Genomic DNA, 132,679 nt, shown 5'->3' with positions numbered 1-132,679 from the left:
TGGTACCAGGGATTGAACCAAAGATGCTTTACCACTGAGACATATACCCAAGATTCTTTTATTTTTATTTTCAGACAGGCTCTCACTAAGTTGCTTAGGCTGGACTTGAACTTGCAATTATCTTACCTCAGCCTCCCAAGTCACTGGGATTGCAATGCCTGAACTTATTTTTATAGATTACATACAATTCAAAGAACAAAAATTAAGAAAAAAAATGGAGTTGTATGTAGTGAGTATTCAATACAAAAATGTCTATTTTGAGACATAAATAACATTAAGTGGACTACAAATCTATAAAGAGTAAAATTTGTGTATTGTAATTTGACATTAAGTTTTATTAGCTTATAATAGACTAAAATTGTTAAGATAGTTTCTGAAATTTCAATGGTAATCAAAATAAATTCTATAAAATATATACACAAGGAAAATATCAGAGAATCAAAGCATATCATAAAATATCAATAAAACACAAAGAAGTTAATGAGAGAGAAAGGAGGGACAACATCTAGAAGATATTCAGTGTATATGTAACATATGCATAAAATAATCAACAGAGAAAACAAAATATCAACAATAAGTTCTTCCTTATCAGTAATTATTATAAATGTTAAGTGGACTATAATCCCAAATCAAGACAGACATGATTGAAGTGGTTTAAAAAAGAAGGATCTAACTATACACTGCCTTGGAAAGAATCACTTGAAAATCTAAGAATACAAATTGGCTGAAAAAGAAAGGAAAGAAAGTAATTATTTCAGCAGATAATAACCAAAGTAAGAGAAGGGTAGTTATAACAGAAATGGTTCAAAACTGTTACAAGAGAAAAAGAAGGGTATTACATTCACATTAAAGTGCAAATTCACCAAATATCAGAATACCTAAAAGTATTAGGAATATCTGAAAAATATTGAAAGGAGAACTTCACAGCAACACAATAAGAATAGGAAACTTCAGTACTTGACTTTTGATAAGGGACAGAACAACCAGGCAGTTGATACTTAAATATATAAATTGAACAATAAGATATACCAGTTGGTATACCAGTATACAGAATACTCTACCCAGCCAACTAAGATACATAATATTCTCAAGTATATTTAGAACATTCTCCTGAATAGACCGCTAAAAAACAATTTTTTAAATATAAAGTCATGCAGAGTATCTTTTCTAATTTCAACTGAAGCTAACTAGAAATCAAGGAGAGAAGGAAACCTTGATTACTGATAAACATGTAGGAATTTTAAAACCGGCTTTTAACAAATAAGTCAAAGAAGAACACTCAAAGGAAATTAGAATATACCTTAAGACAAAGGAAGATGAAAAGAAAAATTCAAGATACTTTTACAGTCTTTAGAAACAGCTTATAGCCAGAAGTGCATACACTAAAAAGAAAGGAGATCTAAAATAAACAATCCAACTTAATACCTCAAGAAACTCAGAAAAAAGGGAAGAGAAAGTAAAAGTTTAAAACAGACATAAACTAACCAAGGAATAAAAATGCAACAGGAGGAATTTCAAATAAACAAGATTTGCTTGAAATATTGATGAAAATACCACCAACAAAAGACCAGCAAACAGAATTTGATGGAATCTAGAAAAGGAGAATGCAATGTGATGAACCGGGATTTATTCCTAGAGCACATGGTCTCTATTTGTGGTCTACATGATTTTACAAGTTAGAAAGTCTAAAGAGTCCACAAGAAAGAAACTGTTTAGTAAACAAATTGAGCAAAAATTCAGGACATAAAAATATGATGTTTCTATATACTAATGATAATTCAAAAAGAAATTGATAATTCCAGTTATGAAAGAATCAAAAATAATAAAATACTTTTATTCATTGATACATTGTTATTACAAATAAAAGTGGGATTCATTGTGGTATATACATACATGTATGTAGCATAATTTGGCTGATTTTTATCAGTTCTTCCTCTTTTCTTCCCTTTCTCCTTCCCCGTTGATCCACTACTTCTTCTTTACTAATATCACTTCTATTTTCATGAGATTGTCCCCCTTCTTTTTTTATTAGAGCATTATAATTAGTGCTTGGGTTCATTGATTGTTATCAGGTACAAAAGAGGAGTTTTTATTTGATACAGACCTTCAGTTTTGCAAAATGAAATTCTGGAGATTTGACAACAATGTAAATATGTTTAACACTCCTGAACTGTACACTCAAAATTGTATGAGTTTTCACCACAGTAGCAAACACTTCAATGATTACAATATTTGAGTTTCAAAGGCTAAAAATATAATCTCGTAAAGACATGTGAGTAAATGTAGATTATTGAAGTGGGCACGAACTTTCTAAGCCTGATATTATTACTGAAAAGATGAGAACAAAATGCATACCAGAAGGATTCCAGCAGAAAACTTTGGATCACAAGCCATTCCATGGTACGTTGCTCCCACAAAATTAGGATGGTCTTTATAACTAAGTGAAAAAGGTTTTGCTCATGAATCCATGCATTTCAAAATATTTCTAATGACATTTGACAAACTGCATTCCTCACTAAAGCTATGCTTTCTTTAAAACATAAATATCATAATATACATGTTATGTTTTACACTGTCAATAATTTACTGAGGGTTTCCTCCCACATTCATATGAAGTTAAGTTCGAAAAGCTGTTTAACATCATCTGGTACACAGCACAAAACCTAGCAGTACCTAATCCTTCCATGACAATAAAGTTCACTGTTATCAACACTGGGTGTGTTCTAAAATCTGAAATAAAGAATTGTGATTTTCACATAGTAAACAAACCCTAAAAGTATGAATAAAGTATTGGACTAGAGGAGGTGAGGAGGAGAGAGAACTAAGAGATGTACCCAGAAAAATGAACATAGCTTGTACAAAGTGTCTTCACACTTTAGTCTATTAATGCTACTTCTGTATCTCCAGATGTGACCTCAGAGTTACAGGAGGCATCAGAAGATTCATAATTTATTCAGCATTTTAAAAACTTTACTCTTAGTTTTACATTCATAATATTCAAATAAGACAAAAGTTTTCATAAAAACTCTTGGAAGACACAGATAAATAGGTACAGCTTAGGTCAGTATAGAATTACTTGTACCATAGGGAAAGTGGAGAGGGCCATTTCAGTTATTTACTGTTTAAATATTTGGTACTATCACCAGCATTATAAGCAACTATTATACTCTATGAACTAATTTACACTTTATGTTAAAATGATAGTTTGGACTACCTGTTAGAGGATCTTTACAGTCGTTGAGGTCTCATGTTTATCCTAATGCTTTCCAAGTTCCAGCTTCAATTCCCATAAATTACTGATCCAGTATGGGAACAACAACTTAATAAGATTTGTGTCTTACATGGTTATTAGATTTTCATGTTCTAATTTTGCCAACACAGTACTATCCCAAATTTTAAAATGTTTTAACATTATGCATAAAACTTTTTTGATAGTCAACTCATCAAAATATTGAAAAACCCTCTATCAATATGAATGAAGTACTTACATTAATAAGTATGCCATATTATTGGACCTTGAAGACAAATATGTTTGTTTCCATGACAAAAATCTTTGTAATACTTCATCAGCACTCCCATTAGTTGAAATCTTATTTTGATCTGACCAGATCTCTAAAGAAGATAGCATAACAGTCATTTTAAGCCGGGAAAACATCTGTAAAGAGAAGATACAGGTGTGCAATTTGGGTTAACCATAGAGAAATACACTAAATGTCCCGTGAGAGAATGGATCCATTTTGATACACAGTGCAAATATATTCAATTTACTGTTTTGTGAGACAAATCCACTCCTGAGTGAAACTAAGTTGGCATGAGTACACTTAAAAAAAAGCAATGCTAATGCATTAATATGAATTTTTTCTTAGTTAAATGTGAAGGACAAGTACTTACCGTATTGATGAGACCAATGATATGGATCACTTTCTCAGCTGCCACATCTATGTCAGAGTCCATATATTCAAACTGAAAAACAGTTTTGTTTCTTAATTATTAATATAAAGTTAAAATAATGAAGTAGAATTAAGTTTTGTCAAAAGCTTACTGTGCATTAGACATAAGCCTAGAGACTTTGAAGAACAATTCAGAATATTAAATTAAGATAGCTGTGATAATCTTCTCATTGCAGATACACATATTAAGGATTGGAGTATTAAGGTTCCAAGAATGCATAGCCAATAAAGATTTAAAAAAAGGAATCAAATCTGAAACTTAGTAAACAACTAAATCTAATTTGCCATCATATACTGCCATCATTTGTCTTCATTCTGGTTAAACAAATTGAATATATATCCTGGATAAACAATGTACTTTCTAAACACAAAGCCATAGTGAACAATTTCAAGAACATATCTTCTTTTAAGGTAACAAAAATCATAATGTTATCTCTGAAAATGTTATTTCTAATTGTGTACATACACACATTTCTAAATGTTTGATGGAAACATATTTAAAAATAGGCAGCTAAGAGTTCTCAGTGATTCCCAACAAGATTGAAGTCTCCTAACAAAAATAAAATGTAGTACACAGAGTACTGCTATGGTTTGGATTCAAGGTGCACCCCCCCCCCCCGCTGCAAAGCTCCTGTGTTTCTACAGGAATATTCAGAGGTACATGATTAAATTGTGAGAGCTGTAATCTTACAAATTCATACTTTATGAGTCAACTATCTGGGTGCTAGTGTTGGCCATGGGTCACCAGGGCTGTGCCCTGGAAGGGTGCATCTTCCCCGCAGTCCCTTCCCCTTTCTCTCTATGCTTCCTGGCCACTGTGAATGGAGCAGCACTCCTCAGCCATGCCCTTCCACCACAAAGTTCTGCCTTATCTTGGGCCAAAATCTGTGGAGTTGTCCATCTATGGACTGAGACCTCTGAAACTGTCAGCCCCCAATACACTTTTCCAATTCTATATTATTTTTCTTGAGGATTTTGGTCACAGTGATGAAAAATAACTAAAACAAGTACATTTACAATACAGACAAAAGAAATGGCATCCTTCTTTAAAGAACTCTAGAAATGTTTTTCACACTGTGTTCCTGTCTTAGCCGGTAACCTTCCACAATGAACTATATTATACATGTACGTAAGAAAGAATGTGAGGTTTGAGTGAACGTGCCTCATATGAAAATCAAAATGGAGTATGATTGTGCAAATGAATTCAAATATATAAATAATCAAAAAGTAACAGAGAACACACTCCATTGCAAAGAAAATAAAAATGGAATATATGGGAGTTTAAATAAAGAACTCTAAAATATAAGAGAACTTTGGGAATATGAAGAGTCAAAGGTAAAAATATATCTTCTAGTACCAGGAAAATACTAGGCACAAAGCACATGTTATGTGAAAACTATATTATTATGTTAATAAATATAAAGATAAAGATAAAGGAGAAAAATGCATATTATTATTACAACCTATTGAAAAAATATTCAGCTCGGGGAGATGGAAACATTCTAAACTTGATTGTAACTAATATTACCACAAAATACATAAAAGAATATTTAACTGAATTAAAAATAGAAATTGACATGTGTCATGAGATATTTTTATATGATTCTCTTAATACTGATAGAGCAGATAAATTAACAGTAAAATTATGTAAGACTTGAAACATTCATGCAAACACTGGCTATTACATATTGGTATTACATGTAATATTGATAACATATAATTATTAATAATATATTAATATTATTAATATATATGGTATGTTTTTTATGTATTTATGTACAAACTTATGTTAACAATGAAAGGCTATAGATAACTGTCTTATATAAACTGACCTATAGTAAGACATAAAAAGTACTTTTTTTTTACTTGTTTATTTTTTTTAACTTTTTTTAAATTTCTTACATACATGACAGTAGTGGAATGCATTACAATCCTAATTATCCATTCACAACACCATTTTTCGTAACTCTGTATATAAAGTATGTTCACTCCAAATTATGCTATTATACATGAGCTCTATTATTATTATTATTATTATTTGCAATACGATTCTTAATACACCTTTATACCACAATTTATCATATCTCTGATTGAATATAAGGTATGTTGACACCAAATTCAGAGCATTCTTAGATAGTATTATCTTAATTCGATGACATTAAATTACAGTGGACTTCACAAAGCATTTTAGCAATGCTACTTTAATTGAAAGGAATAACACTGTTGTGATTATATGACACAATGCTCTTCAAACGCAAAGTAAGCACCCAATAAAGTACTTCAGAGTTATGCTTCATGATATGCTTTACAACTTACATTTTAAAATCAAGTGGAGAGAGCACTAGTGATCATGGCATTAAATATTAACAATGGGAACAAAGAGAATAATGGTGTTCTATATAATGTTAATATCCCTACAAATTTCCTGAAAGCTTGAAATTATTTCCAGATAAAATGTTTAAAAAGGATGAAAGTAACATAATTTCATAAGAACAAACAATGGAGAGAATTCAGGAGGCTAAAAGAAATGTCAATCATGCACACCTATTAGAAGGAATGAAAACTTTGGAAATTATGAGTAAGAGTAGAAACATGAAATTTCTTTTAATTTCTTTAAACAACAATTAGAAACTTAATTAAAATAGAAGTTCTGAGAAAGAACCAATTATTAAACAAAGTAATATTTTAAGAAAGTTTTATTTTAAAAAAGTTTCTCCAATTTAGCATTTAATCAAATAGCTTATATGGAAAGAGATTTAGGAAAGAATTTCATTAAATATTGGAGTGCACCTAGAAGAATCCACAGCTAATTATAACTCAGTAGGCTATAGTATAGTAGAACCCTTCCATACAAAGTGCTACATTATTTCTATAATTCTATACTGATTTGAAGGACAACACATAAAACCTGGTCTCTTTATGTCAGTGTAAAGGCAATGTACAATGTTTCTTTATGCCCTAAAATATGTGCTGAAGCACATATTTTGAACAGAATAAAATATATTCCTATTGTAAAAAATCAAAAGTTTCTTATTCATATTCCCCTGAATTCCAATACAAAGCAAAATCTAATAAAATATATCAATAATACCTACCATTGCTTTATCTATTATGATTTGTATTTTCAGTGTTGTTTTCAATGTTATCTCTGAAGTTTTCTGTGAAATAGAAGAGTGAAATAAAACATTTTAAAAATTCTTACATGTAATTAGCATATGCTATAAACATGTATATATGTGTATTCTGTACATTCACAGAAACACATTAGATACAAAACACATTAGATACATGGATATAGATGTGTTATATGAAATTAAGAGTATGGATGATCATTTAAAAGGTAAGAATCCAAATAAAGATCTTAGATACAAGTCAACAGCATTCCACTTTATATTCTTGCCATTTAGAATCTTCAAAAAAAAATCACTGAAATGAGATGGCAATCTATGTTTTCTTCCTCTCAAAGCATTCCCATGTGCCTTGCAGAACACTCCCACATCACCATCTTCAAAATAAATTTCCATCAGCACTTGTCTAAACATGATCTGTATTTTCTTGTTCTTTGTACTTTGACTTTATTAACTTTATTAAGGTTTTCAATCAATAAAATACATCCATTTATGGATACGGTTATGATATATAACTAATGTTATCCACTCACATAACCATTGCCATAATTAAGAGAAAGAATCTTTCCATCATGTTCTTCCATGTAAATAAACTTTCTCACACCACAGGTTAGAATAATCTATTCCAGAATTTATGTAAGTGGCCTCATTTGGTATGTAATCTTTTTAATCAGGATTGTGACAGTCAGCGTTCCTTTCATCCTTGGCATTATTAGTAGTTCAACAGATTTGTTGTCATTTTAAAGGTATATCACAATTCATTTAGACACAAGACTGATGATGGTTACTTGGATTACTTATACAGTAATTGTGGGTATGTAAAGTTGTATGAAAGAGACAAGTGACTTTCCAAAATAAGTTGATCATTATGCTTTCTCACTAAGAATTTATATAGTCCCAATTTTTCTACATCCTTCTCTAGGTTTGGTACTTTATCTTCCTCATTTTATCCAATCCTGCTGTTCTGTATTAATATCTCTTTGAGGTTTGATGTGAATTTCTCAGGTGCTTCATAGTGTTGAATATCTCTTTTCACACATTTGCAGTTCATTAACTTGGTTTCTACTGAATTTCCTACTAAAAATTTCATTTAGCTTTGGCCATTAAGTCTACAGTGAATTCAATTTTTGTATAAAGTTCAGAACTCATGTCATTCTGTATGGACATCCAATACTCTCTTCTCACCATTTCTTAAGAATTGATTAGCCTTTGAAAATCCTTAGCAACATTGTGAAAAATCCATTAACCAATGATCTCTGGTTCTATTTCATTTATTAAGTTTCCAATAACTTTTGTGAATCTGCTAAATTTTATTTTTAATAATTCCTGATTGTGATTTGGTGGATCAATACTTTCTCACATCTCTCAAAGGATACTAATAGTAATTTTTTGTCCTCATCCTCTATACTCTTTGTTACTTCAAAATTTAACTATATTTTTGTCATGTTTCTGTCTTCCATATTACACTGTTATTCTGTGACTGGAGTCTCTTCCATATTAAGAATCTAACAGTAATAGCTTATTCTAACTTCTGTGATTTTGTAGTGTTTTTTGGGATGGAGTCCTCACAGAGAGTAATTTATTTTTTATTTTGTCTTTGATTTAGAAAAACAGCTCTGCTGTCAATATGGCTAGGTATTTTCTTTACTTACTTAGAATCATTTTCCAATATAACTCCTTAGAAGAATATCAAAGCCTGGTTCCCATTACCCCATGTGCCACACATTTAATTTAACCATGGTAGGTTCAGTGTTTTTTTTTTCCTCTTAATTGTGAGAGACAGCAGAACATCTGTGTCTGGCATCATGACCTCAAACACTCCCAAAAGTTTGCTTTCCATCTGTCTATAAAATGCAGTTGCTTAGGAGAAGATGGCTTTTCTAAATTTTCGCCCAAATTCCCTCTGAAGATACCTTCATATCCACTAACTAATGAATTTAAATAGACAATCCCAGAAATTTGTTGTATGTTTCTGCAATATAAATAACTGTCCTCTAGTTTAGAATTTGCTAGCTTGTCTTCATTTCTAGGATAAGATCAGTTTGGGAGAGGCTAAATCAGCTGTTCTCTCTCTTCTATTCAAGTTCTACTGCTGTTACTCTTCTCCTATACTGCTTGTCTCTGCATGTTGATATCTTTTTATTGGGATTTAAGGCAGGAGAAGGGATAAACAGATGTGTTCAGGTTTTAAAGCTCTTTATCATATTTCGTTTGACTGCTGGTTCTGTTTTCAACTGTATTTATAAGAAAGAAATTTACACTCCATGTTTATTGATGTCCTTTCACATATGTAAGAACATGTCTAAATAGATTTTATGTTATTTTCCATTCTTTTAAAAAAATCTTATCTTGTAGATATTCACTTATTTGTGCCTATAAAGCAGTTTTGCACATATAGATTTAAATTTATATATATATATATATATAATATATATATATATATAAAAATTTAAAATTTAAATCTATCAAATTGATAATGAAAAGCAATGATTGAGATTCCCCATGAAAGATATGAAATTCACAAATATGTACCAATACCCAGTTATCTCTACTCCTGTAATGACGTCTATGCAGGGACTTCTTAATAGTTTCTGAAATTTGGAACTATTTGTTTCTGTTTTAATTCATTGCTGCATTTTGTGTTTGAAACTTTTCATAAGTTTTCATAACTGCTTAACCAAACTTTTCATAACTGCTTGATTATGTGGCTCCACTACATCAAAAAATGTGGTAAGAAAATAGTAATAGTTATAGTATTAACATTCATTGTTTGCTTTTATTCTCCACATACTATGCTAAATAATTTCCACAGTTAAACTTGTTTAAACATTGTAAGACTTGCATATTACTAGTTAATATTATTAATTTTTGTTATTATATTTTTAATAAATGATAAAATATAAACACTTTTTACATAATTATGTGATTTTTCCACATTCTTGTGATGTCAGATTTGCAATTCAAACTCAGGCAGATGGAGGTGAAAGTTATCTGTGACTCTTCCAGTCCCTCTCTATTACTGGTTCACTGGAGGAGGATGGTTGCAAACAGTTTCTAAATTGTCTTTCCTAACACATCAATTCTCATGTTTTTCTCTTGCTAAAGAAGTGTTCATAGAATCCTTCAAAGTTTTTCAATTTACTTTCTGTGTAAGGCTCAGTTTCAGTGGTGAATATTTCCTTCAACTGTGTACAATTTTGTGTCACATCACAAAGAGTGTTTCCAAAGGGCCAACGTGAAGTTGGGCGTCATTTTTCAGTTTCACTAAAAATTATGCTAATTCTAATGTATGTGGGTTTCTCAAAGGTCAATTTTCTTGACCTGTCCTTTTATTAATACCTTTGCCAAAATAAATAAAAGCAAAGTAAGGAAACAGAGAGATGGACTATGTCATATATTAAATTCAAGCTTCATTTATTGTTATTTTGTTTGAATTTCCTTTAATGTGAAGCAGTGTTGATGACAATGTGTGGAAAGAAAATAATTTATTTTCCACTGATAACCACATGTAAGTTATAAAATCATTCTAAAGAGAGAAGTTAGGATGTACATCAAAAATATTTTTTAAATATGTTATTGTTATAATATTGTTAAATGTAATTATCTATAAGAAGTTTGATTGTTCAAAAACTTTGTACATTTTAAAAGTCAATTATTGTTTAAACAGAAAAATAAGACTTCAAAATAATACAGTGTTGGGCTGGGATTGTGGCTCAGCGGTAGAGCGCTCGCCTAGCATGGCCAGGACCCAGGTTCGATCCTCAGCACCACATAAAAATAAAGGCATTGAGTTGTGTCCATCTACACCTAAAAAATAAATTTAAAAAAGTTTTAAAAGTATTAAAAATAAATAATACAGTGTTATAAAATGAATAAATTTAAATTTCAACATATATAATTATGTCAGAAAAAGAAAAACAATTTACATCAAAATGATAACAGGGCATGAAGCAACATAATTTAGCTCTAAAAATGATGCTTTGGTACATTTCCATTTAATTTTTTCTTTACTATATTGATAGATAAGTTAAGCCATATTAATTTTTAAAATAATAAATGGAACAATTCAATAAAGTAAAGTATTATCATCTAGCAAGATGAAAATTTCAAAGAAATTTAGAATATTATATTATTTTAAAAGTCTATACACTCAAAAATCTACATTCATAATTGAGAAAATGAAAACAATCAGAACAAATGTCCCCAAATTCTAACAGTGCTCTCTTTTGATATTGAGGTTTGAGACAATTGTTAGTAATTATCTTGTCTCCATCCTACTTTTAAACTTTTTATCAAAATAACACACTTTTTTAAACAAAAACTTTGAATTGACAAAGATAATGGTTCCAGAGTAATAACATATACCTTTTGAAATCATTATACTATTAGTGTACATATGCAGTAAAAAGAAACCTTATATGTTTGTGCATAAAAATCATGCCATTGAGGTTTTTATCTGTTGTATTTTCTAAGAACTATCTGAATAAACAAAAACATTTTATGAAAAAGACCCCAAAATAAAAGTTTTTAATATTGTAATTATCATTTTAAGTTTGTTTTCCAAATGTATCAAATCTCAAAATTTCAAAGTGAACAACTTTAACAAACATAACATATACAAAGATAATAATAACAAGGGTTACTCACGTCTGTTTTCACAAGAATCCTGTAAGGCTGACCTATATAGTGGGGCCTAGAGTAACCTTCTGTTAAGGGGGGATATTCAACTTGATCATTATTTATTTGGTAAATCATATGTTCAAATACAGCTGAAGATTCCAAAGGTTCAATTCCATAACTGACATTCTCTAACAGCAAGAATCCCCTAAATTTTCAAATACAGTAAAAGAAATGAAAGTTTAATTAGTTCAAATTTCCCATCGAAAAATATACATTGATATCTTAAGAAACATTTTTTTACCATACAACTTATTTTTATTTTTTAGTCATACATGACAGCAGATACATACATGGAATGTACATACAATCATATTGTCTGTTCTATTCTGCTGACCTTCCTATCCCTTCTACTCCTCCCCTCCTCTCCCATCCTTTCTCTCTATCCAATCTAATGTGACACACTTTTTTTCTTTTTCTCATTACAACATCATATATGTATTCTGTATAACAATGAGGTTCTCCTTCCATCTTCCGTGCAACTCCCCTTCTCCCTCTTTTTCCCTCCCACCTTTCTTCCCTATTTAGTGGTAGTCTTCTTCTCATGCTCTTCCTCCCTATCCCATTTTGAGTCACCCCCCTTATATCAGAGAAGACATTCGGCATTTGTTTTTTAGGGATTGGCTAACTTCACTTAGCATAATCTGCTCTAATGCCATCCATTTGCCTGCAAATGCCATAATCTTGTTATTTTATAGTGCTGAGTAATATTCCATTGTGTATAAATGCCACATTTTTTTAATCCATTCATCTATTGAAGGGCATCTAGGTTGGTTCCATATTCTAGCTATTGTGAATTGTGCTACTATAAACATTGATGTGGTTGTGTCCCTGTAGTATGCTCTTTTTAGGTCTTTTGGGTATAGTCCGAGAAGGGGAATAGCTGGGTCAAGTGGTGGTTCCATTCCAAGCTTTCCAAGGAATCTCCATACTGCTTTCTAAATTGGCTACACCAATTTGCAGTCCCACCAGCAATGTATGAGTGTACTTTTTTCCCCACATCCTCGCCAGCACTTATTGTTGTTTGACTTCATAATGGCTGCCATTCTTATTGGAGTGAGATGGTATCTTAGAGTGGTTTAAATTTGCATTTCTCTGTAATCTTATATCAATAATAGCTCCCACTTGAATTAAGTTTCAAAACCAGTTTTATACAGATCTTCCCTCTGTTGTAGCATTTAAAGTGAGTTGTGGTTCTAATACGGCAGAGAAACATAAAAATTCTTCATGCTAGTAAGGGGCTTTTTCTTAGGATGTCAAAACAAAGAAGACAAATATGAGAAAGGATAGGCACAAGAGGAGGAAACAAAGTATATGAAAAGAAACACAATCAAAAACTATATTCTTTTGTCTCACTCTATTCTAAAAATCAATAGTTGACAAAAGACCTCAATCAATGTCCACTGTCAGATTATGCCATTACCTGAGTCCTGAGCAGATGTCTAGTGTCACAGCAGATTGTGGAATATCTTCAATATTTCCTTGATAAAAGCAATCACCCTAAGAAAGAAGATATATTCATAATTGATTTCTAAATGAAGTCCTCAGTTTTATTCTTACTCCCTAGATATCATCAAGCACTCAGATTTAGCTATCATCATAATACCAGTCATCTGATATTCTGTGTCCTTACTCTTGGTGTGCAAATTGATCCTTTAAACTGTCTTCTGCCTATAAACCATCAGGATCATCAACCTACTTCAAACATTTCTTGCTATAATTCTAATTATTTTGTGAACAACTTTCTTATCCTTTATAACTTATAATTAACAGAATACAGCTAATATCAACTGCAAACATTCCATTAATTTTTCTGGGCTACCTAAAAGCATAGTAAATGACATTCCCTCACTTTGATTTCTTCTTAATATCTTGCTTGAGAAATCACTGATGATCATTACTTCAAGCTCTCCCTACCATTGACTTTCATAGTCTTATTCTTTTCCCAGCTCTCCCCTAACATTCCTTTAGTGAATTCCTTTTTCCCTTCCTTTAAATTCTAGTGATCTCTAGAGTCAGTTCTGTTCCTATAGTAGTCAATACTGTGAAAATTTCAGGTCATCACATTGGTCTCTTATGAGTCTGTTTATATATTATTAGCTCCCAGGCATCACTGGCCACTTTTGTTTGTTTGTTTGTTTGTTTTAATTTACACAATACCCTTACCTCTACTCATGGAGAGTGGCAAGCTAGATCTATTCTCTGTGGTAGTCAATAGAGCGTAGGTGAGCTAATCCATTTTTATTTAGCACACAATGACAGCAAAGTGCTGGACCCACCCACATCACTAGAAATGACTGTCTGCACACAGTAATATAATACCCTACTTCATGTTAAGCAATAGTAGCAGACCCCTGTAACTCCCTTCACAAAGAGTAGAAGAGAAAGCAGATCCCAAATCACTTCCCAGAAATAGAAAGCATTACAAATTTACCAATTCCTGAACATGCTCCAAGAGAAAGGATAGGATCCCTGTAAGATATTTTCTAATAACCATACAGTAAAAGTTCAACCAGACAGGATAATTCCTTACTAAGGGACATAAGAAGAGATAGAAAGAAGTACAATGACACCCATTCTTCTGATAACCAGAGGAATTGCTATTCATCCCACAGGTATTCATCACCCATGCTCCCATATCAATACCATTTGGCCCAGGAAAGTACCATATAAATTTATAGTTTAATCACTTCAGATGAATCAGGAGATTCAGCACAGGCAAGTCCTAAGAAAGCTACATTGCCCTTGGAATATCAGGCCACACTATACGTAAAATTAAACTAGAAGTCTGCCTTCTAAAAGAGAATGTTTAAATAAGATCAGGAGTACTCTTCAGTAAATGTTAAGGGTATAATCAAAATCACTCATTGTACCAATAATAAAGAAAATCACAATAAGAATCAGAAAAGGAAATAAACTGATGCCAACATTAAGATGTATAACACATGAGAACTACTTTTAAAATGATTAGAAGGCAGTTATAATAAAATGGCACCAATGAGCAATTACAAATTCTCTTGAAATAAATGAAAATGCAGGAGGACCTGGAATAATATATAACAAACTTTAAAATTAGTGGGTGCCAACCAAGATTGTTGTGTCTGGGAAAACTATCTTTTCAAACTGAAGATGAAAGGAAAACCTACTATGATTCATATAAATTATAACAATTCATAACCACTAAGCCAACACTACTAAACACTAGCAAACATACTCAGTGAAATATTTCACCCAGAAGAAAGGTAAAATAAAAATGAGAACAAGCAAAGGGATGAATTGCACTGGAAGAAGAGTCAATCAAAGAAGAATCAAATCTGTATTTAATATTAGAAATAAATCAAAATGGCAGGAAATAAAAATCATCACTGTAAAATAATACTGAAGTTAAATGGTCTAGGTGCTCCAATCAAAAGGCATAGATTGTTTTAATTCAATATAACAAGACCCAACCATAGTTGTTTTAAGAGATTCCTCTTATAGGAAAAGATATCCACAGACTGAGAGGAAAGACCAAAAGTAAACAGAAATAGCTACTCTCATATCTGACAAAGTAGCCTTCAAATTAAAATTAAGTAAAAGAAACAAGGAAGGTAACTTCATAGTGGTTAAGAGAACCATCCAACAAAATATATGATTGTAAATATTTATGTCTCAAAACAATGGTGTACCTACATATATAAAACAAACACTAGTCAACAGAAAGATTCAAATAGATCCCAATAAAATAATATTGGTTGATTTCAATAAACTTCTCTCAACATATAGGTCATCCAAACTGAAACTGAGTAAAGACCCTTCAGAACTAAAAAAAAAAATGCTACTAATAAAATGAACCTAACAGACATCTATAAACTATTTTCAGCCATTGTCAAGCAAGCTCACTTTCTTTGTAAAGACACCACATTTTGAATACAAAGCAAGTGTTAGAAAATACAAAATAATAATAATAATAATCTAATGCTATACCTCTAGGTCCTAAAAAGAAAAGAACAAACTATCCCAATATTAATAGAAGACAGGAAGTAATTTCACAGATTAAATTGAGATTAAAAAAAAAACAATAAAAATTATCAATACAACAAAGAAAAGCTAAACAGGATTGATAAACTTTAGCCAAATTAACAAAATCATAAGCAGAAGATCCAATTCAACAAATTAGGGATGAAAAATCTGTCACTACAGACATGTCTAAAATCAGAAGGTTCATTTGAAACTATTTTGAAAATTAATACTCCAAACAACTAGAAATGTAAAAATGAGAACATATTGACAAATTTCCAGATACATATGACTTACCTAAATTAAACCAAGAGACTATAGAAAATATACACAAAACAATATCAAGCAATGTGATTAAAGCAGCAATCAACAGAGAAAGTCATCCAACAGAGAAAATCCCAGGACCACAGAGATTCTCAACTGAGTTCTACCAGATCCTTAGAGAAGAAATAATACCAATCTTCTTCAAATTATTCCATGAAATAAAAATTCCAAATTCATTCTATGAAACCAGTATCACCCTGATACCTAAACCAGACAAAGACACATCAAGGAAAGAAAACTATAGATTAATATTTCAAATGAAAATATACTCAAAAATCCTTAATAAAATATTAAGAAACCATATTCAAGAACACAGTAAGAAGATAATATACCATGATCAAGAATCACATGATCATCTCAATAGATTCAGAAAAGTATTTCATAAATTCCAGCACCTATTTTTGTCAAAATGCAGGAGAAACTAGACTTAGAAAGAACTCACATCAACATCATAAAGAGTATATATGAGAAACCCAACCCAGCATCATACTGAGTGGAAAAAAAGTGAAAGCATTTCCCCCCAAATCAGGAAGAAGCATGTCCATTCTCATCACTCCTATTTGATATAATTCTTTAATCTCTAGCCAGAAGAAACAGAAAAGAGAAAAAATTAAAGGGATACAAATAGAAAAGTAAGTCAAATTACCTCTGTTTGTTGATGACTGAATCCTATATGTAGAATACTAGAAAACTCCACCCGAAGACTTCTAGAGCTGATAAACAAATTTAGCAATGTAGCAGGATATGGAACCTACATACATAACAGCTTTCTTATACTCCAATCAGTTGAGAAATAAATCAGGGAAACTATCCCATTCACAATAGCCTTAAAAAATATTAGGGGTATATCTAACATGGAGATGAAAACCTCTACAATAAAAAACTGTAGAACATTCAAGAAAGAAATTGAAGATCTTAGAAGATCAATAGACCAACCATACTTTGAACAGGCAGAATTAATATTGTCAAAATGGCCATATTACCAAAAATCTTAAACAGATCCAATGCAATTCCCATCACAATGACTGTGATATTCTTCACTGATGGAGAAACATAATGAAAAATTTATAAGGAAGAACAAAAATACCTAGAATAGCTAAAAGAATACTGAACAAAAAGACTGATGCAGGACGCATCATAATACATGATCTCCAATTATACTACTAATCTACAGTAACAAGAAAGCATGGTATTGCCATTAAAACAGACCTAAAGACCAGTAAATAGAATAAAAGTCACAGGGCAAATCCACATAGATACAGTAATCTGAGACTTAACAAAGGTGAGAAAAGTATATGTTGGAGAAAAGACAAGCTTTTAAACAAATGGTGCTGGGAAAACTGAATGTCTATATCTAAGAGAATGAAACTAGATCATTATCTCTCACCCTGGACAAAAGTAAATTCAAAGTGAACAAAGAACTAGGAATTAGACCAGAAAATTTTCAACTGTGAGAAGAAAATATAGGGTCAACACTCCAACATATTTGCACAAGCACTGACTTCTTTAAGAAGACCTCCTAAAGTTCAAGAAATCAAACCAAGAATTAATAAGTGAGAAAACATCAAATTGAAAAGCTTCTACACAACATAGAAAACAAGAGTGTGAAGAGAGAGCCTAGAGAATGGGAGAAAATCTCTGCCAGCTACGCCTTTGACAGGGGATTAATATCTAGAATATATAAGGAACCCCAAAATTTAACAACAAAAAAATCCAATGAACAAATGGGAAAGTGAACTCAATAAACACTTGTCAAAAGAAGAAATACAAATTACAAATGAATATAAGAAAATATATTCAACATATCTGTCAATCAGGGAAATGTAAATGAAAACTGCACTGAGATTTCATCTCACACCAGTTAGAATGACAGTGATTAAAGATACAAATAATAAATTCTGATGAGGATTTGGGCAAAGATACACTTATATATCATTAGTAGGGAAGCAAATTAGTATAACCACTTGGAAACAGTATGGAGCTCCTCAAAAACTAGGAATGGACCCTCCATATGGCCCAGGTATTCCACTGCTTCTTAATTCCACTCCTTATCCACAAGAACTAAAATCAACATACAGAGTGATACAAACATATCAATGTTTATAGTAATACAATTCACAGTATAGTATCCAGTTATCAAATCATTCCAGGTGCCTATCAACATACAAATGGGTAAAGAATATGTGATTGTCATGGTTTAGATGTGGTGTCCCCCCAAAGCTCACATGTATGGCAATGGAAGAAGGTTCAAAAAAGAAATGAACTATATCCCCAGCCCACAAGTTTGCATTTCTTATAGCTCCATGACTCAGAATTCAAGCAGAGGAAATACTGCAGGTTTGGTTATACATGGCCATCACCATTTTGGGACACCAGTGAGGGCCTGGGAGTCCAGAGCCAAGGGGCCTGCAGGTTTGCTGCTGCCACTGCCACCATCTCCACCAGGGCAGACCCTGGGGAATCTGAGGTTCAAATCCATCAAATTGCACCTGGGTCTGTGTGGGCCAGTCTAGGCCTAGAAAGCCTGTGGAAAGCCAGAGACTGGAGGCAGTTCCCTAAGTATGGGGGGAAGCACAGGTTGGAGAAACTGGGGGGGAAAACGGGTTCTCTCCAACTTAGTGGAGACATTTAGTGAATCCTGAAGTGGGCAGGGATGACATAAGGGGGCATCTACAGTGGGTAGGAAGACTAGAAGAGGTCTGGCACCCACCAGACTGAAGCTACCATAAAACTTCAGATTCCCCACCTATTGGCAGCTGAGAAAATTTTTGAAAGCCAACAAAAGCAATTGTTCAATTTTCCATTGAGAATTTCTCTCTATTCTCTCTTTTTTTCTCTCTCCCCACCCCTGTCTCACATCTCTACTGTCTTTGAATACAAATATTTTTTATGCATCAATTTGTTGATGAATGAGATGTTTGAATTGAATATTATACTTTGTTGTGTATCCTTATATTTTTACCTTTGTTTCTAAATCTGTATACACTTGTTCTCTCACTTATCTGTCTCCCTGGATTCTCTCTCACTTTTCTCATGCTAACAGCTAACCTCTATTAATTCCTCCTATGCTCTTACTATAAATTTTTACCTCTATCTTCTCTTCTTCTCCTTCATAAATGTCATATCCATTGCAACTTCTGTTCCCTCTTTGTCCATCATTTGAAACAGTAAACCCTTTTAGCAAACTTACTGTTATATTGAGGACAATAATTGAACACATCATTTCTGTTTATTGTGACAAAACTGTAAACACCTTAATAGGAGAATTAGTTGAAGGTTGTATATTGTTTGCAGTTGGTGCTGTTATATTGGTCTCCTCCCTAATGGTGAGGTGTTAGAAGCCTCGAGGACACTATTAGACTACAGGGTAGAAACTGTGCTGCCTCTGATCCATACTGCTAGATGGGAAGACATATAAAGAAAATGAAAAAAAAAAAAAACAAGGGAATAAAGCACCTCTAACAAACCAAGATGTCCCAACAATAGAATCCATAGATAATGCAGTAGAAGAAATGTCAGAGAAGGACTTTAGAAGGTACATAGTTAGACTGATGGTATCATAGAGAAAATATAGAAAGTGAAAGATCACTTCAATAGTCAGGCATAGATCATAAAAAGAAATCAAACAGAAATCCACAAAATGAAGGAGAAAATAAACCAAATTAAAAATTCAATGGAACTTATCATCAACAGACTAGACCACTTGAAGACAGAACCTCAAGCAATAAAGACAAAATATATACTCTTGAAAATAAAGTTGATCATACAGAGAAGATGGTAAGAAACCATGAACAGAACTTCCAAGAAATATGGGATAACATGAAAAGACCAAATTTAAGATTTATCAGAATACATGAAGGCATAAAGATACAAACCAAGGGAATAAATAATCTTTTCCAATGACCTAATAGCATAAAATTTCCCAAATCTAAAGAATGAAATGGAAAATCAACTACAAGAGGCATATAGGACCTCAAATATAAAAAAAAATTACAGCAGACCCACACCAAGATGCATTATAGTAAGAATGACTAACATACAGAATAAGGATAGAATCTTAAAGGCTGTGAGAGAAAAAATCAAATTACATATAGGATAAAAGCAATTCAGATTTTAGCTGGTTTCTCAACCCAGACCCTCAATGCCAAGAGCTCCAGGAATGAATGCCAACCAAGAATTTTGTATCCAGAAAAACTAAGATATAGATTTGAAGGTGAAATGAAAATCTTCCTTGATTAAAAAAAAGTTAAAATAATTCACAACTAGAAAGCCTGCAATACAGAATAATCTCAGCAAACTATTCCATGAGGAGAAAATGAAAAAAAAAAATGAAAAACAGAAAAGGGAAGAACTTCACTAAAGAAAAAGTCAAACAAGGGAGAAACTAAGTTAAAAACCAGAAATAAACCAAAATGAATGGTAATTTATATAAATTGTAGCTCAATAATAATACTGAACATTAACAGCCTAAACTCATTAATCAAAAGAAATAAACTGGCAGATTGACAATATTCTGTCTTTAAAAGACTCACCTCCTAGGCAATGACATCCACGGACTGAAGGTAAAAGGTTGGGAAAAAACATACCACTTGCATGCGCTGTGTAAACAAGCAGGGGTTTCCATCCTCAAATTAGACAAAGTGGACTTCAAGCCAAAGTTAGTCAGAAGGGATAAAGGAAATTTCATACTGCTTAAGGTAATCATACATCTTCAAGACATAACAACTATAAATATATATGCCCCAAACAATGGACCGTTCAAGTATATCAAACAAACTCTTCTTAATTTCAAAAACCAATTAGACCACAACACAATAATATGGGTGACTTTAACACACCTCTCTCACCACTGGCTAGATCTTCCAAACAAAAACTAAACAAAGAAACTGTAGAACTAAATGATAAAATCAATAATTTAGACTTAACAGACATATATAAAGTATTTTATTCATCATTGAATGGATACCCTCTCTTCTCAAAAGCAATGAATCCTTCTGTAAAATATACCATGTGTTATGCTACAAAGCAACATTTAGTAAATACAAAAAAAAAATAGAAATATTATTCTGCATGCTGTTAGATCATAATGGAATGAAACTAGAAATCAACAATAAAATTAAAAAGAAGCTACTCCAAAACCTGAAGACTACATAACATGCTATTGAATGATGAATGGATAGCAGAATAAATCAGGGAGGAAATAAAAAAATAAATGAGAACAATGACACAACATATCAAAATCTCTGGGACACTATGAAAGCAGTACTAAGAAGAAAGTTCATTGCATTTGAGTTCATTCATTAAAATAATAAAAAGTCAACAAATAAATGACCTAACATTACATCTCAAAGATCTTGAAAAAGAAGAACAAATCAATACCAAAAGCAATAGAAGACAGGAAATAATTAAAATTAGAGCTGACATCAATGAAATTGAACAAAAGAAACAAGTGAAGATCAAAAATTGACAAAATAAAAAGTTGATTCTGAAAAATCAAATAAAATTGATAAACCCTTAGCTACACTAATGAAGACAGAAAACTCAAACTACTAAAATTGATGATGAAAAAGGAAATATCACAATGTACACTACTAAAATACAGAAGATAATTAGAAATTATTTTGAAATTTATACTCAAATAAGATACAAAATATCAAAGGCATCAACAAATTTCTAGAAACATGATATACCCAAAATGAGTCAGGAGGACATACACAATTTAAACAGCTCAATTTCAAGCAATGAAACTGAAGATGCCATCAAAAGCCCACCAACCAAGAAAACCATAAGACCAGATGAATTCTCAGCCAAATTCTACAAGATCTTCAAAGAAGAATTAACACCAATACTCCTCAAATTATTCCATGAAATACAAAACGAGGGAACCCTTCCAAACTCATTCTATGTGGCTAGTATCACCCTGATACCAAAATGAGACAAAGACCATAAATGAAAGAAAACTTCAGACCTCTATCCCTGATGTACATAAATGCAAAATTTATCAATAAAATATCAGCAAATCACATACAATAAGAAGATAGTGCACCAAAATCAAATATGGTTTATCCCAGGGATGCAAGGTTGGCTCAACATGGGGAAATCAATAAGTGTAATTCATCACATCAATAGACAAGAAACATATCATCATCTTAATAAATGCAGAAAAAGCATTTGACAAAATACAGCACACCTTCATGATCAAAACATTAGAAAACCTAGGAATAGTAGGTTTTACCATACCTCAACATTGTAAAAGCAAATCTATGCTAAACCCCAGGCCAACTATTTGCCAATAACATGATTCTATAGTGAGAAGAGTAGCAGGATATAAAATCAATACACACAAATCAAATGCATTTCTATACATCAGTGATAAATCCACTGCAAGAGAATTTGGGAGAACTACCTCATTTACAATAGCCTAAAAATAATAAAATACTTGAGAATCAATCTAATGAAAGAAGTATAAGAACTCTACAATGAAAACTACAGAATACTAAAGAAAGAAACTGAGGGAGACCTTAGAAGGTGGAAAGATCTACAATGCTCTTGGATAGGCCAAATTAACATTGTCAAAATGGCCATACTACCGAAAGTATTATATAGATTTAATGCAATTCCTATTAAAATTCCAATGACGTTTTTCATAGAACTAGAAAAAAAATCATAAAATTCATTTGGAAAATAAGAGGCCAGGAATAGCCAAAGCAATCCTTATCAAGAAGAATGAAACAGAAGGCATCACAGTACCAGACCTTAAACTATACTACAGAGCAATAGTAACAAAAATTGGCATGGTTTTGGCACCAAAACAAATACGTTAACCAATGGTACAGAACAGAAGACACAGAGACAAACCCATATAAATACAGTTATCTCATACTAGACAAAGGTGTGAAAAACATACATTGGAGAAAAGATAGCCTCTTCAACAAATGGTGCTGGGAAAACTAAATATCCATATGTTAAAAAAATGAAATTAAACCTTATCTCTCACCCTGCACAAAAGTCAACTTAAAGTGGATCAAAGACTTAAGCACTAGAATAGAGACCCTGCACCTAACAGAAGAAAAAGTAGGCCCAAATTTCCACCATGTTGTCTCAGGAACTGATTTCCTTAACATGAAATAGTCTTACTTTCTAATCAGTACCTCCCAGGCTGAGAGAAAATACTTCCGAAAAAAGCATCTGACAAAATGTGGATTTAAAATGTATGCAATCCAGTTAATGAAAGAAAAACATAAATAGACCTATCTCAAAAAGTGACGTGCACATGAGAATATATCCATCACTCACTAGCCATTAAGAAACACAAATCAAAACCACACGAGATACTGCTAAATGAGAGAAGCTAATATTTTGTCTATGTGTGTGCATAATTAAAATGCCAAATGTTGATAATTATGAAGAGCTCTATCCCTCATACTTTGGTGGTGAGCATATTAAAATTCTATGGACACTCTGGAAAATAATTTGGTATTTTCTTAAAAAAATCACCAAAACATACATTTATTTACAACTGGATCTGGTAATCACACCCTTACCCACATATCCCAGAGAAATAAAATGTTACATCCACACAACTATTTGCACATGAATATTCTTGAAAGCATTATTTTTAATACCATAGCTGCAACAGCCAAGTCACCTCTCAATAGGTAATATCCTCTCTTCCTCAGAACATGGGGAATACACTAAAGTGAGATTAACTAAATCTGGGAAAGTAGGTGTTTAAAAATTCAAATTTTAAATAAATGTCAACTGAGATTGTTTACTTTTTCCTGTCTAAATTTTGATAAATTGTCTTTATCAAACAAATGATAGAATTTTTGGCATGAAACCATTATAGAATTGTAAAATATTTTGGTTTATGTATGACTAGTAATAATGATTCTCCATCCTTAATATTTGTAGATATTTTTATTTTTGTTCTAGAGAGTTCTTACGTGGGATTATTCTCACTAATCCTTTCAAGGGATTCAAGGTTGGTCTTGTAGATTTTTTTCCTATTCTTTTCTATGTTTCTGTCTCATTAATTTCTGTCTTTATCTGAATGGTTTCCATTCTATATTATGTGTAACCTCTCTATATACAGTATTGCATTTTGTACAGAAGGCAATTAATTTAATGGTAACTCAAATTAACCTTCTTACTGCTAGGTTTTGACTTTGGGTTAGAGGGTTGAGGGTGATAAGGTGGACCTCCCTCTAGACTTTTAATATTTTCTCTTAGTAAAATCTTTTCTTATCTTAGATGAATGCCTGGGGACTTAGAAAGATGATTCCACCAGACCTCAGCTGATACCAATATATCCCAATAGTGTCTGATATTTATATCCCTATTTCACTCACAACAATTCAGCACATAGGTGTAGCCAAATTCACAGTCAAGCAAGGAAGCACCGCCCAAGGACATAAAACAATTAACAAAAAGGAAGACCTCTTCAAAAAAACTATAAGTAGGTATACTCTAAGACCCAGTGATTCCCAACTCTGGGTATATAGCCCAAGAAATGGAGTCAATATTACAAAAAGGCCCCTATATGCCCATTTTATTGCAATAATATTGATAATAGCTATGATATGGAATCAGCCTAACTTCCCTTACAAAAGAAAAATGGAAAAGAAAAATGCAATTTGTATAAATGGTGGAATATTCAGATGTCAACAAAAGTAAAATTCTGTCTTTATCAACAAAACAGATGCAAGTGCCATCAGTTCAACCTGTCATCACTGGACCTTACCTGTAAGCAGTTTTTAATAAAATATACATCTTGCATGCCCTCTCTGGGTGCTTTCTTTGGTCTCTTGGCAACCCATTCCACTACTCTAGCAAAGTGGGCTGCAGACAGTACACCCCCACATCTCTGACAATGTGCCATGCAAGTTTCAACTGCTTCGATGTCTCTGAACTCAGAACTCGAGTTCTGCTTCTTTTCAACCCCTATGCTGTAGTCCAGATAGTATCCCCAGTCCGAAAGCCAAATTGAATCCCAATCAGCCTATTGTAACATATCTCTTTCATTTTGTTCTGCTTACTAATTGCATAAGGTAGGGTGAACCAAACAAACTATAGTTACTATATTTTTAATCACATTATCTCTCAGTTCTGATATAGCAAAATAATCTGACCCATCACTCTCATTTGCCTCTTACCAATCTGTTCAACCAAAATAAATATCTTACACACTTATTTTCTCACATATTTCCAAAACCTTCTAGCTCCCGAAAGCCTTTTGGAAACCATTCACGTTCCAATGATTCGCATGTGAACCTACTTAAGATTCTGGGCGTATTTTTGCATCCTCACACTCACCATTCTGTTTTTTCTCTCTAAAAAGAACTTCTTATATACCTAGATCTCTCCTTTTTTTTCTTCTTCTTCTTGTTTTATTTATTTATTGATTGATAAATGATTTGTGATTTCCAGTAAAGTAAAAGTATCTGTTTTAGTCAATATGATTTCCAAGAAATTTGCCATATTTGCCTGGGGGGGGAGGTGTTTGTTATCTGTTTCCCCAACAACATTATAGAGTATAAAGCGTCCGTTTTCTTGCCAACACTAGCACCTTAACCAAATTAAAACACAGAAAATATCAAAACTTACCTTAACAAATAAAGAATCTTCTTGTAATGATCCCCACTTGCTATATGAAAACACTGGGAAATTTGGGGCTAAATATGACCTATTTCAAACAAACATTGAAATTTCATTGTATTAATATCATTAATAATAACTTCTAGAACAGTGAAATGAATCAAGATTTACTATCAATGTTTTAAGTCCAAATATCTAAACTAAAATAGACTCACCTGTCTTAATATTGTATTATCTACATAAGAAAAAATACAAAACAAAATTAACTACTATAACCAGGACTAGTATGGAGCTGTGATGAATTCAGAATGATAAATTGTTCAATGCAAACTTCATGCAATAATAGGAATTTCGTATTTCAAGAGACTTTTATTTAAGATCCACCTTCAATAGATACCATGGGATGAATATCTTAATATTTGCTAACACTTAAAAATGGGTTAATCTATTTTTTTATTAAATAGTTTTCATGAAATTATACTATGATTAAAACAACCTTCAATTCCTCAGTGCCCTAAAAAGAACAATGAGTGTTCATGAGTCTCCTGGAGTCTCAACTTCACTCTGAAATCTAGGAAAGGCATGCCTTACCCTTAAACATGCCTTTTTGTAGCAAAAAGGCAAAAGAAGCTGTGTAAGCATATGTTAGTCCTAAAGCTTAGTTCACAGGGGATACTGGTATTTTGCTCAAATTTCACAAGCTAAACAATTTTTGTGGATGCACTTGACAAAAAGTGGTGAGAGGTATTATTTTCCCATGGGATGAAATGAAGATTAAGCAGCAAGCTATCAGGATCACAGGCACCAAAACACATTTCAAGGCCAGACTAGAATAGATGCTGGGGCACTCACAGACTTCTTTCTTTCCCTCTTCACTCTTTATATCTATTTCATTTTCTCTCATTCCTGACAAATTTTTCTTCTCAATTTAGAACCAAAACTGTAATCTTCCCAATGCAGAAAAAAAATGTTATTTATCAGTTTATTCAAGGAAACTGAATGTATGTATAGATTCAAGGAAAATATCTAAATTTAGGTGCAAGATCCTGGATAATAAATAATGGCATGAAAGCAGAGTCACATTTTTTTATCTGTAAAGCATGCAAATGAAGGTAGTGGAAATAGGATACAGAAGTCGTATTCAGGGGAAAAATTATATGTTAAAAGAAATCTAACATAATTATAACACTTCAGTTTTCAAGTTTATTCACCTTAGGCCCTCAGAAGTATATTTTTTTACTCCTACATGAAACTACAAAGGAGTCTGGCTTAAATAGCAAAGGGATAATTGATCACTAAAAAACCAATATTCCATGTAAGGAAAATAAATAAATAAATAAGAAATTAGCACTGATTTAAGAGTAAAATTAGAATTTGAAGGAAAGTTAATTGATTTCAAAGGAGATCATTTCAAGAAAAATAAAATGGGCATTCTAAAACTGAAACATATCACACTGAAAATTTTTAATTTAATAAATATATCAAAGAGATTTTGGTGGCCAAGAACTGAATTGGTAAAGCATAAATACTTCAAAATTCACACATATGCATACACACACAAATATAAACAACAACAAAACATGTACTGAAAAATTCACTTAAGATGAACTTTTAGAACAAAAAAATATATGAATGAATATGATTCATGAGGTATTGTTCATTGAAAACAAAAGGAAAATTTGCAGAAACACACCAATTCAGAAAGCATTCTATGCATTTATTTCAACTGAAGAAAATAATCTGCAAGTTTTCTGACTAACCAATATCAGGGTCTGCATAAAAGTTGCAATATCAAGAAAAATAAGAAGATAGTGATAATCAATAAAGCCAGCACTATATTTTCATCTGAAGTGTATAAACACTTTTAGTATCACTGAAGGATCATTATGATACAAATTCAAGATGTAAGAAACATAAGTGGGAAATTCTAAAATCAATCAGACAAAATATGAATAGAACTGTTGAAATGAAAATTAAATTTTTATAGCCGTAAATCCTAAAAAGAAGGCAATCGATAGACTGGGCAGCATACCTGCAACATCTAGAACAAATCAAAGGGTTAATATACACAGAAAATATAATTTCTCCCAAGCTGATTGTAAAAAAAAAAAAAAAAAACTAAAAAGAAAAATAAATTATATATTAAAAATAAATATTTCAAAACCAAGGGAATAAAAATAAAGCCACAAAGAAAAAGCTAAATCTAGGGGAAGGGTTCAATTAGAATGGTGGACAAATATTTGAAAACATATGGCATGCTCTTAATAAGTAGTGGAAAAAAAGTAGGGAAATATATCTTGAACTGTTTTACTATGAAGTGGAATCCTTTATGTATTAATTGGCAATAATAAAAGAGTAAAATTGTGCATTTGGTTGAGGATATAGAGATTAGAGATAGCTTTGAATTGTTAGTGGCAGTCAGTATGCACTTCTTCAACTAAAATATTTGCAGTGTATGCCACACATGAATGTTTTCTCATTTATGACGTAACAATTTCACAGGTGCCTCTGAGGAAGTCAAGAACAAGAACAATGACATCCACAGACAACTTTTCTTGGCATTGTTGTTAATCAATTGAGTAAAATTAATGGACATCCCTACAAATATTGGTGGATAAATAATAGGTAAGACATATTGATTTGATGTCTACATATGCACTGAATATAAATGAACTCATTTTGTATATATACATCAATATGAATCAATCCTAAATAATGATCTTACATAAAATGCTACATACCAAACTACCAGAAAACTACAATATGCACAATAAAAAAATAAGCAAATATTTGTCCCTTTCTGGGTAATGTGAGGGTAGATTCAGTACTTTTACTAACCTCAACCAGATTTGGTGTAGGATTCAAGTGAATTTTGGCTGACCTTGAATGAGACTTATAGGGTATTTTGGCTGCAATCCATGTGACACTGCTTCCAGGAAGTTAGTTCAAGTATATTTTCATGGCAATGGTAGACAAACTTGATGGGAAGCAGAAAATCACAAAGCTGTTTTCAACCCTCTGTTTATGTCAGCTAACACTCTTTGAACAAATTAAGTAACATAGCCACAAATGAGCTAGTTAATTTTGGGGGCCAACACTAAATTGAAAATGCAAGATCCCTTATTGAAAATGACTAAGACTCTCAATAGAGCAATAACAGAGCATTCAAGTAGGTGGCTATAGATTGCATTTGCAATGTCCTCCAAGGCCCATGGGTTAAATGACAGGTCGCCAGGCTATAAGCACTATTGGAATGTGGTAGAACTTTTAAGAGTTGTGGTTATTGTAGGAGGCTTTGGGTCATTGGGTACATGGGAACTTTGGTCTCCTCCTCATTCTCTCTTATTTGCTTCTCAGCTATCAGGTAAATGGCTTGCTTTACGATGTGCTCCCTGACACGATATGCTACCTTGAGAAAAGATATTTTGGCACATCATGCATTATTTTGGACAATTAAACTGGTACTGACTTTTCAGAAAATAATTGGTCATAATTATATAAAATATTATAATTATATAAAAATATTTCTAGAACTATTAGTGCATTAAAACATGTGAGTAATACACAATGCCTGCCTTTAGAGATTATTGTGAAAATTAAATAAGTATATGGAAATTGTTAATTTAATCTGTTTGGCAAGCAGTATGTGCTTAATAAATGTCAGCCACTTTTGTCATTGTTGCTATTTATTATTGTCATTTTATTGGTACTTCTTGATCTGGCATCCCATTTCTTGATGTCAAAACTATAAAGCAAAATATATATATAAGAATTTATATATAAGGATGCTCACTGTAGGGTTCCAGAGAGACATTCCCTGAAAATAATATTATCCATGATTCTACATAATGTGGATTGTTATCTATTAAAGAATGTCATGCTGAGAATAACAAGATATACATTGCACATTATTAATAAAATCTACCAGTTTCAAATTAATATAGATGTTTGTAGAAAAACAAACTTTTCTGTCCATTTCTATGTGTTGTTTTAAAGATAGAATTTAGAATAGGAAATTACTGAAGGTTATGTACAAAGTTAATGCCATTGGTTTTCTAACAGAATAAAAGGAGAAAAGAGAATTTATAGATAGAAAAGGATAAACTGTAGCAAAATGATAAAAAACATTATTGTGAGGTGCAACAAAATGTGAAAGAACTTAAAAAAGAGTGAACTTCAGTTCACAGCAATTCATGAATGGAAAGCATAAAATCAGAGAAGAGTTGAAGGGCAAGTATCTATATTGTAACTTTGGAAGTAAAAACAAAGGAAATATGTGATTGGCTACGGTTATTAAATTTTCTTTTAGTTCCCTTGTGGGAAGGTCCCTGATCATATAATTATGCCTTACTTGAGCACTTTAGATTCGCTGGGCTTAAGTTTTATTTTGCCAACACTGGCATTTACAAAGAAAGACCCACTTTAAGTTGTAATTATGTGTACAACTTATGGCTATTTTCATGGTCTATCTGATTTCTTTCTTTTTCTTTTTTTTTTTGGTTGAGGAACTTCTCAGGCCTGATCTCCATTTTAATTTTAATTTTTATTTTGACAAGTGTAATGTGAATTAAGATGCTTAAAAAATATAAATATGTAAAATGATCTCTACAGGTAAAAAAAATTAAACAGACATAAAAAAGGCCTTTGATTATTGCATTTCTGCTTACATTTTAAGGAGTAAAATAGAATAATTCTCATTCATCAAACATGCATTAATATTTCTATCATTAAATTAGAATTTGGCTAGATTATTAAATCACAATTAATGTTTGAAATTCAAGCCTAACATTAACTCCAAAGCAGATACAATGTGTTAAAGAAATGAAGTATTTATGCTTTTATTTAAGCTCAATTTAGGGTGGTGATTATAAAAACAACTGTATGAAAAGAAAAATGGACACTTACTGTTTTTTGAGAGAGAGAATGTATGTTTTCTCCTCAATAGTGATACTATAGGTCACCTGCAGCAAAGTATTAAAAGAGAAAATAGTCGTTAGAAATTTTAGATCCTTAAAAGTAAAAAGCTAAGATTTTTTATATGTATATACTCTTTCATACACATGAATTATGTACTGCACACCTCAAAATTGAAGTTTATGACAGAATTATTCATAACTAAATTTAAATTCAATCAAAATCCTCTGAACTACCTATTTTAAAATATAGTATTAATTGTTGTCAACCATAATTCTGCTGCTGTGATATAGAACATTGCAAGTTATTTTTCCTGTGCAGATACACTTGTGTGCCTGTTAAGCACAAAATAAAGAAAGAAAAAAACATGGATGAAATTGATGAACTATTTATTAACTCATATTTAATGTCATGTGGGAGCTTCTCAACATTACTTATGAAATAAAAATGAAAAAAAGGAAAAAAACTCCTAAGGATAGGAAAAAAAGGGAAAAAATGAAGCTCTTTTGTAAATAATATGTATGTAATACATAAAAAGTCAAAAGAAACAGAAACCTATTACTATTATTAACTATTTAAAATTCTTATTTGCAGTATTGATATATACAGTTACATACACAAATATATGGTTTATTTCTATACAATGAGAAACAATTATAAAATAAACTTTAAAAATACCATTTTACATAGTGTGAGTAAACCTTAAACATATGCAGACTTGGGCTGGGATTGTGGCTCAGTGGTAGAGCGCTTGCCTAGCATGTGTGAGGCGCTGGGTTTGATTCTCAGCACCACATATAAATAAATGAATAAAATAAAGCTTCACCAACATCTAAAAAATTTTTAAAGCATATATGCAGTCTACTTATAATTGAAAATACAAAACATGACAGAGAACAATCAAATTAGACAAATACATAGAAAAAAATCACATTCATAAATTAACTTGATATTATTGAAATTTCATTTCACTCAAAAATTGACTTGTAGATTGAATATTATCTATTACAAAATCCCAGGAGCTGTTTGTAAAATTTGGCAAGACAATGTACAAGATTTACATATTAAAAAATGAAACAGGCAAAATAATTAAAAAAAGCAAAAGCAGAAAAATACCAAATTTCAGAGACTTATGATGAAATGATGATAATTAAGGTAGTGTGCCATTTGTGTAAGAGCAACTATATGATTTGGAAAGAAGTGAAGATATTTTGAAATACATATCCTAAAAATATTTACCTGTGTACTCATTGATCCTATGTAGATGAACTACCAAAGCCTTATGAAACGATGTACATGTCAAAAGTTTTGTAAAATATGTGATATTACAACCATATAAAGACTCAGATGATCATTACAAATGTGTATGTCCATGTGTAAATATTCACATACTTTAAATTTACTATCTTTAAAACCAAGGTAAATATTCACTGTATTCACAATTGTTTGTGCTGTCTAGATTTAACTTTGCAATGTACATCCTTTTTAAATGATATAATGTCCTTTTTCTGAAGGTTTTATATATACATATGGATACCTATATAGCCATGAAGTTTTCTGGCTTTTGTTTTTTTATTTTATTTTGTATTCCAGTTTAAAATTGGTACAAGGTCAATGTTAGCATGATCTCATGTGCAAGACCATACATCATTAAATGTATATATTTTGTAAGAGTCCTGTAAATGGTACACTCCATTTTGCATTCCAAAAATTTGGGGCACTGTTTGTATTGTTTTGTTCTTCAGTTTCTGTTTTAAAATAATTACATATAATTCCTACATTACCTAAAAAAAATTGTAAAAAAATCAAAGATTGTTCTCAAACTAAAACACTCCTTAGCATGGTAAATTAGAACACAAACAGAATTTCACAAAGGAATGTACATAAATTGATCTGGGCCATAGTACAGTAAAAATAAAGCACGGATAAATTTTATAAAATTGATTTCTTAATTACGTGTGTTTCTGTAACATCCTTACGGTTGGTGTTTTTGTCAAACTTCTCCGGCACTGTAATTTGCAGAAGTGATGATTTAGAGCCTGCAGCAAGAAAAAGCACAGGTCAACGTTCCCCAGTGGGGAGCAGAATCTTCAGTCTTCACTTGTCTCCTTTCCCTTCATCACCTTTTAAACTCCCAAGCCCTAGCATTTGCACACACTCCAAGCTCCAAAACTACACCTTGCTGATCCCAGGTAGAAGATCCTGTGAGAGCAAGAGATTTGCTATCCAGAGACACTTTGGGGCCTGTTGACCTCAGTCCTGAACGGAAGACCCCATCCCAGGGTCCGGACCCCATGCAGACTCTCTCTTTCCCGCACCTCCACAGGAGATGCACCTCTTCTTATACAGGTCACATAAATGAGGGACAAGTATCCCGGGTTTGCAGGGAGCCTTCTCACCACCAGGGCTCAGGGGCCTTCAAGGATCAGAGCCTTGAAACAGGTTTGGCTCTGCTGCATCCTTCACCAGTCTGAGCTTTCTGGAGCGAGGAGGCTGAAGCTCATCTTGCTAAAGGTCTCTGCTAAAGGCTGCCCTCAGATCCAGTTGGGCCCTTTACTTACTCTGGCCACCAGAGGTCGGCCACGCCAGGCCTGAGAGGATTATCAGGAGAGACAGTATTGTGTGGTTAACCGGCCTGGCCACAGTGATGGCGGTTGTAATGCAATGCCTGGGTCTCGTGGCCACCAACTGCGGGGCTCTTGCAGGGCGGGGTCAAAGGAATTCCCGGGGAGCCAGACAGTAGTAAAGATTGGAGGGCGTGGCTGGTCTGTCCAGGCCCAAGGCAGCTCTGTGGATTGCAGAATCCAGCCTTCTACAGCCCCAAAGGTGCCCCTTCACATCTCCCCTGTACTTGCTAAAGCACATTAAGGCCTGCACTTCTGTGCACTGGTGCCTTTTCCCAAAAGCTTGACATTTACAGTGTATTGCGGTGTAACGTAAAGGTTTTATAAACCATGTTTTCTCCTTTAGATATTTGATAGGGAAGTTTTTGGTAGTGTTTGTATTCCATATCAAAGCTTTGTGGGCCAATGGGTAAACTATTGTATTAAAGGAAAATACAAACCTCAAAAAATTCACAATATGTTTTGTAGCAGACAATTGCTTATTATAACTATATCTACTACTGAATTTCTACTTCTTAAATCTCAGGTAAAAAAAAAAAAAATAGACCCAAATGCAAATGTCTGGCATGGTGGTACATGCGTGTAATCCCAGGAGTCTGGAGGCTGAGGCAGGAGGATTGTTGAGTTCAAAGCCAATCTCAGCAAAAGCAAGGTGCTAAGCAACTCAGTGAGACTCTGTCTCTAAATAAAATACAAAATAGGTCTGGGGATGTGGCTCAGTGGTTGAGTTCAATCCCCACTAACAAAAATAACAGCCTTCCCCCCAAACAAACAAACAAACAAAAAAACAACTAATTATTGTGTTATGGTTAAGATGGATTCTAAGAAAACTTAGAAGTTTAAACAAAGTTCTATATATGAATGTATGTACAGTTCTCCTTTGGTATATGTAGGGAATTGTTTTTAGGATCCTCAGTGGATACCAAATCTGTGAATGTTCAAGTCCCTTAAATAAAATAAAATATAACCTGCAAACATCTCCCTATATACTTAAAATCATCTCTGGATTATTCATAATACCTGATACATTGTAAATGTTGTGTAAATTGTTGTTATGCTATCATGTTTACAGAATAATGACAGGAAAAAACCACCTGATTTTGTTAAGAATATATATATTTAATATTGTAGCTCCATGGTTGATTTAATCTACATATATGGAAACTGCAGAAACAGAGGACCTACTACCTTTGTTTTATTATCTTCATTGACTTATAAGCAAAAATTATAACTAAACAATGACCCTGTAAAAACAATTAAAAATCTACTTGTTCACTTTTGTACAGTTTTGTTTCTTAGAAAAACCTATGGCTTAAAGACATTAAATAAATAGCCAAAATAAAACTTTTTCTCTATAAATACAGAGCTTACAAATGGAAAGATAGCAGAGTTAACATGGAGAGAACTTTCCTTTTATGGATTAATATTACAGTCGTCTTGAATTGTTAAACCACAACACAAAGAAAAGACCACCAACTCCAATTTTAAATCAGATTAAAGCAAGCTTGTATTTATGTACACTGAAACTGGCCAGGACTGTCTCTCCCAAAAACCCTGGGTTAGAGAACAATACCCTAACTCTCTAGGAGCATATTTTTATAAAACAAAAAGTTGCAAAGGGAGGTGTCTTGAGAACTTACAGATAACAAGATTTTGACAAGCATAATACAAAGGCAGATATAGTAGATTAATGATCTACATGGCTTAACATTTCAGGTAGGGAATAAATTTAGATCCCAACATCAGAATTTATGAGGCACTACTGAGGTTTTAGAGAGGGTTGTTATCTGGTCAGGGAAAGCTAGGCATGGGCGAGTTCAAGTCATGGGCAGGGATTCCAAACAAGTTTAGAAATTGTAGTAGTTTATAGTAAAACAGAAATTAACTTTTCATGACTTTGTGACGAGACGGCTCCCAATCTTAAGATGGAATTAGGCTGGGTTCATCAGAATAATTTCAATTTTTACAATTTTTAAATTTGTCTACAGTAACACTCTATAGCAAAACATAAAATTGACCACCTTGACCATATTTGAGTGTACATTTCAGAGGAATTAAATACACTCACATTGTTGTGAAACCATCCATCTCCAAAACTCTTTTCATCTTATAAAACTGAAACTCAAACAATAACTCCTCATCTTCCCATTTTTCCCCAAGCCTGGCAATGAATTTTCTGTCTCTGAATTTGAGTACTGTAGGGAACCTAACAATTAGGAATCAGACCATATTTTTTATCATGTGACTGGCTAATTTTATTTAGTATAATGTCCTCAAGTTTCCTCCATGTGATGAACCCAGCCTAATTATATCTTAAGATTGGGAGTCATCTTTGGGTCATAAAGTCATGAGAAGTTAATTTCTGTTTTACTATAAAGTACTGCAATTTCTAAACTTGCTTGGAAAGCCTGCCTATGCCTTGAACTCACCCATGCCTGGCTTTCCCTGACAACCCTCTCTGAAAACTTAGTGGTGCCTCATAAATTCTAGTTTTCCTTGACCAGATAACAGCCCTCTCTGAAACCTTAGCAGCCCCTCATAAATTCTGGTGTTGGGTTCTAAATTTACTCCCTAACTTGAAATGTTGAACATTTAGATCATTAACCTATTATCTGCATTTGTATTATGCTTGTCAAAATCCTATTATCTGTAAGTTCTCAAGACAGCTCCCTTTTACAACTTTTTGTACTATAAAACTATGCTCCTAGAGAGCTGGGGTACTGTTCTCTAACCCAAGGATTTGGGGAGAGATAGTCCCGGCTGGAAATACAAGCTTGCTTGAATTCGATTTAAAATTGGAGTCCGTGGTCTTTTATTTGAGTTGTGGTTTAACATATGTTGTACCACTTGTCAAAAATTCTTCTGTTTTAAGGCTATTAAAAAATTGCATGTATGCATGTTTTATCACTTAGCCATAGGTAGATATTTGGTTTGCTTCCATCACTTAGCTATTGTAAATACTATTTTTGTGAACAACTATGAACAAATATTTGAGACTCTGCCTTCAATTCTTTCAGCTATATGCCCTGAATATTATCAGAGTAAAAATGCAACCCATAGAATGGGAAATGATAATTTCAAATAATAGATAAGAGATTTAGATCCAAAATATGTAGGATATTCTAAAAACTCAACAAGAAAGTACAAATAATGTGATTCAAAAATAGCTAAAGGATTTGAATGAAAATTTCTGTAAAGAAGATATATGTGCAAATAGCCCATAAGCATTGGAAAATTGCTCAGCATTACTAATCTTTAGGGAAATGCAAGCCAAAACCATAATAAGTATCTTATATTCATATTCATTAGGATAACTCCTATATAAAAAAAAAAGACAGGGCAAGATCAGGCTACCCAAAGATGGGATATAATCAGAATCTGGTCACATCTTCTCTGACACTCTTGTTTCTCACAGGCCTTGCAGAGAGCTGGAGCATTGTATTTAATTAAATTAAATTACAGAGCTCACTAACTAATTCACCTTCTTCTAGTTACTCTTGAGAATCCTCCCCAAATTCCTGTTCAGGTTCCCTTCCCTTATCACTCTGAATCTCTCCATCTAATTCAGCTGGTTCTGACTCAGTTGCTTCTAGCTCATCTCGATCCTCCATCTCAGGCATGCTCTCTGCAGACAAAGAGACTGGGGAAGGCCAGCTGAGGGGGCTTATAACCTTTGATAGCATTCTTAAAACATGCTGACCATGTTATACTCTCTTGATCTGAATCTAAACAAGTTTGTATTAAGTCCACATATTCTCTGAGATAATCGATCATGCACCTGAATATTTTGGCTGAGTTATATCCAGTGCATAATTCTCTGCCAACCTTTTCCCAAAAAATGCAAATTAAAGGAACTCTCTTTGGGAAACAATGGGCAAATCTTCAGTACCACTTTTAAAAATTGTGCCAGCTGAGCATTGTTTACTGGATTTCCTCTTTGTCTTAGCATAGTTTTAAGTATTGTGAGAAAATATTCACTCTCTTTAGAATTAGTTTCCCATGTTTAACAGCAAGCTATTAAAAACTCCCCACTCCATCCTCTCTTTAAATTGACTAATATGAGTGTCTCCTGATTTGAGGGGCAGCCAAGCTCACCTGAAACTTCTCTCTCTGAATACCTAGCCAGTGGTCTAGGTTCAGGCACCAGATCTTGCTCCATCATGCACAGTGAGTGAACAGTGAGTGAGCAGTTAATTGCTTGCAGGCTGTGAGCTGGCTAAGAAAACAAAGTTCAGAAGTAATAAAGAAAAAAGCATGAAAATAGTTTAAAAAGCAGGACTCTGTGGGTTGTTCAACCCAAGGGTCCAACCCCTAACAAAGAAGAAAAGCACATGTTCTTTATTATATATGAATATATATATATATATATATATATATATATTAAAGGATTTATTGTAAAAGAAAACTTCTTTAAGGCAAACAAAAAGCCAAGTTGAGCAGGAACAAGCTAATTGGAGCTCACCTACTTGCATGATATCATCTCTAGGCTTGGTATAGCTGGCACCACAAGGCTATAGAGCACACCCATATATCTTCCACCCCAGGAGAGCAGGCATCTGAATTCAAAGCTATCTAATCCATAAATTCCACATCAGGCATGGACTCTACTCATTAAGAGCAGCTACCTGCAAATGGGCATGTCTTTCAGCATCATTGCACTGAAACATTCCCAGAAGCAGCAGACTCCAAGTCCAGGCTCTAGAGATCAAAACAGTAATTTATTTTCTGCTCTTGTTGCTTGACTACAGAACATTCTAAGCAAAATATCCAATGAAGATGGAGTGAAAAAAGAGTGGGGGGAACCAACAAAGAGAGGAACTACATAAAGAAAGTCAATCAAAAGAGAAACTAATACAAATTAAAACCAGAAACAAAACAATTACTGGGAATACAGATCATATCTCAATAATAATCTTGAATGTTAATGGCCTGAACTCAATAACCAAAAGACATAGAATGATAGATTAGATCAAAAAACAAGACCAAACAATATGCTGTCTCCAAGAGACTCACCTCATAGGCAAAGAGACTGGAGATGAAGATGAAGGATGTGAAAAAAAAAGTATCACTCACATGGATGACAGAAACAAGCAGGGGTTTCTATCCTCATATCAGATAAAGTGGACTTCAAGCCAAAATTAATTAGAAGGTACATTTCATAGTGGTTAGGGGAATTATACATCACAAGACATAACAATCATAAATATTTATGCCCCAAACAATGGAACACCTACATACATTAAACAAACCCTTCTCAACTTCAAGAAGCAAATAGACCACACCACAATAATACTGGGTGACTTTAACACACCTTTCTCACCACTGGATATATCCTCCAAACAAAAAAGAAACTATAGAATTAAATAATACAATCAATAATTTAGACTTAACAGATATAGAGAGAGTATTTAATCCAGCAATGAGTGAATACACTTTCCTCTCGGCAGCACATGGCTCCTTTTCTAAAATAGACCATATATTAGGTCACAAACCAACTCTTAGCAAATTAAAAAAATAGAAATAACACCTTGAATTCTATCAGATTATAATAGAATAAAACTATAAAATCAATAATAAATAAAAAAATAGAAGCTACTCTAAAACCTGGAGACTAAATAATATGCTATTGAAGGATCAGTGGAGAGTAGAAAAAATCAGGGATGAAATAAAAAAATACTTAAAAGTAAATGAGAATAGTGACACAACATATCAATATCTGAGACACTGTGAAGGTAGTGCTAAGAGGAAAGTTCATTGTATTGAGCTCATTAATTAAGAGAATAGAAAGTCAACAAATAAATTACCTAATGTTACATCACAAAAGCCTAGAAAAAGAAGAGCAAATCAACATCAAAATCAGTAGAGGACAGAAAATAATGAAAAATCAGAGCTAAAATCAATGAAATTAAAACAATTCAAAAAGTTGACAAACAAAAAGTTGGTTCTTTGAAAAAGTAAATAAAATTTATAAATCCTTAGCCATACTAATAAAGAGAAAATACAAATTACTAAAAGTTGTGATGAAAAAGGAAATATCATGAACACTACCAAAATACAGAAGATAATCAGAAACTATTTCATAAATTTATACTCTAATAAAATGGAAAATTATAAAGACATCTAAAAATTTCTCAAGACATATGACATAACCAAAGTGAATCAGGAGGACATACACAATTTAAACAGATCAACTTCAAGCAAATAAATAGAAGAGGTCATCAAATGCCTACTAACAAAGAAAAGCCCAGGACCAGATGAATTCTCAACTGAGTTATACAAGACTTTCAAAGAAAAATTTGCACCAATACTCCTCAAATAATTCTATGAAAGAGAGAAGGAGGAAAACCTTGCAACTCACTCTATGAGGTTAGTAGCAACCTGATACCAAAACCAGACAAAAACACACCAAGGAAAGAAAATTCAGACCAATATCCCTGATGAACAAAGATGAAATTATTCTCAATAAAATTCTGGCAAGTTATATACAATAACACATTAAAAAGAGAGTGCACCATGATCAGGTGGGGTTCATCCCAGGAATTCGAGGTTAATTTAACATATGGAAATCAATACATGTAATTTATTATATCAATAGATATTGGGAGGCAGTTCTTCTACTCTAAAAGGACTTATGATAAGTCCTGGGGTAATTGATTCCGATTATGAAGGTGAAATAAAAATTATAGCCAGTTCTCCAAAGGGTATATCAGTAAATTCACCAGGAACTATACAGCCATATGTATTGGATCATCTTCCCGTAAATTTATGGGGACGAGATGTCCTAGATCAATTAGGACTAACATTAACAAATAACATCAATTCAAATGTGTCCACTATTATGGCTAGACAAGGTTTTAGGAAAGGGAAAAGATTAGGAGAACAAGAACAAGGTATAGCAGCACCAATACAAATAGATCAAGGAACAGACAGACATGGATTGGATTTTCAGGAGGGGTCTCTGAGACAATAAAAATTACTTGGAAATCAGAAAGACCAGTATGGGTTCCTCAGTGGCCCCTGACTAAAGAAAAGATACAAGCAGCCTATGACCTGGTCAAACAACAATTAGTGGAGGGACATATACAACCTTCTGTATCTCACCATAATACTCCCATTTTTGTCATCAAAAAGAAATCTGGTAAATGGAGATTATTGCAAGATTTAAGAGCCATTAATAATGAGATGATTATTATGGGACCTGCTCAATTGGGGATTCCCCAGTTGTCTGCTTTGCCAAAAACCTGGTGTGTTTTAGTTATAGATATTAAAGATTGTTTTTTTTTTCACTTCCAATTCATCCTGAGGATAGTCCACGTTTTGCAGTTACTATCCCTGCACTGAATCACGAAGGTCCTGATCAGAGATATGAATGGAAAGTACCCCCTCAAGGGATGGCTAACAACCCAACTATGTGTCAAATTTATGTTAACAAAGTAATCCAGCCACTTAGAAATCAAAATCCTGAACTACATATATTTCACTATATGGATGATGTATTATTAGCACACAAAGATAAAAACACATTGCTAGAATGTTATGCCACCCTTACAAACTTATTAAAAAAATTATAATCTAGAGATAGCAATAGATAAAGTACAATTAAATATTCCAATTAATTATTTAAGAGTTCTATTATCCTCAACCATGGTCCATCCACCAAAAATTCAAATACGAGTAGATCAACTCAAATCACTTAACGACTTTCAAAAGTTATTAGGAGACATAAATTGGATAAGGCCTTATCTAGGCATAGCAACAGGAGAGTTGGGACATTTATTTGATGTCCTAAAAGGTCCATCAGATCCAAATTCACCCCGAATGTTAACGCCTAAAGCAAGAAAGGCATTAAAAATCATTGAAACATATATGGAAAATATAAATTTGGATAGAATTGATATAAGTTTGCCTTTATTATTTATTGTACTACCAACAAAAAATATTCCTACAGGAGTATTTTGGCAAGAAGGTCCATTATTATGGATACATTTATCTTATTCTCCTAACACTATTCTTACTAGGTATCCTGAGGCTGTAGGACAATTAATACTCAAAGGAATAAAAACAGCAAAGGGAGTGTTTGGAATTTCTCCCAATAAAATCATTACTCCATATACTATGGATCAAATTGATGAGTTAGCTAATGAGTTAAATACTTGGGCAATAATCATGTGCAAATCTAATGTTTCATTTGATAACCACTTACCATCTAATCCTTTATTGTCTTTTTGGTCATCGCGTCCTGTAATTTTTCCAAAAATGACAAGAAAAACACCTATCATGAATGCTCCAAATATATTCACTGATGGGTCAAATAATGGTACAGCAGCAATAGTTACACCTGATCAAACTTTTATATTTTTAGTACCCAAACAATCAGCTCAAAATGTAGAGCTTAATGCAGTATTACAAGCTTTTGTGATGTTTAAAGATTCTGTATTTAATTTATTTTCCGATAGTCAGTATATAGTTAATGCTATAGTATCCCTTGAAGATGCTGGTAGGATTTCCCCTTCCTCTACTGTTTTCTCTTTGCTTTCCACTATACAAAGTCTAATCTGGGACAGAAAAGATCCGTTCTTTATAGGACATATCAGGGCACATACAGGATTGCCTGGAGCCCTTAGTTTGGGCAATGATTTAGCAGATAAAACTACAGATGACATACATATTTTCTCTACACTAGAAGAAGCTACAAATTTTCATATAAAGTTCCATGTCAATGCTAATACTTTACAAAAGCATTTTAAAATAACTAAGGAACAAGCTAAACAAATAATAAAACAAAGTCAAAATTGTGTGACCTTTTTACCACAAGTTAATCTTTGAGTCAATCCTAGAGGACTGATACCTAACCATATTTGGCAGATGGACGTCACACACTTGCCAGAATTTGGAAAATTAAAATATTTGCATGTTACAGTTGATACTTCTTCTGGATTTTTGATGGGCTCCCTTAATGCCAGAGAAAAAAACTAAAGATATTATAGCTAATTGCTTACAAAATTTTGCCACTGTGGGCGTTCCAAAACAGTTAAAAACAGATAATGGTCCTAGTTATACTTCTACCTCTTTTAAACAATTTTGCTCATCATTTGGCATTACTCATATAACAGGAATCCCATACAATCCACAGGGACAAGGCATAGTTGAAAGAGCTCATCAAACTATTAAAATGTACTTATTAAAGCAGAAAAGAGGGAATTGGGAAGGGGTATATATTCCCCAAAGATAAACTTAAAATAAGCTTTTTACTCTAAACTTTTAAAATTTGGATTCATCAGGGCTTAGTGCTGTGGAAAGGCATATGTGTCCAAAAAATGTACATAAGCCCAAGGTACTTTGGAAGGATATTCTAACAGGACAATGGAAAGGTCCTGACCCAGTGATTGTCTGGAGTCCGGGGTCTGTTTGTGTGTTTCCACAGGGAGAACAGCAGCCGATTTAGATTCCAGAGAGATTAACTAAAGCGATTTCTACAGACGAAAAAGAAGATGATTTGGCTCAAATCCATAACAGCTGATATCCAAAACTCCAGTTTGGCTATCCTTACATCTGCGACAGAACCAGGATGCTTTTTTCAATATCTATTTTATTATTGCTCTTTCCCACTTCATGAAGTTCTATTTTGTTTTTTGAGCTCATACAAACCTAGGTTAATGTTTTGCTGATCAGTTCTATTTTTTGACTATAGAGTTTTTAAACATTGCAATGGAGATTTCACCTGTAAAAAGTTATAAAGCCTTTACTATTATGTTATGTGTTGTGTGTATTATACTATGTGTGCACACTTGTGTTTTGTGTTTTATGTTTGTATGTACGTATGTCCATATATCATATATGATGAGCGCTCATGAAAAAATGGATCCAAATATTTTTTTTTCTTATTCATGTGATTTAAATGGTTTAATTTACATTGAGTAAACAGCTGTTGAGGATTGTTTTAATATGTGAACAAAAAAGTAGGTTAACAGATCTGTTTGTTTACTTTCACCTTTCCTTTTCATTATATTTAATAATTCTGTTCAGGATAATGTAAATTGTTCAGAAAATTGTTTTCTTTTAGTGCCTGCTGGAATGTTACATAATTTTTTCTTTAGCCATTATTGCCAGAATTCCTATCTTCATCCCAGTGCCAGTTGAAGACAAAGATAAAACCAATCTACAGCTTCTGCAATAGCTATCACTGAACTGCTTGCAGAACTTGTCTGGACTATGTATCACTTGTATGCATTGTGAACTATCTGTTGGTGCAGTGACTTGTGGTAGTGTTGGGGTATTTTTGCTGATGGTGTCATCGATGGTACAATTTTTCCAAAAGGAGCCGTCAATTGGCTTGGTGTATCCGCCTCCCTTCTGCTTGTGATGGTCGTTCAGCTAAAATTTGGGGACCAACAGAGGTGAGGCAAAGAGCCTCATCCCCCGCTGGTACAAAGGCCTATCCACAGGTGTGGCTGTATGCTGGACCAGTAGTCAATGACGGGTAAGATCCAATTGCAATGGTACCAACCCAAGACAGGAGGCTGACGCCTTGAAGTCAGCTCATCCGATGACGGGTAAGGACCATATGTAGTATTGGACAACCTAAAGCAGGCACGGTCCCTAAGCCACATGCTTGTTGTTTAAATAGAGAGGGGGAGATGTTGAGAGCCACAGCCAAAGGGACCCCAGCAAAATTCCAGCTGATTGGCTCACCTTGGCCCCAGCAAACTTCCAGCTGCCAGCTGATTGGCTCCTCTGTGGTGATGCTCATTGGGCTGTTTCCCTGCCCTTTCAGACCATGGAGCTGCTCATTAGGGGACTCTTTTGGCTCCGCCCACACCACCCAGCCAATCGGCCTCAAGAGCAGGAGGAGTGGGGGGGGGGGTTGGGAGGCTCCTGGGAAGCCAGTGGTGGCAGTTTGGCTCTGAAGGAATTCCTGAAGAGCTCGTGTGGTGTGGCATGTGTGTTCTAAAAATAAAGTTCGTTTCTGCTTGATAAGTGGCTCATGAATTGTGCCCAGCCAGACTGTGGCAGCACCCCATGCCAACTTACAAACCATTAAACTGTTAAACTGTCATAACTGTCAAACCACCCTCAGCTCTATAAATATGCAGAGCTGTTCCTCAATAAACAGGCATTTTCTCCAACAATGAGCCTTGTTTATTCTTTCATTGGTGCCAAAACCCAGGAGAGGGAATGCCTTGCTGCTCGAGGGCCCCCTCTCTCAAGGCTTGCCATCCTTGTCCACTCTTTTGAGCACTGCTCCTACTCACACAACACCGGCTCTTCAGTAGGTGAGCTCTCCTATTGGGTATCCAACTTCAGATGGCTACGCAGTGGCTTTGACCATGATCGTCCCGCAAACCTCTGACGCCCATTCTGGAGGAGAGAACACACACCACCACAAACTTCATGGTCACCATGGACTCTCTGGAACCCGGTTCATGAGCGGGAGGTCCTGAGGGATGGAAGAACAGGCACTCCTCTCTCTCTCTCTCTCTCTTAACCACCCTTGTCCCTTTTCTGACCTATGGGGGCCTATTCTTCCCTCCATACAGACTCCCCCTTATTAAATTCTGCACACAAGATTGGCCTTACTATCAATTAGACAATCAAAATCAATGGTCCCCAGGAGGATCCCTAGATCTAGCAGTTCTCAGAGATCTGTTTAACTTCTGCGAGTGCTCGAAAAAGTGGAAGGAGATCCCCTATGTTGAGGCTTTTTCTCTTCTTCGTTCTTACCCCAACCTATCCAGCAGATGAAACCCTCCCTACCGACCTCCCCCATCGGCTCTGTCCAGCCCCTCAGGTGCTCCCCTTGACTTGCTGACACCTTTAGTCCCCCCCAAACTAGGTCCCGCTCCCTAGTCCCACAAACCATGGCCCCCTTAAGAGAGGTTGCTGGACCTGAGGGCATTATCCGGGTACATGTCTCAGTCTCTATGAATGACCTCACGCAACTCAAGTGGCTCATTCACCACAGAAGAGAGTTTCAATGGGTCCTCCAGGCTTATAGCCTCACTTATATGTTATTGGCTAATACTCTCCCTCTTGAGGAACGTACCAGAGTCTGGGAACTTGCCAGAGCCCATGTGGATGAAACTCACCGAGTTAATTCCAATCCCTCCGGGGCCACTTGCTGCCCCAGATCAAACTCCCAACTGGGATTATAATACACAAGCTGGCATACAGAGTAGGGACCGATTCTCTGCATGTATTATTGCTGGGCTCAAAAAAGCAGCATGTAAGGCTGTCAGTTTCCAAAAACTACAAGAGAACTCATCAGAATTTCTGGATCGGCTTACGAAAGCCCTTCAGCAGTAACCTATATCCCGAAACCCCTGATTGCCATCATGTCCTTATGACATATTTCCTCTTGCAGAGCTATCCCGACCTCCGGGCCAAACTAAAAAAGCTAGAACAAGGCCCTGCCACCCCCCAGACTGAGAAATTTCAGATGCTTGCCCAGGCCCTGCAGGGTGCTTCCTCGGGTCTCCGCCCATCACCGCAGGTCAAAATCCCCCAGCGCCTGCTTCAAGCATGGCATGGAGGGACATTGGGCCCTGCACCATGCACTCTGCATACCCCATGCCCTAAATATCAACAACAAGGTCATTGGGGCTCTGTCCTAGATCCCATAGGAGGCCTATGGCCAGGGAACCCTCCGACCTTCTGGGCATGGCAATCGAAGATTGATGGAGCCTTGGGTCCTTGTCCCCAGCCATAAGGAGACAGGAACCCAGAGTGCAGATTCAGGTGGATGGGAGCAAAGTTGACTTTCTCCTTGACACCAGGGCTACCTTCTCAGTCCTGACAGAATTCTGGGGGCAAACAGTGCCATCCACCTCTCCTATTGTCGGGGTAGGAGGAAAGACCATCTATCCAAAAAAGACTCCCCTATTACTCTGTTCCATAGACAACTTCCCATTCTCTCAGACATTCTTAGTTATGCCCCAATGGCCAGTTCCTTTGCTTGGCCGAGATATTCTCTCTAAATTTAATACAACAATCAACATCCAGGCTCCTGGCATCAGTCAGGCCCCAGAATAGGCCTTTTCATGTTTTCTGGCCCTTTTGGCAGAAGACTGGCCATTCTGCTCCACTTGTGAGGCTGACATGAAACACCATACTAAAAAGGATCACTACCTGGTTGACCTGATTGTATGGGATACCCACACCCCCTCCACTGTTTCCTGCCCACCAGTTAACATTCATCTCAAAGATCCCAACACCTTCCCCAATCAGGCTCAATAGCCCCTGTCCACAAAAGCTCTTCTGGGCCTACAACCTATTCAGGACCTTCTTAGCAAGGAGTACTTCTGTCCTGTTCATTCCCCTTACAATACTCCCATACTAGTGGTAAAAAAGCCCAACGGGTCCTATCACTTAGTTCAGGACCTACTACTCATCAACACCTCCTTTAGGCCCATACATCCTTTGGTTCCCAACCCATGCACCCTGCTGTCTCAGATCCCCCACACTGCCACTCACTTCTCGGTCATAGATTTAAAGGATATCTTTTTGCCTTTAACCTGGACTGTCCTTCCTCAGGGATCTTGAGATAGTCCACACCTCTATGGACAAACCTTGACCTCTGATCTCTAATCTTTTCACCCCCAGTGCCCTGAATCCACCCTCTTGCAATATGTTGATTATCATCCGGCAAATCACTTTGCCCACCTACAGGGAGGAAAGCACCCCACCACAGCCTTTAAGGCTACGGTGGCCCTTAGGGACTCCTTCCTTGAGCAGATTCCTAAAGTCCTAGTCCTCTCACCTTTAAGATTCAGCCACTAGAGAGATGCTTACCCTTCCCTTCTCTTGCCCTGCCTCTCTCCTCTTTCCATCCCTTGGAGTATCCGTCCTCTCCAGGAGGGATCCTGAAAAGCCTTGGCAAAGGTCTCCCATGGCTCCAGCTCTGTCCAGGACAAGAGCTTCGACTGTTAGGATTCTGTGACCACCAATCTCCGCAGCTCAAATCTGCCACTTAGGTACTCCTGATATTTTGGCTCTAGCAGGGACGCCCCTTTTGCCAATAAATCAGTTTCCTCCTTCTCTTCATCCTCTTCCCTCCTCCTTACATGGGTAATGTGTACTCTCTGCCAGTCGACTCTCCTCTACAATGCCTTTTGGATCAAGTATAGCACCCAGGCCTGGCTCACTTATCCCTTAGACAACCAAAGCAGATGGCCCCTTTTTGGGTCCCTGGATCCCTCCATTCTAAGGGATCTCTTCCAGGCTTTTTTCTTGCTTCAATCCAATCCTGCTCTCTGCACCTCTTGCAAACCTCTCCAAATTCTTCTGGCCTGTCCAAAGCCCATCCAAAGGGTGCTCAACAGATGACACAGTTCTCCTACTTAATTTCTTGGCCTTAAAGGGATATTGGGCCTCTCCACAAAAGGCCCAAATAGCATGTAAAGAGGTCACATATCTAGGGTTCTCTATCTCTCAAGGGAAAAAGGCCAATACAATAGAGAGAAAACATCTTATTGTGTCTATACCTACACCAAAGCTCCATTCTAAGGGATTTCTACAATTAATTTCTTCCTCCTCGCCAGGTGGCTATATAATCTGGCCAAGGGCCCCCAAGATGAACCCCTACCCTCAGTGGTAGGAAAGCCCTTTACAATCCTTAAAAAGGCCCTCCTCCAGGCACCTGCCCTGCATCTCCTCAAACTCTCCCAACCCTTCACCCTCTACATGAAAAACAGGGACAAAGTCTGGGCTTTCTAATTCAGGAATATGGCCCCACATTTGCACCAGTGCCCTACCTAAATAGCTCGACTCCACCATCAGGGGCTGGCCCCCATGCCTCAGAGCCCTAGAAGTGGCCCATGACCTCCAGAAAGAAGCACACAAGCTTACCTTTGGCTCCCCACTAACCATCTCATCTCCTCACCATTTAAAGGATTTCCTCGGGCTGGGGATGTGGCTCAAGTGGTAGCGCGCTCGCCTGGCATGTGTGCCGCCCAAGTTCGATCCTCAGCACCACATACAAACAAAGATGTTGTGTCTGCCAAAAACTAAAAAAAAATAAATATTAAAAATTTTCTCTCTCTCTTTAAAAAAATAAAAAAGAAAGGATTTCCTCACTTACGAGGGGCTACAGTCACTTCCTCCTTCCAGGGTTCTATCCCTCCGTGTCTCTCCTTAAATATCCCTTCATCTCTTTTCAGCCCTGCTCTCCATTAAACCCTATCTCCCTCCTCCCATTTTCTCCCTAACAAGATCCCATCCACAAATGCCTGGAGGTATTAGAGATGATTTTACCCTGCCCTACCACCATTTCTGAGGGACCCCTGCCCTCTTCAGACCTCGTCTTGTTCTCAGATGGTAGCTCCTTTATACACAAAGGGGTTAAAGGGGTGGGGTATGCTGTTGTTTCCCTCTCATCCATCATAGAGGCAAAACCTCTCCCACCCAATACCACCAACCAACAAGCTGAAATTATAGCTGCCACAAGGGCATGCGAGCTAGATGAGGGTAAAGCCTTCTCCCTATATACAGATTCCAAATACATCTTCCATATCCTGATCTCCCAGCAGCCATTTGGAAAGAAAGGGGGCTATTGACCTCCAGAGGGATGGCAGTCATTAATTCCACACTTATTTCTGGCCTACTACGAGCCTCCAAGCTGCCTTCCCAACTGGGAATAATCCATTGCAAGGCCCACCAAATTTGACTCCTCCCTTACTACTATGGGGGAATTCCAAGACCAATCAAGCGGCTTGGTCAGCCGCCCTACAGAGCTTTACCTCCTCCCTGCTACTCTTCATTACGACCAGGGATCGGCCCAAAGATCCCCAACAACTCTTCCAGTTTCTTCACTCTCTATTCCATTCTAGTCCACAGAGTCTTATACTTTCCTTCATTCCTTTTTCACCCTTTCCCCATGTGATAAGACCCTCCTACAACAGATCACTTCTGCTTGTCAGATCTGCCAGAGAACCAATACCAATACTCCATTAAAACCTAAACCTTTCCCTTCTCATCAGGCCCATGGTCATACCCCGGCTGTAGACTGGCAGATTGATTTCACCAACATGCCCCGAGTAAAAAACATAAAAAATCTTCTTGTATTGGTAGATACTTTTTCAGGACGGGTTGGAGCCTTTCCCACTTCTAACAGGCAGGCCTTTATGGTAGTTGATCTGATGCTTACTCACATAATCCCCTGTTTTGGGATGCCCACTTCTATCCAATCAGACAATGGCCCAGAATTCACCTCTCAGATAACTCAGGGACTGGCTCACGCACTATCACTCCCTTGGCATTTCCATTGCCCTTACCACCCCAGGCTTCCAGAAAGGTTGAAAGGACCAATCAGTCCCTTAGACCCTCACCAAGCTCACCATGGAATTAAGCCTGGACTGGGTAAAGGTGCTCCTATTGGCTTTATTGCACATTAGGGCCTTGCCAAAGAAGCCTTCAAATCTCTCACCTTTCAAAGTCATGTATGGCCATCCCCTTGTTCCTCCCGGATTGCCTACAGAACCCCGACCCATCTCCAAAACCTATGCCCTGCCCCTCCTCTTCCATCTACGCTCTAAACTCTGGTGTTATCAAGACTAGATCCTTCCTGACCCCAGTCTCTTTCAAAACCCTACCTCCTTAACACCTGGTCAACTTGTTTACTATTGCCCACCAGGGAAAAGCCCCCTCTAAAACCCAAATGGGAGGGTCCTGCTCCCTTGGCATTTTGTGCACTCCCTTGGCAGCCAAATTCAAGCTGTCTAATAACCAACTTACCCCGTGGATTCACGTTTCCAGGCTTAAGCCCAGTGCTCCTACACCTTCATCAGAATAGCCAACAATCATCACCTATCATTAAGTACTCTTGTCATCCCTCCCCACAGCTCCCCTCAAGCTCTGCCGATCCCCTCAAACTCTACCTCTCCCATGTCTCCATTCTTAGCCCAATACCTAATGCTCCCCCTCATTTCTGGCCCCTCTTGGGTCCTCTCTGAGCCCTATGTCTGGAGATTCAAAGCAAGTATCCCTAAGGGCCCCCTCCAGCCAGACCCCCTTCTCCTCCTTACAGACCACCTACTTGCTTGGATCTGGCTGGTAGTGGAACTGTTGTGTGTTGTCCTTCTGACAAACCACTTAGGTGTCTGGAGCATGGTGACCCCTGAATAAGTGTGAACTACGTTTATCATAAGAGAGCACCTTACCACTTGCCTTCTGGGCCTAATGAGGAACATGTGTGTTTTGTTTACCCTCCCAGTTTTGTAAGAATTTCAAGTATCAGTATTTAAAGTTGAGGTGTTTCACATAAAACCTGGAGAGATCTGACTGCTCTCAAAGGGAAATCTTGTAACAATGGGCCACCACCCTCCCTTGGCTGCCTTCGTTCAGAGCGTGGGAGAAGCTGCCTTCTTTATTACAAAGCCCGTGCTTTCTTGGTGTGACTAGGGAAAGCTAGGAACAGTGATAAGTGAGAGAAGCAAGCTGGTTTGGAAAGCTGAGATATTTCAAGAAAGGTAAAGAGAGAAGCAAGCTGGTTTCAGAGACACCCAGGTAGGAGAGAGTTTGAAGAGCAGCCTTAATAGAGAAGGGAGGTAGCTATATTGCACTAGGAATGAAGAGTGGAATTGGGGGTGTTAGGTGCAGGACAGGTTGGTCTGCAGGGCATGCCAAACAAAGTTAGCTACAGTATGACCTGGCTTCTCAAACCCTCTGTCTGATTCTTTATCACCTGTTTGCTTCAAGCCCAAATGCCCAAGCCCCTGCTCAAGGCTGAACAGTTAACCCACCTTGTGCCAACAAGGCAGATTGCAGATCCAGAGACCCCATTAGATTTGGGCTAAACTCCCTGTGCCAGTTCCTTCCCTTTATCATAAAGTCATTCAGACTCAGGTGGGTAAAAAAATTCTAATCAAGCTTTTAACCAGCTTCTCCTCAGGAATTACCAATTCCTGACTACTGATGATACCTCCAGTCCAGACCTATGCCAAATGGGCTGACATCATCATGGATCTGTGGTGGCAAGGAACCTTCAATGATCTGTTTCCTAAACTTATACCAGTCCTCTCTGCCCTCCTGTGGGGGCTCCCTACTTCCCTCCTATTCTCCCACTCTGCCCCATCTCAGCAGGAAGCAGCCAGAATGAGCCAACACCCACTCTCATTTAATAACAAAGAGGGGGGGATGTTGGGAGTCACCCCGGCTCCAAAGACTAACTTCCCCATCCCCCAAGAAGAGCCAAAGAGCCATCCAATAGTGAGCCCTGCTGACTCACATGATCCTTACCCACCAATCAGAAAGCACCCCATGCCAATTGTCAAACCATTAAACTGTTAAACTGTCATAACTGTCAAACCACCCCTGGCTCTATTAATATGCAGAGCTGTTCCTCAATAAATGGGCATTTTCTCCAATGATGAGCCTTGTTTGTTCTTTCATGGGTCATTCAGAGTGGCTCCTTATATTATACCACTATGAAATGTCTCACTCAGTTTCTGGTATGGATCCTTACATCAATTTGTTAATGTCTAACCAGTTTTTATGCTTAGAGAATAAATTTAAGTCTTTTTTATATTTCTGTGTAAATTTAAAATTTTTCTCTTTCAACCTATCTATGTTCTTATGTTTAAAGTATGGATCTTAAAAATCACAAGTTTGAATACAGCATTTAAATGATGAATAGAATATTAAGTGTATTTTTAAAATTATATATTATTGTCATTTCATATTTACTTTTTTCTAGGACTGCTCAATTTTTAAACATATTTAAATACACATACAGGACTTTCATCCTGGAAAAATTCCTCTTGTATTTCTTTTTATGTGTGCTTTGCAGTGAGCAATGTCTGAGCATTTGGCTGTTTTTAAAATGTTTTTATAATATTGTAATTTGTGTGGGGTATTTTCAGTGAAAGTGAAATTCTTTTCTAAGAATCATCTCTTGGAGAAATTCAAATGCAGATACACTTTAACCTTGCTTTCATTTATGATAATACAAGTGCAATCTCATTATTCATCTAAATAATGTAATTCTTATTTTATTTTTTGTCTTAGTTTCAAACACATTACACATTGATTATCCATAGTTTCATTATGATTTACAAAAATGTGATAATCTTTTAATTTATTCTGCTTGAATTTAGTGAGAAGATTGAATATGTAGCTTAATTACTTTCTCAAACATTTGGCCAAAAGGTTTAGGCTAAAATTCATCTTTGCATTAACACTTATTTCAATTAGACACATTGGGTTTTAGAAATTATGTACAGAAAATTTCACTCTGTGGAATAGAGTCTTATAGGTACTGAAATGTGTGCAGGCTCATGTTACTACTACAGTAATCATGTCAAAGATTTATTTTCCCTCTGGCTACCACTTTGTAGTCATACACCACTGTCAATCCCCAGCAACAAATCTTCTCTCTGTCCATACAGGTTTGCTTTTTCCAGAGTGTCATACATAATACATATATATTTGAGACTTATTTATGTTATCAAGTGGTTCAATTGTTCTCTCTTTGTTATTTCTAAGGAGATTCCCATCAAAAAGATGTACAATAATTTGTTCATTCATTCATTCACTAAAGGACTTTCAGGTAGTTTATAGATTTGACAGTTGTGGGGAAAAAAGGTGTTATAGACATATTCACACAAAGTTTGTGTATGCTGAAGTTTGTTTTTGTGGGCAAATACCTAGAGATGAGTTTGATGTACCATATAGTATGTATATATCTAATGTTATAAGAAGCAAACTATTTTGCAAACTGGCTTTACCAGATGTGCTTGCTTTTACCTTTCAACCCATTATGTGAGTTCTGGACTCTGCCCAGTCAGTTCATATTTTCACCACCATATGATATGTTCAGTTTTGTTATGTTGTTTCATTTTTCTCTGTCATATGTTAGGTGTGTAGTCCTATCCCATTTTGGTGTATATTTTAACTTTTTATGCTAAAATAATAGTAGATTTAAAGACCTACAAAGAACATATGAGAGAAGTCCCATATAACCCTTACTCAGCCTCTCCCAACATTAAAATGTTCCTTTTCTACACTATCCAAACTGTGAATGGCATTGGAAAAAGAGGCAAGACTATAACCAATTGCATCAATGTATGTGCAGTCACCTCTGTGTGTATATGTGTGTTTGTGTGTTTAGTGCTATGCTATCTTGCCATGTTTACATTCATGTAATGACTTCCACAATCAAGATGCATGATCATATAATCATTACATTGCTCCCTACATTACCCCTCATGGATATATTAAGATCCTTTTTCTACATTACTAACTCCTGAAAACCACTGAACAATTCTCTATCTCTTTAATTATGTGATTGCTTGACTATGATTTAAATGGAATCACAAATTCTGTATCCCTATGAGATCGGCTTCCTTTTTTCTCTTGTGTAATATCCATGATGCACATCCAAGTTTTCCATGTTTGAATTCACTTATCTTTACTGATAACTAGAACTCCCTTGTGTAGATATATCAGAAATATTTCAGCCATTCACTTACTGAAGGACTTTTGTATGTTATCAATTTTTAGCTATTATAAATCAGTTTGTTATGAATATTTACAAAGAAGATTTTACTTAAAATTAGAATTTTAATTCTCTGGGATATATGTCTCAGAGTAAAATTGCTGGATTATATTTTAAGATTTTAACAGCTCAAAATAAATTATTTTGCAGAGTTGATGTTTCCAACAATGACACACGAATGACCCACTTCTTTGCAATCTCACTAACACTTGTTGAAAATACTAGTATTTGTTTTAGCCATTCTACTTGCATTTACTCATGTTTCTCATGGTTTTAATCCACACTTCCATATATGTAATGATATGAACCATCTTTAACTGTTCATTTGTCATCTTTTTCATGCCATCTAGGGAACATTTTTTGCATGTATTTTACTATTTCTAATTGGGTTGTTTGTGTTTTTTAAATGTTGAGCTTTAAAAAACTATGCTTTACAGACATGTGTTTTGTTGGGTGTGTGATTTGCCTATATTTTCTCTAGGTCTCTATTTTTTTTTCTCCAAGAGTTTTTAAATTTTTATTTAGAAGACATTGCCTTTTTTCTTTTATGAAAAAGTCCCTCAGTTTTTGTGCTATGGCATTTCAAAAAGGTCTAGCTTTATGGTTTACATTTAACCACATGCTACATCTTGACTTACAATTTTTTGAAGAGTGAGCAATCAAAACTGTTTTGTGTCCATTTACTCTAGTAAAACCTTTTGAAAAAGTGACCCCTCATCTGTTGAGTTGGTTTTCTACCTCTGTCAAAAACTAATTAGATGTATTTGTTGGTGTACCTTTTCAGTTCTCTCTTCTCTTCCATTTATCTGTGTGTCATTTGATTTTTTTTAGCTCCCCATTTTCACTTTGAAAAACAATTCTTCTCACTCTGTTCTTTATTTTCAACATTGTTGTGGCTATTTCTACTATCTCTATACTTCATAGAATCAATTTCCCTAAGCTTACAAGAAACCTTACTGTGACTTTGATATAAATGGTATTGGTGCCAATCACCTTAGTATTGAATCTTCCTTTGTTTGAATGTGGCATGTCCCTATTTAATTCTTTGATATCTTTTATAAGATTATTGGAACTTTCACCATATATCTCACATGTGTGGTTATTTCATTATTTATTGTTCAATTTTCATTATAATAATTGTAAATGGTGTTGGTTTATTTGTTTTGACTTCCACTTCATTGGTAATATATAGATATACAATTGAGGTGTGTGTGTGTGTGTTAATTCTATATTCTGCAGCATAGTTAATTTTATTTTTAGTTATGAAATTTTGTATGTTCCTTGTGATTTTTAATGAGAAAAAATTGGCTTTATGAGAAAATATTTCTATATATCACCATTAATTTTTATGCTACCTGTAGGAATATTTTTAAATAATCTTACATTTGGGGAAATTTCCCCTCAATAGCTAGGTTTTGAATGTTGTGTTGTAGATGATGGTACTATTGATAATTACAAATGCCTTTCACTGTCATTTGATATGGTCTTATGATGTTGCTTCTTGGGCTGTTAACAATATGGATTACACTGAGTTTCTGAATATTGTACCGATCCTTTTTTATATTTTTAATTTGTTCAAATTAGTTATACATGACGGAAGAATATCATACATAAATGGAGTATAACTTCTCATTCTTTTGGTTGTACAAGATGTAGAATTACTTGGTTATGTAACATATATGCAAATAGGGTAAAAATGTTAAATTCATTCTACTATCCTGCCTACCCTATTTTCACACCCCTCCCTTCACTTTCCTCTTCCTAATGCAAAATAATTTTATTCTCCCCTCATCCTCACCCCACACTTCTGTTATTGTATCAGAGAAAACATTTGGACTTTGGTTTTTTGGGATTGGTTTATTTTGCTTAGCATGATATTTTTCATCTCCATCCATTTACTGCAAATGCCATCATCTCATTCTTCTTTAAGGCTGAGTAATATTCTATTGTGTATATATATCACATTTTTCTTATCCATGCATCTGTTGAAGGGCACACTAGGTTGGTTCTATAGTTTATCGTGAATTGAGCTGCTATAAACACTGATATGGCTGCACCACTGCAATATGCTGGTTTTAAGTCCTTTGGGTATAAACCAATGAGTGGGATAACTCAGTCATATGGTGGTTCCATTCCAAGTGTTCTAGTGAACAGTTTCTTTTTGATGGCTGTAATGAGCAATGTTTATTTTTTTCTAATTTTAATTGTGTTAAAGAATGTGAATACACTAAAAACATTCACTTTAAATGTATGAATGTGCACTTTAAATGTATGAATTTCAAATACCTTTATATATTGATAAAGGCATTTGAAACACCAATTGGAATGGTGCTACTTACACCCTTCTCCTCATTGCCACTACCTTATTTCAGGCCATGTGGTTCACCCCCAGCCTGATATTAGCAATATCAGGAACCAAATGTCTAGGCATCACAGCACCTCTCTGGAATTCAGAAATCAAGTGGTCCCAGCACCTCAATCCAACCCTATCTTTCCACAAATTCAGCCCAGGAACCCTATTCTATTAAAGACTTGGAAAAGAAACACATACTGACAGGTTACCCCCTGATGAGAGGGTCCTTTCCACTTCCTCCGAAACACACTAAGTGCTGTCATATTCAAGGGCCAACCATCATGGGCCCATTTATTAAAAATTACATCTGTCCCTCTTAAGGTTTTACAGATCTATACAACCTCATGCCACCGCAAAAAAAAAGGATTCCTCTTCATGTGAGCCACATTTTCAAGTATATCCTAAATTCTTTATGTATGTATATTCTCTAAAAGGCTATGACATGATTTCAGAATGGGTGCAAAATGTTATAACTGAATTTGTTCACTCCACAAAATATCCTTGCATACTAAAAAATACATTTAGAAAATCATATAGAAAGTAAATTAATTCTTTGTGAATACTAAGTACACTGTCAATATTGCTGAAGTTTTAGAACATAAGTTGTCATAAGAATGTCAAAGAGAATTATTAACACATGTGTACATAAAAAAAGGTTTTTTTTAAAATCTTCTTACTCTGTACCACCTATGGACTCACAAGTACTCTCTTCTACCAGCGTTTCATGTCTATTCCCATGCAACTTCTACATAAAACAAATTGAAATATTTGTGATCAATGTGGAAAAAATTCTCAATATTAGTGATATGTCTACTTCAAGAAAGAAACATGTCAAGGACATTTATTGCTTTAACATGTGAAGAATCCAAATGCAAATGACCAGTTTCATTATATGCATAACCCCAAAGCTCTGAAATAAGAATGGTCAAAGCAAAAAAAAAAATACTTAATATATGCATTTAATATCTTATGTAAACATTAAAGTGATAAAAATAAATGTGAAATGTATAGGATTTACAGGATAGCATAATTTAGTGAGAGTAGTATTATTATACCTTCGTTAAATAATGGGTTGAGATGCATAGTACCTGTGTCTAAGTGAGGTCATACTTTACTAACACTGGAATAGAACCTGTGATCACAGAGTATGCTTTCATTTAATAAATATTTACTACTGTGTTTACTCAATGACATTCCTCTTTTAGGTAATAGAACACTCAAATATCAATTAAGAAAGCCAGAGAAAGGAGAGAAGTGAAAGTAATCCACAACCGCATATACATAAGTGATGATTTTTCTAGTAATTTCAGAGAAAGACTGAACCCTCTCTTCAGTGGACAATGAGAAAATGATTTTACATTTTGAGTTTGAGAACTTATACCTATAAAGTGAATAAATGCCCCTAACTATATCTGCCTAACAGGATAGACCTTTAATGCTAACTACAGAATTACTAAACCCCATTCTTCCTAAATGCATAATGTTTACATCTTCACTGGCCTTTGACCAATTCAGGCGAAAAACAAAACATTCTGATCTGGCAGCACCTTCACACCTGCAGCATTCCTCTCTCTTTTCAAATCCCAAAGCACAGTGACTCTTCGCAAGACGTTTTCTACTCCATCTTTGAAAATCTTTCTTAACTCTTCTGAGCATTTTAGGGTGGGTGACAGTGAAAGTACAAATGCTCTTTTATATGGAACTCCAGACTCTCCTTGTTGGTCCAGAGGTACTGAAGTATTTGGTAGTTATTCACAGCACCTGGGAAATTTGGCCTTACTTCCTGTTCCTTTCTTCAGACATCCCGGCTCATCAGTATTTGAACAGCTCTAAGGGCAAGATACTTAGACTTGTGGGAGTGTAAACACAGAACAACTCAGTTGCTCCTCCACATTCCAGAATCCAGCAGATCTGAAACACACACCTTATTTGCCTCTTCCAGAGGTGGCTTTCAGCCTCACCAAAAACCATGTCAAAACTTAATAGGGAACCAACCAACTGGGTATTCTGATTCCAGGAAGAGTTGAGGATAGATTAAAGCTACGATTATCTTCTCAAATGCACCTCTATTAAAATATTGGAAAAGAAAACTCAAAGGAAATCGAAAAGCCCTCAAAGGCATTGGTTTGCTGATATATGTTATACATATAACCCTCTGGAAGATAAAGGATCCCAAATTTATAGGTATATCCGTTTCAGTGAAGGCCAATTTCAAACCACTCTTTTTAGAAGACTTGAAAAGAGAGGCAGCAGGGCACACAGTATAACACTTTATACTAATTCCACTATAAAGATATGGTAACTATAACCTCAAGAGCAAAAATGAAACTAAATTATAAAACAATAATGATCAGTCTAAGTATTTTTAACTTATTATTTAAATTTAAATCATGTATGACAGCTAAGGAGCATAAATTCTGACATTTTAAATGATTTTGCTCTTGTGAGCATGTGTGAACTAGCTCCAGCTCACCACTACCAAGGAAATTGGTACACAGCAGAAATAGAGCCAAGTTCAGTATGGCCTGAACCATAAAAATGTGATGAACATAAGAATACAAATTAGGTCCATGGCCAAAAAGGGGTTATGTGGGTAAATGGCCCTGAAGTTGTTGCTTCTTTAGCTTCATGGTAAATCTACTTTTGGTAAACAGATTTCTCAACACACTAAAACAGGTGTACAAGGAAAAGTGGTAGCCTTAAAGGGACTGGATTCAGATCATGTCTGAGTAAATGCCAAGTCAGAGTTTTTAGGCACTCTGAAGGAAAGTGAGGTGGTCAGACTATGGAAAGTAGAGTCAGACCTATAAGTAGAAGAAAAGAGCCTACACTCTGCCCTTGGGCTGTGAGGCTGGATAGGTCTTGTTAGTATCAGAGGAAGAGAGTCTTAGGCTGCTTCTCACCTGAGTTAGAGCCACTTCTGCAGGCAAGTTAGGAAAGATAAAGTAAAAACTGGTCCTGAAAACACAGAGACAATATAGTACATAACTCAGGAGATTTTGGGCAAGGTGATTTATTTTTTTTATAGCTTCAACCCTTTAGTAGTGACAACAGAGCTGAGAGATTGTTTTTTCCTTCTTGATTCAAGCCAGTTTATGATGATAGATTTGGTACTTTCTTCTCTCTCAGATATTAGCATTCAAGGTAGTTAGGAACTGTTGCTGTAGAAGAAACCAAAACACAAAATTTAAAAGATACAAGTGATTCAAGATAATTAAGAAAATGAAAACTAATCCCATAAAGGAAAAAAAAAAAAAACAATTACCTGTCACTTCAACTACAAATACGTTTAGTTTTTTTTTTATTTTAGTCTAATATTTTTAGTTGTAGATGGACACAATACCTTTATTTTATTTATTTATTTTTATGTGGTGCTGAGAATCAAACTCAGTACCTCACACATGTGAGGCAAGCGCTCTATCACTGAGCTACAACCCCAGCCCAGATACTCTTAGTTTTATAATACACATTGCTTCCTAAAATACCCTAAGTGTTTATTTGTCCATGTTTGGTACCCATTCAAGGCAATAAATGAAGGGCCATGGAAATTTCAATTCTAAATATGTGAAATAATTTTAATTTAAAATTAAAAGGAAAAAGAAGGCTAATTCTAACTATTATATTTTATATTAAATAAAAACATCAATATGCACATAAGTGCATACATACATACACACACACACACACACACACACACACACACACACACACAAGGGTATATACCTATACACTGAAAGTTTTGAACAATGATCATCCCTGGATGGGCCAGGATTGACCATGATTCATTTTTTTGCAAACCTGTATTTTTAAAAAATGCTTTTAATTTGTTTAAGTGTCATAAGAAGCAGAACGATTTAGATCTCACAATTTATTGAATGAGTTAGGAGAGTGAAGGTAGACAAGATTCAGGCAATTCGAGGTCTTTGGGTAGACCAGACTCTTAATACCATCAAAGCTAAAAGCATCCTTTAAAATTATGAATAATGAAACAAATTAAACATAACATGAATTCAATTACTTAAGTTAACCCTAATTATAAACTTAAGTATAATGGTGAAAATTACAAAGTATTTTTAAAACCAAAACAATATACAAAAAGCAGGGGTTTCTTAACAGTAACCTAGATCTAAAATCTTAATTTAAATAGCATAAAAATCAATGGAAATTGGAGAATGTTAAAATATGTGAAGCATCCCTCATGTTAAATGTAGTCTTCAAAGCTCTTTAATTCGATATGATCATATTATATGGTTCCTACTTCTATTTCCATACTTTTTATACCTCATTCCTTAATATCACAGTGGAAAATTACAAATAAAATTCTATAGAATAGTAAAAGAAAGTAAATTTTAAGATATGCTAAGGCTCAGGAAATCTACCACTCACATGTCAAGTTGACTAAAAACTAACAACTCAGGAAAGTTATAACTTGACACAAATTAGCTGGTAAAGTAAACATTCTTTGATCAATCTCTTTTCTGAGAATTTATTCCAGGACCTAACTGGACAGTTGTTCCAAGATGTTTACATCCATGCAAAGGTATTTTTATGGATGTTTGTAATAACTAAAAACTGGTAATAGCCTAAATATTCATAACAGTAGACTTTTAAAATAAATTATTTTTATGTTACAAAGTGGTGATAGAGATCCATGTTTTAAGAAAAAGAAAGTTGTCCATAATATTCTTGAACAAAAGTATATGTAAGGTCTTCTAATATTTTACTTAGAAAAACATTTAAGAAGATGCACATATAAGTTGTTATCATACATCCTCTTTGGGTAATATGATTATGAGAATTTAACTTTAATTCTCACATCTCTCAAGGTTTCTTAGATATTTTAGTATGTATTCCACAGTACATTCAAATAAAAAAATACTTTTTGAAAATAAGAAGGTATTTGCCTGGCTACCATACATTCTTCTTGCACATGAATTTCAGAATCTTTTCCCAATTCTTCTTGTCTATGTCTCAAAAAAAAAAAAAAAAAAACATTTGGGTTTACATTAAATATTTCACCATATGAACATTATTGATTTGGGGAAAGAATAGAGTAAAAACTTAAAGATGGATTGTTTCTAGTAATTTGGTATCACAATTAGTTCTGCTATGAATACTCTCCCTCAATGTGAATATATATATATATACACACACACATACATAAATACATACATACACACACACATTAATGGTACACACTAATTAATGGGATCTGGTGGATTATGCATTGGCTAAACTGTAAACAGTTCTGAAACTTTCACAAATTGCTTTTGCACATTTATGCTCTCTTCAAGGTTATATAAAATTTTCAGTTCTTATACTCATATGGTTTTTGTTAAAATATTAGATAATTTTTATAATATTAGATATCATGGTAGTAACATATTGTATTTTTAATTTGTGTCTTCCACCTGAATATTGAGGTTCAGAACATTTTAGTATGTGCATTGCTCAATCAAATTCTGTCTCTTTTGTAGTACATATTGAAGTATTTTACCTATATTTTTAAAATCAGTATACCTTTCTTTTACCCATTCTTTTGTAGGACTTCTTTTTTGCATACCATTTATACAGAATGTGAACAAATATACATTTGTTGAATACAAGTATGTCTTCCAATCCTGTGGATAACGTTTTCACTTTCATAGCAATATGTTTTAATGACTAGAAACTCCTAATTTCAACAAATCCATGGGTTTTCTTTATGGTTAATATTGTTTGTGTCTTACTAAAGGTAAAAATGATATTTGATATTTCCAAATTTTTATTTTAGATATTTTCTTATTTTATTTTTCACATTTATATCTAAAATAAAATTATAATGTTTTGGGGGGGCACATATTTCAAGTTGTGTTGCATTGTGTGTTTGTGTGTGTGTGTGTGTGTGTGTGTAAAGATTTTCAGATAGTAGTCAAGAATTTTTTTCAATGAAATTTTTCAACCAACCACATACTAAAATCATACTTTTCAAACTGAAATCTCTCTTTTGTCATAATTAATTAAGCTTAAAATGTTAGTCTTTCAATTTATAAAAATAGCATATTCCACTAATTATTTTTCTTTAATGCTACTTCACATTGCATGTCTTTCAATGTGCATATGTGCTGAATATACCTCCATAGATTTCTAGATATTTGATGTTTCCAGGTATTTGGTATAACTTATATTATTCAAAATGAAATACTTGCAACTACTAAAGTATACAAAATCCTAAATGTTCAGTTCAATTTCACAGTTGTATACATAAATGAAACCACAAGTTGGATTAAATATAATTTGTTATTAGTACTTCAGAAATATACTTCACTATACCATTAGGTACCATTTATACCTAAAAGTGCCCCTTATTCTATCTAGAGATTAGTTTTGTCTTGAATCATTTTTTATATAACATGAATAATCCCTTCTTGATTCTGGCTTCTTTCCATACTATGTCATTGAAATCATTGAAATTTATCTTGGTTCCTATACCTAAATAATGTTTGTATGTTTTACTTACAGTACAGTATTCCATTAGATAAATGTGGCAGGATTTATATATTCATTCTTCTGTTGAAAACTTTTGCACATTATGAATAAATCTACAATAAGCATTATTACACTTTCAATTAAAAAATCACTCATTGCTATTGAAGACAGAGGGATTTCTGAATCATAGGTTTACCCATTAGCTTACCTAGTGCATCCCAGATTGAAATTCACCTTTATATATGTGTTCTGCAATTTTTAATGGAATCTCTTTAAGCATCATCTCAGTAGAGGGCATCAAGGGATATTGCAGGAGGATAGAGTACAAATACAGTTATCATCTGCAGCATGTAGGTCAGCAATATGAGTGTGAGCATATGGAGTGCTGCTCTACTCAGATGCATACCCAGAAACTGGAAACTGCTGTCTCTATGCTCCTTTTGGTGCCACTCACATAGTTTTGTCCATCCCTTCATTTTGAGTCTACGAGAGCCTTTAACTGTAAAGTGAGTATTTGGGAGTTTATTTGGATCTTGTTTTTCTTTCTTTCTTTTGTTACATTCATTCCTTTTGATTGGGTAATTTAATCTATGTTCATTTAAGTGAATTATTTTACATAAGGACATAATGGTGCCTTTTGTTAATGTTTTTCTCTGTGTGCAGCTCTTTTGTCCTTTTTTTCCTTTGGCTTTATTCCTTTGGATCTCTGGTCTAATTCCTAGGTCTTTGATACATTTTTGAGTTTTGTTCAGGGTAAGAGATATGGGTTAAATTTCATTCTACTACATATGGATTTTCATATAATTCTTATTCATCTATAAAAATGATTAGGTTTGCTTTTTTAAATACCCCCCCATATTCTCTACATCAGAATGTATAAGAATGACATAGTTTGTTCCTTAAATATTTGGAGGATGTAATCATTTAAATTACTTTTCCATTTCTTTACTAATATCCTAATATGTCATTATTTATGTGTCTTATTTGCCACGTGACTTTGTAGTACATCCCATTGGAGCGAGTGGAGCATATTACATACACTTTTCCATGAATGATGAGTTTGCTGTTGTGATTTATTTAATTAATCAAAATATAAGTTAAAATGATTATGCAAGGGTTGGCTTAATTTGACTTGGCTTTTGTGTCCTGATTCATGCCCAAATATCAACTTTGTAAGAAAATTTAAAATTATAGCATCCAGATCTTTAATGATATCATTGAATTAATATATATTCCCATAAATGTTAGGGTGAGTGCAAACCACCCTTCCTTCAGGATAGGACAGGGAGGGGAGATTGAAAAATTAAGAAACCAAGTTTCATTGCTTATAATTATAAAATAAACTCTAGTGAGAATAACAAAGAATATTATGAATAAATATAATTGTTTTTAAAGGAACCATTTTAAGTGGTCCTAGACAATGATCAAAACATAGGTTGCAAGGTGATTTATTACATTGTTCCATACTCACTTTTCAGTGGGGGATGACTTGATGCTGCTAGTGGTAGTGTTTTCTTCTGCCATAGATCTATGAAATCAATAAATTTATTTAAAAGTGGAGAAAATTTTAAGTTCTTTTAAAGACTGTTCTTCAAGCAAACAATATCAAATATGTAGCATGTCTTTTTCCAACATAAAACAACAGGCACAATCTCATTGTTGAAGTGAATGCTATCAGGCACCTTGCTTTGCTGATTGGCTCTTTTCACCTCAATGTGAACTTATTCAAGCATTTATGCCATAAGCCCATCTGTAGAGGAAGGCCCCTGTACTCTATGGTATTTCTAATTCTTCAGATCAAATTAAGCCAAAACTGTTAAGTAGCACTAAAAAAAATCAATTAATCAAAACATTATATGGTACTCCATATGGCAAAATCCTGCAAATTATGTAAGGAAACTCAATACTAAAATTATGTAAGGAAACTCAATACACATACTAAAATGTGTGTGATTCTTTATAGTTAATATGGTGATTTCACTTACTCAGTTGATGAATCCAAAAGTTTGATACATTAGAAATCCATTATCATCTTATACTCTATGGAGTTAGTTATACAGAATAGTTTGAAGTACATAAAAATTAAATCACTTGCTCAAGATATCAGTTTTACATTCAAGATTTAGAATTTGTGAACAAGTTTTCCAAAGCTAAGAGTTATATTTCAGATGACATACAATACTGCTTTCTGACTCTGAATCTAATATTAACAGCCATACATGTGATTTCTAGTTAAGAATTGACACTGTAATAAATATCATGGAAGCAGGTTCAAAGATCTTATCTCTAATTCAAAAAGAGATTGTGTTGTAATACAGATATCGTGTTGATGACTGACCTGAGAAGCCATGCTTAATAAAACTATTGTTAGCAAGTTCCCTTGAAATGCAGTGTCACCTGTTCTTTAAAGCCTATGGGCAATATGGCTGTTTTAACAGGATCAAAAGTCTACATGTACCTTCTAAGATATTCTCGGCAGCCATGTTTCCTCCTACAGGGATACTGGTAGTAAACTAAATGATTCTAGGGTTGAACAATACTGGAAAACACACAATGGACATCAAACCAATTTGAATGTGTCTCCAGGTCTCTCCTTATGTTGCCTTACCTATAGTCATAGTCATTTCTGATAAAACACAAATACTATTTTCTCAATTTGTTTACTGTTATAAGAGTAAATATATACAACAAGTACATACCTGTCAGCTTCACTTTCCTCTCTGAAGCATTGCTTTCTTATTTTATCCTGATTAATTAAAAGGGCAATAGTAATGATAAGCAGAGGTACGGAAACGTACAAACTGACTTGAAAGTGTTGTTTTTGTGAACTACCAGGACCTCTATCTGCAGATTTTCCAGCTAGAACAGAAAATATCAATTTGAAATTAGGTCAGAGATTTCAATAATAACCAAATGAGACAATGGAGAAGGCATTATTATCAACATTATTCCCAAACCTCAAACACCTTATTCATATTGACTGTGAATAAAATAAAAAACAAGAAATGAACTAAGTATATAAATGTGCTGTTGGGAATATTTTACTGATGTTTTTGATTGCTCAATTTTTACACTACGTAATGTTTTCTTAGATTATATAATATTTGCAAACATTTACTAAATTATTTTCCAGTTTGTCAATTCACCTCGAAAGTCTTGCCATTTGTCAGCTTCCATAATGGTGTTGAGCCATTTTCATATTTGTTCTGTTTCTCTGAAGAAACCTTGATAGTAGTACAGATTTTGGTACTGGGAAGTAGGCTGCTATTCTAACAAATGCCTAAAAATGTGGAAATGACTTTGGAACTGGAAATGGGTAAAGGATGAAGTAGTTTAATAAGCACCAAAAGAAGGGGTTAGGGCTACCACCTTGGATGGTGAAGGTGACATTGCCATGCTAGTGAACCTGGAGAGAAGAATAGCAACCAAAATGGAATTATTTGAGAAGCCATAAGATCCAACGCAACTTGCCTTGCTAGATTTTGGACTTTCTTGTGACCTAGTACCACTTCCTTCTTTCCAATTTCTCCCCTTTGGAATGCATCTCCTGTTCCTATCTCACCCTTGTACTTTGGAAGCATTTAACTTGTTTGACTTCACAAATTCATAACTCTAGAGGAATTTCGACTCAGGATGAATCATAACTCTCACTCATACCTGACGTAAACTACATTCAGATGAGATTTTGGACTTGCAATTAATGCTGGAATAGGTTAAGATTTGGGAGTCTTCTGGGATAGACTGACTATAATTTTCATGTAAGAAGAATGTATCCTTATAAATTTGAAGAGCATTGAATATAATATTATGGATGAATAGGCAAAAGGTGAAAACAACCCATCAATATATGATAAATAAATAAAATACGGTATATATTCACAATAGAAAGTTATTCAGCCTTCAAAAGCAATGAAGTTCTGACATAAGCTACCTTGAGGACATTATGCTAAGTGAAATAAATCAATCACTAAAACACAAATGCTGTATATTTCCAATTATGTGAGTAGCCAAATTCATAGAGAAAGTAGAATGCCCATTTCCAGGGTCTGGGGAATAATACATAATTGACATAATGTATCATCTTTACAAGATTTTGACAAAAGCTCTAAAGAGAGATGATGGTTGCATGATGATGTACAACAAGAATGTACAATGAAGTTTACACACTGAAACGCATTTAGATCATAAAATTTGTTATGTATGGTCTGCCACAATTAAATGTGTGTGCATGTGTTATAAAAGGTCAAATATCCTAGACATGGCATCGGGAAGGGAGTGAGCAGCCTCGAGACCTGCGCCGCCATGCCCCCAGGGTGTGAGATGTGGAGAGGACTACCGGTAACTGGGGCCTGGTGGGTAGGAGAAGTGAGGGGGATAGAAACCAGGAGCAACCCAAAGAGACCAGGATTGGGGAGACCTAGCAGGGGAGAGAGAGCCACCCCACATGGATTACTTTCTACATCCTGAGGGAAGAGACTTAGCCTGGAAAGCACGACACCACCTACTGGAAGAGAAGAAAATAGAACTCTAAGAATGCATTCTCCCCCGCCCTTTATATATATATATATTTTTTTTTTCTTCTTTCTTCTTTTTTTTCTTTCTTTTTTCCTTTTCTTTTCTCTCTTTCTTCTTCGTTTACTTATACTCTTCTTTCTCCCTCTCTTCTCCTCCCAGCCTCCCAAGCATTCTTCTACTACGTGTAATTTACTAAATGCAAATAGGTGAATGTTTCTAGGCTTCCTATAGTCCTCCTAAGTACTTAGCTACCCCCAAATACTCCTATCTATTCTCCTGTTAATGTCCCTCTTCAGTAGAACTCTTCTCCAAAGTAGCTAAGATATACTAACCCCCATATCCTCTCATCTTTCCACCTAAACATAAAGTCCTAAGACCAAACCTCAGTTCTCTATACACCATCAGAATCTGTATGTCTTTTATGAAATTAATGAATTTCCTTTAAATTATAATTGAACCCAACATCTCTAGACATTGTCTCCCATCACAAAGGAGAGATCTCGGAGTTATACAAAAAATACAAATTTACAGGAGAAAATAATAACACAGCATTCAGAGCTGGAAAGAATCATGAGCATCATGAAAAAACAAGGAAAAAAGGAACACAAAAATTGCAGGACAGCTCAACATTACAGGAGTTGCTAGCCACAGCAGAGAGATTGTCAGAAAAAGACTTCAAGATATGCATGCTTCAGATGTTATGGAGTCTTAAAGAAGACCTTAGACAGCAAATGCAGATAATGAAAGATCACTTCGAGAATGAATTACATCAACAAATCCAAGAAGCAAAAGAGCAACTCTACAGGGAGATAGAGGTTATACAAAAACAACAACAAAAAAAAAAAAAAAAAAAGAAAGAAAGAAAAGAAATCCTGGAATGAAGGAAATTATAAACCAAATTAAAAACTCAAATTAGAGTATCACCAGTAGAGTAGAACAATTAGAAATCAGAACATCAGACCACGAAGACAAAATATATCATCTTGAAAAGAGCCTAGACAACTCAGAAAGGCTTATAAGAAACCATGAGCAGAACATCCAAGAAATTTGGGATACCATAAAAAGACCAAATTTAAGAGTTATTGGGATAGAGGAAGGTATAGAGGTCCAAACCAAAAGAATGAGCAATCCGTTCAATGAAATAATTTTGTATTTTATTTAGAGACCTGCGTGGGCTCTCTCTCATCTAGCGAGGAGGTTCACAGGACAGGGTAGAGGAGAGGGTGGCTGCAGAGTCACAAAGCAAGACCTCCAGAGACCAAGCAGGAAGCAGGTCTAATTTTATTGCACAGTTACCACGTATATATACTCAGGCAGTTAGCTAAGCAGATTACAGGCAACCACCAATGCAATTTCTGCCAACTGTCCTTGCCACAACCAATTGAAAAGTGGGCTGTGAAACAAGCACAGGGAGTGCAACATGAAGCCTCACTCCCAGGGCTGTGTCTACAGGGTAAGGCATTTTCTGCTCACATGCCTAACAAGAAGGAATGGTTTGCCATTCAGAGGCCCTTAACGTATTCCATGTATGTAGTAATCCATGCACTTGTCCCCACATACCTATAACTAAAAAATATTTTTAAAGACTATTAAATGCTTTTGCAATAGAAGTGACCAAAAACTTTTATTATGAAATCTTCTATATCACAGGTAAGTAAATCATACTCCCTTTAGTGAAGTGTATGAGTGTGCAATATATTGAACAGATGAGATCTTTTCCCATAAGATGTTTATAGACTAAATGGAAGTTATAATAATTTGATTTTCTACTGTCAGCTAAGTATGCATGTAGAAGAGCAAAGTGTACTTTGTATTTGCTCAAGGTAGCAGAAATTTCTGCAGCCACACTCCTCTCTACCCTGTTCCGTGGACCTCCTTGCTATATGAGAGAGAGCCCACACACAGATGAACATGATATCTTTATTTTATTTTTATGTGGTGCTGAGGATTTAACCCAGTGTCTCATGCATGGTAGATGAGCATATTACCTCTGAGCCACAACCCAGCCCCTAATGATTCTTTTTATTTATAAAATGAGAGAAGATAACTTCTGTAGAAGTTATATATATATATACATACACACACACACACAAGATAACTAGTATTGCTGCCAGACTTAGAACATATGTTAACATATGAGCCTCCCATAAATCCTTAATTTTAAAATGTGGAAATATAAGGTTATTCTTCTCTAATTTTTAATAACATGGAGGATGAAAACAGAAAAGGGGAAGATACAATAAAACAGAAATTTATCCACTCTTTCTTCAAAAAGATTATGGTAAGTTAAATAATCCAGATGTGGAAAGGCAAGTATGACATGTTCTCCCTCATATGTGGAAGCTTAAAAAAAAGTCAAACTTAATATAGAATAATGAATAGTAGAGGTTGATAAGAATGTGGTAGGGTGAGGAGGCTGGACAAAGGGAGGTTGAATTTTATCAGTGCTTACTGTATGCTCATGTGGCTCTATAACACTAAGGCACTTTGGGAGTGTTTAAAAGTGACAAGCATTTTAGACATAGATAACCTAGAAAATGAAGTATGCAAAAGACCTGACTGACAAATAGCCCTTCTTCCAGTACAAGCCTGTAGATACAAAGTAAGTGGACATGTTTTGTAGAACTGAAAAATAAATCTTGACCTTGCTGCTTCTGTCAAATAAAATCCCAAGAAATCCAAGCTACAATACTTTCATTACAAAGATATTTTACTTGATGACCTAACTTGCTTTGAAAGCACTTTGCTGTGCTGACACCAGCAATCAAAATAATAATGGCTTGATATGGAGTAGAGTTGCAAGTCAAAATAAATTTTACTGTTAAGTTTATTCAGTTTTGCTAATACATAAAAATGAGGGTGTCTTAAAAGCTAAAAGCAATTCACAGAAGTATATTGGAAAATAAAACAGAAAGGATAAAAATATATGACTATATCATGGAACAAAAAGTTATTTTTATTTAATATAAGGAATGTCTAATTATTCCTATTTATTTATGTTTTTAAAGTCTGATATTTGTGTGCCTCAAGAACATAGCCAGCATAATGGACCCAGTGAAGAGTTTATTAAAGTTAAATTGCAACATTGGAGGACTTTCTTTTTCTCATTATAAAATGCTACTATATCTTTCTCAACAATAAGATTTGTTTATGTCATAAACAATTATCACTAATACTGTTCACTAGTCCTATTATGCTTTAAACAACAAATGTAAGCAATATAGAATAATATATAATCATTTATATATCTACTTTTTACTTTTTTGTGAAAATAATATATATATATATATATATATATATATATATACACACACACAGATACACACACACACACACACACACAGTCATACGTAACATCTTAGCTTTTCTTTTAGCCTGATACATAGTTGGATATGGCTATATATCATCTCTCTAAAAAGTTAATCACCTTATAACAACCAACTACAGAGAAGTCTGACTAGGACTTGCATGATTTTCTTATAAAGTCCCAAAAGGAAGGGGGATAGGATGGACAGCTCACCAGTGTTCCCAGTTAATTTGAATGAGTTTGACATACCTTGTAGAACCAGGGGATGTCCCCTAGTTTTTTGCAGTCTCATCTTTTTTTTTTTTTATCTCAAAATACTACTCAGGTACAGCAAGGGTGAAATGCAAAAGAAGAAATTTCATAAGACTACTTTGGAGTCACATGGCAGGAGAAAGACAACCAAGTATCAAGTCAATAGGAAAAAAAAGACAGCCTGAATCCCAGGAATATTATTATAACCATGACTAGTGAAACATTTGAAACTAGGAATATCTGAGACAATTAAAAGTGAAAAATTTGAATTAACTGGTCAAAGTATATGCAATGGAATTCCTACTTTTAAAATTGCCTAATATTAGGTACACTTTTTTATTCATAAACAAAGTCAGTGCTAAGACAGAAAGAACATTACAAACCTACAATTTCAGATTTTAAAAAGTCTAACAAATAAAATAAAGCCATATCTGTTGACATAAGGTTATCTGTGTAATCTAACTTCAAACAAAGTATTAAGGACACCAACCCATTTTAATTTCATGTCCATCATCAACACTTCCAAATCCCCCAGCCTTCTTTGCACAGTCAGGAGGGGTATATCCTTCCTCACAATGGCAATGGTTAAAATTGTTGCAAACCTGGAATAATAAAGATAGCTTTCTATAAAAACTGATAGCCTATGCTTAATCCACAGAGCATCTCATTACAAAGAATTTATCTTAAATAAACAAATTCATTAAATTTTCCCTGATGCATGCCATATAACATATAACTTTGGTTGCCAAATCAATTTTTTAAAATTCTTTTAACTTTATTCACAGCCAGACACAAATACCTTGTAATTACTAAAAATATACCACTAATTATAATTTACTTGCTAGTTTTACAGGACAGCCCATACTAAATTAAACTAGCTAGCCTAGCAATAAGATTCTAATGACATTTTTAAACACTTTCTGCCTTCTTTTTATAAAAAATAAGATCTTTTTTTTTTTAACAAAATGTCACAAACACATCCACTACAAACACTTAGTAAACATCTTATACATCCAGAATCATCTTTTACTTCCATAATGGTTTTGCAAGTTTCTTAACACTACAAGTTTTAAGCTATAAATTATAGACTATTAAAGAACACCTTGTAGCACAAAATTACCCAAAAAAATCAAATCTTTTTTTTTAAAATCCCAATTGTTCATTGAATTGTTAATAGCATGCTGCTTAAAATGAACACTAAAGTTACTTACCCCATGGTTATCACAATTTCTAGTAGCATTGCAAATACTGTCATCTATAATGAACCGAACTTCTTTACACTGCATTCTTTCACAATACTAAGGCAAAGCAAAATAAAGTAAAAAATATAAGCAATCAGATTTTGTGCATAATAACACATAAGAAAATTTCAAGAAAATCCCAGAGTTCATATTACCCAGAATTGGCATAAAAATCCCTGAGTACTCCATAAAGTAAAAGGTAATGGTGACATCACTGAAATAGTTATGTACCTGTGAATTATAAAGATAAAAATCATATGCAAGAAGTTGAAGTTTTTGTCTCACCATCTAACACTAGAAGTACTCTTCTAAAGATAAATGATGAGAAAAATCATAATTATCTCAGAAGCATTTAACAATACCCATGCTTGGTCTCCACCTGAGACCATTATATCAAAAGCTCTGGGAACAGGTTCAGACATTTTTTACAAGCAGCCAGGGTTGAAAACTAAAGGTCTTCTTTTAGCAATAGTAATATTCAATTGAATTATTCATTTACCAATAAGAAAATCGTTTGACTCCATTATAAAAAATAAAATCAGCAAAATTTGACTTTTTCAACTGAAACAATGAATACAACTCTAAAAGTACTATTATAAAAAAACAGTCAAAGAAAAAATGTTCTACAAATTTGTTATTGAGCTGTACTATACATACCAGGGGTTCTGACATCATTCTGTCACACTCAGGTGACTGTCAGGCTACAACTCCAGATATTAGAACTCAGACTTAGAACAATGGCATAATGCTATTCTATGTGGATAGCATCTGACCCGCCAGAAAAGAAACAATCCTACACAATGGTGAAGCTGAGTTCAAGTCAGTAATCCCACTACACATGGTGTAGGCTTAAGAATCAGCCTAGCACCTCATACCCAGCCAGGCTAACTTAATGTGAGAACAATTCTGGAACCCCATCCCAATGAGACCAACCCCCAAGCTAGCATACCTACAATACCAAGCATACACTGAGCTTAAGAATCATCCTTCCTCAGGGAAGACTCAAAAAACTGCTGCAACTTTTGCCACAGAGGTACTCTCAGGTATTGCTGACATGGACTATTTCTGAAGAAACAGCACTAGCACTATAGTACTTAATTCATGCAGAACAAAAGCAAAGGCACTGTACCAAATCAACACTCATCTATAAGAAAAAATCTTTTAAAATCCTGTGAAAGAGTGCAAAGTTGGGAGAGTCAAATGTTTCAATATAGACACAGATATCAATATAAGGACACAAGAAGGATGGAAAACAAGACTGCACCAAAGGAACCCAAGAACTGTTTTATGTTGTGTTACACAATAATAATTAAAAATAATAGTTTCTTGGAGTCTAATAATTGACCCCAAAGAAAGACAAATATAAATTCCAATAATTCCAAAAAATATTATCTTTAAGATACAAAGTAAGGTACAGTGAATATGCAGAGAAAATCCAATGATGTTAGGAAAAAAACTCATGACTGGAATGAGAAATTCAAAAAAGAAATAGATATATAATAAGTACTAATCAAATTATTGGAATTGAAGAATTAAATGAATGAAATAAAAAAATACAATTGACAGCTTCACCATCAGAGTGATCAAGCAGAAAACAGAATTTCTTAAAGTAAAGATAAGTCTTTTGTAAAAATCCAGTGGCAGAGGAGTGGAGGAAAAAAAAAGAATTTAAAAATTAAGACAACCTGCAGGACTCATGGGACATCATTAGGCAGACAAATAATTGCTTCATGGTAATCCCAGAAGAAGAAGAGAGAAAAGCACATTTAACAAAATAATATCCAGAAAATCCCTAACTCTGGAGAAATATGAAAATCAACATCAAGTAAACTCAATGGTCCTTAAAAATATTCAGAACAAAGAAGTTCTCTCTGAGACACATTATAATCAAATTGTCAAATGTAAAAAAAAAAGAAAGAAAGAAAAGAAAAAAGAAAAAATAGAGTAAAATTTTAAAACATCAAGAGAAAAATATATCAAGCCAAATAAAAGCAGATTGCTCACCAAAAATTTTGCAGGCCTGAAGAGAATGGAATATTATATTCAAAGGGATAGAAAAAAAAAAAAAACAAAACTAAAGTCAGCCCAGAATATACCAAGCAAAGCTAGCCTTCATAAATAAAGAAGCGGAGGTTAAAATGGTGGGCTAGAGGGAGGCAGCATTCTGTGTCACTCCATGATTCAGATCTCACCTAGTCGAAACACTGCATCTCTGAGTGTGTTGGAAGACCCCTATACAGCTGCTCTCCACAGATATCATCAGAGCTGTGAACCCATGCAGGGCACTGGGCCATAGCATTCAAGCAGGATGCTGAGCATTTGAGGAGGACTCCAGGCTCCCAGCACCCAAAGCCACACAAGGCTTGCGAGTGCCTTAGCAGAATCACCTATCAACACATCTGCAGATCTCCAAGACTTTGCTCCACTCCCACACAGGTCACTCAGCTGCTACTTACCCACAGCACAACACCATCATCTGGCTCCCCTCAACACACACACACCAGATACCCTGGCACTAAAAGCAGACTGCCTTCATCTTGGCTCAATGTTCTTGCCATATTAGGTGGGGGCAGCTCCCAGATCAGATCTCCAGCAGCCAGGTACCTATCTCTCTCCCAGCCACAGTAACCCAACACAGTAGCTGTCCAACACAGATGTGCAGTGCAACCAGAGCACCGCCCACGGGGGGGTCCAGTGTGAGAGTTTCCTCAGTTGAGAATTGCTAAGGGAGAGGGACACGGGGCTAAAGTTTGAAGCCTAACAGAGAGACCAGGAACTGGGAAATCTCCAGGCAAGATAGGGAGATAGTACTGGGCGCTCAACTCATATGAGCGGTCCCAAAAAGAGACTAGTGAGGTCCAGTCTCCCTGCAGGGACTGGCAGGTGCCACTCCCCACTTCCAGGAGTCCTGCACCAGGACCACTCTTCGCACCCTGGTTACCTCCACCATCTTGATGGCAGAGACACCAGCTTACAATAGACAACCCCACCTATTGGATGAGAAGAGAAGCAGGAATGATATGGATCTCTAAAACTAGCAACAATCCTGGTTTTCTTCCTTTGAGATTTTTTTTTTCTACCTTTCTCTTCTACCCCTCTATCCTCCAGCCCTCACATCCCCAACATATGTGAAACCAAGAAATTTTCATGAAGGAGGATTTTGAGGACTGAGTCATCTGAATGATGTAATATAACATAGAGGTGTTGTATATGCCCTTTCCCACTCTTTTCTTTTCCTTTTCCTTCTTTCATTTTTGTTTTCCCCTCCAAATTTTACTATTTCAACATTCTGTATTTTTCGAAATACACATGTGTGTTTGTTTTATGTACTCTACTATCTTCCCACAAACTTGCCTGCCCTAAATTACTTCCCATCTATTCTCTTGCTACTAACCCTCTTCCTTAGATTTCTCTTTCACACTTCCTAAGATATATCTCTGTATCCTCACAACCTACCTCCTCAGCATATCATCTTACATCCCATCCCCAGTTCATTGTCCACCATCAGAAACTGTAAAATTGTTTTACAAAAGTACTGATTATATTTTAGATAATAATTGAATCCAACATTTCTGTACATTGAGACTAAACTGTAAATGTCTTAATAACTACAAATTGTTTTATGTGGTATATTGTCAATAATGGGATCTGTTAACATTGCCCTTCCCCACAAATGAGAGGTCTTGGAACACTACAAACCTATAGGGTAAAACCAATAACACCCCAGACCCACAGAGCTGGAAAGGAAGACATACAAGCAACATGAAAAGATAAGAGAAGAAAGTGCCCCAGACAAATCAAGACACCACATCATTTGAAACCACAACAGAAGAAAGACAGAGAAGGTGTTCAGGATGTACATGGTTAAAATGCTCTGTTAACTCAAGGAAGATATGAGAGAGCAAATATGGACAGTGAAAGATCACTTTGACAAGGAGCTACATAAACAAATATAGGAAGCAAAAGATCACCTCAACAGGGAGATAGAAGCATCTATGTACATCAACCAAACCTTTCTAAATTTCAAGAAGCAAATAGAGAACACCACAATAATGCTGGGTGACTTTAACACACCTCTCTCACCACTGGATAATTCCTCTAAAATAAAACTATATAAAGAAGCTATAGAACTACAAATACAACTAATAATTTAGACATACAAATTTATAATAGTTCTCCATAAATGACTGAATATATCTCTTCTCAGCAGCATATGGATCCTTCTCTAAAATAGAGCATATTTTAGGCCACAAAGAAACTCTTAGAAAATGTAAATAATGATGATAATAACTTGCATTGTAGCAGATCAAAATGGAATAAAATTAGTAATCAATGATAAAATAAAAAATATAACTTACTCTAATACTTGGAGACTAAAAAATATTCTTTTGAATGTCCAATAGATAACAAAATAGATCAAGTATGGAATAAAAAAATACTTAAAGGCAATTGAGAATAGTGGTATGACATATCAAAATCTCTGTGACACTATGAAAGCAGTTCATTGAGCTTATTCATTAAAAGTCAAGAAATACATAACCTAACATTACATCTCAAAGCTCTAGAAAAAGAACAACAGATCAAGACCAAAAACAGTAGAAGACAGATAATAATTAAAAACAGAACTGAAATCAATAAAATTGAAACAAAAGAAACAATTCAAAAATTTGACAAAACAAAAAATTGTTTCTTTGATAAAATAAATAAAATTGATAAACACTTATTGAAGCTAAAAACTAAAGAGAGAGAGGACTCCAATTACTAAAATTCATGATGAAAAAGGAAATATCACAAGGGACAATAGTGAAATACAGATGGTAATCAGAACCTATTTTGAAAAGTTATACTTTTATTAAAGTAGAAAATCTTGATGACATCAACAAACTTCTAGAGACATATGACCTACCCAAATTGAATAAGGAGGACATAAAAATATAAGCAGATAAATTTCAACCAGTGAAATTGAAAATGCCATCAAAAACCTACAAAGAAAGAAAAGCCCAGGACCAGATGGATTCACAGGATTCACAGATGAATTCTACCAGACCCTCAAAGAAGATTTAACATAAATACTCTTCAAATTATTCCATGAAATAGAAAAGGAGGGAACCCTTCCAAAGTCATTCAATAAAGCTAGTATCACCCTGATACCAAAACCAAAGACACATCAAGGAAAGAAAATTTTAGACCAATATTCCTGATGAACACAGATGCAAAAATTCTTAATAAAATACTAGCAAATTGCATATAAAATATATTAATAAGATTGTGCACCATGGTCAAGTGGGTTCATCCCAGGTGTGCAAGGTTGATCCAACATATGGAAATCAATAATTATAATTCATCACAATAAATAATCACATGATTATCTCAATAGATGCAGAAAAGGCATTTGACAAAATACACCATCCATTCATGTTCAAAACACAAGAAAAACTAAGGATAGTAGGAACATACCTCAACATTGTAAAAAGTATATATGCTAAACCCAAAGCCAACATCATTCTAAATGGAGAAAAATTGAAAGCATTCCCTCTTTCACCACTCCTATTCAGCATAGTCCTGGAAACTCTAGCCAGAACAATTAGAAGAAAGAAAGAAATTAAAGGGAAACAAATATGAAAGAAGAACTCAAACTATTCCTATTTGCTGAAGGCATTATTCTTTATTTAGAAGACCCAAGAAAGTCCACCAGAAACTTCTTAAACTCTTAATGAATTCACCAAAGTAACAAGATGTAAAATTAGCACCCATAAATCAAATGTGCTCCTATACATCAGTGATGAATCTCCAGAAAGAGAAATTAAGAAAACTACCCTATTTACAATAGCCTAGAAAGATAAAATACTTGGATATCAATCTAACAAAAGAGGCAAATAAACCTCTACAAGGAAAACTACATACACTAAAGAAAGGAATCGAAAGATCTCCCAAGCTCTTGGATAGGCAGATTGCCAAAGCTCTATGCAGATTTAATGAAATTCCTATTAAGGTCCTGATGATGTTCTTCATAGAAATAGAAAAAGCAGTCATGAAATTCATTTGGAAAATTAAGAGGCCCAGAATAGCCAAAGCAATCCTCGGCAAGAAAAGTTAAGGAGGAGGCATCACAATACCAGACGTTAAATTATATATACTTCAAAGCAATAATAATATTTGCATGATATGGGCACAAAAACAGACACGAAGACCAATGGTACAGAAGAGAAGACACAGAAACAAACCCACATAAATACAGTTATCTCATACTAGACAAAAGTGCCATAAACCATACAGTGGAGAAAAGATAGCTTCACCCCTATCTTTCACCCTGCACAAAACTCAACTCTACGTGGATCAAGGACCTAGGCATTAGACTAAAGACCCTGTGTCAGCTTAGGAACAAAATTCCTCAGCAAGACTCCTAAAGAGCAATAAGTGAAATTAAAAATCAATCAATGGGATGGTATCACACTAAAATGCTTCTTCACAGCAAAAGAAACAATCAAGAACATGAAGACAGAGCTTACAGAATGGGAGAAAGTCTTTGCCACCTGCACCTCAGATAGAACATTAATCTCTAGGATGTAGAAAGAACTCAAAAAACTTAACATCAAAAGAAAAACCAACCAAAAAACCCCAAATAACCCAATCAATAAATGGACCAAGGAACTGAACACATACTTCACAGAAGAAGAAATAAGAATGGTCAACAAATATATGAAAAAAAAATGTTTAACATCTCTAGCAATTAAAGAAATGAAATCAAATCTACACAGATTTCATTTTATTCCACTTAGAATGGCAATTACCAAGAATACAAGTAATGATAAATGTTGGTGAGGTTGTAGGGGAAAAATATACTCTCATACATTTCTGGTGGGACTGTAAATTAGTCAACCACTATGGAAAGCAGTATGGAGTTTCCTCAGAAAACTGGAAATGGAAGCACCATTTGATCTAGTTATCCCCACTGCTTGGCATATACCCAAAGGACTTAAAATCAGCATACTACAGTGATGCAGCCACATCAATATTGATAGCAACTCAATTGACAATAGCAAAGCTATGGACCCAACCTAGTTGCCCTTAAACAGATGAATTGATAAAGAAAAAGTGATACATATACAGAATGGAATATTACTCAGCCATAAAGAAGAATGAAACTATTGCATTTGATGGTAAATGGATAGAAATGGAGACGATAATGCTAAGTGAAATAGGCTAATCCCAAATAACCAAAGACCAAATGTTCTCTCTAAAATGAGGATGCTGACTCACAACAGGCAGGGAGTAGGTAGGTTCACCAGATTGGACAGGGCAGAATAGAGGGAATGAAGAAAGATTGGAATGGGAAAGAGAATGAATTCTATATAACCTTCCTAGGTTCGTATATGAATACACACGCAGTAACTTGTCATCAAGTACAACCACAAGAATGTGAATTTATAATCCATATGAGTATTGATATGTCAAAATACATCCTACTGTCATGTATAACTAAAAAGTATTCTTTTTTTTACTTTCTAAAAGTAAAAAAAAATCATTACTATGAAAAAAAGAAAAAAATAGGAGAATCAAATAAAATTATAAATGAAAGAGAAGATACAACCACTGGGATCATATAAGTATAAATAGTGACTACTATGAAAAATGATCCATTTGGACAACTTAGAAGAAATGGATAAATCCTAGATACATAAATCTTACTAACAGAATCAAGAAGTAATAGAAAATCTGAATATCCCAGTTAATTACTAAAGAGACTGAATCAGTAATAACATGTAAGCTATTTAAAAAAAAAAGATAAGGCTTAATTAATTTATCTGTGTCATCCAGCTCTGGCCTTTCCTCTGACAGGTTACATTTTATTACTAATACCAATCTTTCTCAAACTTTTTTAAAATTTTTAAGGTGTGAAATATTTTTAATTCATTGTATGAGGTCAGGCTTTCTTTGATATTAAAGTCAGGCGACAAAACTATAAGAAAAAATTAAAGGTCAATACACTTCATGAAATCCTGAAGAAAATAATAGCCAATAGAATTTCCAGCACCATAATGGATCGTCACAATTATCAAATAGGATTTATACCAGGAATTCAGGGATAATCTCACAAATATAAATCCATAAGTTGTGATATACCACATCAGCAAGAATAAGGAGAGAAATGATACATTGTCTCAATAGATGTGGGAAAAGCCCTGGACAAATTTTAACATCCTATCATGATAAAGAAAGGAGAAAAAAAAGTTACACATAGAAGGAATGTGCCTCAACACACACACACACACACACACACACACACACACACACAAAGGCCATATATGTTAATACTTACATCTAATATCATACTCTTTGGGGGAAAATTGAAAACTCTTCTTTATGATCAGGAAGCCAAGGTGGAAAGAGAATAGAAGTTCATTAGATTAGCCAGAGGGTAATAAAGGGAAGGGAGGAGACACAGGAATTGGAAAGAGTGGAATGAATCAGTCATAACTTTGCTATGTTCGTATATAAATACACAACCAGTGAAACTCTACATCATGTACAACCATAAGAATGGGATCCTAATTAGAATAAGTTATACTCCATATCTGTATAACCTGTCCAAAAACACTTTAATGTTATTTATATCTAAGAAGAACAAATTAGGTGAAAGAAAATGAAAAAACCTTCCCAAGTCACACAGGATCTAAACCCATGCCATCTTGTTTTGGGGTTTGCCTCTTTGGTACTCTGCTATAAAGCCTCTCTTTGTGAGTGGTTGGGAGGATGTATCCTAGAACTTAATTTTGCTGTTCATCTTGTTATATTATTTCATTCCTCCTAGCATTAGTGTGAGAAATAAAGAGAAAACCTGACACATACCAAAAAAAAAAAAAAAATCAGGAATCAGAATACATAGTCTACTCACCACTTCAATTCAACATAGTTCTAGAAGTCCTATTGAGAGCAATTAGGTTAGAAAAGAAACAAAAGGCATGTATATTTGCAGAGAAGAAATTAAACTATACCTGTTTTCAGATGACATTATGTTATATGGTAAAAATTCTAAAGACTCCACCAAAAACTGTTTAAATCATGAACAAATTTGGTAAAGTCTTAGAATACAAAATCAACGTGTAAAAATCAGTAGTGTGAGTCATATGCTAACAATAAACTACCTGAAAAAAACAATTCAGAGTTCAATCCAATTTACAACAGCTAAAAATTAAGATTCTTAGGTGTAAATTTAACAAAGGAGGTTGAAGTCCTATACACTAATTATACAGCATCGCTGAAAGTATGAGATAAAGAAGTAGGAACATTTATATTTCATTTTCTCTCATAAAAGGGTTTAATCTCTCTTCTAGTTTATTCTTAATAGGTTGGTTTCTGAAAAACTTGAATGCAAGAGCTAACAGTACAAACAATGGCTCTGTAACAACTAGAGCCAGCACTCAGCATTGCACAATATTTCCCTCTTGCTTACCCCAGTGATATATTCTGGACTACTCATTCTTCCTGAAAAGAGTATGGTCGTGAACTGAGTAGGATGTCTATAGCCCCCAGTGTTAGTGCTATCTCCTTAATGACCTACTCCTACGATTTCATGGGTTTGCATTCCTGGGTGACTTTAGAACACAGAAAATAGAGAAGTGCATGTACAAAAGACTCACTTTTAGCAGCTATCTCCCCAGAATGTGCATTTGAAATGTGAATACAGCACTTGCCATAGATCCTATCCTCGGTTTAGTGCAGAGAAAAAGGGACATAAGTACCTAGAATCAGCATTGTCATTAATATAGAAAAAAATGGAAAACACAGTTACACCCCCAACCTTCCAGCTACCTATGAATTTTGGTTACTACTTTACCAGTGTTGGAATACTATTAGGACAGGGCACGTCCTAAGCTCCACAAGACCATAAAAAAACAGAGACAGAGGTCAGAAAAAACAAAAAAAATTTGAGAAAAACGTTAACATTTCCCACCAAGTAGATCACTGAGATCCTCCTCCTACCTGAGGTGAGTCTTCAAGATGGGAGGGGTAGTTGTTTATCAAATATGTATGAATCAACACAGAGAATGAAGGTTAATGAGAAAATATACTTCAGTTAATAGAATAAGATAAAATTTCTGGAAATCAATCCGAGTGATATATGATGTATCTGACAAGAATTCAAAATAATGGTTTTTAAAATGCTCATCAAAGGCAGGAGAGAAAAGCAAGAATAAACTGAGAGTGTCAATTTAAAAATAGGAAGAATTAAAAAGTGAAAAATAAAAATTACAGATCTGAAGAATACTGTCGTTGAACTAAAAAAAATCAATTGGGCATTCAATAGCAGATTAGATCATGTAGAATGAAAACTATGTGACATGAAGATAGGTCCCTGGAAGTCATCCAATCTAAGGATCAAAAATCAAAAGAGCAAACACAATTTAAGGGACTTATGAAACACTGCCATTCACAATAATACAAGCATTATTGCTTTACCCAAATAATAAAACAGAGGAAAAAAAAAAAATATATATATATATATATATATATATTTTTTTTTTTTTCAAATAAATAATGGCAGAGAATGTTCTAGTCCTGGCCGACCTATATCAAGGAAGATTACAAGACACTAAATAATATAGATCCAAAGTAATCTACATCAAGGCACACCAAAATCACAATGTATAAAGTTAAAAACAAAGGGACAATATTGAGAGAAGCAAGGGGAAAGTAAATTAAGTTATATAAAAGGGAACCTCTTTCAGAGTATTAGCCAATTTTCAGCAGAATTTTCATAGGTCAAAATGTACTGGGATGATATGTTCAAAATACTGAAAGAAAAAAGAAAGTGCCAAACAAAAATTTTACACCCAGTAATCCTGCTTCTCACAAAATTAAGGGGCTCTAAGGAATTTTCCCAACAAAATGCTTAGTTTGAGAGTTTATCACCATGAGAACTGACTTACAAAAAATCCTAAAGGGAGTTCCTCTGGAGGAAGAGGAAGCTAATTCGTAAGATTAAAGCAAAATTCACTGGTGCAATGAGTACAAAGAGAACAATGACAAATTGACAACACTTTGATACGACAATGATGATAGATCTGAAGATTACTGTCATTGAACTAAAAAATTCAATTGGGCATTCAATATATAAATCAATTATATCTGTAGTATAAATTAGTATGAAGGTTAAAAGGCAAATCTATTATAAGTAACCAAAGTTGCAATAATAGGTTAAGGATAAAAAATTTTAAATATACAAATTATGGCATCAAAAACACACACAAAAAAGTGGAAGATGGCAAAGTAAAAGTGAGAATTTGTATATGCAAAGTTGTTATAAGTTTAAAATAGCCCTGGATAGATACAGAGTATTTTATGTAAGCCTCAGAGAAACCTGAACAAAGCTTGTAACAAAGCAGAAGTCTATAACACATATAAAAAATTGAAATGGCAATGAGATATCACCCTATAACTTTTAAATGAGTTATTATCAAAAAGACAAAGGATAAGTATTGACACAGACAGGAAGAAAAGGGAACCCTCATACACATTGTAAATTAACAGAACAATTAAGGAAAACATTATGGAGATTATTCACACACACACGCATACAAAAATAGACATGCCATATGAATTAGCAATTCCACTTCAGGGTATATATATCCAAAGGAAATGGAATCATATGCCAAAGAGATATCCCCATGTTGATATTTACTACAGCATCATTCACCATAGCCATGATATGGAAATAATGTAAGTGTTCTCAATGGATCAGTGGATAAAGAAAATGTGAGATGTATACATAATGGAATACTACTCACCTTAAAAATGAAGAAAACACATCATGTGTGGCAACATGAATGAATTTGGAGGAATTATTTTACATAAAATAAGACAGGTACAAAAAGACAAAAACCTTTCCATCTCATTTTTATGTGAAATCTAAAAAAGTTGTACTCATAAGAAGCACAGAGTATAATAGTTTCTAGAAATTGAGTTACTAGTGGGAGGTGGGAGGGTAGTTGGGGAGATGTCCTTCAAAGGATACAAACTTTCTGTTAAATAAGATTACCTGTCATTCCAGTGTGGCTAAACTGAGCGTGAAATTTATTTTTTCTGTTTATGTTGTTCTTCTCTTATTCCTTTTGCAGGCAGGTGAAAGTTACTTGGGACCCCAGATTCTAGTCTCTTACTAGTAACAAAGCTTGGTGATCCTGGCAGACCTAATGCTCTCCAATAGGGTCATTTGTATACTACACTCCCAGGGGCTTAACCCTTAGTTATTCAGCCCTGGATGAAGGTAACAAGTAAGGATGGTACATGTAGCTGCAACACAGCTTTGGAAAGCTTCTTTCTTTCCCTTTGAGCCAGAGTCAACTGAACTTGTCACTTTTGATAAAACAGAAAAATGAATTTTAGGAATATATGGGCCCCATATTTGACCCCCTAGTAAATTCTTGCCAGCACTAGATGTTGGCCCTCCTTCCTTTTTTTTTTTTTTTTTTTATTGTTTGAGGCTTTTATGTCCCTTCTTTTGAGCCCATCTTCAGTTCTTCTGGATCCAGCTGTCAGACACAGTCCATTGGATTTTGTTTGTGATTATGGTACCAGCTTCCAGGGAGGTGAAAGGAGGGGTCTGGTTCAACTATGGTGGGTTTGGAGATCTCTGTTGTGCTTTGAATGTAAAAGGGAAGCATTGGTTCTTTCTCAGTGTACCCTAGAAATTTTTTGTATAAATCTGTGACTTAGAAAAAGATGATTTTTATCTTTGTGGTATAGCATAGACTATATAACTGAAAGTACACTCTAATTTAATGTGAGTGTTTTATGTGTTTTTAAAAGAGCCACCAGAAGCTCAGGAGGCTGAAGCAGGAGGATCACAAATACAAAGCCAGACTCAATAACTTATCAAGGCCTTGAGCAATTTAGCAAGACCCTATCTCAAAATTTTAGAAAAAGGGGGCTTGGGATGTGACTTAGTAGTTCAGTGCCTCTAGGTTCAATCCCTGGTATAAAAAAAAAGTAAGAGACAAATGCTCTCTCTGGTTCACTCTGAATGACCCTAAGAGACTAGAGTCTCAACAAATTGTCAAGATGAATAGCCTATTATGTTTTGCAGCCTCATAAGATTCCATAAAAAAAATCTTATCCCATTTGTGAGTTGAAAGAAACACCTGGTCTAGGAGATGAACATAAGGGCATGGTTACCCTATATCTTGAGCTCCCCATGCATCTTGATGTTTACAGCCCACTGATGACACACTGGGAAGGAATCCCTAGAAGAAGTACATTTATTGGTCCAAAACACTTCCCAAACTACTAACCCTTGTTCCAGTCATCAGACAATACTCTAACAAAAATTGGGCAATGTTTAATTAATATTTGCCTATGTAAACTGCCCCCAAAATTCCTAGAAAGAACTTGAGGCTATCCATGGTCACTTTATTTTTCTGTTCTTTTGAGTTCATGGGGTTTTTTCCTGGTGAAATCGCTTTTGGGTTCTGCATGCCTACATTGTATATTTTTGTTGTTGTTGTTTGTTTGTTTGTTTGATTGGAGGCTTTTAGCTCTCCATCTTATTGTTGTCGGGCGTGGTGGAGCACACCTATAATCCCAGCAGCTCAAGAAGCAGAGGCAGGTGGATTATGAGTTCAAAGCCAACCTCAGCAAAGGCAAGGTGCTAAGTGCTAAGCAACTCCGTGAGACCCTGTCTCTAAATAAATTACAAAATAGGGCTGGGTATGTGGCTCAGTGGTTGAGTGCCTCTGAGTTCAATCCCTGGTATCTTAAATAAGTAAATAAATAAATAGAGATAGACATTTATTAAATGATTGATATTTTAGACAATTCTGCTGGAAGTCACTGAAAAATTAACTTTCAGACTGGAAATTCAAGATTTATATAAAGACTTTCATATATAGCCATATAATAAGTAGCCTCAACTTGTGTCAGCTTGCCATAAATATAATTTTTATTTAACTCTCTAGTTATAAACCTGGTAAACTTGGTATATTTCTATTTCTTTGACTTATGACTAGAATTTTGCATAAGTAAATTCCTGACACGTTGGTTAATATAAATTTATTAGAAAGGTACAACAAAGCTATATTCATAACAGTTAACATACTTTCTTTGCCTGGATTTCTAGTCAAACAAGATTGTTACAGCAACTCTTTTTTCCCAACCTTGGAAAAGTCTATGTTTGGTATCTTAAATTTCACAGATAATGTAGAAATAACTATTGGAAATAAAGTAGATAAATATCACTGTGATAAATGTTTTAAGGGATAGAAGTAAAACATCTGAGTCATTTACAAATAAGTTAAAATATGGAACTATCATTTGCTAAGTATAAATTCAAGTAATTTGGTCGGTTAAAAATCTATAAAACAGTAATGTGTTTGGGTTTATAAAATGTGACTCATAAATTGATGGCATTAAAATATTTGTTACGTACTATCAAGAGACATTTAATCTTTAAAGGAGGAAAATACAGGCTGACCTCAATTGGTAAAGAGAAGGTACTCAAGAAAATTTAGCGCTCTTTCCTGATAAACAAACTAGAGAGAGAAGAAAATTACTTAAATGGAATAAAAATTGTATATGAAAATCCAACAGTAAATATTGTAGTTGATAATAAAAAAATTAAGGTCTCTTAAGATCAGGAACAAGATAAAGATGCCTGCTTTCATCACATCTATTCAACATAATACTAGAAGTTCTAATACAATTAGGGATAAAAAAATGGCATAGAAATTGGAAAGCAAGAAGTAAAACCATCATTGTTTACACATGATATGATGTTATATGTAGAACACTCTAAGGAAAACACCAAAAAATGCTATTAGAATAAATGCATTCAGCAAAGTATCAAGATAAAAAAAAACAACAAAAAATTTAGTTGCATTTTTATACACTAACAACGAACAATCTGAAAAGATAGCTACTCATATAATTCAATCTATGACAACACCAAAAAAGAAAAAAAAATACTTAGGAATTAACCAATGAAGTGAAAAACTGGGACTATGAAAACAACAAAACATTAGTGAAAGAAACTAAAGACATAAATATATGGAACCACATTTCACATTCTTGGTTTCAAAAAAATATTGTTAAAATGTGTATACTATTCAAAGTAATCTACAGATCCAATGCAATTCTCATCAAAATTCCAATAATATACTTTACAGAAACAGAAAAATCAGAACTTAAATTCATATAGAGACTCAAGGGACCCAAGAGCAAAACAGTCTTGGAAAAAGAACAATTGTAAAGATCTCAAGCTTTATGATTTCAAAACTTACTAAAAAACTACAGTGATGATAATAATGTGGTACAGGACCAATGACAGAAATATTACAAATGGACAATAATAGGTCAAATAAGATATCCATCTCAATAAGATATACAAATGGCCAATGAGTACATGAAAAGATGTTTCATATCACTAATCATTATAGAAATATAAATAAAAGCTACAATGAGATAACACTTCATATCCATTAAGATGTGTGCTATCAAAACAAGAAAATAAAAGGAAGAAAAAAACAGAAAATAAAAAGTATTGATGATAACATAGAGAAAATGGAAGTCTTGTGAAATTTTGGCAGAAACATATAATGATAGTCATTATGGAAAACATTATGGTAGTTCATATATATATATATATATATATATATATACACACACACACACACACACACACACACACACACACACATACATATATATATTTTTTACTATATTCAGTAATCCCATTTCTGGGTATATACTAAAACTAATTGAAATTGGGGTCTTGTCTTAAAAGAGATATTTTTATCCTTGCATTCACAGTGACATTATTTACAATGGCTAAACTGGGTGAGCCTCCAAATATCCATTGGCTGATGAATGGATAAAGAAAAAGTGACATATACTTACAATAGAATAATATTCAGCCTTAAAAAGAATGAAAGGAAATACTGACTTATGGTTCAGTATAGATCACAGAACTTTATGCTAAATGCAACAAATCAGAAAGAAAAATACTGAAGGATTCCCTCCATGTGAGGTACCTGTAGAGTCACACTCATAAAGAAAGAACTCAGAATGGACCTGGGGGAAGGAGTGAATGGGAGAGCTATTGTTCTGTTCAACTAGTAAAGTTTTACAAGAGAAAAGGGGTCATGGAAACACATGGTAGTAATGGTTGTTCAACATTATGCAGATATTTAATACCACTAAATTATATACTTCAAAATGTTTAAAGTGGGAGTCTTTATTATGTGTAATCTACTACAATAAAAATAATTGGGGAAATATGTATGGTTAGTATACTATCAAAATGAGTGTAACCATAAAAATAACTATTTTAAAATAACTTGAATTTTTGTAGTTCTAATTACCATGTCAGGACCACACATGGTGCCATCTTCTACAAAGGTTTCATCTCTGTCTTCAGGAGTTTTGTAAGTGGTCAACGTATCATGAGCTGGTTTCCGACCAGCAGGATATGTAGATACACACATTTGATCTCGTACATGTGAGTAAATTACAGAAAAATTTGCTCTTGAAATTATCTCCTTATGTGGCCATGTACAAACTAATTTTCCACATAGCATATGACTAGAAAAATAAGGGAAAAATATCATTATTGAAATAACATAGGTAACTCAGAAAAATAAGTTAATAACATATGTTCTCTGTTGTTAGAAAATAAGTAGCTGTGGCCTTCCCTATTTCTTCTAAATTGTTGACTTTCTGTCTTGGTTCCCTACCAAATGTGAAACTATAGCTTATTTTTAATTAACTTAGCATATAGCTAAGTTAAGAAGAATGTTTTATTAATGTAATCCTAGGTCTTCAGCATTTTTTTCTAAATAATATTCTAAAAAATTACCAATGACTTACAATATGGCTCTTTTTGTTTTATGAGGCAATTTAGCAAGAGAAAAATGATTGTTACAGTCTGACAGCCCTTTTCTGCCTTATACTAACTTCTTAAATTTGAACAAGTGATCATTTCAATTTTTCAAACAAAAAAATGGGATGAGTAATTTTTAATACACACATTTGAGATGTATAACTATATAATTTATGTCATAAATATATTATATATATGTAAACTGCCTAATAATATCTATCCCCTTGCAATAATAGAGGTTTTTTATGATTACTTTTATATTATAGGTTCTAAACACATGTTATTATAGGCAGTAAATAATATTGTTTAGCTCAGATAAAGAAACCCAGGCAAAATATGCCATTGTGTTTTGTACAGAAAAGTTTCTATAATTTTAGCAACCTATCACCTACATTCCAAGCATAATTGTAATTTTGTAAATACATACGGAAAACGACAAACGTCCGCGCCACAGTTTCCAAATCTATCAATTCTGGAATTTATTTCCTCATAACAAGCAAATGAACCACCTCTAGAATCTAAAAACAACAACAATAACAACTTGGGTAAATTAGAATTCAGAATTTGGATTATATAATAGAAATAATGTATCTGCTCTGGAAATCATTATTTGATTCTGAAAGAGATGAATAGTTCCCCAGCATTAAAAGGTTGATGATGTGAAAACTAGATTAAAAAGAGAGCTTCTAATTTTAAGTTTGGTGGACTTTGTTCTATATTAAACAGAAAGTAAACAGAAAAATTATTAGAAAGGTTCTATAGTTTTAGGAAAATAAGCAGTGATGGTCCTATTTCTCCTAAAATGATTATTTTGTGTCTTAGTTCCCTGCCTATTGTAAAGATACACTTTACCGTATTAATAGAGGAATACTATCTAGAGTGTAATACTGATAACCAATTCAAAGATCATTAACTCTCTTTAACCCATACTACAGCCCCCATCCCTATTCCCTGGTATCCTAATAATCACCATATAAGAGTTATTGAATTTTAAAACTAAAAAGGACATCAATATTCATCCACTTCAGCTTTTTGATATATTTAATTATGTCTAGTTTTTAAATTGGGAAAAATTCAATTTACAATAGGTGCTCATCACTCTGACATGGTAAATTAGGAGTAACTGGAGATTGGAACATTTTAGGACAGACCCTTGATGACCATAGCTGCATCAGAAGTTACCAGGGTGCATAGTGGAGGGACAGAAAATGTCAAAGGACAATGACAATAGGAACTCCAGTAACCTACTGTGGGAATTCTCTTAGAAGAGATTCAGAGGAAAAGATGCATTTGTAACCCAGTAGGCCTAAGTCAACATTAATGACTGTTGTTTTGTTGTTGTTGTTTGCTTGTTTAGTTCTTTTGTATTGTTTTTGGTTTTGGTTTTCCTTTCCTTTAGTAGTTCAAAGATCCTTGAACAAAATGTACTTATTTAATGGCAGTTGTTAATTCCTTTATGTTTATAACTCACAATACTTTTTCACCATACTTCATTCCCAGAGCAGGTCTGTGATGAAGGTTAGCAGACACCTGTGTTTCTGCCTATGGGTGAGGAAGTCCATTAGAATGGTGTTCACATACAAGAACAACAGACTTTGACTGAGTTCCCCTAAAAAGTCCTCAGAAGACTCAGAAGAGTCAGTCTCTCTCTCTCTCTCTCTCTCTCTCTCTCTCTCTCAATTAACACTTCATGTTAAAACCTCCCTTCCATGTTCGATAGTCTGAGGTTAATTGCTTCTGGGATAGTAATTGTATGTGCTGAGGAAAATAATCCTAAGACTGAGATGCCATTTCACAAAACTTAAGGACCCTTTCTGCAGAAGATCTTTGTGTTAATGTTAGGTGGAAACTATCAGAAATTTAAGCCATGGTCTAGAAATGAGAGCCATACAAAAGTATATTCCAAAGACACAAAGAGATGTAAAAAGTTTGCTCTTGATATATGAATTTTATTGTATTATTATTATTATCATTATCATCATCATCATTTTATTATTTACTGCCCAAGGCAGTTAATCTATTAATTCCTTGGATTTATAAAAATCTTTGAAGGCTGCTAGGTAGGAAACTAAAATAAAAGGAGCACTGTCCTCTCCTTCTTTTTTTAAATCCCAAATATAAGATTTCTGAAACTAGGAAATTATAAGAAAGAGTAAATTGGGATAAAAATCCACAAATCTGGGAGATTCCAATATTGTAGGTAAACATGTTTAAAGGGACTTGGAAAGTTAACAAATTAGGAACACTAACTTAGGTTACTATGGATGACAACTGGCCCTAAGCATAGACACCAGATCAAAGAATTTCCATTATCTAACAATCAAGGTATTTTAGGAATAAATTGCTTTTCATTTTTTCTACATTTGCTTATAGATATCGCAAGCAAAAACATTTTTGAAAGAATTAACGTCTGATGAGGTTAACACAAATATATACTAGGCAGGACTTTCAGTCATTAACAAATTATTTTTACCTTTTTATAGTATAAAATTGATTTTGGAATAATAATATTTAAGGAACTGAGAAAAAATTAAGTTCATTACCACTTCCGATTAAATTTTGACACTGTTTGTCAAAAGACCGACATATTCCATCAAAGCAGTAGCCTCTACCCGAATCACACTCTTGTCCGTTGCGAGAAAAAGTGTTGTCCACACAGTATGCATTTTTCCCATCACAAAATTCTTTGAAATCACAGAAAGAATCAAATGATTTCCTACAAAGTATATTAGCTGGTTTTATCTAGGAGAGGAAAGAATCATAAGAATAGTATCAATGATACTTAATTTTCTTTCTCTTTAGGTTCTAAATTCCCATTCAATATTTTTCCTAAATTGTCAAAAGCAATTTTAAAAATGGAAATTGCAACCCTGAGTGGTGGTACATGCTGGTAATCCCAGAGGCTTGGAAGGCTAAGGCAGGAAGACTGCAAGTTCAAAGCCAGCCTCAGCAACTTAGAAAGGCCCTATCAAGGGCTGGGGATGCTGCACAGTGATTAAACCTCCCCTGGGTTCAATAACCACCACCCCCCACCGCAAAGTAAAAAGAAAAGAAAATCTCTTGTTATCTACTAAAGCATCACATAGATATTAACGAATTTCTTGTGCACATAAACAGTGGATAATGTTTCTAAGAGATGTTAGAATCTCAAAGATAAGCAGGCTGCTAAAATAGGAAGGAGCTAAAAAAGTAATACAAAAATTCCTTGTAAGCCATTATGGCTATGGGCAGCTTCTGAAGTCTCTGTATTATCAATCTTAAGAAACCAGAAAATATTTATGAAATGGTAATACACATCATAAATATTTTGAAAAATATTGATTTTAAAATAAGATAGTTTGAGGATACACAACACAAAGTTTATTTCATATATCATGTTGTTAACAACTAAGAAAATAATTTCTGCAGTTAGTATTCAGTGCTTATGATTTAGCTGATCTATTTCAGGGCTGCCTTCTGCATGCTTGATTGGGCAAAGAAACATTTAATCATCAACTCTGGAAACTGTCTTCTCATCAATATAAGCCCCAATTCCTCATCATTATCTTATTCAAAGTAAGTTTTCTAGTTTTCAAAGGTCCCAGAGGCCAGCTGATATAATATTCATCTCCCCAAAATAGGTTTCTCAGTACTTTTTCTTGAGCATTGAAAATTATTTGTAGCAAATATCACTGAAATTCTCCAAGTGATAGACAACAATAGAAAACATAGTATCTACTTGTGTCACCCAAACTTACAGAATTAACATTCAACTCAAAACCAATGAAAAAAATTTAAAATGAATAAAAGTATAATAAGAAAGTATCAACACTATTTTCTCACAACTTGCTTCCTTTTACAAATTTGTATTAATGAAAATTTTACTTTTATTCTAACATATTTTTCATACCTATGAATACTCAGTTTCTCAAATGCTGTCTGAACCAAGCTGAAATTTCCTACTACCTCCATGATTAATGAGTAGAGAGAAAAAAAAAAAAAAACATGTGTGTTGGATTTCTTTCCTTGACTCTCTTGATCAATTTGCTGTTGCTGGAAAATTTTAAATACTATTTTTGTTTATGACATTTTTCCTTCTAATTGTGGGGGTGGGGAGGGGGGTAAACATTTTATTCTTACCAAGACTCTCACTTTGTACATGTTTTGTCTATTGTACATGTTTTGTCTAAATGCATGGTCAAAGTTTTTTCTCCGTCTGTAACTGGACCAGGAATGAGCAAATTCATTTATAACCTCTGATTGCCCCCACTACCATCTTGATTACATATTAATGAAACTACCATTATCTGTCAAAAAAATCATAAGTTGAACTATGTACCTTTTCACAACTGGATCTAGGGACCAATGTGAAATGTGTTTATTACCAAGTCTCGAAACATATTTTTTTAAATGTATACTTGGGCACAGGAAAATGTACTTTATTCAGTCAAAAATAATTCTACTTGATGCAGCAATGACAAAGAAATTGATAATCAATAAAACACTTTCCTATGATAGATAAAATAGAAACTAAATTTGTTTCAAGTCATATCTAATGTAAACAACTAACATTATGAGATGTTTAGTGATAGAAAAGTAGAACTGCATGTACTCATAATGAAATCAATGAAATAATATCAGAAATTTTCCAAACATAAAGAATGAAGTGGAAATCAAATACAAGAGTCTTACAGGACACAAAATGTACAAAAATCACAATAGATCTACATAAAGTCACATTATGATGAAAATGCCTATCATACAGAATATGGAGATAATTTTAAAAGCCACAAGAGATAGGAATCAGATTACATATAGAGAAAGAGATTTTGGGGGAGATAAGTATGGGGAAGACAATAGAGAGAGTACAAAAAACAAATAAACATAAAAATAAAAAAATAAAAAATGTAAAAATAAAAAAAGTATGTACAACACAACTGTAATATGCATATTAATTCATCACATCGCATAGCCTTAAAGGTAAGAATCATATGATCATCTCAATAAATGCAGAAAAAGCATTCAACAAAATACAGCACACCTTCATGTTCAAAACACTAGATAAACTAGGGCTAACAGGAACACATCTTAACATAGTAAAAGCTATCTATGATAAGCCCACGATCAATATCATTCTAAATGGAAAAAAAATTGAAAGCATCACCTCTAAAAACTGGAACAAGACAGGGATGCCCTCTTTTACCACTCCTATTTAACACAGTTCTTGAAACTCTAGCCAGAGTAGTTAGACAGATGAAAGAAATTAAAGGGATACAGATAGGAAAAGAAGAACTCAATCTATCAGTATTGCCAATGATATGATTCTATACCTAGAGGATCCAAATAATTCCATCACAAAACTTCTAGAACTAACAAATGGATTCAGCAAAGTAGCAGGATATAAAATCAACACCCATAAATCAAAGGCATTTCTGTACATCAGTGAAAATCCTCTGAAAAAGAAACTAGAAAAACTACTCCATTTACAATAGCCTCAAAAATAAAATAAAATACTTGGGAATCAACAAAAGAGGTGAGAGACCTCTACAATGAAAACTACAGAATGCTAAAGAAGGAAATTAAACAAGACCTTAGAAGATGGAAAAAAATCTCCCCTATTCTTGGATAGGCAGAATTAATATTGTCAATATGACCATACTAACAAAAGCACTGTACAGATGTAATGCAATTCCAATCAAAATCCCAATGACATTCCTCACAGAAATAGCAAAAGCAATCATGAAATTCATTTTGAAAATCATCAAACCCAGAATAGCCAAAGCAATCCTTAGCAAGAAAACTGAAGTAGGTGGCATCACAATACCAGAACTTAAACTATACTATAGAGCAATAGTAACAAAAAGGTATGGTATTGGCACCAAAATAGACTTGTAGACCAATGATACAGAATAGAAGACACAGAGACAAACCCACATAAATACAGTTATAGTAGACAAAGTTGCCAAAAGCATATATTGGAGAAAAGATAGCCTCTTCAACAAATGGTGCTAGGAAAACTAAAACTATACATGCAGCAAAATGAAACTAAACCCCCCTCTGTCACCATGCACAAAACTCAACTCAAAGTGAATCAAAGACCTATGAATTAGACCAGAGACTCTGCATCTAGTAGAAGAAAGAGTAGGCCCACATCTTGATTATGTCAGATTAGGCTCCTACTTCCTTAACAAGAGTCCTAAAGAGAAATAAAATTAAAAAGATTCCTAAAGAAATAAAACCAAGAATCAATAAGTGGTATGGATTTAAACAGAAAAGCTTCTTCTCAAAAAAAGAAACAATCAGTGAGGTGAATAGAACACCTACAGAAGGGGAGCAAGTTTTTACCACATGCACATCAGATAAAGCAATATTCTCCAGGACATATAAGAACTCAAAAAACTTAACACACACACACACACACACACAAAACCCCAAACAACCCAATCAATAAATGGGCTAGGAAACTTAACAGATACTTCTCAGAAGACATACAATTGATCAACAAATATATGAAAACATGTTCAACATCTCTAGCAATTAGAGAAATGCAAATCAAAACTACTTTAAGATTTCATCTCACTCCAGTCAGAATGGCTCAATCCACAATAGCTAAATTGTGGAACCTTAACCCAATTAGTAAATCAATCCTCTGATGGCATTAACTAATGCCTGGGTAGGATGTGGTGGAGGGGGAAGAGTCCCTGGGGATTGCCTTTGGGATATATATTTTGTATTTGGAGAGTAGTTCCCTCTCTCTCTCTGCTTTCTGATCACATGAGCTGCTTCGTTCTGGCCATATTCTTCCACCATGATATTCAGCTTCACCTGGAGCCCCTGGGGAATGCAGCCAGATGTCTGTGGTCTGAGAGCTGTGAAACAAACCATGAGCCCCAAAATAAACTTTTTTGCCTTAAACTTTTTCTTATCAGATAGTTTAATTAAAGCAGCAAAAAAGATGACTAAAATACCAGCTAAGTTGCTTGGGGCCTTGATAAATTGCAAGCCTGCTCTGAAATTGCAATCCTCCTGCCTGAGCCTCCCAAGCCACTGCACCCAGCTTATTTCTTTTACTATAATAAATAACACTGGTTTATTATCAAATATTAAATCATACTTATATTCTTGAAATAAGCCCATATTTACCTTGTTAATATGCATTTTGGATTTCTACATATAGGTTCATGAGTGAGTTTGGATTCTAGTTTGATTTTTTTTCATAAAAATCATGCACTGATTAGGTTAAAGCTTCCATAACCTGATCATTTCCCCTGTAAACATTCTTACAGTGTTTCACACATGAGCTTTTAGAGACACCACATATCCCAACCATAGTACTGTACTAATTTAGATTTCCACCAGCAGGCTACAAAAAAAAAAAAAAAAAAACTCCTTTCCCCTACTTCCTCACCAGCATTAATTCTGACTTGAATTCTTGAGGATTACACTCTAAGCAGGGTGAGATGAATTCTCAGTGTTGTTTTGATTAGCATTTTCATGATGGCTAATGATGTTGAACTTTTTTTTCATACACTTGGCCATTTGCACTTCTTTAGAAAATGTCTATATTAGTTACTATGTCCATTCATTGATTGGGTGATTTGGGTTTGTTTGCTTGTTTGGGGGAGGGGTTGTGTTCATATGTTCTACGTATGAATCCTCTTTTGGAAGAGTAGCTTTCCTTTCATGCCTTTTTTTTTCATGCTTGTTTTGCTCTACAGAAGTGTTTAATTTGAAACCAATACCTTCTATTGACTCTTGATATTATTTTCTGAACTTTAGGAATTCTGTTCAGGAAATCCTTGTCTGCACTTATATGTTAGAGAGTTTCCCCTATGTTTTCTTTTAGGACTTGCAAAGTTTCTCATCAAATTCCTAGGTCTCTGACCCATTTTGAGTTCACTTTTTTGCAGGATGAGAAGGATCTCCTTTCATTTTTTTTTTTACATAGGGTAATGTGTTTTCCCAGGATCATTTTTTACATAAATTTTCAAAGGACACACACAAAACACATACACTCTCAGCACTTATGAATAAAATCCACAATTTCCCAAATTTTAGAAGAAGTCAATGGTTTCCTTATACATTGAAACTGGGTCACATTTTGTAGTTGAGTTAAAAAACAAAATGAAACAAACAAACATATATATTATATTTCATGAACCACCACACACATTTTAGTTATTATTCCCCTAAAGAATAATATATTTAAAATAATATATTAATATATTATTAATTATTATTATTGTTATTAATATATAATAATATATTAAAATATATTTCCTTTTAAATCACTACTCCCTCTCAATTTCCAATTCATTTTCCTTTTAACCCAGTGTTAGGACAGGAGATTACCCTTGGTAGAATTGTCGATGCTGATGGAATTCACTCATTCATTTACTCATTATCTCAGTTTACTTTGTATTGTTATTACAGTATATAATTGACTGGATAATTAATAAGGAAAATATATTTGTTTTCTAGAAGGAGGCCAGAAAGTTTATGACTAAGGGACCTACTTGCTGCATCATCCCATGGTGGAATGTGGAAGGGAAAGAGGCAGGTGTGTGCATATGTGTTAATGAAAGAGAGGGAAGATGGAGAGGAGGAGGCTCAACTCAATTCTTTCATTAGGAACTCACTGCTGGGGTGTGGAACCCACTGATTATTAATGGAATCAATATATTTATGAGGTCAGAGCTGCCCAAACCTAATAACCACTTCAAGGTCCCACTTTGCAAAACTGCTGCATTAAGGATAAAGTTTTCAACCTATCATCTTTGGAGAACATATTTAAACCATAGCACCTATTGATATTTTTTAGGGCCTACTAAATGCCAGTCTCTATTCTAGATATATGTCATATAAAGACACATTTCTAACTATTACATGTTAGAGAGGACATAGTAGGTGTTATGCTAGGTGTTCTTTTTAAAGGTTATCTTTTCTCCAACATGTGTTTTGGGCACATTTGTCAAGGATGATTGTATCCATGTGTACTTGTCTCTGAATCTTCTATTCTGTTGGTCTACATGTCTTTTATGCCAGTTCCACGTGTTTTTTGTTACTATAGCTCTGTAGTATAATTTTAAAAATGGTACTGTGATTCCTCCAGCATAGCTCTTCATGCTTGGAATCAATGTGGCTATTCTGATTGTTTTTTTTTTCTTCCATATTAATTTTAAGCTATTCTTTTTCTAGTTTTGTGAAGAATGTCATTGGTATATTGATAGAAATTTCATTGAATCTGTAGATTACTTTTAGTAAAATTGCCATGATAACAATGTTAACTTTGCCTATATGTGAACATGGAAGTTTTTTTTCATCTTCTAGTATCTTCATTTATTCATTTTTCATTGTTGTGTAATTTTCCTTGTAGAAGCCTTTTATATCTTTCATTACATTTATTCCTATGTTTATCATTTTTTCTTGGATAATTTTCCTGACTTCTTTTTCAGATTCATTATTGGTATATAGAAAAGCTGTATCCTTATTTTATATCCTACTACTTTACTGAATTTTTTTACCTGCTAGAATTCTTCTAGGTATAGGTTCACATCATCTGCAAACGGACAATTTGAGTTCATTTTTTTTTATAATTTCTGTCACTTTTGTTGCATTTCTAGTCTCATTTAATTCTAAGAATTTTTAATATCTCCTCTAATCTCTTTAATGACACATTCATCACTTAAAAATGTATTCCATGCATTTGTGTAGTTTTTGTGGTGACCTTGCTGTTGATTTCTAATTTCATTATATCATGATCTAATAAGATTCAAGGACACATTTCAACATCCTCATATTTGCTAAAACTTGCTTAATATGAACAATTTTTGACAAAGTTTCATGCAAGATGAAAAGAAAGTTTATTCAGCTGTTGTTGGATGAAATATTCTGTAGATGATTGTTAAGTCCATTTGATCTATAATATATTATGATTCTGTAGTATCTGTTATGCCTGAATGATCTATTAGTGATGGAGGTATTGAAATCACCCAGAATTATTTTATTAGCACCAATCTGAGGCTTTATGTCTAGTATGTTTATTTTATCTAATTAGGTTCAGCAATGTTTAGGGCATAATAACTTATTCTCATTGTACCTTCTTGTTGGATTTTCATCAATATGTACTGATCTTCTTTGTCTCTTCTAACAAATTTTGGCTTGAAGCCTACTTTGTTGAATATGGATGCACCTGTTTTCATTCAGTTCTATTTACATGGAATATCATTTTCCATTTTTTAAACTTTTAACCTATTAATGTCTTTGCCTATGAGGCAAACAGAGAACACACATCTTTTAGTGTATGTCTTTTAATTGAAGAATTTATACCATTTACTTTCAGTGTTATGATAGAGTGGTCATATTGATTTATTTCTGATGTTAGATTCAATTATATTTCTCATTTGCCTATCTACTTTTTTAATGAGACTGACCACTCCTTATTATTTCCTGATTTTCTAACCTCTCTTTGTTCTTTTTATCTTCTTCTGTGTGGAGGATGCCTTTAAATATCTTCTGCAAGTCTTGCTTAGCAGTCATTAATTCCTTTAGTTTCTGCTTATCTTAGAAGGTTTTTATTTCTTCTTTGATTCTTAAGGACAGCTTTGCTGAATGAAGCAATTTTGGTTAGCAGCTGTTTTTTTCAAGAATTGAAATTATACCCCAAGCCCTACTAAGATTCATATTAAAGCATGAAATACCCAAATACACAAAGCAATCCTCAGGAAAAAAAAAAAAATCAACGCTGGAAGTACAACAGATCCAACAGACACACATACCTGTGGAGTAAAATAGGGAACCCAGCCACCATGGAAATCCATGTGGAGGTTTTTCAAAAAATAAAAATAGAATTACCATATGATTCAACTATGATATCCAAGTCAACATTAGAAGATAAATCTGCATACCTATCTTTATTAAAATATGATTCACAGTAGCCAAGGTATAGAATCAGGCTAGGAGATCATCAAAATATGAATATAAGAAAACATGACAAGTATACACAAAAATTAAATATTATTATTTGAAATTAAATGTTTACAGCTGGAGAACATTATATTAAACAAAATAAAGGAGACACAGAAATACAAGTATTGCATATTTCCTCGTATACAACACTTTTTTAAAAAAGTGAATAAACCTGAAATAGATGAGAGACTACTAAAGAAAGGTATAGAAGATCAGGGGGAAGTAGCAAAAGAGAAAAACAAGAGAGACTAGTAGAAAGGTTGGTTAGGATTAAAGCATGAAATATGCATGTATGAAAATGTTGCAGTTAATCACATTAATTTGAATAATTATACTATATGAGTTAATATTTATAATAAAGCAATTAAAAACAGATAAAGAAGAAATGTAAAAATCATGTTTTCATCACTACCTATTTTTTTCTCTTTTCATTCTGATCTAATCCTTATATTTGGGTATGTCTTCTTTCTCTTCTATGTCAATAATTTAAGCCACAGCTATTCTAATATTCACTACATTATGTTGATATTATGTTTAATTTGCAAATGTACTTTGTAATCTTCATTTCATATACCTTTAATTTTATTTTATTCCATTCCCTTCTTCTGATGCTCTCTTAATAAGTTAAGGATTGCAATTTTTTAAGATCATTTTCCTGAACTAGCTTTTGAATTATATAATAATTTAATTTTAAAATCATATACTTTCTCTAATCTATGGATTTTGTTATTTACCTTATTCAGAATTTTTTTCTTAGAACCCAGTAAACTATGCTGGGTACATGTGGAAAATGATTTGGAACTTCTTTAAATAGTGTTAATAAAGCAGCAATGAATTATTGCAATAATACCTGAATGAATTGTAAAAGAAAATACTATTTTATCTGAAGACAGTGAAGTAAATTTGTCCAATAAAACACTAACTTTATAATCCTATGTAACTTTGATTTTTTAAAAAACATGAGTATAAGATAATTGCTACGGGCATGGTGATTATAGAAAAAATTTAGAGGGTTCACAGGAAGATTCATAATGGCCTATAGAAATGGGAAGTCAAGTTGGGAGAGTAAAAACATCAGACATATGACAGTATAGGAAACGAAAGATTACTAAATGGAATAAAGTATGCAATTGGGTCCAATTGTATTTGAATATAATACAGAAAAAGGCCAAATGTGGTATCAATGTTTTCTATCTCCTTAAAACACACATACCTCAAGTAAAGAACATTGAATTATTATCAACTACAAATTGCCACTTACCTTGCACTGTACTGTACAGCATTCTCCAGAGCCACATACTGCTGAGGGTTTTAACTTACATGATGAAGGATCACAGCAGTCTTTATGTGTACAATTCTGTAAAGGAATACTAGGTGTTATGAATCATACATAATTGAGTACCATCAAATAAAACTGCAACACAAAACTTTACAAACTACTTTTTTTCACACTTTTAGTTTTAGTAGTCTCATTTTTATATGATATTTACAGAAATCAACATTTCATTTAGAATTTTGTTAATGTGTTGTTTCTGTACATTAAATATAACTTGAAAAAAAGAAAAAAATATAACTTGAACAATACCACTATGAAGCCAAAACTTAGAGGGATATTATGAAGTACTTTATTAACTATCATTTTCTTTAAATATTTGTATATTCCTGCATTTATTTTATTTTATTTTTTGTACTGGAGATTTAACCCAAGGGTGGTTTACCACAGAGTAAAAAATTGAGGAATCTAAATAAAATGAATGCATTATATCAGTATTGATTTCCTGGTGATATGCTCTAGTATTATAAAATATTAAGATAGGAGAAACTGATCAAGTGTGCAAGGAATCTTTGTATTATTTCTTACAACTCCATGTGACTCTACAATTTATTTTTAAATCTAAAGTTAAAACAGTAATTCAGAAGAATCAGACTAGTGATGAGGATTGTTTCAGGAATTTACATCTAATTATTGTGCTTATACTTACCTTTTTGTTTACACACATATTATATTAAAAGAAGGTCATGTTTAAGTAAGTCTAAAATAGCTTTAGTTACTAAAATAAATTTCTAAGCATCAAAAATACTAAAAATAATAAATAAATGAAATTAATTATTCAATTGCATAGTCACATAAGGCCATTTTAAGTGCTCAATAACCATAGGTGGATAGTATTAGACAACTCATATTAGATTTTGAACAGAATAGATGAACATTTCCATCTCTACATAAAGTTCTATTGATCAGCACTCCCTAGAAGGCTTATGAATTGTTGTTTAATTATGTCTAATGGTTTTACATTTTTTAACTGGATCTATCACATTAGTTTTTTATTTATTTATTTTTTCTGTTGTTACTGGAGATTTAACCCAAAGATGCTTAACCACTGAGCCACATCCCCATCCCTTTTTTTTTTTTTTTTTTTTTTTAGAAAGGGTCTCACCCACCTGCTTGATGCCTTCATAAATTTCTGAGGCTGACTGTAAACTTGCAATCCTCCTACCTGAGCCTCCCAAGCCTCTGGGATTACAGATGTGTGTCATTGCACCAACTTATTTCTTTTACTGAAGTAAATAAGACTGGTTTATTATTAAATATTAAATCATGCTTATATTCTTGAAGTAAGCTCATATTTATCTTGTTAATATGCATTTTGGATTTCTACATATAGGTTCATGAGTGAGTCTAACTTCTAGTTTAGTTTTTTTTTTTTCTTACAATGTTCTTCACAAATTGTTTTTTGGTTTTGGGGGATTCTTTTGGTATCAAGTTTACACTGGCTTCATAAAATGAACAGAGAATTGTTTGTGAAAACAATTGAATTATTACTTCTTTCAGTATTAGAAAGAATTTAACAGAGAAGTCATTTGGTGTATTTAAAGTATTTAAAATATGAATACAACTATTTAAATAGTTATAAAACAATTCAGATTTTATTAATATAAAATGTCTCATCATATACTCTCTGGCTGAAAGTTTTGGTGTTTTCTCTTTTTCAGTCATGATATTGGTTGTTAATGCCTTTTCTTATTTGGCTTCATTTATTTTTTCTGAATTTTTTTACTTTTTCAGTTCAAAGGAAGCAGATTTTCTCCCCAGGGTCTCTATTTCATAATGGTTGTATAAGATGATTTTTGATCTTTATTGTTGTTGTTCTACTTTTATCAAGTTAAATTTGTTTTTTTCTAACACTTTGAATGAACATTTACTTTACTGGGTATTCTGCCTTTTTCCCCTTTTCTAATATAAACATTTAAATATATAAATTTTCATTGAAATACAATACATACTATAAGTTTTGGCCTGCTTATATTCTCCAAAGGCTTGACTTGGCTAAAGACTGAGGGCCAGCTGGCAGTAATTGGAACAGAATACTGAAATATTTGATATATTTTTATTGCCAAAAGCTTTTCAATAAAATAATACCAGTGTACACTCAGTCTCTTACTGTGTAATTTTAATCTTTTGAAAATTTCCAAGACTAATTGGATATTTTTTAAATTCCATGTTTAAAGATAATGTGGAAGCCTAATGTGGTGATATATGCCTGTAATGCCAATGACTTGTGAGGCTGAGGGGGAGGGCTGCCTATTTAAGGCCAGCCTCCACATCTTCATGAGGCTTCAAGCAATTTAGTGAGAATCTGTCACAAAAGAAGAAAAAAGAAAAAAAAAAGAGGGAAAGGGGCTGGGTATAGCTTAGTCATAAAGTATCTCTGTGTTCAATTCCCAATACAGAAAAAAATAAAACAAGAGTGAGATGGAGAGAGAGAGAGAGAGTTACAACAAAATATATTTTTAAATAATGTATACTGAGCAGCTGTAAAAAAATATTCTGAACATTATAATTAGGTCATTATTATGTTGTTCAAATACTATATGTCTTTAATGACTTTTTATTTTTCTTTTTTTATTTATATATGACAGCAGAATACATTACAATTCTTATTACACATATAAAGCACAATTGTTCATATCTCTGTATACAAAGTATATTCACATCCATTCATGCATTTTGGATAATAATGATCATCACAGTCCACCATCATTTATAACCCCATGTCCCCCTCCTTTCCCCTCTCACCCTTCTGCCCCATCTAGAGTTCACCTATTCCTCCCATGCTCCCTCTCCCTATCCCACTATGAATCAGCCTCCTTATATCAAAGAAAACATTTGGCATTTGGTTTTGGGGGATTGTCTAACTTCACTTAGCATTGTCTTTTCTAACTCCATCCATTTACCTACAAATGCCATGATTTTATTCTTTTATTGCTGAGTAAAATTCCATTGTGTATATATGCCACATTTTTTATCCATTTATCTATTGGAGGGCATCTTGGCTCCACAGTCTAGCTATTGTGAATTGTGCTGCTATGAACATTGGTGTGGCTGTGTCCCTGTAGTATGCTGTTTTAAAGTCCTTTGGGTATAGACCAAGGATAGGGTTAGCAGGGTGAAATGGTGGTTCCATTCCAAATTTTCCAAGATATCTCCATACTGCTTTCCACTATGGCTGCACCAATTTGCAGTCCCACCAGCAGTGTATGAGTGTACATTTTTCCCCACATTCTAGCCAACACTTGTTGTTTGTATGCACAATAGCTGCCATTCTGACTGGAGTGAGACAAAATCTAAGAGTGGTTTTGATTTGCATTGCTCCAAATGCTAGTGATGATGAACATTTTTTCATGTATTTGTTGATTGATTGTATATCCTCTTCTGAGAATTGTCTCTTCAGGTTCTTGAACCATTTACTGATTGGCTTATTTGTTGTTTTGGTGTTTAGCTTTTTGAATTCTTTATATACCCTAGAGAAGAGTGCTCTGATGTGTGAGAGGTTAAAAATTTGCTCCAAAGATGTAGGCTCTCTATTCACCTCACAGATTGTTTCTTTTGCTGAGAAGAAACTTTTTAGTTTGAGTCCATCCCATTTATTGATTTTAGGTATAGAACCATATCATCAGCAAATAGTGCTAATTTTAGTTCTTCTTTTCTTATGTTTATCCCTTTAATTTCTTTCATCTAATTGCTCTGGCCAGTGTTTCAAGAACTATGTTAAGTGGAAGTGGTGAAAGAGGGCATCCCTGACTTTTTCCAGGTTTTAGAGAAAATGCCTTCAATTTTTCTCCATTTATAATTATGTTGGCCTGGGGCTTAACATAAATAGCCTTTATGATGTTGAGATATTTCTGTTAACCCTAGTTTTTCTAGTGTTTTGAACATTTTGTCAAATGCTTTTTCTGCATCTATTGAGATGATCATATGATTTGTTAAGTTTATTAATGTGATGAATTTCATTTATTGATTTCCATATGTTGAAACAAACTTGCATCCCTGGGGTGAATCCCACATTATAGTGGTGCACAATCTTTTTGATATGTTTTTGTGTTCAATTTGCCAGAATTTATTGAGAATTTTTGCATCTATGTTCATTAGAGATATTGATTTGAAGTCTTCTTTTTTTCATGTGTCTTTGCCTGGTTTTTGAAATCAGAGTGATATTGGCCTCATAGAATGAATTCAGAAGTGCTGCCTCTTTTTCTATTTCCTGAAATAAATTGAAAAGTATTGGTATTAATTCTTCTTTAAAGGTCTTGTAGATCTTGGCTGTGTATCTGTCTGGTCCAGGGCTTTTCTTGGTTGGTAGACTTTAATGGCATCTGCTATTTCATCACTTGAAATTGATCTGTTTAAATTCTGTATATCATCCTGATTCAATTTGGGCAAATTATATGACTCTAGAAATTCGTTGATGCCTTCAAAATTTTCTATTTTATTAGAGTACAAGTTTTCAAAATAATTTCTAATTATCTTCTGTATTTCTGTTGTGTCTTTTTTGATATTTCCTTTTTATTGCATATGTTTGTGATTTGAGTTTTCTCTTTCCTTCTCTTTGTTAGCATGTTTAAGGGTCATGTTTTAGTTTTCTCTTTCCTTCTCTTTGTTAGCATGTTAGCATGTTAACAATTTTATTTATTTATTTTCAAAGAAACAACTTTTTTTCTGACAATTTTTTCAATTGTTTCTTTTGTTCAATTTCATTGATTTCAGCTCTGATTTTAATTATTTTCTGTCTTCTGCTGCTTTTGGTGTAGATTTTCTCTTCTTTTTCTAGGGCTCTTAGATATAATGTTAAGTCATTTATTTGTTGACTCTTCTTTTAAGGAATGAACTCCATGCAATGAACTTTCCTCTTAGAATTGCTTTCATAGTGTCCCAGAGATTTCTATATGCCATATGTGCATTCTCATTTACCTCTAAAAACTTTTTGATCTACTCATTGATGTCTTCTGTAACCCATTGCATAGTACATGATCTATTGTAGAGAAGGATCCACGTGCTGCTAAGAAAGTGTATTCTCATTGAAGGATGAAATATTCTATATATGTCAGTTAAGTCTAAGTTATTGATTGTATTATTGAGTTCTATAGTTTCTTTATTCTTTTGTTTGGAATAACTGTCCAGTGATGAAAGAGGTGTGTTAAAGTCACCCAAAATTATTGTGTTGTGGTCTATTTGACTCTTGAACTTGAGAAGAGTTTGTTTAATGAACATAGATGCTCCACAGTTTGGGGCATATATATTTAAATTGTTAAGTCTTGTTGCTGTATGGCCCTTGAGCAGTATGTAGTGCCCTTCATTAAACTTTCTTATTGACTCTAGGTTGAAGTCTATATTATTTTATATGAGGATGGAAACCCCTGCTTGCTTCTGCAGTCCATGTGAGTGATATGATTTTTCCCAACCCTTCACTTCAGTCTATGGATGTCTTTTTCTATGAGTCTCTTCATTGCAGCATATTGTTAGGTCTATGTCTTTTGATTGGTAAGTTTAGGCCATTAATATTATTCAGGATTATTATTGAGACATGATTTATATTACCAGCCATTTCTGTTTATTTTTGGTATTTAACATGACTTGGTTTCTCCTCTGATTAGATTTTCCTTTAGTGTAATCCCTCCCTCTGCTGATTTTCATCATTGTTTTTCATTTCCTCTTCTTGGAATATTTTGCTGAGGATGTTCTGTAGTGCAGGATTTCTAGTTGTAAATTCTTTTAACTTCTGTTTATCATAGAAGGTTTTTATTTCATCAAATTTAAAGCTTCGTTTTTCTCGATATAAGATTCTTGGTTGTTGGCACCCATTTTCTTTCAGAGCTTGGTATATGTTGTTCCACGATCTCCTGGCTCTGAGGGTCTGGGTTGAAAAATCTGCTGAGATACCAATTGGTCTCTCCCTATATGTGATCTAATTCCTCTCTTTTGTGGCTTTTAAGATTCTATCCTTATTCTGTATGCTAGGCATTTTCATTGTGCCTTGATAGATCTGTTGTAATTTTGTACATTTGATGTCCTATAAGCCTCTTATAATTGGTTCTCTAATTCATTCTTCATGCTTGGGAAATTTTCTGATATGATCTCATTGAAGAGATTGTGCATTCCTTTGGTTTGAAACTCTGTGCCTTCCTCTATCATAATAACTTTTAGATGTTCAGTTCATGGTTTCTAACTATCTTCACTGTGTAATCAACTGTATTTTACAGATTGTATACTTTGTCTTCATTATCTGATGTTCTTCCAAGTGATCTAGTCTGTTGGTAATGCTTTATATTGAGTTTTTTATTTGATTTATTGTGTCCTTCATTTCGAGGATTTCTGACTGGTTCTTTTTTTTTTTTTTCCCCAGAGTATCTCTCTCTTGAAGTAATCTTTTGCTACCTGTATTTGCTCTTATTTCATCATTGGAGTGATCAATTTGTTCCTGTATTTGCTCATTTAGGTCATTCTTTAATTCACAGATCATTTTAATTATGAACCTTCTGAACTCCTTCTCTGACATATCATCAACTTCGCTATCCATTGGTTCTGTTATTGTAGTGTCCTGGATTGTTTGGGGCACTTTCCTCCCTTGTTTTTTCATGTTGTATTTGTCTTCCTTTCTTGTAGTGTGTATCTGAGATATTAGTTTCTTACCCATATTTTGTAGTTCATCCTTATCCTATATTTTTTAGTATCCGTACAAATTGTCTGTACCTCACACCTTGATGCTGAGCTTCCAGACGCTACTTGTGTCCCTCAATGAATGTTATTGCATCCTGGGTCTGGGACCTGCTTAAGTTGAGATGGGTGGATCTGGGCCTCTGGGCTTGACCTCCCAATGTAGTCCACTGGTCAGAAGGGGTGGTCCTGTGCCAGAGGCTAGGCTCTGGTGGGTGTCTGTTCCACTGGGGGGAGGGGCCTGCTGTGCACCTGAGACCCGCACAGACTGGTGTCACTTTTTCTATTGTTTATAAATCCTACTATGCTTGTACCTTTTCTATTTTTCTCATTAGTGAAGTTTTGCTGTAAAATATTTTAAACTATATTTACACGCATTTAAATATGGAATTAGTGTGTGTTCCAGTGTGATGGATGGAGTCTGTTGTGGCTTTGTAGGGGCTTAAATTTTCAGGAATATTTTTGGCTGGTTTCTAACAAACACATAATTTAAAAATAAATTCTATTAACTTAAAATTAAATAAATTTTATTAAAAACAATGTGGGAAATATTTAAATTTAGCATGTCTTAATTATTTTCATACATTTCACTTTTAACTGTGCTCTTGAAATTATTGCTATTATCTATTTTTGGTACAAATACTGTATGATTTCTTGCTTCTGCTGACGTCTTTCCAACTCTGAAATCAATAGTATTGCACTTGTCAGCAGAAATCAACAAGTTGAAAGTTCATAGAAAAGCATTTTGCAAATGCTATAAATCAGGGCTTAATTTATGGATTTTTTTAAAATTGTCTTAAGGCTGATGGTGAAAAGTTTAGCTTAATAAATACAATTCATCAATGATTAATATACCAAATATAAAAATAATAAATTTATCCAAGAAAGAGCTAACTGGAATGTGTCTCCATTTATGAAATCATCATTGTGTCCCCAAATTAAATTCTATCTTAACACAAATACAATGTTTTGAAAAATCAACAAAAGCATTCTGGAAGAATCAGTTGGCTCTGTGGATTTACAGTAGAAAATGTTGTATGTTTTATTATTGCTTTTAACATTATGAAATAACTCTTCATCTCTAAAATACATCTTACTTCATTTATCTGATGACTGAATACATTTTTTATATGATACTAGTGTAGCTATAACTACATTTGGTTTATATTTGCCTAATTTATCCTTTATCATTACCTTCAACAGTGTATGCTCTTATATATAAAGTATGTCTCTTATTAGTAGAAAACAACTGGATTTAGTAGGGATTTTTTTGGGGGGGAGAAAGGTACCAGAGATTGAACTCAGGGGAACTCAACCACTGAGTCACAACCCTAGACCTATTTTGTGTTTTATTAGAGACAGGGTCTCGCTGAGTTGCTTAGTGCCTCGCTAAATTGCTAAGGCTGGCTTTGAACTCCCGATTCCCCTGCCTCAGCCTCCCAAGCTGGTGATATTTCAGGCATGTGCCACCATTGCACCAAGCCAATTTATTAGTTTTTATCTGTTCAATCTGACAAACTTATTGCCTATTATATTTCATATAATTACTGAGAAACTTTGATTCAATCAAACATCCTTCTATTTTATGTCTTCTAACTTTGTGTGCATATATGTTTTTACTTTCTTTCCTTGCTTGAATTTTTGCATTTTTCTTCTTTATCAAGTTAAAATTTATATATAACATGTTGTTAACAGCTTTGTCATTTCCTCATGTTTCTAACAAGCTTCCTTAAGTATAATGAAATTTAACGCTTTTAGTTTCCTCTTGTATAATACAAATACCTTAAAATAAGGTCCTCTTCAATTATATGCTATTGGTGCCTTGCAATTAATTACAACTTTAATTATTTGAAGTAATATTTTGCATATTATGCTTTCAATTAAACTTGTCACACATTTACCCTTTTACTTTTTCACTTCTACTTGTATTATCATTCTTCCATCTAAGATTATTTTCCTTCCAGCAACTTGAAATTCTAGAAATACTTTAGTATTTCCTTTTAGTAGCATTCTGCTGGTGATGAGTTCTCTCAGTTTTTAATTCTGCTGAAAATAACTTTTATGCCTCATTTCTTAGGTAATATTTTCATGAGGATGATATTTTAGAATGGCTGGTAATTTTTTTTAACATTTTAATGATATGTTATTGTTTTCTGGATTTGGTTATTCATTCTGGAAGATTCAATCATGAATAGTATGATTATTCCTTTTAAAATGATGTATTTTCTTGTTTCTTTTAAACTTTCCCTTTCTTAGAAATTACTAACTTTGAGGTTCTCCCAAAGGTACTCCATAGACTCTGCAAATGTATTTTTGTGTCCAAAGATTATCATGAAGTTATAATATCAAGTCCTCTACATGTTTCTTTGAGTGAAGAATATGAATACATATGTGGCAAAGAAGGAAGAACATCCTATTATATCAGAAAGTGAAACAATAACAAAGTTAAGCACACATCCTTGGGGAGAAAAACTCATCAAATCAAAACAGATGAAGAACCATTTACAAACAAACAAAATCAAAACAAGTCCTGAGAGCAAGATGGCAAAATAGAGGCACTAAACAAAGAAAGAATGTAAAACTCTGCAAGAAAGAAGTGCCAAATCATATTTAATGGAGAACCCAAAAACCTAACAAAAAACTTCTCAGTAGAGGACCTAAAGACCAGAAGGGCATGAAATGCTGTATTTTAATTCCATAAAGAAAACAGCTACCAAGCAAAATTACCACAGTCAGCAAGGCCAACCTTTAGAATTAAAAGATAGATACCTTCCCAGATAAGCACAAAATAAGAGAATTCATGACCATTAAAACAGGGCTGGGGTTGTAGCTCAGTGGTAGAACCTTTTCCTAGCATGTGTGAAACACTGGGTTTGATTCTCAGCACCACATAAAAATAAATCAATAAAATAAATGTCCATCAATGTCTAAAAATATATTTAAAAAAAAAACAGTATTATAGTGGATGCTGAACAGAACCCCATGCCAAGAAGACGGATAAGCATAATTATGAAATCTTGTAAAAAATACATTCCACTGGAAAGGTGGAGATGGAAATAAGAATTAAGAAAGGACAAAAATTATCAGTACAGTAAAACATCAAATCTCAAAGAAAAGAGAAAGAAATTAAAAAAGAATATTGAAAACAACCAAAAGAAAATCAACAAAATAACAGAAACAAGTCCATAAACTTTGATAATAACTCTAAATATGATATTAATTCCCCAATTAAAAGACATAGAATGACCAAGTGGATTATAAAACAAGACCCAAAACCATTCTGTCTACAGGAAATTCACCTCTCCTGTAACAACCTACACAAAGTGAAAAGATGAAAAATTATATTACAAGCAAATGAAATCTGAAAGCAGGCAGCAATAGTTAACATCCAAAAAAAAAAAAGATTTTCATACAAAAAAAAATGGTAAGAGGACAAAGAATGTCAGCATATATTTACCAGAAGAACAATTCATCAAGATAAAGTGATTATAAATACATATAAACTGAACATTGTAGCACCCAATTTTATAAAATAAACACTACTAACAGAGATATTAGCTCCCAAACAATAACAATATTAGGGAACTTTATTGTCACACTCACCAACACATAGAGAATATAGACAAAGAAAAGAAATCAACAAGAAAATTCAAAGTTAAATTATTAAGTATAGATTTAAAAACTTAACAGACATCTAATGGCTGCAGAATGTACATTATTTTCATCAGTACATGGAAATATTCTAGTATAGAAAATATATTAGGTCTCAAAGCAAGATTTAATGTTTAACAATTGAATAAGATTCTGAATCTTCTCTAATCACAATAGTATAAAACTACAAATCAATGGCAAGCAAAATTGTAGAAACTGAATATCACACTTTTACATGAACAGTGAATCATTGAAGAAGGCAGAGGGGTACTTCTCCATTATTTACTTCTAGAAATTGAAAAGTTTCTATTCTTAATCTAAGGTTTTGGATCCATTTTTAATTGAAACATATGAATATCCACTTTTCCAGCAGCATTTGCTAGAGGCTGGCTTCAACATATATTTTTTAGCACTTTTGTCAAGAATCAAATGACTGTGTTGTTTTCTCTCTGTGTCTCCTATTTTATTCCATTGGCCTACTAGTCTATTTTTATGCAGTAACATGTTGTTGTTGTTGTTGTTATTATTATTATTATTATTATTATTATTTTATTCTCCATAGTAGAATTGGAAATTGGTATTTTAGGGCCTCCAACTTTAATCTTTTTGCTCAGGATTCCTTGGCTCATATATATGCAGATGCAATGACTTCCTGAATAGGTGTCCTAGAGTTAATAGGTCTTCTGTAGCTCAAGAAACAATACCAAGAGAGAATGGTAGAAAGTACCTTTAATCCCAGTTACTCAGGAGGCTGAAGCAGGAGGATCACAGTTTGAGATCATTCTCTGCAACTTAGCAAGGCCCTAAACAACTTAATGAAACCCTGTCTTAAAATAAATAAATAAAAAGCACTATGGATGTGGCTCAGTGGTGAAATGCCCCTGGGTTCAATCCCTAGGACCAAATAAATAATAGTAATAATAATAATAATAATAATAATTAATAATAATACCAAGAATCAATAGTATGGCATCAAATTGAAAGGCATCTACAAAAAAAGGAAAGAACAGTATGAAGATAGCCTAATGAGAGAGAAAAAATATCTGCAGCTAATCTTATGAAAAAGTATTGATACCAAGAATATCAAAATTACTCAAAAATTTGGTACCAAGTATATATACATATATATACAAGTATATATGCATATATATGTGTGTATTATAAATAAATTTAACAAGTTTTCAAATGAACTAAATAAATAGAAAATTTTTCAATAAATGGACAAATGAACTAAACAAACATTTCTTAAAAGTGCAAGTGGAGGTCCTTGTCCTCTGAAACGCCCTTTGGCTGGGAATCTGCATTTGTCTCATCTCTTCCCATTTGAAAATGGTAGGAACTAAAGCAGACAGTGTCCCAGGCACCTACAGAAAAGTAGTGGCTTCTCCAGCCCCCAAATGTTCCTTGGTTCCTCCACCTCTGCTACTAAGTCTACATGGCTTTCACCAAGAAAAGCTGAAAGTAAGTATGCAGGAGGAAATCCAGTTTGTGTACATCCAACTCCCAAGTGGCAAAAAGGAATTGGAGAATTCTTCAGATTGTCCCCCTAAAGATTCTGAGAAAGAGAATCAGATTCTTGAAAAGGTAGGAAGAAGTGGATTAGGAAGAGCAAAGAGAAAAGTATGTCCTTTGCAACCTGACCACACAGATGATGAAAAGAATAGAACTTATTTATCTTTGAATAATATCTCCTATTTACTCTGGTATTCTAGGGTGTAAATTTGCATAGATATGTTTGTCCATAAGCTTTGATGAATAGGCATTTAATTTAAAAAATGAGGCTAAAATGTATTCAGAAGCAAGTTATGAAATTGGAGAATTTGTAAAATGACAGTTACTTAGGTTAATATTCAATTTAATGCAGTATGTTGGTTCTTTTACCTGCTATAAAGCTTCTTGTTCTTGCCAACATTAAATCAGTGCATGATGTTCCAATTTAAAAAAATGTACAATGGCTAATAATTCCATAAAACAAAATTGAGCTTCTTTAGACATGATGGAAATGAAGATCAAAACTGCACTGAAATGCATCTTATTCTGAATGACAAGCTCCAAGGATACAAACAAAAATACATGCTGGAAAGTATGTATTAGGGGAAAGGAAATCTTATACACTATGTAAAATTTATACAGTCACTGTAGAAATCAATACACATGTTCCTCAAAAACTGAAAATACACAATATGATCCACTTATGCATTTCTCAGTATTTATTAAAAGAATTAGAGGCAGCATAGTTTATAGATATATACAGATCCATGTTTATAGCAGCACAATTCACAATAGCCAAGCTATAGAACACCAGTCTATGTGTGTGTCACTCAATGAATGCATAAAGAAAATGTGAAATATACACACAATGGAGTTTTATTCAGTCATAAAAAGAATGACATTTTGCCATTTGCAGGAAATGAACACCCTAATGCTAATTATGCAAAATAAACCAAACTCAGAGCAAAAAGTATCATATGTTTTTCATCATATGTGGAATTTAGAAGGGGAAAAAAAAAGAAAAGAGACTCCATTAAATTAGGAAACTGGTAGGGTAGATAAAAGAAATCCTGGAGAGGGAGGAAGAAAGAATGGGAGAGGGATTGTAAAGTGAAGTTGATCAAATTATGATTTTATGTATGTACAGATATGCTACATGTATAGTCTCATTCTGTATAATTAATATGCATCAAACATAAAGAACTATTGATAAAAATTTAATAGAATCATATACATGAGTAAGAAGAGGCTATCAAAAATATCAAAAGGATTTTAAAAATAAACAATGCAATTCTTAAGAAGAAATATATAGTTATTGGCAGGTAATATGTAGGTTGAGCTTCACATGACATAAATCAATGTAAAGAATTATTAACCTATAAATATATACTTAATTGACAATAACAAGATAGAAAATGACTTTAAATTATTCAGTAAAATGCAAATTGAGAGAGATAATAATACAAAGTAAGTGAAGAAGAAGATAGAAGAGGGAACATCACTTCTACTATAAAGTCTTCATCAGCAACAATGCAAATTTTTTTTTTAAAAATCATGTCTTGAATGAAAGGTTAAGATTGTATTCTCCTCAGGAGATTACTGCCACTAATTTTTCCATTATAACAATACTTTTTATCCTTCATAATTAGAAAGTAATCTCTGGGAATATACTGGAGACATGTCAAATATTCTCTAAATTTTTTAATCCAGTTAGTTTTATAATCAATTGATGGACCTTGCTTCATTACAATTTTGGGCTGTGCATTATGGTGATTTTTCTGATCATGTCATTGTTTCTGTGCTTTTTCTCTTGTTAAAAAAGAATTCTCCCATTTTTTACTATCACTATAGAAATATGCTTTGTATTTTATTCAGTATGTTATAATCCATTCGTATCTATTTTGTGTGCTTGTGTGCCTGCCAGTGCACACATGTGCTAAGTCCGTTTGGGGCCACTTAAGGTTTATTCAAGCAAGCTCTCTATGAGCACTTCCTTTCATTTATTGCTTTCAATAGAATTTTTTTCTTTGATTGTTATGATTTGGATATGAGGTATCCCCCTCAGATCACCTGTGTTAGTGTAGAAATGTTAACAGGTATTGTAAGAGCTGTAACCTAATCAACCCATCCTAGTTTGAATGGACTGGCAGGTGGGTTATGTCCAAAGGCGGTGAGTCACTGGAAGTATGCCCTAAAGGATTAATCTTCCATGTATCCCCTTCCCTTTATGCTCTCTCTGCTTCTTGGCTATCATGCCCTGAGTAGCTATCCTCTACCATCCCCTTCCACCATGATGTTCTGCCTCACTTTGGGCCCAGTGCAATGGAAGTATCTCTAAAGTCATGAGACTAAACAAACATTCCCTCTTCTGAGTTTTTCTAGTCAGGTATTTTGGTTACAATGACACAAAGTGAACTTGCAAAGAAATTATTATCAAGAAGTAGAGTCACTCATGTGACTAACCTGAATATAAAGTTTACACAAATTTGGGGATAGTTTTTTGGGGAAGAGTTTGAGAAACTTTGGAGAAGTCTTAGAATTTTGTAACCAGAGCTTAATAGGTGATTCGGGTGGGAGCTCAGAAGACCAGAATACAGGTAGAAATGTGGATTGTGCTCAAGAAGTTTCAGAGGAAAATGAGATTTCTACTGGGAACTGAACTAGAAGTCCCTCATATTCTGGCAAAGATTTTGTCTATGGGCTAATTAGTCAGTTGAGAAAATTTTAAGGCAGCACAGTATCTATGCAGTGGTATAGATTTTGCTGGCATCTTTTAACCAGATTTACTGTGACAAATGGGAACAGAAAGCAGGGATAAATAAAGGATATTAAAAACTTGCAGTTTGACCTGAAAAATGCATGTAAAACTGGAACTGAGAAAATGATGGTTTTTGAAGAGATTACGGCCACTAAAAACATATTAAATACTTTCTCAGAGACAATACAAAAAGATGGCTGAGGGCATCTCAGGAATTTACAAGACCATACCTATTGTAAGCTCAAGTATGTACAAGGGAAAACGCCTTTGAGAAGATATGATGGGTGCACCCTGCTTGCTCAGGGGGCCTAGGAAGTTTTTTCACTGTGCTCAGCTGCCCAGGCATTCAGAAGCTGCTTCAGTCATGATCCCCAGGGGTTGAATAAATTCACAACCTGGAAGAAGAACTTTGAACCATCCTTATGGGGCTTATTTTTCAGGGATGCAAAATTCTGAACTTAGGGATCATTGAGGTTTCCACTAAGATTTCAAAGGAAGGCCTAGGAGGCGAAGCAAAGTGTAGCAGGAAATCCCTGTGGGTTTCCCATGAGAACATAATGCCTATAGCTGTGAAGGTAAAGCCAAAGCTTGAATGCAGACACCAAGAATAAATAAATGCCAGTAACATAGACTGTATACCAAGAAAAGCTGCTGGCTGCTGAGAAAGCCAGGCTAAGAAAGAAGGCCATGAGCACAACTAGCACAACCAAAGGAGTGGGACTCCCAAGCCCTTTGGAGAATATATCTCCTTGCCATGTGTCCTAGACACTTCACAGAGTTATTGGGACATGTTTGCCCAGCTGGTTTTTGGTCTGCTTCGTTAGATATGAGTGTTGCTATTCCTGCTTCCTTTCAGATTCCATTTGCATAGAGTATCATTTTACATTCTTTCACTTTCAGTCTGTGTATGTCTTTCTTGGTGAGGTGCATTTATTACTATTATATGGAGTGGGTACTAGGGATTGAACTCAGGAACACTTGACCACTGATCCCCAGCCCTATTTTATATTTTATTTAGAGAGAGGGTCCCACTGGCTTTTATCTCATGATCCTCCTGACTCAGCCTCCCAAGCCACTGGGGTTACAGGTATGCTCCACCAGAAGTGTATTTATTGCATGTTATAAAGAGTTGGATATTATTTTTTAATCCATTCCACCAGTCTGTTTCTTTCAATTAGAGAATTAAGGCCATTTACATACAGGGTTATTATTAAAAAGTATGTACCAATTCCTGTAATATTTGATGATTTTCTATTTCTCATTTCTAATCTACTCCTCTAGTGAGCATTATTCTCTCCTATGTTCTTGTAATTGTGTATGTGTCCTTCTGTGTGTAAGAATCCTTTAAGTAATTTCTTCAATACTATTTTAGTGACTATTAATTCCTTAAGTTTATGCTTATCTTGGAAGTATTTTATTTCTTTTTCAACTCTGAAAGATGGATTTGCTGAATATGGTAATTTAAGTTGTCAGTTATTTTCTTTCATGGCTTTATATACATCATTTCCTGCCCTCCTGACCTTCAGAGTTACATCTCATAAATCTTCTGGTATTCTGATGGGTTTACATTTATAAATAACTTGGTGTTTCTCTCTTGCCAATTTTCTTCAGTATTTTTAGTTATTGCATTATAATTATACATAATGGTGGAATGTGTGGTTATTTTCATATATGCACAATATAGCAATATAAATTTGGCCAATATCATTCCCCATTGTTTTCCCTTTCCCCTCTATTCCTCCTTCCCCCTAGTCACTTTACTTCACTCTACTGATCTCCCTTTGATTTTCATAAGATTCCCCACCCCCAACTTTTCTTTTCCTTGTTCTCATCTTTCACAAATGAGAGAAAACATACAACACTTGACATTCTGAGTTTGGCTTACTTCACTTAATATCATCCATTTTCTTGCAAATGACATAATCTCATTCTCCTTAATGGCTGAATAAAACTCCACTGTGCATATGTACCACATGTTCTCTATACATTCATCCATTAACATCACTGAGGTTGATTCCATAGTTGGTTATTGTGAATTATGCTATTATAACAAGGATATGCATGTATTACTAGATATAATGATGCTAATTCTTTTGGATAAATGCTGAGGAGTGGTACACCTGGGTCATATGGTAGTTCAATTCCATCTCTTTGGGAAACCTCTATATTGATGTCCATACAGGTTGTACTAATTCACAATCCTACCAGCAGTGTATAAGTGTTCTTTTCTCCCTACATTCACCAATTTTTATTATTACTCCTATTTTTGTTGATTTCCATTCTAACAGGAATGAGTTGAAATCTCATTGTAGTTTTGATTTACATTTGCCTATTTACCAAAGATGTTGAAGATTTTTCAAAATATTTTTATACTTGTTAATGAACACTTATTCATTTATTTATTTTTTATTTATATGTGATGTTGAAAATGGAACCCAGTGCCTCACACATACTAGTCAAGTGCTCTACCACTGAGCTACAACCCAGCCCAAAGGTGTTGAACATTTTAAATATATTTATTGACCATGTGAATTTCTTCTTTTTAGAAATGTCTATTTGATTAATTTGTCCATTCATTTATGGCTTCAACTTCACAGCTTGTTATAGGCTTTTTAAGGTTTTCTATATCTTCTTGGTTCAACTTAGTATGTAATATGTGTCTAAAACTATGTCCATTTCTTCTAAATTCTCCAATTTATTGGAATATAAGTTTTCAATATAGATCCTCATGAGCCTTTAGATTTCACTGATTTTATCTATTGATTGCCTATTTTCAATATCATTGATTTTTGCTCTAATATTTATGTCTATTTTTCGGCTTAGGTTTGATTTAGCTTTCTATTCTTTTTGCAGTTTCCCAAGTCAGAAGCTTTAGATCATTAATTTTAGATCTTTCTTCATTTCTAATATACAATTATTCAAGCTGCCTGGGTAGTTTGGTCCTGGGAGACCCAGGAGATGCAGCACCTGGCTGGGAAAATTGCATACTACTGTGGGAGTATAGATTCATGATGGTAGAACCATAGAGATGATGTAACTACTGGGTTTCAAAGCAGCATGTACTTTCTCAGTGACTCTGATTTCAAGATGCCACAGTGCTCTAGCATTGCATTATGGAGAACAAACCACAATGTGGGTTCATGGACTGCAATATTGCAGAATAATTCTTTATGAAACCTGAAGGTGTTGGAAGCAGTGGTGTGAGCCAGTGGGAGCCCCTGGCTTACATTTTACCTGAAAGGAAGATTTACTCCTGGTTCTGAGATGATACCAAGTGGTATTATTTTGTAGCAGAGACAAGGTATTTCCTTATGGTCTCTATGTGGTCAAACTGAATAGCTGTGCTCCACAGTGTTTTTGCCACTGACCTCCTTTTTATAGGGGGTTACAACCATTAGGCAGCTTTGATTTGCCAGCTTGCTGATGTTCCTCTATTATCTTTCATCCTTGGGTATGATTTTTGTCTTATATTTTTATATTTTAGACAAATAATAGATTTAATTTGAGAATATTTTAATTGATTTTATTTGAAAATAGAACAATTTTTCTGTACATATTATGAAATACATTTTGCTGTTCTATTGGATATAGTCTATTTTCTTTGGGGGGTCTTGTAGACTTCCCTTACTGCTGTTGTTAAGAGCATGTTGTTCAACAGCTTAGATAGTCTTTGTGGTCATTAAATTTTTAGCTGATACACTAAATAATGTCTGAAGGCAAGCATTATTTAAGAAACCTATTTGTTCTCTTCAAAAAATAAAATTATGACATATAAAGATTTCCATCTTCCCCTCCAAAAATGCCCTTTTTAAATCTTTCTTACTAAAAGATAAAGGATTTTTTGGTGTATTTTCTTACTATTATACACAAATATAAGAAACTGAGAAAAATTTGAAAAAACAATTCTACTAACCTTTGAAGTGCCACAATCACATTCTTCAGTACCTTCTATTATTCCATTGCCACATATTTTCCTTTGTGCTTCTACCCGAACTGGCATATCAAAAGGATTCTTCTCAAGACATGAAAGGCCATGTTTTGAGGTTAAATATTTAAAATTATCGACACTACAAGTGCTGAAATCCTTTATACCAGCAGCATAGCTAAAATATAAAAATATGGGTATGACAAAAATCATTGCTGTATATCTCTAGATATTTCATTTTTTTGGAGAAAAATTCCAAGAGCATTCATTTATTCTTTGTTGAAAAAATAAGTACACTTCTAAAAACATCAATTATATTGCTAATGCTTTAACAAACTTTTATAATTCCACCAGGAAAAAAAATTAATATATAAATATATATATATATATATATATATATATATATATTTTTTTTTTTTTCTAAAAATTCTTTTCTGTCATAAATAAGAACCAGTGTTGGTGACCCCCCCCCCCAATATCTGTAAGGGATTTATCCTGAGGCTCCCTGTACTCTAGACTCAAATATCAAAATCCACAAATTCAAAAATCCTTTAAATATATATGAATACATAAATTTTAACATATGTATATAAATAAAATCTCCTATGGCCTTGGAGTTTTTAAATACAAGAACTACATCATTCTTATTTCTCTTTCTAGTGCCAAACAATTGAATTTTTAACTTTTGGCCTCAATATTTAATATATTTTATATATTTAATTACTTTTGCTGTTTCTGTAAATATAAGAGTGTTAGTGTTAATATTAAGAGCATATTTTTTGCCCTTCATAATTTTAAATTTTCAAATAAAAATTGGTTATAGATTTAGCATTGAGAAAATATGGCATAGAATTATTTTCCCTGCTTCTCCTTGGTAAGTATAAAACTTTGAAAATAATGCAAGAATCTATGAAGAATTCAGAAAAATCAACTGATAGATAAACATGTTTGGACTCATAGGACAAGAGGAAGGGCATAGTACCTGGGTATCTTATATTTCCTCACTAAATAAAAAATGATCCAGGTTTAATATTTTCAGAATCACAACCTGGCAACAAAAGGTAGCTCAGATACATTCCCTCTTTCCCAAGACCAAACGTAAATCCCACTGAAGGCACAAGGTAATCCTGGCACCACCAGAATGAGAGATCAATTAGAATCACTGCTTATCCACTATGGGTGAGATTGTACATTAATTAGTACAACTACTACAGAAAACACTGTGATTCCTCAGAAAACAAAAACTAGAATGACCATGAGATTCAGAAATCTCATTACTGGGGATATACTCAAAGTAAACTAAATTACTGTGTCAAAAGACATCAGCATGGTGTTCATAATAGAAGGAAGATCAGCATATCAAAATCTCTGGGACACTATGAAGGCAGTACTAAGAGGAAAGTTTTTACACTGAGTGCATTCATTAAAGAAAAAAAAAGTCACTTGTTGACCTAACACTTCATCTCAAAGCCCTAGAAAAAGAAAAACAAATCAACACCAAAAGCAATAGAAGACAGGAAAAAATTAAAATCAGAGCTAAAATCAATGAAATTGAAACAAAAGAAACAATTGAAAAAATTGACAAAACAAAAAGTTGGTTCTTTGAAGAAAATAAATAAAATAGGTAAACCCCTGGCCATGATAACAAAGAGAAAAGGAGAGAAAACTGAAATTACCAAAATACAAGATGAAGAAGGAAATATCACAACAGAAACACTTGAGGTATAGAAGACAATTAGAAATGATTTTGAAAATTTATACTCTAATAAAATAGAAAATCTGAAAGACATAGACAAGTTTCTAGAGACAGATGACCTACCCAAACTGAATGAGGAGGTCAGACCTGATTTCAACAGATCAATTTCAAGTCATGAAATAGAAAACACCATCAGAAACCTACCAAGCAAGAAAAGCCCAGAAACAGATGGATTCTCAGTCAAGTTCTACAAGACTTTCGAAGAAGAATTAACACCAATACTCCTCAAAGTATTATATGAAATATAAAAAAGGGAACACTTCCAAACACATTCTATGAGGCTAATATCACTGTGATACCAAAACCAGATAAAGACACATCAAAGAAAGAAAATTTCAGACCAATATCTCTGATAAACATAGATGCAAAAATTCTCAATAAAATTCTGGCAAATCAAATACAAAAACATATCAAAAAGATAGTGCACCACTATCAAATGGGGTTCATCCCAGGAATGTAAAAAATTCCACCAGAAAACTCCTAGAACTAATAAATGAACTCATCAAAGTAGCAGAATATAAAATCAACACCCATAAATCAAAGGCATTTCTGTATAGCAGTGACAAACCCTCTGAAAAGGTATGAGGAAAACTACACCATTTACAATAACCTCAAAAAAAAAAATTCTTGGGAATCAATGAAAGAGGTGATAGACCTCTACAACAAAAACTACAGAACACTAAAGAAAGAAATTGAAAAATACCTCAGAAGATGGAAAGATCTCCTCTACTCCTGAACAGGCAGAATTAATGTTGTCAAAATGACCATACTACAAAAAGCATTATACAGATTTAATGCAATTTCTATTAAAACAAAGACATACTTCATATAGAAATAGAAAAAGCAATCATGAAATTTATTTGGAAAAATAAGAGACACTGAAGAGCTAAAGCAATCCTTAGCAAGAAAAGTGAATCAGGAGACATCACAACACCAGAACTTAAACTATACTACAGAACTATAATAACAAAAATGACATGGTACTGGTACCAAAACAGACTTGGAGACCAATGGTACAGAATAGAGGACACAGAGACAAACCCACATAAATACAGTTATCTCATAATAGACAAAGGTGCCAAAAAACATTCACTGAAGAAAGGATAGCCTATTCAACTAATGGTGCTGGCAAAACTGGAAATCCATATGTAACAAAAATGAAATTAAACCTCTATCTCTCACCTTGCACATAAATCAACTCAAAGTAGACCAAAGACTTAGGCACTAGAACAGAGACCATGCACATAATAGAAGAAAAAATAGGCCCAAATTTCACCATGTCGGCCTAGGATTTGACTTAACAAGATTTCTAAAGCACAAGAAGTAGAATCAAGAATCAATAAATGGGATGAATTCAAATTAATTCTCAGCAAAGGAAACAATCAATAATGTGAGGAGAGAGCCTACAGACTGCAAGACAATCTTTACCACATGCACCTCTGATAAAGCATTAATCTCTAGATATATAAAGAACTCAAAAAACACCAAAAACCAAATAACCCAATCAATATATGGACTAAGGAACTGAACAGAACACTTCACAGGAGAAGAAATACAATTGATCAACAGATATATAAAAAAGTGTTAATATCTTCAGCAATTAGAGAAATGCCAATCAAAACTACTGTAAGATTTCATCTCACTCTTGTGAGAATGGCAATCATCAAGAATACAGGCAACAATAAACGTTGGCAAGGACGTGAGGAAAAGGGTACACTCATACATTGCTGGTGGGACTGCAAATTGGTGCAGCCAATATAGAAAGCTGTATGATGATTCCTCACAAAACTGGGAATGGAACCACCATTTGACACAGCTATCCCACTCCTTGGTTTATACCCAAAGGACTTAAAATCAGCATTACAGCCACATCAATGTTTATACAAGCTCAATTCACAATAACTAAGCTATGGAACCAACCTATGTGTCCCTCAATAGATGAATGTATAAAAAAAATGTGGTATATATACTCAACGGAATATTACTCAGCTCTAAAGAAGAGTGAAACAATGGAATTTTCCAGTAAATGGAAGGAGTTGGAGAATCTCATGCTAAGTAAAATAAGCCAATCCAACATAACCAAAGGCCAATATATGGATGCTAATTCACAATAAGGTGGGGGGCACTAGGGAAGAATAGCATTATCTTAGATTAGGTAGAGGGAAGTGATAGGAGCAGGAGAGGAGGGGATGTGGGGACACTAAAGAGAGCAGAATGAAACAGACATTATTACTTTATGTGTATATGTGACTACATGAGCAATATGATTCTGCAACATGTATACTCATAAAAATAAGAAATGATATCCCATCTATGTATGATATAATGCATAAATGCATTCTACCGTCACGTATTAATACAAATTTAAAAAACAAAAAGAAAGATCAGTAGAGTAAGTGGATCATGGGAAGTGAAAGGAAAAATACTAGGTTGAGATGGATCAAATTATGTCATGTGCATGTATACATATGAATAGGACATAATGAATCCCACTACTCTGTATGACTATAATGTACCAATAAAAATAACAATAATGATAGCAATAATAATAATACCTGTACTCCCATGTTTATTACATCACTATTCTCCACTGCCCAAGATATAGAATCAATCTAAACATTAATCAATAGATGAAGTGGTAAAGAAAATATAGCATATTTTTGCAATGGAGTATTATGCAGCTATAGAAAGCATGAAATTCATTTACAATGTAGGACATTATGTTAAATGAGTGAGGCATAGGAAGGCAAACATCACATCATCTTATTTATTACTAGAATACAAAAAAATATGTCATAGAAGTTCAGACTAGAACAGTGGTTACCAGAGGCTGGAAGAATAGAGGAAAGGGGAGATAGTAAAAGGCTCATTAATGAATACAATTTTACAGTTAGATAGAAAGAATAAGTTCTGATCCTCTCTGGCATGGAAAGGTGAATATAATGAGAAACAATGGATTAATATATCTCAAAACACTTAGAAGAGAGGATTTTGAATGCATTCACCATAAATAAACAATAAAAGTCTAAGATGATGGATATGCCAATCACTCAAAGTTGAACAATGCCCGATATAGGCAGAACATCATAATGTACCTCATAAATTTGTACAAACACTATGTGTCAATCAAAATAATAATAAAATAAATATCAAGAAGAAAACACAAAAGGCAAACAGTACAAATGAGAATGTTGGGTTGGATATACTGTTGTACTATGTTGGTGAAAACTAAAACTAGAGTAACCATTATTGTAAATAGTCTGGAGGTTCCCCAAAAATTAAAAACAGAACTACCATATGACACAGAAATCCCACTACTGGGTATATATCCAAAGGAAATGAAATTAGTTTGCTGAAGAGATATCTGCACTCACATGTTTATTGCAGCATTATTCATAATAGCCAAGAATACACAGAATCAACTTGTGTTCAATGGATACATAAATTAAGAAACTATGTCATATGTATATGAAAATACTACTCAGCCACAAATAAAAAACAAAATGTCATTGGAATTTTAATATGGATTGAATTAAATCTGTAGACTGCTTGGATATTAAAGACATTTTAATGAGAATTTTAATGAGCAATGACTGTGTTTCCATTTATTTGTGTCTTCTTCAAATTCTTTCACCAATGTATTATAGTTTTCAGTATATGGATCTTTCACAATAACTACAATTTCAAAATTTACATTGTTTGATTATAGAGGGTGTCCTTAAACTGGTCACAAGAAAAAAATACAATCCAGATTCCAGCAAACAGGAAAGATGAAGGATTTCCCCAGGCATAGAGAATCCTGACAGCACATGGCCTATTTTGGTAAGTGTTCTATTCACATTTGAAAAGAAATTTAATTCTAAAGTCATTTTGGGTAGTGTTCTATCATTGCAAATCACTTTAATTTGATTAGTACAAATATAATGCTAAAAAGACATATAACAAATAACATTATCTTACATTGCTTTTGGTGTCATTGTGCATGATTCTCCTGAGCAATAGCAGTGGGCACTATTATCATAATCCAATCCAATAGTAACTCCTAGCAACTGAACAATAGTGACAGCAAATGACTCCCAGGATAAACCCTCTGAATACTAAAAACATGAAGAAAAAAAAAAACTTTTATTAAGAATTATGATGTTATAAAATAAAGCAATATTAACTATAATGAAAAATTAGTATATTTAAAGCTCATTTTTAAACTTATTAACATATTCAAGGCCCCTGTGTAGATGTAAGTTATCGTAGGGTTATATAAACTTTTCAGGTAGACTTATTCAACCTGAATTGTTGAGAGCCATCCATGGGCTATGTGTGGACTACACTGGCACCACAGCCTAGTGAATAGGAGAATCTTGTGTCTGGGAATGTCCAGTGGAAATTTCCTCTGGACAAGACCACCCAGCTACATTGTTAAGTCCTATTCAGCCCTGCCCCAGGTCACACACAACATGGGAGATGAGGTGACCTGCTGCAGCCCACAGCCTCTCAGAGATGGGTATGACCTGCCAAGATGCCAATCAATATGCTGACTGCCAGACATCACTAAGCAAGACTACGCCCCTAAAATCGTATCCCTGCCTTTGATGTACTATCTTAAATAAGCCACAGGAGCCATTTTTTAGTTGTCCAGCTCCAGGCTCCTGTGTGGGCTGAACTTATCAGGTGCTCCATCCTTTAAAACTTTAATTCTGACTCTGTTTTTTGTTCTTTACTAATTATTTTAGACTTTAAGTTCTTCATAGGTTTTATTCCTCTGAGCAGGCAAGAGTTCCCTGCTGAGGTGCTGGCCACCCAATGATAATGAATGAGTCAAAATAATAATTAAATTTAATTTCAAAATACTATTAATTACTGACAACCCAAGTGATCCCAAAAAATCCAATGACCTCAAACATCACATTGGCATTACTTTAATATTTCATTTTAATAATCAGTTTTACATTCCTTCTCTAGTAGGCAGCTTCTAAAATGGGTCTCAATCATCCTTGCCTCATTGTATTCACATCTTGTGTAATTCTACTCCAAGATTTCATTAATGCATTGCACATTTCAGTCTACCCTCAAAGGAGAGTTAGTTATTTCATATTCTGGAAAGCTGTTGAACCCATGCAAGCCCTCCTTTCCCATCCCAGCTTGTGATTAAAATTAATTAAGAAATAAATGGAGTACAGGAAATATTTTTTTTTTTACCAAAACTTGCACACTCCATTTCTTCTACTCTCCAAAAAAGAAAATATTGTTCACTTTTGATTGGTAAAAAATACAAATTAGCTAAGATCCCTAGGAATCTCAAGGAAAAAAAATAATATATAAGATACATAAAATTAGTACAAGCACTAGAAAAGAGAGCAAAGCAGATTCAAATTCACCCTTCTATACTCTATAGATCATGAGACAAAGATACTGAAGATTATGTTTCCTATGTTTTTGTCACCAAATTATTGATAGTTGGAAGGAAGAAGAGATTCTTCTCATATATTGTTGCTTTTGTAAGCCTTGCCCAACCAGCAGCATTTTGCCTCTAAAGTAGAAGTTTATTCCAGTAATTTCAGCTAAATTCAGGATCAATAGTTTCACAGATTATAGTGCCTTCCAGTTCTATCATAACCCATCCAATCCTAGATTTTAAAAGTAGCAGTAGCTGGAGACACCATATCTACCTCCACAGGCAACTTTTGAAAAACCCACAAGTAAAATCATAATCAATGACAAAAACTGAAAGCTTCTCCTCTGATATCAGATACAAGGCAGGGATATCCACATTCACCAGTTCTCTTCAACATAGTGTTGGAAATACAAGCAAGAGCAATCAGACAAGAAAAATAAACAAAACACATCCAATGGGTGTTTCAAGGTGGAACAAGGTGGTTGCTCCATGGTGTGAAACCAAAAAACAGATAGGCAGCTTCTCAAGAAGGTGGGTAAACAAAAAAGGGAGCAGAGAACTTTACTGTAATTTAATACTCAGCATAAAGAATATTAGGGACTCTGGAAGTTGGATATAATTAAATAAGGAAGAAACTTCCAGTGCCACCTCCACTGCCACAGTGGGAAGCAATAGCCAGAGCAGTCCCTCCACAAGCAAAGTGAGGGGATAAGGGAGAATTAAAGGAATCCACATTTTTAGGAAGCCCGAATCATGTCTGGATATGAAGAGTTTAGGGTCAAAGACACAGCCCAATTGAACTGAAAGGCATGATGCACAATATATTTGTGCAGGAAAGAACCTGCATCTCTCCCAACCGTGTGCAGAGGTCACAGGAAAGAACCATTTTGCAGCCAAGGAATTGGGGCCGGCAACTAGGGGAGCCAATTCCTAGCAAACCTGAGTTCGGTCTCAAATACAAGCCTGGCAAAATCACACTGCAAGACATACAGTGTACTTATGTAACCAGGAGAAAAATCAAACATGGAAAGGGGTTTACATAGAATACTGGTTGTGGAAACCCACCTGCTTTTGCCCTTCCACTCCAATATGGCTGCTTGCAGGAATGGCTGGGAGAGGCATGCCTGGCTGGGAATTTGAAAGAGCAGGGACAGAAGAAATTGAGTTTGCAGACTGAACCAGAGACCAAGAAACATGAGATCCACAGATGACAGAGTGGCCTAAGAATTCACTCGTTCACCACATGAGTGGAACTTAGGGGAGATCCCTATGGTGCAGTCTTCCAGTGTGGACCAGCAATTTCTGGGCCCTAGAGGTGCACTGATTTAAAATCTCCAGACCAACTGGCATTAATCAAAGTGCCTGGAGCCTACCTAGGCCTAAACCACCTCCAGGAGTTTCCCCTATGAGATTACCTCTCTCACTCCAGCAACCCCTGCCCCCAAGGGTGGAGGCAAGCTTCAAATTCCAGACAAGCCCGTGTAACACTGTTGAGAAGGGAAGCTGATAATATTCTGAGCTCCAAAAACAAAAATTCTTTAATTTTTCATTGAGATCCTTTTTTTCCTTTTTTTTTTCCTCTGTTTAATTATGATCTTAATGATTCATGGACCTTCATACATATGCATATTTGTTTTTTCTCATTTCTACCTATTTGAAGCCAGTTATTTTTCATTGACCAGTATTTTGAAGACAAAGATGATTGATTATTTTATTTTTATTTTTAATTTTTAAAATTTTCACCTTATGTATATTTTTTCTCTCACTAATCTGTTTCCCTTCATTCTCTTTCTTTCTTTTTTCTGCTAACAATCTCTACTATTCTTTCTTTCATTCTAGCTTTAATTCTTTACTTCTATCTTCTCTCCTTCTTCCTCATAAACATTACAACCTACATCACTTCTACTGTCTCCCTATCCACCATTTGAAATTGTAAACTCTTTTGCAAACTTACTGTTTTATTGTAGGCAATAACTGATCATGTTATTTCTGTTCATTGTGACAATTAACATTGTAGATGTCATAGCAGGAGCTATTTGGTTTAATGCTGTATATTGTTTGCATTGGTTGTTGATATTATTTGTACCCACCCTAAATGGTGAGGTACTGGAAACTATCAGGGACACTATAAGTCCACAAGGCAGAAACACTACTATGTCAAGTCCACATTCATAGATGGGTAGACACACAAACAACATGAAAAAGCAAAAGAACAAATCATCCCAAACAAATCAAGATGCTCTAATAACAGAATCCACTGACACCACACTGAAAGAAATGTCAAAGAAAGGTTTTTAGAATGTTCATAGTTAACCTGATCTGCTAAGTAACAGATGGTATAAGGAATGAAATCAGTATATATTATTCCAAGACCTCAAATCTAAGAGGTCGTCTTGGAATAACATATACCCAATCTCTGAATGAAAATGAATGCCAGCCAAGAATATTACACTAAGCAAAATTAAGCTACAGAATTGATGAAGCAATAAAAACCTTCTGTGATAAACAAAAGTTAAAAGAATTCACAACTAGAAAGCCTGCATTACAAAACATACCTAATAAAATATTACATGAAGAAATGAAACATAAAAGTGAAAACCACCAAAGGGAGGAAGTACAACTAGAAGAATAGTCAATCAAAGAAGAAACTAATTCAAACTAAAAAACCAAAAATAACTCAAAATGACATAGAATAAAAATCATTTCTCAATAAAAATATTGAATATAAATGGCCCAAACACATCAATCAAAAGACATAGGCTAGAAGATTGGATTAAAAAATGAGATGCAACAATATGCTGTCTCCATAAGACTCATCTCCATAGATAATGACATCCAGACTGAAGCTAAAATGATGGGAAAAACATATCATTCACATGGATTTTGTAAACAAACAGGATTTATTATCCTCATATCAGATAAAGTGGACTTCAAGCCAAAGTTAAACAGAAGAGACAAAGAAAGACATTTTATACTGCTTCAGGGAATTATACATCAACCAGACATAACAATTGTAAATATTTATGCCCCGAACAATGGAGATTCTACATACATCAAACAAACTGTTCTCAATTTCAAGAATCAAATAGACAACAACACAGTAAAACTGGATGACTTTAACAAAACTCCATCACCAGTGGATAGATTCTCTAAAGAAAAACAAACAAAAAAAGAAGCTATAGAACCCCAAAATACAATTAATAATTTAGACACAACATAACAGATACATATAGAAAATTTAATCCATCAGTGACTGAAAACCATCTAAGTAACAAATGGATCTCCATAAAATAGACCATATCTTAGGCCACAAAGAAACTCTTAGCAAGTACACTGAAAAAAAGAGAGAGAGAGGGAGGGAGGGAGGGAGGGAGGGAGGGAGAGAGGGAGAGAGAGAGAGAGAGAGAGAGAGAGAGAGAGAGAGAGAGAATACCTTCATTATTATCAGGTCATATGGATTGAAATCTGAAACCAACAATAAAATAAACAATAGAACCTACTCCAATACTTGGAGACAAAATAATACCATATTGAATGACCAATGAATAGCAGAAGAAATCAGGGATGAAATTTTACTTAACTATAAATGAAAATAGTGATACAGTATATCAAAATCTCTGGGATACTATGAAGGCAGGTCTAAGAGGAAAGTTCATTGTATTGAGCTCATTCACTAAAAGAATAGAAAGTCACCAAATAAATAACCTAACATTATATCTCAAAGTCCTAGAAAAAGTAGAACTAATCAACACCCAAAGCAGCAGAAGACAGCAAATAATGAAAATCAGAGGAGAAATAAAGAAACTAAAACAAAAAATTAATGAAACAAAATGTTATATCTTTGAAAAAATAAATAAAATTGGTAAAACCTTAACCAACCTAATAATGTGAGAGAAAACTTACTGAAATTTATAATGAAAAAGACACCACTGAAATAACAAAAATAATCAGACTATTTTGAAAATGTATACTCTAATAAATTAGAAAATCTTGGAAGACATTAACAAATTTTTAGAGACATATGACCTACACAAATTGAATCAGGAGGACATAGAAAATTTAAACAGATCAATTTTAAGCAAAGAAATTGAACATGTCATCAAAGCCTACCAGCAAACAAAAGCCTAGGACCAGAGGGATTCTCACCTGAGTTCTATCTGAACTTTAAATAGAACTACCCCCAATCCTACTCAAATTATTCCATGAAACGGAAAAGGAAGGAACACTTCCAAATTAATTTGATCACCATGATACCAAAACCAGACAAAGATGCATCAGGAAAGAAAACTTCAGACCAATATCCCCAATGAACATAGATACAAAAAATTCTTAATAAAATACTGGCAAATTGCATACAGAAATATATTAAGAAGATAGTGCACCATACTCAAATGGGGTTCATCTCAAGCATGCAAGGTTGGTGCAACATACAGAAGTCAATAAATGTAAACATCAATAGACTTAATGACAAGAATTTCATGATTCTATAAATAGATGCAAGAAAAGCATTTGACAAACTACAGCATCCGTTCATGACCAAAACACCAGAAAAATTAGGGATGATACGACCACACATCAACATAATAAAAGCTATATATAATAAACCCAAGGCAAACACCATTCTAGAAGGAGAAAAATTGGAAGAATTTCCTCTGCAAACTGGAACAAGACAGGGAGACCCTCTTTCACCACTTCTGTTCTACACAGTACTGAAAAACCTACCAGAGCAATTAGAAGAAAGAGGAAAAGAAAAACTCAAATTATCCTTATTTGCTGACTATATAATTCCCTACATTTAGAAGACCATAAATCTCCACCAGAAAACTTCTAGAACTCATAAATGAATTCAGCAATGTATCAGGATATAAAATTAACACTCATAAATCATTCCATTCCAATATACCAGTGATGAATCAACTGATGGAAAATTATCCCATTCGCAATAGCCACAAAGAAAATAAAATATTTGGGAATCAATCTAACAAAAGAGGTGAAAAACCTCTACAATAAAAACTACAGAACACTAAAGAAAAAAATCCAAGAAGACCTTAGAAGATGGAAAGATCTCCCATGATTCTGAATAGGCAAAATTAATATTGTAAAAATGGCCATGCTACCAAAAGAACTATCTATATACATTTAATGCAATTACTATTGAGGTTCTGATGACATTCTTCAGAGAAACAGAAAAAGCAGTCATGAAATTCATTTGGAATATAAGAGACCCAGAATAGCCAAAGCAATCTTCAGCAAGTAAAGCAGGAAGCATCAAAATACCAGACTTTAAATTATACACTGGTATAGAAGATAAGACATACAGACAGAACCACATAAATACAGTTATCTCATACTAGACAAAAGTGCCATAAATATGCATTGGAGAAAAGATAGATTTTCAACAAATGGTGCTGGGGAAACTAGAAATCCTTGGGTAATAAAATAAAATTAGAACCCTATTTCTCACAGTGAACAAAACTCTTCTCAAAGTGGATCAAGGACCTAGAAAAACTACACATAATAAAAGAAAAAGTAGGCCCAAATCTCCATCATGTCAGCTTAGGAACCGAATTCCTCAACAAGACTCCTAAGGCACAAGAAGAAAAATTGAGAATTAATAAATAAGCTCTTATAAAACTAAAATGCTTCTTCACAGCAAAAGAAATAATCAAGAACTCAGAGGTATACACAATGGAATAGTACTCAACCTTTAAAAAGAATGAAATTATGGCATTTGCCAGAAAATGGATGGAACTGGAGAATATATGCTAAGTGAAATAAGCCAGGCCAAATAACCAAAGACCGAATGTTTTCTCTGATATGCAGATGCACAATGGTATGGGGGTGGATAGAATAGAGGTATTTTAGACTAGACAGTGGGGAATAAAGGGAGCAGAGATAAGAATGATAATAGAATAAATTGGACATTATTACCCTATATGCATATATGATTGCAATTTGGTGCAATCAATCTGGAAAGCAGTATGGAGATTCCTTAGAAAACTTGGAATGGAACCACCATTTGAAGCAGCTAACCTCTCCCATCTCTACAACCAAGG

General features: G+C 34.0%; 2 protein-coding genes, 1 long non-coding RNA gene and 1 pseudogene across 3 annotated transcripts; 2 read left to right on the top strand and 2 right to left on the bottom strand.

Moving 5' to 3' along the window:
- Positions 1-464: 464 nt before the first annotated feature.
- On the bottom strand, positions 465-45,109 carry LOC124108015 (A disintegrin and metallopeptidase domain 3). Its single transcript, XM_058586089.1, has 13 exons — positions 44,972-45,109; positions 44,513-44,571; positions 42,593-42,669; positions 41,417-41,452; positions 32,546-32,628; positions 30,581-30,636; positions 25,685-25,763; positions 13,179-13,255; positions 11,726-11,903; positions 7,046-7,108; positions 3,892-3,963; positions 3,489-3,655; positions 465-2,437 (listed from the first exon to the last, which is right to left on the bottom strand). Exons 1-13 carry the CDS (start codon positions 45,107-45,109, stop codon positions 2,326-2,328), a joined length of 1,197 nt encoding a protein of 398 aa, XP_058442072.1. The 3' UTR covers positions 465-2,325.
- LOC124108018 (uncharacterized) lies at positions 27,787-29,351 on the top strand. The gene is made up of 2 exons (XR_006856587.2): positions 27,787-28,300; positions 29,033-29,351. It is a non-coding gene; the product is annotated as an uncharacterized LOC124108018 (long non-coding RNA).
- Positions 45,110-59,051: 13,942 nt separating the features above from the next.
- LOC124108016 (disintegrin and metalloproteinase domain-containing protein 5) lies at positions 59,052-129,946 on the bottom strand. The gene is made up of 12 exons (XM_046466378.2): positions 127,689-129,946; positions 125,192-125,328; positions 119,464-119,653; positions 100,919-101,014; positions 91,254-91,452; positions 89,138-89,228; positions 88,193-88,412; positions 71,808-71,894; positions 71,087-71,198; positions 65,222-65,381; positions 63,994-64,050; positions 59,052-59,215 (listed from the first exon to the last, which is right to left on the bottom strand). The coding sequence occupies exons 1-12, from the start codon at positions 127,743-127,745 to the stop codon at positions 59,203-59,205; spliced, it is 1,419 nt and encodes a 472-aa protein (XP_046322334.1). The 5' UTR covers positions 127,746-129,946; the 3' UTR covers positions 59,052-59,202.
- LOC124108017 (PCNA-associated factor-like) lies at positions 112,148-113,658 on the top strand (annotated as a pseudogene).
- Positions 129,947-132,679: the final 2,733 nt, after the last annotated feature.

This window comes from Marmota monax, unplaced genomic scaffold (assembly GCF_021218885.2).
Source record: "Marmota monax isolate L192 unplaced genomic scaffold, Marmota_monax_Labrador192_F-V1.1 WCK01_AAM20220418_F8-fsc00895, whole genome shotgun sequence".
In the NCBI taxonomy this organism is placed as follows: Eukaryota; Metazoa; Chordata; class Mammalia; order Rodentia; family Sciuridae; genus Marmota; species Marmota monax.
The sequence above is the reverse complement of the archived record's forward strand: the minus strand, read 5'-3'. Positions and strand labels throughout refer to the sequence as shown.

Bases quoted from the DNA above. Each gene is read 5' to 3' on its own strand.
- LOC124108015 (XM_058586089.1), bottom strand. From the start codon at position 45,109: ATGCCCTCAGGTCCAGCAACCTCTCTTAAGGGGGCCATGGTTTGTGGG. The intron at 41,453-42,592 runs GTCAGGACCTTT...GAAAAATTACAG, and splicing joins GGACTCCAGACAATCACTGG to GACGCGATGACCAAAAAGAC. The intron at 11,904-13,178 runs GTAATGGCATAA...TTGAAAATTTAG, and splicing joins GACATCTGCTCAGGACTCAG to GGGATTCTTGCTGTTAGAGA.
- LOC124108016 (XM_046466378.2), bottom strand. From the start codon at position 127,745: ATGCCTCTCCCAGCCATTCCTGCAAGCAGCCATATTGGAGTGGAAGGG. The intron at 119,654-125,191 runs GTAAGATAATGT...TTTATATTTTAG, and splicing joins ACAATGACACCAAAAGCAAT to CTATGCTGCTGGTATAAAGG. The intron at 88,413-89,137 runs GTATGTATTTAC...TTATTTTTCTAG, and splicing joins GCGGACGTTTGTCGTTTTCC to TCATATGCTATGTGGAAAAT.